The following is a 140,239-nucleotide window of genomic DNA, read 5'->3' on the forward strand; positions in this document are numbered from 1 at the left end:
GAAAGCGGACGTTAAACGATGATGATGATGATGATGATTAGGAATTTTTTGGAGTGAAAAAATGATGCAGTGACCTAACTTATTGTATTTAGAATATTAATTGCGATTGTTTAATCGAAGAAATTTGGAATTGTGTAAATGTATGAATTTTAAACATACACACAGAGAAAATCTGCCTTTTATAGTATAGATTCATGTGGTACTAGCACCCCCTACAATTCTTGCTGTTAAAACTAGTAAAAAAAAAAAGAACTTTTTAATTATTCTTATTTCATCATCCATTTTGTCTGTCATACGCTCTTATAACATTATGCATTTCAAGCCAACATGCGCCAGTCTCATCTCAATCTCAGCCTCTGCTTTGATGGTTCCACCGCCCTGTAGAAAAGTAGTGAGAATTTCTGTATAGACTTACCTTTTGTCCGACAAATGCACTATGGTTGACAGCTGATTGCAATTTCCACTCACCCTCTGATTTACCACGAGTTCTGTAATCCCCGGGTCTACAACGTAAACAACTATTGTTCTGTGACCTGGATGTATGACTTATCTCACCACATAGGGAAACGAGAGAGAGGGAGAGCTGTGATTATTCTTGAATGTGATTGATGAAATGTATTTCATATAAGGGGAGATAAGTGCATTTATTCAGAATCATCTTGAACTGGGAAAGGTAAGTTTCATGCCATCACCAATGCTACAAAGGAACACAAATCAATCAAGTCAACTTGAATTTCATTACTGTACCTTAAAGTACTGGTAATTGCATTGGTTTGTTTGTACATAAAGAAAACTAATGATCAAAGGAAGCTTTCAAGCTATATCCTATTGTTTGGACCATAATTAGCTTTACGGGACTCATCTACTTCGCTCTTCAAGTTCAATGACAGTCAAGTCATCAAGCCAAGACAAGCATGCACAGCCGCCTTCAAACTCTCTTTTGTCTGCCGTCACTTCAGGGTTGATGAATCTGTTGCCTGACGATGGCACTCCAATAAGGCCACAATCGAGTCGATGCCCAAAAAGAAGGCGATGAAGGGCAAGACGGAAAAGTGGCCAGAATTGGGATGTTCTCTTATCTTTTGCATTTAAAACCTGGACTTGATCTTCTTCCATTAATAATTATGAATATCAATGATTGCAGTCGGAAATGTTTGTTAAGTATGAAATCATCATGAAATTGAAGTTTGTAAGCATCCCACATTTCTTCTTTTTTATTAGCCACAGTTATTTATCAGTTTCCCCCACCTTTCCCCCCCCCCCCCGTAGTGGACCAAAAATCGGGGGTGTGGCTTATACACCAGCAAATACGATATTTTTATTCATTCCCACTCACTTTTTGGTAACACTGACTTTTGTTTGAATCTTACGAAGGAGATGACAGAGGACTGAGATATGTGGTGCATTGCTGTACTTAAGAAAACCCACCCACCACAACAGAATTGAGATCCTAAAACCAGGGTGCCACAGAAAAAACATTGGTGTGGGTGGTGATGTCACATAAAAAGCACCCTGTACACTTTGTGGAGTGGTTGGCATTAGGAAGGGCTTCCAGTTGTAGAAACCAAGCCAAGACAGACTATGGAACCTGGTGTATCCCCTGGCCATGCCAGTTCCTGTCAAGCTGTGCAACTCAAGGAAAACAGGTGTTAAATGTCAATGATGATGATAGCATGGGTTATGAGAAGTCATTACCCACTTGTTATTTAGTATATTAACTATTGTAAAGGCGCATGGCTTAGTGGTTAGGGGTATTCAGCTCACAGTCATAAGGTTGTAAGTTCAATTACTGGTGGCACGTTGTGTCTTTGAGCAAGATGCTTTATTTCATGTTGCTCCAGTCCACTCAGCTTGCAAAAATGAGTAGTACCTGTATTTCAAAGGACCAGCTTTGTCACATTCCATGTCATACTGAATGTCCCTCAGAACTATGCTAAAGGTACGTGTGTCTGTGGAGCTCAAAGAATCTCGAAAAATTCTCCCATCATAGCAGCACATTAACTAACTTGGAATTTTTACAGATTTTAATTGAAATCACTTTAAAACGAGTATCTATAAATAGAACACGGTTGATCTCGGTTGAGTTGGTATCACAATGGTTTATCTATTGTTAACACTGGTGTGTAGATGTACTCTATAGATATATTAAACTTTCTTTTCCTAAGATATCTTATGAAGGACAAGGCCATACTTAATGGTTGTGTATAAGTGAATTATATGCAACCCTAGTACTTTTCCAGTAATTAAGTTCATTTTGCACCCACACAGTTTTGGGTTCAGTCTCACTCTGCAACACCTTGAGCTAGGATTTCTATTATAGCCCCACCTTGTGAGTGAATTTGGAGGATGGAAATTTGTTTAGAAGTGTGGAGTGTGTGTGTGTGTGTATATTATATATATACATATTGAGTCCTCCCATAAATATCATGGTGTTTTCAATTGCATGAAAAGTCAGAGTGGGGTGGGATAAACTACCTGCATCAACTTGTGATAAAAGTAGGTATAATTTTACCTTGTCCTTATTCTTAGTGCAAATTTTGAAGAGTGCATTTCGATTTTAACAGTTATTTTTTCAAAGCTTTAATGGAGCATATTGGGCATATTTTGCTTTATGAATTCAGTAAAGGCAACAACACAATGGAAAGTGTGAGGAATCTTAATGCAGTATATGACGATCAGACAATAAGCATAAGCCAGTGTTAACAGTGGTTCCAGAAATTCTGAGCCAGAAACAACAGCCTAGAAGATGAACCTCATCCTGGAGGATCTGTAGAGCTTGACGGGACATCCTGCAGACCCTGGTGGAACAAAATCCCATTGTAACTGTTAAGGAACGAGCAGAGAAGCTGGAATTTGATTATTCAACCATTCATTGACATCAGTGCTAGAAGAAAAACGACCATCTATGGTTTCAAGATGAAAGGTGTTCTTCTATCAAGATAATGCTTGGCTACATACTGTGAAGATGACATTCCAAAGGCTGGAGCAGTTTGAATGGGAAATGATGCCCCACCCTCCATATTTACCAGACATTGTCCCATCTGATTATCATTTATTCCACAGTCTTCAAAATCATTTGGACAAAAAAGATATGAATTCTGTAGACGAGGTCAGAACAGTAGTGGAGCAGTATTTTTCATCATGGACAAGTGAATTTTGGAAGTGGGGCCTTGCAAGTCTACCAGATAGATGGAAGAGCATTGTAGAAAATGAAGGAGAGTATATTTTAGATTGAAAAAGAAATGGTTTTCTTAATTTAAAAAAATAAAATAACTATAAAAAAACAGTATTGTTTATGGGATGACTTAATATGTATGTGTGTGAATGTTGACATTCTTTGGCTTCACTTTGTTACTGTCTGAGGGCAACAGTGATATAATGTTTACATTCTTTGTTGACATTCTGACAGTTATCTTGTACTTTCAAAGACCTGTGAAATAAAAAAAAAATTAAATGGGTATGGGTTGGCAATGGGAAGAACATTCAACTGTAAAATCATTTGAAGTCCCTATCCAACCGTTTCTTGCATGATAAAATGGACATTAAATAAACACACAAATGTATTGACATAAAATATGATGTGGTCTATATTTTTTATTTTGTTTTTTGTACACATTCCACTAGTTTTCCTGGTTGTAACTGAGATGTTGCATTAGTTGGCCATTGATCTATTTGACGTAAGAGACTGTCACCTTAAATTGTGTCCCATGTGAGCCGTTTCCATTAAAAGGAGGCTGGTTTATTGGAAGTAGAATTTAAACTCATAACACAAAATACTGCAGCAGATATCACAAAGTATCTTGTCCATTTCTCTAACAGTTCTGCCAATCTACTGCCTTGGATTGGTACTTTTTTTAATGACCCCCAAAAGACTGGAAGGTAAAGTTGACTGTGGCAAGATTTGCAGTCAAAGTGCAAAACATTAATAACATCAATACTGAAAAGCATTCTAACAACCTTGTCCATTCATAGCCAAAACTGAACACTGTGTGCTCAGCTGTCTGATAACATAACATCATAGTCATTATATTGAATTGTTTCTGGAGGGAAAGCTAAACTTTATCTTTACTAATCACAGTTTGCATCTAATCAGTAGTGCGATATCACTTTCAGAGATTGAAGTGGTATACTGCTGTAATAACTGAATACTTGTTTTGGGGATTTCTAGCAATAATGACCATTAATATGCAAGCTTGCCTTCATTTTATTCTTTTATTGGCTTCAGTCAGTTGATTGTGGCTATGCTGGAGCACTAACTTTAAATGGTTTCAATTGACTCTATCAACCTCAGTTCTATGATATTTATTTTATTATTTTTGTAAGACAGAACATGCAAAATAAACACTGGAATATGAGGAGATAATTAGCATGGACATAAATAACTGCATGATATTTCTGTTTCCATGTTCCAGTTTTCACCTCATGCTAATAGAAACGTATGTATGTTGTTCCTTTCTTCCTTGGGCCCTCATCTCCTGACAGAATCATAGAGTGCAGTTGTGACATAGTATCATCATGTTCATTGTTTAATGTCCATCTTTCATGTTGGCATGGGTTGGATGGTTTGACATAGAACTGGCCAGCTGGGGGGGTTGTCCAGATTCTAATTGTCTGTTGTGGCATGGTTTCTGTAGTTGGATGTCCTTCCTAGCACCAAACCACTTTACAGAGTGTGCTGGGTACTTTTTATGTGCCACCGGCATGGGTGTATTTGCGTTGCACTGGCATAGGTGCATTTTGTGTGGCACCTGCAAAGGACAAGCCTGTATATATGGAAGACTGATTTTACTTAGGTTGACGTGTCTTTTTAAGTACAGCAAATCACCATAACTCCTAGTCCCTTGTCATTTCGTCTGAGGCTCAGCATCTGTAGATCCTTTCTCACCACTTCGTCCCATGTCTTCCTGGGTCTACCCCCCTCCACAGTTCCCCTCCACAATTAGAGCTCAGCACTTCTTTACACAGCTGTTCCCATCCATACACATCACATGACCAACCAATGCAGTCTTCTCTCTTGCACACATCTGATGCCTCTAAAACCCAGTTTTCCTCTTAAATCATTTACACTATGTTGTGTGCACACTGACATTATCCATCCAGCATTTCTTTCAAGCCTTCACAAGTCCTCTGTAGTCAAAACCCATGTTTCACTGCCATGTAACATAGCTGTACATACACAGACATCATACAACCTGCCTTTCACTCTGAGCATATTTTGAATATTTTAAACCTGGCAGAACCCCTCCATCTGAATGTCTGAACACAGCTAATTTTCTCCAGAGATAAACAGTCAACTCTGATACTGGACTGGTACCTTATTAACTCTGAAAGGATAAAAGGCAAAGTTGACTTCAGTTGGAGATTTGAACTCAGTATGTAGAGAACCAAAATGAATACTGCAAAGCATCTTAATATGATGCTCAAATGAGTCTACTAACCCACTGCCTACCTAGTGTTAGTACCACAACAAAATGTGCTTAATGTAAAGAAGTTGGTGATAGCAAGGGTAGCCAGTTGTAGAATTTTAGCCAAACTTCATCATGTTTGGGCAAGGATCATCTTGAATTTATTATCTCATTGGTTGTGGTTTCTATAATTTATGGACTTCTCAGAATTCACCAATGTGCTCCAAATATTATTTGTTGCACAACTCCAAATAAGAGCTAACCACCCATGATGACATGTGTTTGCCAAGTAAACTAATTCTTCTCAACACACCAGAACCATTGTTTGTAATGATTATAAACTAATGTCTTTTCTTTTCTCTCTGTGAATAGAAAATAAAAATGGGGAGGAAAACCATTTTAAAAAACTTATTTGATATTCCTGAAAGACAGAATATCATTTGATTTACCCACATATATATGTATGGATAGATAGATAGATAAATGTATTTATATATATGCTAGACTGCCCGTGACCTGTTGGATCACTTGGAAAGTCTGTTTCGCAGCAATGGAGTTTTGTTCTGTGCGTTTTTTTCTCTTTTCCTGGTTATTTCACATGCTTTCAATGAATGTGACATCAAAATCACGCGTAAACGGCACCTTTCCCCAGAAAAGAAAGATTTGGCTGCTATTTCTTGTACGTCCTGGTACCACGTAACGGGTATTTCGGGTCCTTTATCGCAAATAGCTGTTACGTGGTAGCAGGGCATGCTAGAAATAGCAGCCAAATCTTTGGAGCTGAGACACGTCGAATGCACTCGAAAAAATTTTTGTAATAGTATTCATTTGGGGCAGTCTTTTGCTTTGACCCTCAGAACTGTCATCCGGATCAACTGGTTTTGTTCAATAATTTCTGTAAAAGATTTTCATTTAAAGTGAAAGATATATGAAATGAATGTGTGTGTGTGTGAGAGAGAGAGAGAGAGAGAAAGTGCCACTTAGACATACATGAGAACACACATGTTCTCTCTCTCTCTCTCTCTCTCACTCACTCACTCACTCTCACACACACACACACGCAGAGATACATGCATACGTACATACAAAAAAGATGTACGCATATATATTGATGTATGTACATATACATGACAACACATTCCTTCACTTACTTTGTCTCTCTCCCTTCCTCTCTCTTGCTTTCTTTCTCTCTTTCACATACACGTATATACATCTTTCACTTCTTCGCTTTCACTTTCTCTTCTCTTTCACTTTAAAATAAAAGTAAATAAATATTGAAAATAATTTTTAAAATATATTAAAATATTGTTTGTTTAAAGAAAGCTTACATATAAATACTTACTGTACAAATAACTTAAATTTTTTAAATCACATTCAGTTAAAAATATTTCTAAATGCTTAAAATATTGTCTACGTCAAAAGTCAACATTTTTGTTTTTTCTTAGAGTGCGAAGACTGTGTGTATGTCACAGATAGCGGATGTGTGTTTGCGTTTATTGACACGCCGTGACATTCATTGTGTGTGTTTGTGTGTGTTGACATCATGGAAGCCATGTTTTTTTTTCTTTTTTACATCAAGAAATAGCGAACAAAAATTGTGTTTGTTTTCATTAATAAATAGAGGTCCAAATATCACAAAAATTTGAACCGCACTGCTGAAGGTAAGTATGCAAATAAATATGCAAAAGAAATTAAGATAAGATATACTATTTTTGAGATATTTCAGCTACACACAAACATCCCTAGAGTTTTAGTATTAAGATTAAAGTTGTGAACTGGCAAAATCATTAGTGTGTCTGGCAAAATGCTTAGCAGCATTTCATGTCTTTACATTCTGAGTTCAAATGCTGCCGAGGTCAACTTTACCTTTCATCCTTTTGAGGTCATTAAAATAAGTACCTAATATTCAATGTAAAAAAATAAAAATCACACACCATTTAATTTGCCTACTATATATTTGTTTCAACTCAGGGCTATGAGATAGAAAACATTTGCTCAAAGCACGCGGTTGTGAAATGAAATTCTTAGCACAGCCATAACTGCACTTAGTAATTACTCATAAGTTCATCATTGTTTTAATTTACACTTTCCCATGCTTACATGGATCAGACAAAATCTGTTGAGGCAGATTTTGTATGTTGAGATGCTCTTCTTGCCACCTCTCACCTGTTTTTAAGTAGGGTAATATTTCCGCTAGTCCTTCAAGCATGAACAACACATTTCATTGTTATTAGTGATTACAAGCTACTACTTATATCTGTATCAGTCTGTCACTGTTATACAAGATATCCCCAGATGCTGCATATTCTTTTACTCTTTTACTTGTTTCAGTCATTTGACTGCAGCCATGCTGGAGCACTGCCTTTAGTCGAGCAAATCGACCCCAAGAGTTATTCTTTGTAAGCCTGGTACTTATTCTATTGGTTCATTTTGCCAAACTGCTAAGTTAAGGGTACATAAACACACCAGCATTGGTTGTCAAGTGATGGGGGGGGGGACAAACAGACACACAAACATACATATATATACACACACAACAGACTTCTTTCAGTTTCCATCTACCATATTCACTCACAAGGCTTTGGTTGGTCCAAGGCTATAGTAGAAGACACTTGCCCTAGGTGCCACGCAGTGGAACTGAATCCAGAACCATGTGGTTGGTAAGCAAGCTACTGTCTATCTTTGTTACTAGTAATAGCAGCTACACATTACAACTTATGCCTGTGTCTATCTCTGTTATGTCTTATGAATTTTAGATTATTCATTGATGACATACTACAGTCAATTTTATGATCTTGTTAACCTTATTTCAGTTGCTTACGTTAGAAACCAGCTTTAGTCTGGATTTTTGGGGTTTAGTGGCTTAGTGGTTAGACTGCTAACTACTAGCTAAATGCTTAGTCTACAAACTGGATGTTGTATAATGGTTCTGTGGTTAGGCCACTAACTAATCTGTGTTCAAAACCTAAACTTTGATAGATGACTTTTTTCTCAATTTCTTTTTTAATAATACTTACGTGAGGAATATTAAATTATATGTCTGAGGAATTGGCATTTGGAAATAAGTGTCCTTGTACCAACAATCTGTTTCCAAAATTCTTGCAGACATGAGATTTGTTATTTTCTCTAAGTTCTGTGAATGCTAGAAAATTGATTGATTATGCTTTGATAAATATCAAAATAACTTTCAGGATATGAGAAATAAATTATATTGCTAGGTTCGTTATAGAAAAGCTAATTTGATGTATTGGAAGTATTGTGCTGCTTTTATTCTTCACCTTATTCTGAAAGAAAGAAAGTTATTGGGTAAAATGGGGAAAAAAAACCAGTTGTTGTTTAGCTCTAGGTCATCTCTAATTCAGCGTATCTGATCTAGAGGCAATGGAGCTGGGGTTTTTTCCTTCAGATATAGTGCATTTAAGATCCTGTTAACTATTTGGTTACCATATTTCCATTGAAATACACTGCTTAGATTCAGTTGATTTTGAAAATAATGAATTTAGTAAAATAACTTTGTCATTATAAAGCTGGTGTTTGGAACATAAATTAACATGGAATTTTGATGGGAGACTTTAACCCTTTTGATGCCACCCTACCTGAGGCTACCTCTAGTTTTATGGTACAAGCTTCCTGTTTTAAAGCAATCTAAATTAAAATTTCCTGATAATTTATGTTCGAAACAACTTTAATAATGACAGGGTTATTTTAATAAATACTTCATTATTTTCAAAATTGATTGAAGCAAAGGTGGTAGTGTTTTTTTCTTTTCTATGCTTCAGTCATTAGACTACAGCCATGCTGCGGCATTACCTTGAAGTTTTTAGTCAAATGAATTGACCTCAGCCTGGTACTTACTCTATCAGTCTCTTTTTCCAAACCTCTAAGTTATGGGGATATAAACACATCACCAGTTGTCAAATGTTGGTGGGGGACAGATACTCTCACACACACAAAGACTAATATATACATATATATATATATATACACACACATGCAATGGGCTTCTTTCAGTTTCCGTCTACCAAATCTATTCACAAGGTTTTGGTTGGCTTGAGGCTATAGTAGATGGTTAACTGAGGTGCCACGCAATGGGACTGAACCAAGAACCATGTGGTTGGGGAGCAAGCTTCTTCCCTGTAATAAAAAAGAAAAAATTAGGGTAAACTTAGATCATTTTAATACAGGAAGGTTGTACTATAGATTCAGTGGCTGTCTGGGGCAGGTTGGTATTAAAAGGGTTAATGCATCCTCTGGTTGACATGTTACTAAGTCACCATTTCATTTCGTTTAGAAAATGGTGTTTCCACAAAAGGTCATAGATTCTTTATTTCCCACAGAAGTGACTCCCCTCCCATCTTTCATTATCAATAACACGTAATTAATAATAAATTAGCCATTACATCGTTACTGAAATATTCATTATTTCTAATCTAGAACTTTTTATCATTTTCACAATTATTTCCCATCTTGTAATTTTGCCTGTTTGCATTCATTACACCATGTTTATTTTGTTTGTTGGTTTTTTTTTTACCCAAAATGTCATACAAAATTGATTTGGTTTAATATATCTACAACCATAATGATGATGATGATAATATCAAATATAAAGGCAATCAATGCAACATTCCTCAATCATTAGTTTCTACTCTACAAGTCAAGGAGGTGCTGTGTCATTTAATGGATTTGTTCCATTTTGTCATTTAAACTCCTGAATGCAAAACGCTCCTATCACAGCTGGATTTTTTTTTTTTTATGGCATAGGTGCAGGCGTGGCTGGTTCCAGGTTCGGTCCCACTGTGTGGAACCTCGGGCAAGTGTCATCTACTATAGTCTCAGGCCAACCAAAGCCTTGTGAGTGGATTTAGTAGACAAAAACTGGAAGAAGCCCATCGTGTGTATGTTTACATCCCTGTAACTTAGTGGTTCAGCAAAAAAGCCTAATAGAATAAGTACCAAGACTAACAAAAAACAAGTACTGGGGTTGATTCATTTGACTAAAAAATTCTTTTTTCATGCTTTCTAGGAGTAAGCAGACAGGAAATAACAGTTGCTACCCAAGGACAAAAATCATGTTACACAGTGTTATTTGTAAACTCTAAAACATTCCTCTTATTTTGGTCTTTCCTTTTTGTTAAGTTAATTTTATTTCTTTATCTTTCATTTCAGATCCAACATTAGATGCTGTAAGTGTGAAAATTGAAGCATCAGCCGCTGCTGAGGCAGAAGCAGCAGCTGAAGAGGCCGGTGATGAAGACTCAAATGTTCCTTATTTTGATATTTAAATAGGAAACAACTTAGGAAACAAATTATCTTTTTCTTTTGATATAGTTTTGTTGAAATGAGTGAAACATCCAAATAAAAGGAACAGTTTTGTATTTCTTTTGGGAGAGAATCCTTAAAGGAGTTGTAGAAAGTCTATGTTCAATCACAGGTGTTGGTGTTTCATGTTAATTACAAAATAAATGAATTTTACATTAATTTGGCTGTGTTTTTATTTTTTTAAAAATATATCTTTAACATTTTATGTGCAGGTATGTGGTTAAGAAGTTTGCTTCTAAACCACATAGTTTCAGGTGCAGTCCCACTGTGCAGCAGCTTGGGCAAGTGTTTTCTACTTTTAGCCCTCATGCTGACCAAAGCCTTGTGAGTGGATTTGGTTGATGGAAACTGAAAGAAACCCATCATTTTTGTGCGTATGTGTGTTACACTCTATTTTGACATTGTGTAATGGTTGTAAATAAGTGTCACTGTCATAAAAACAGCATCCTTTGTTTTCAATCCTGTGTAAAAATGTCTAGCAGTGGGCTAATATTACTTTACTTGGAAACAGGAAAGGGTTGGCTACAAGAAGGGCATCTGGCCATAGAAAATCTGCTTCACTTATTTTTGTCTGATCTATGCAAGCATGGATAAGTGGACAGTAAAACAATTATAATGATGATATTTTAACATTTTTAACACTTATCGGACAATCAAATTGATCAATCAGTCTGCTGGTTTTGTGCCAGAAAGATGAAATATGATACATTGTTCTAAGAATGGTCAGATTTGTCTGGTTAATTAATAGTAATTATATCGACCATTAGATATTTAATTTTCAATACAGTCTGGCTTTTTTATAATGAAGTTCTTTAACAGTTATTAAAAGCTGTGTGGTTGAGTTTGTTTCTCAGCCACATGGTTGAGTTCAATCCCATTTTGTGACACCTTAGAGAAGTATCTTCTACTAAAACCTTGAGCTGCCCAAAGCTTTGTGAGTAAATATGGTACACGGAAACTAAAGGAAGCCTGTTTGTGTGTGTATATATATATATATATTTTTTTTTTTATATTTTATTTTTTGTACTTGTTTCAATCAGACTGGCCACGCTGGGGCACCACCTTAAAGACATCTTTTGTGGAATGAACCGTTTTTTTTTTTTTTTTTTTTAGCCATGTACTTATTTTATTGATCTCTTTTTTCCCAAACTGCTAATTTATAGGGATGTAAACACACCAACACCTGTTGTCAAGCAGTGATGGGAAACAAAGACACATATATTATGTGACTGGCTTCTTTCAGTTTCCATCTACCAAATCCTTTCACACGATTTTGGTAGGCCCAAGGCTTATTGTAGAAGACCCTTGCCCAAGGTGCCATGCAGTGGGATAACCCAGAACCATGTAGTTAGGAAGCCAGCTTCTTACCACACAGTCACATCATAATCACATTTAACCTCCATTTCCCATGCTGGTATGAGCTGGATGGTTTGACATGATGTTACAAGCTGTAGTGTCAGCTTTGGCATGGTTTCTATAAATGGACACCTTTGTACTGACTACTTTTTATGTGGAACCAACTATAGTGAGGCTGTTAAATAACTTGCCAGACAAGAAAAGACCCCTTTGACTGAGAGGGGGAGAATACTTCATGCCAGGTGTTGAGAGGTTAAAGTATGAGAGAGGGATAGGCACTGGTTTTTTGCTGTAGAATAGATACATGGTTACCCAGCATTATATAAGGATGGATGGGAGTTTCTGAGAAAGAGATTAAAGATGGTAGTGATGGGAATCCAGAGTAAGCTCTCAAGGAACAAGAAGGTGAGCATAGGAAAGAAAACGGACAGTGGAGAGAGGATGAATAGATTCATAAGAGTGTCAGGGAAGAGTAACGTTAGAGATGGGGCGGTGTAGATGGGAAAGTAATGAGTGATGAACTAGTGTGGTGCAACTGATGGGAAATACCAATGTGGATTGGTGGGCAAGATAAGAGAGAGGGAAATGACTCAGAAAAGAGGAGATATCAGAAAGTAGCTAGATGTACAAGGTGTAGGAGTGGTAGGAAGAGAGACATAGAGGTACATTAGGGTGGCTTTAGTGAGTGGGGCATGATGGTAGATATGAGAGGACATTGAGAGTGATAGCAGATATGAACTGTATTTGCAGGTGTGGTAGGAAATTGCTTTCTAAGCATGTTTCTGGGTTCAGTCCCACTGCTTGGCATCTTGGGTTACTGTCATCTAGTATAGCTTTGGGCCGACCAAAGTCTCGTGAGTGGATTTGGTAGATGGAAATCTGGAAGAAACCAATAGAATAAGTAGCAGTCTTTACAAAAAAAATGGGTTTTGGGTTCAATTCACTTGACTAAAAATTCTTCAAGGTGGTGCCCCAGCATGGCTGTAATCTAATGACTGAAACAAGTAAAAGATAGCAGAAGAGAGAAAGATATAAAAGAAGGCACAGGAAGGAGCTGATCAGTGTAAATGGATGGATGTGATTCCAGGGTAAGGAGGTAGGTGATAGTGCAAAGAATAGCTGGATTTAATATGTCTGCTCACAAGTGATTACAGCAACTGGGTAGTGCCATAGATGGAGGAGGGATAGGTGCAGCAGTAGGGAGCAACATGTATAAACATAAACAAAATCTTTTCGGACCTCACTTTTGCTGTGATGGACAGATCTCAAGTACAGTATATCATCAATCATCTCAATCCTTTGTCATCTCTCACACCCGTATGTGTGTGTGTGTATTTATGTTGCCTGGTCTTGACATCACGTGATGTAAATGATTGACACTGTCATACAGCAGTGTCAATCTTTTTCTAATATTCAGTGAAAGCATATTTGACCATGGGGATATATTATGTTGTTTGAAAACAAGTGAGAGTTGGTGACAGGAAGGGTATCCAACCATTGAAAATCTGCTTCAATAAACTCCTGATCCATGCAAGAATAAAAAAAGTGAATGTTAAAAAGATGATAAGAATGTTGACAAGTTCTTTAACAGTTGTAGGAGTTGTTATCATTCTAGCAACTTCATAACAATGTTCTGTATTCTAGAAGGCAGCGAGTTGGCAGAGTCATTAGCACACTGGACGAAATGCTTAGCGGTATTTCGCCTGCCACTACATTCTGAGTTCAAATTCTGCCATGGTCAACTTTGCCTTTCATCCTTTCAGGGTCAATAAATTAAGTACCAGTGAAATTCTGGGGTTGTTGTATTTGACTCATCTCCTCCCCCAAAACGTCAGGCCGTGTGCCTATAATAGAAAGGAATGTTCTGTATTCTAGAGCTGTGTGAAAATAGTTGTTCAGATGTTCAGAGATTACTAGAACTAATTTTATATTGTTATTTCAACTCCATCCTGTTCAGCAAATAATCTGCTGAATTATACTTCCTTCCCTCGTCATTTGATTCCAGTCAGCCAGTTACTAAATAGCAAGGAAAATGTAAATATGACTACTTAGTTAGTGGGAAAAGGCAGGCAGTGTTGTTTACAGGACCTCTAAGATCTGATGGGAGGAAGATAGTGTTAAACCTGAATATTTGTAACAGAATAAACTCCACTAAAGGAACTCAAGAAACTGGGTGACACACTAATCTTTTTGTTACCATATTTCTGGTGAAATACATTGCCTTTTGTTTCAATTAGTAATGAAAATAACTTTAGTAAAATAAATATCATTAACCATTTGATATCAAGCCACACAAGACCACTTCTGTTCATCATCATCCTCATCATCATTTAACATTTGTTTTCTTTGTTGGCATGAGTTGGACGGTTTGGCACCATTGTCTGTTTTGGCATGGTTTCTACAGCCGGATACCCTTCTTAATGCCAACCACTTTACAGAATGTACTGGATGCTTTTTATGTGGCACCATCATCAGTGCTTTTTACATGGCACCAGCACCAGTTTTCTTTTGTGGCATCAGCACTGACTATGAAACCAAGTACCTTGCAAGACAAAAACCCCTCAGCTAGGAGTGGCGGGGTAGTATTGAGGGGGTGTCGCTTTGTGCTAGTTGAGAGATTAATGCTATAGAGGGACATGCATAGGCGTCTTGCTGTAGATACATGGACACCTCATTTGGAAGAGAGAGGAGAGTGAGTTTTAGAGTAAGATAAAGACAGTGGTAGTGAGAGAGATGATGGTGAAGATGTTGGGATAGTGAGAATAGGTAAGGTGATACAGAGATTTGGACTGGGTGAATGGGCAGAACTGAGATGACTAGCAAATGATGGGAAGAAATATGAGAGGCTCAGGAGCAGGGTTTGTGGTAGATATGTGAAGGCATTGCAAGTGATAGATAAGCGTAGTGTTAATTATAAAGAACAGCACAGAAAGGAGGTGCTTGGTGGAGACAGTAAGTGGGGAAAGATAATGAGAAATGGAAGTGGATCAAGGAAGAGAGGTAACTGAGAGTGTAGTATGTGCTTGTTCTGCTCTCAGGTGATAGAGAAGTGATGGATGTTAGGGGATAATATGTGTATGGGAGGAAGGTTGATAGGGCAGAGCCCCTCACAGACAGGCATTACCAGGTGGTTTTAAGATATTAATTCTGCTGTGTGAAGTACAGCAAGGTGCCAGATATCATGGTCCTTTGTCATCTTTTTCATAAAGCTCAGTGTCTTGAGATCAGCCTCCAATACTTCATCCCGTGTTTTCCTGAGTTTCCCTCTTTCACAAGTTGTGTCCACTTTCAGTGATCAGCACTTTTTATGCAATTATCCTTGTCCATACGCATCACGTGACCAAACCAGTGCAGACTTCTCTCTGGTACATTGTATTAAATTCCTCTTATGCCTAACTTTTTCATATACTAGCACTCTGTTGCACATCTAGCAGAGCATACTAACTTCATTCCTCTCTAGTCTTCGCATGTTCTCTGCATTCAGGGCCACTGTCTCAGTACCATGTAGTATTGTTCATATACATGCATCATTCAGTCTTCTTTTCACTGAGAGAGAGAGAGCCCTTTGATTGCCAACAGGGGTAAAAGCTCTCTGATCTTTCTCCATCCTATTCTTTTTCTAGCAAATCAATGATATAAATGTGTTTCAAACCTTTTGATACTAACCTGCTAGAAGCCATCCTCGATTCTATGATACAAACTCCTTATTGTAAAGTGATCTAAATTAAACCCTTCCATCACAATTTCATGCTAATTAATGTTCCAAACAAATTTATTAATGACAAAATTATTTTACTAAATTCTTCACTATTTTCAAAATTAGTTGAACTAAAGGGAGTATAATCATCATCAAATTCTATAATTCTAAGATGAAGAATTTATATTATGTATACTGTTTATATTAGTTGGACTGGTGCCCTCATCTTGATTGTTACTTTCACTAAGTTTCAGCTGTTGTACACTCCAGCCTTTTTTGGGGTGTATACAACAACCAAGTTCAGGTCTGGAATTCAGTAGTGTGGTTGAATTCTTAGATCTAAAAAGTATATGCAATCTTTCAGCTACACATAATTTGCATTTCTTAGATCGATTAACATATAGTATGGATTTCTCTATGATTCTCCAATTGATTGTATGTTGGTTGCAGTTGATTTTCAAACCCCATACATGGCGGTGAACTTAGTAACTTTACCTTTGTGAATGTGCCGGAAGGAAGACAAATGGTTTGAGTAACGTCTTTTGAAATTGCTTTCACCCTAACCTGATGTAATTTTTCATGAGGACTGATCGAAAAGTATTGGGACTGTTGCTATGGTAATAGAGTTAAAGTACACAGAATGAAGCTGTTTAACACAGATTAACCTTGATCTCTGTTGCATATGCACACTAATCTATAATGTTCTTGCTTACTTTTGATGCTTTTAGGAGTGCTTGGGAGTATAGTGTGTAGAGTGTGATCATCTCAAAAACAAGATCAGGTTTCAGCTGTGCAGGATCCCCTTGATTGTATTGAAGAAGACAAAAACTTTTTGAAAACAGTTATAACAGGTGACCAACTGTGAGTCTATGGCTTTCACCTTGAAACTAAGGCAAAAATCAAATCCCACATGAAGGGAACAACATTTCAAAATGTCAAGGAAACCCAGGAGAATCTAACAAGGCCACAGGTTGCTATCCCAAAAAAGGAGTTCCAGGAATGCTTCCATCAATAGAAATGATACTTGATAAAATGTGTGGCTTCAAAAGGGGATTAATTTGAAAGAGATTAAATACTGACTTGATATGTGTTGCTTTCTTTTTATAGCACCAGTCTCAATAATTTTTGATCAGACCTCATACTTTAAGTTTTTGTCTATAAAAATCCACTCACAAAACTTTGGTTCACCTGGAGCAATAGTTGAAAAACCTCACTCAATATGCCATGTTGTAGGATTGAACCCAAAATGATATGGTTGGGAAGTAAACCCCTTAAGCACATGGCCCATGCCTGCTCCTGGGTATAACAAAATTATGTATGATTTTTCCAAGACACTCCCTCATTAATGACGGTTTTCTTCAACTTATTCTGACAGAAAATACCATTTTGCAAGCTGTACCCATCTGAGCTTTACAATTTTGGAGTGCCAATGTGGTTTATAGTAGAAGGACTCAAATCCTGAGAATTAAATATTTTGGTCATGAGCATAGTGTAGTGATAGTAACTGAATGCCATACTTTGGGATCTCAACTTTTCCATGGAATAGTAAGGGCATTGTCTTGATATACAGAATGTCTTGTGCATTTTTTAGATTTGGCAGGACCTATACTCATCCAAGTCTGACCATAGCTGATTTCTTCCAGAAGAGAGAAAAACTGAGCACTACAAGTAGAAGACTAGTACTTTATTTATTGACCTTCAAAAAGAGGAGAACAAAGTTGATCTCATCAGGATTTGAACTTGAAGCATAGGGAAGCAGGATAATAATTGCAAAGCAATCTATCTGATGCATCTATGATTCTATTAATCAGCCATCTAGTGGCAGAATACCAACTGGTATGTTAAAACTGACACGCCCAATCTGTTTGTAAATGTAGATCGAGGTTAAAAATTAAAATTATTTTCCAATAAATGTTTGTAGCTTAATATATATATACAAGCATTTCAGAAAATATTTTCTTTGAGTAGCTTCTGTGATGGTTGAAATGATGTAAAAAAAAAGTTTGAATTTTCTAATTTGACACTGAGCCAGAGTTAAACTGCATTTAAGTTATATTTCATTTTGTTCATATTTTAAGCATTTATTAGAAAAGTTAAAATGAAAAGATTAACTCTATCCTACATAATATATATATATACATACGTATAATTTACATACATACATACACACACACATTAACAAGAATGGAGTGAGCACTCTGTTGATGTGGTCATCCACTCCAGTCATAGCGCTGGTGTTGGGGTTGTTGGTGTTAGTGCTGGTGCTTCTGTCGCTGCTGCCAGTACCGTCATATATATATATATATATATATATATATATATATATATATATATATATAAAGATAACTAAAGGTAACTTAGATATGTTTTGACTAAAGATTGATCCAGGCCATGTCTAACTTAATAGCACCACCTGATAGGATTTGCTAAATCCTTTTTAAGTCAAGTTTTGTGGTATCATGGCCCTTTCAAGTAGGGAGTTCTTGTTGAGTGAGTTGTATCCAGGTATATGTGGTTTATCTGGTATCCTTTTGAAGAAAAATTTCCAGATTCCATTTAAAGGTGATGGGATCGTTTTCCTCTATTTTGGGATAATGTTAAATAGGGCAGGGCCCGCTGAGGAAAAGAGATTGTGTTGCAGTGTATTTATGTATTGTGATCCTGAATTGAGTAGGGGCTGTATGGCCTGTGCTCCTAACCTTGGATGAATTCTGAAACTAATGCTGAGATCATTTGGGCAATGCTGGTGGCATATTCTCCACATCATGCAAATGATGTACTGTTCACAGTAATGCTGGAGAGATCAGAGCTTCAATGTTTTAAGGCGGTCCCAATAATTGAGATCAATCATGCCCTTAATTCTTTTAGTGAATGCTCTCTGGAGTGATTCAATTTTCGAAATGTTTTGTGTGAGGAGACCATAGGGAGCAGCAGTATACAAGGTGTGGCTGTACAAACGAGGGAAAAAGAGGAATGATGACACCTTGTTCTTTGAACCAGAAGGTTCTTAGGAACCTGGAGCTCATCCTACAAACTATATCGATCTTATTGTTGATGTGGGCACTCCAGCTGAGATTGTTATCAATAATTACTCCTAGGTCTCTGATATTATTAGATACTGTGAGTGGTTCCCCCGAAGGAAGAGAATATGGTTGTTTTCGCATAGTCTTTTTTCCAAAATGCATCAGTTCGAATTTTCCCTCGTTTAGTCACATTATGTTTTTGTCTGCCCATGTGTGTGTGTGTGTGTGTATTGTTGACGTCAAAAAAAGTATTTTACAAACTTTCAAGAAAACGTCAATTAATTCTTTGTTTTTGGAATGTCTCGAAGCACACATATAAAGCTATAAATAATAACATGTAAATGTTAGGTTGAAAGTCTGGATACATACATTCTTTTGTTAAGTTCATATTGGATCTGCAGAAGAAAAAAAAACGAATATTAGTATAACTTTATGGCCACCTGGTCAGTGGCCCGGGAACAAAATTTGCTTAGGGGGTGCAAACTCAGTTCCAAAATTTGGCACTACTGGAGAAGTGTGGATCCAAGTTCTGGGAGTGTGCATGTCACAAATTTGCGCATGCGCACGCGTTATTCTTAAGTAGTCGAATTTAGCACTCAGGTAAAAAACGAGACGCTCGCTACTTGCTGTAAATGGAGGGTTGGTTATCCATCTAATACAAGAAGAAAATTGCAGATAAATTGAATAAAAACATGAAAAATAACAAAATGATATTTCATTGAAAAGTAAACCATTCTGAAAGATAGTTCAGAATGTTTTCAAAACATTTATCTCCAGTTTTTCCCATATTTTATTAAGGGTTAGGGATTATGATTAAGGTTTAGGGTTAGGGGTTAGGTTTAGAGTTAGGGTTTAAAGTTAGGGGAGATGAATGTTTTTTCACTATTCAATGATTATTTTTCACTTTTATATTCAACTTATCTGCAATTTTCTTTTTGTATTACATGGATAACCCCGCTCCTTTCACAGCAAGTAGCGCGAATCTGCGCATCTCGTCATTTGCCTTGTGAGCTAAAATCGACTACTTACAACTAAAGCGCGTGCAAGCACAAATTTGTGACATGCGCACTCTCAGAACTCGGATTCACACTTCTGTAGTACCCAAAAGTTTTACAAACAAGGTGAAGTTTTCTAATTTGGGTATCAAAACAAACAAATGTTCAATAATAATAACTTCTATTATTATGAGGATCGACTGGAAAGTTAACAGGCTGACCAATATATTCTCATAGAATGTGACCAAATGAAGTTCATTTTTTAATATTAGGATCTTTTCTGCTTGATTTCACCTTCTGAAATTTTAAAATTAAGCGAAAATTTTCAAATTTGATATATTGGTGTAATTTTTCCCGTTGAATCTGATGCTATTCACTTATTCCAGAAAAACTTTAGAAAACTGTAACAGGGGTTTAAAGTTTGATCATTTTCCCTCCATCAGAGAACAGGATGTGGAAGCTGGCATTTTATACAAGGTGACAACATTACAATGTTAAAACATTCAACGATGGAACTTTTAATAAAGTTTTGTGAAATGTTGGATAAACATACTGTTGGTTTAGTTCATGTGAACAATACACAATTTTGAAATTGGAATAAAATTGAGGCAATTGAAAAGTGAAAATCAAACAGAAAAGATATCTACATACTTCTTTCAGCGATTCATTGCTTCGATTGCCTTGGAAAAGAAGCTATCCTGTTAGTTAAACAAGTTTTCAACAGCTGATAAGACATCATCACTATGATATTGGTTCCAAGCCGAGTATTTTTTTTATATATATGTAGGGGATATAGATAATAAGATGAGGTCAAATCACTAAAGTGGCTTAGCAGTTCAAAGCCAATCACACACAGCAGCCATCGAAACCAATTACTTGTGCACTGGAGTATTTGTTTCGATGAAAGAAAAACATACTCGACAGTTTTCCTTGCGTTTGGCCTTGATAGCCTTTCGCAACTGCCTTAGAAAGGTGGCACAGTACAACACTCTCCATTGATAGTGAGAGCCTTTGAAAGTAGTCAATAAACACGATGCTTTTTGCAATCCAAAATACTGAGGCCATCACCTTCCCTGCAGCTTAAACGATCTTGATGACCTTCTTTAGAGTAAGTGTTGAGGAGTGTCTCCACTGTTAGATTATCTCTTATTCTCTAACTCAAAATGATAAACCCAACACATTTAAGGAAACTGGATTTGCCTCAAGCAATGTCAGATATTATCGAAATGTGATCAGCCTGGTGCCCTTTTAATCAGGTGTCAGAAGAAGCAACACCCACCAAGCAGAAACTTTCATCATGCCAAATTTATTGTGTAGAATATTCTCAGCCCTCACACGTGATATGCTAATAACATTAGCAATTTATATTTTTTCTCCAGTGGAAGCAGTTGCAGACTGTTCAGATCATTAGTCTTCTCAAAATTATCTCTGCTCAAATCAGTTAATCAGCTTTGCACTGTTGATAAAACTGGAGCATCATCCTCCGATATATCAACATGTCCTTGGGGACTAAATCCTTTTTCTACAGGTACTTGATAACAGCATGATGCCAAATTTTGTTCATCTTGAAGAGAAGCCACTAATAGTTACTTTTGAAGTTTTCTCTGAACATTCAAATGTCAGTTTACCAAGAAATAATGAAGCTATAAGAAGTGTTAAAATGGAAGTAAGCCGAGTTTTTGCATCACTCCATAATACACACGTATATGAAAAAAACTGTATCAACATATTCCAAAAGTTTTCCTATGCTCACACGTTTTGTTAATGAAAGGTTTCATGAGGATGTGCAAAGTGTTTTCATCGTATGTGTAAGACGGTGTTGTGTCATTGTGGTACGGAGCCAGGTCTTCAAATGGTGAAGTGCACTGAATGTTCTTTTGCTTGATGCAACAGATACAGGTGAAGACAAGACAAGCTGCATTAACGCCAACACTTGTGGCATACTAGAACGAAAAATAGCATCAGACACTCTCCATTTATCAACTATGTCATTAAATAATTTAGGCAAATTTTCCCTTTCCGTCCATAGGCCAGCAAGAAGTTTGCTTTGAGATGACAGTAAGAGCAAATCAAAAGAAGCAGGTAGATGTGCATTTTCAAAGTTAAATACTCCACAATTGACTGCTGACAACAGCAACTCCACTCGCTCAGAGCATACACGTATTCCCTGTTGCTGAAAGCGGTGAGTCAATTCATTTTCGATGACAGCCACTATAGAGAAAAATTGCCGACACCAGTCATCGGTGACAGAAAGAGCAACTTCTTCAGTAGTTGTTGTGTGCCTAAAGCGCAGTGGTGTATTTTTAGATCGCGAAATGTTGGGTATTTTCACCAAGTCAGAAGAGGATACTTCATCAAAATATTTTTCAAAAACCTTCTCACTTCTCATTTTTGAAAGAGAGGTTTTCAACTTTTCAATCAATTTCAAGCAATCACCGGCTGTCGTGCCTGGACGCTGTAAGCTACGTGCGACTGGCTCACATACCCCAAATATATCCCCAGCGATTTTAATGCTGAACAAAGTGGAAGCTTTGCCAGATTGTTTTAGCAGCCCTTTAACAGTAGCCTTTGTTGTTGCTCTTAACGATGAGTCATTAAGAAGGTCAAGCAAAAAATTTTGAATATTCTTATAATTGTTTTCTGCTCATTTCAGTGCTGTTGCTCTAATGCACCACCGAGTTGGACACACTGCTTGCAACATGATGACATTCTCACCACAAAGATTTGTCCATTGTGCTTTTCTTTTTGGTGACTTTTACAAAAATGGCATGTTGATGAACAAAGTTCAGTGCATCAGCTACAAAAGTAAACTTAGAACTAACTTCTTGGAGGACAAGGTCTGGAGAGTGGTTTCCACAGTGTACAAAATATGTACCTGGGAACAAATTTTTCAATCGCATTTGTACATCTGAAATGTTTTCCACTCATGGTACTTGCACCATCAAATGAAAAACAGCATAGCTTTGAGTCAAGTGAAATGTTTAGGCGACAAAAAATATCTAGAAAAATCTTAGTCAGTGTATTCGAAGAGCAGTCAGGGGGATTATAAAAACCTAGAAAATCCTCATTGACATTCAGGTCTTCAGAAACGTACCGGACAGTGATTGATACTTGTTCCATGCCAGAGCAATTAGTGGTACCATCACATATAATGCCAATAAATCTGGAATTTTCTACTTTTATTTTGATCTCATGTAAAATGTTATGAGCATATGCCTCTAAAATTTCATTTTGAGTTGTATCAGAGAGGAAATTGTCCTGACGCTTAAACCACTGACTTACTTCTGCACTGTATTCTTCAGCAAGTTCCCTTACAAGATTTACGAAGTTTCCCATAAGATTTTGAATTTCTGTTGAATACAACATGGCAGATGATTAAAAAGGGCAGACACAAGAAAGAAAAAATAAGTATAGAACCACGTATAAGGCCACTGAATTGTAACAAAAGAACTCTGGTCGAACAAAAACCTGAAAAACAAATAGTGAACATCAAATAAATAGTGCTTGTGTTTTTATTGGCAAAACTAGCAACATGACGTCCCATCCAATATGCTTCAAAAAACGATAGGCTATACTAGAGCACCGTCTTTTATTTGAACAAATCAACGCCAGGAATTATTCTTTGGAAGCCTCGTATTAATTCTATCACCTCTTTTTTCGAACCGCCAAGTTACGGGGGCATAATCGCATCAACATTAGTTATCAGGCGATGGTGGGGTGACATTCAGACACAAATACATACATTCGTATATATATATGCGTGCGTGTATGTGTGCTTGCATATGTACCTACCTACCTCTCTCTCTCTCACTATATATATATACATACACACACACACATACGCACACACACACACACACATATATATATATGTATATGATAATATACGGTAAAACCATATAACCGGAGGAGAGCTTACTTTACAGGTAGAGAAGTGGGTAAATATAAAGGCACTATCATGCTATTAGCTGTCAGAAGTGAAAGTGCTCACTGCCTGCTAGTGAAGTATCTGTCTGTCTGCCTGTTGCTGGCCTGTCGATTCTTTGGCTACTGACAGCTAATACCATGACTGGCCGGAGCGAGCTATATGTCTGTCTGTCTCTCTCTCTATCTATCTATCACTCGAAAGTTCGGACAGCTAATAGCATGATAGTGCCGACACTTTTTTTCTGAAACTGGTAAGATTATGTAGGGGGTGCAAATTTTGATCTTGCACCCCCTGAAAATTCTAGGGGGTGCAGGTGCACCCCCTGTTCCTGGGCCCTTGCACCTGGTATAATATATATCTATATATATACGTGTATATGTGTGTGTGTGAAGGAGTGTAGCCAAGTGGCTGGTGTTGCACTCACAATTGCGAGATCGTGGTTTCAATTCCCTGACCAATGTGCATTGTTTTTGAGCAATACATATCATTTCACGTTGCTCAAGTCCACTGAGCTGTAAATGAATAATTCTGTAACGGACTGGAGGAATGTTACAGAGTTGGCAGAAGTTACAGGGAGACTCAAGAGCCGAGAGTTTCGTTAGTTGGCACTTATGAAACTGGTGATAAGTGTAATAAGTACAAACGCACGAAACTCTTGGTCCTTAAGTCACTCTATGAATTCTACTGATTATTAATAAAAAACGTATATAAAACTGATGTTTTGATTTCTTTTTCTTTTCAATTGCAAGCATCTAATAAATATATATTTTATTAGAATATAACACATATGCATGATACATATTTAATACAAAACCACATTAATAATATTAATCCAAAACCGGGACAAAAAAATGGGATGAGTGAAACAAGAAAAGAAAAACAAAGGGAAGAAAAAAGGTAAAAAACACTAATTGCCTCAGTTGGTCGCACACTACCAAGGTTCAACACGTTGGCGGTATTACCACGGCGATGTTTCCCGTCTGTATCATCAAACCTAGATTTGTTGTTGTTGGCACTCCGTCGCTTACGACGTCGAGGGTTCCAGTTGATGCGATCAACGGAACAGCCTGCTAGTGAAATTAACGTGCAAGTGGCTGAGCACTCCACAGACACGTGTACCCTCAACGTAGTTCTCAGGGGTATTCAGCGTGACACGGCTGACCTACAACAGAAAGAGTACAGCAGGGTTCGCCACCATCCGCTGTCGGAGCCTCGTGGAGCTTTAGGTGTTTTCGCTCACAACGCCCGGGCTGGGAATCAAAACCGCGATCCTATGACCGCGAGTCCGCTGCCCTAACCACTGGGCCATTGCGCCTCCACTCAAACCTAGATACATATACGCAACTTGAAGAAAAGGACGGTCGCTGTGGGTGTGCGTAAAGAACTCTCCAATGAAATAAGAAAATATTAGTCAGCCGTAAAGCGAGAGAGAGAGGGGGAGGAGAGAGAGAGTGTTTGTTGGTGCGCTGTCGGTGGGTGGTATAACAGATAATTATTAAGTAATGCACATATGAGAGTATAGACGCTCCAAATTGTATAGATTTGATCTGATTACCAGAGGATATGTTACCATTCAACTAATTCCATGTCGGAAGAAGGAATTCTGTAGGTGTGTAAAAGAACATTGTTATATTTACATGCTTTTTCATTCATGCAGACGAGCTTTTAGCCTAACTTGTTTTTATTTCCCATTTTCTTAAACGTCTAACATTATCATGCTCTGCCCGTTTGCCACGGTGGTAAAGACCTATCAATCCAAAATATATAGAGAACTATTTAATGAACATTAAATGAAAATTTTCTTCTGTAAATTACTGCATTTATGAATCGTTAATTTGTTCATGTTTCTCTAGCTAATGTTTGTATTGCTACCTTCGCTTTGATGATTATAAAAAAATTATGATATACCACAATTTCTGGTTTTAGTGTATCTGTACTGTTTTTTATATTTAGTAGAGCATATCTATACCATATATTCATATTTATTTCACAATTATATAAGGAGTATGTTTAAGTGAATGTATGTATTTGTTTATATAAGAAAATCGTATATATTAAATACGAAATTATTGCAGTCGTATTTAATAAACCAAGTCAATCGTTTCTTTTCATTTGATCCAATCCGATCGTAAATAGTCGTTAATGACAGGGATGATGATTGAACAGAAATTGATCTGGCTATAGTAAAAACTTCATCGTAAACGATTTTTCAGCTAAAAACGTTTACAAGATTTTATTTTAAAGTAATACACACACCGGAAATATTGTTGCATTTCATATGTTGCTCTGCGGTGAAATGCTTTCAGTGTGATCTATTTCGTAGCGCGAAAATTATTTTTTGAACATAAAATATATGAATGTTGTAGAGATTACTTACTTCGCGGAATATCTATGGATCCAGCTAGTTATTATACTTTAGAGGAAGGCGGCGAGGTGGCAGAATGATTACCACACTGGACCAAGTACTTAGTAGTATTTCGTCTGCCACTATGTTCTGAGTTCAAATTCTGCCAAGGTCGTCTTTGCCTTTCATACTCTGGGGGAATCGATCAAATAAGTATCAGTCAAATAATGGAGTCGATGTAATCGATTTTCACCTCCCCTCAAAATTTAGTGGCTCTGTGCCAAACTTTGAAACTATTATTATACTCCAGAATTGTAAGACATCTATGAGGTAGTTCTGCCGCCAAGAAATAACAACCAGATCCTTTCAAAAGTCTTATAAAACGTATTTACTATATGACGGTGTTGTTACAGTTGGATCGTCTTTGATAATAGGTTACTGAATAATCTCATTGGAGTCACAACAATACCCAACCGCTCGTCACGATTTCTGTGTATTGACATGAATTCTTAATATTTCAGAATGTTTTTTACTCACGAATGATTTGTCTTCAATCATAAATTGGCGGAATTTTGGACCATGTATTCACCTATTTCACCTTTAACTTTGTTATAATATAGTTATATAGTTTTATGGAGAAGATTTGTAATAACTAATAGCCGTCCTTTGAAGTCTTATACTTCTTTGGAAAGTGTTAGGGGAAGCAAAATGAAAAAAAAAAAAAAATTACAATTTTGGGGGATTAAAAAATGTCAGAATCATATTTCCACTATGTAAAACACAGGAATGCTAAGACAAAAAATCCCTCTTGCATCTCACAATGTATGGGATTCCAAAAGACAATTATTCTAAAACTACACCAAAAGGGAAAAAAAAGTCTCTGTCCTATCTTTTTCAAAGATAGTCTTTGGATTTTATTATTTTGAGCATCAGACATTTAGGATCCACAAAAATATTTTATCATAAGTTACTTTGAAAGATATTTTTCTAACCAATTAATTTAAAGTATTGTGTAAAGATTTACTATAGACATTAAAAATTGTTAATTACAGTTTTCATTGGACTACTGTTTCACAGATATCTTTGTAAATATTCTTTATCATTTACTTTCTCTTCTACTTCCATTTACTAATTATCTTTAGATTCCTTTATTACAATGTTGGTTTGATTGATAAGCTTCGAAGCCACTGGACGTCTGATTTCTACATCACTGTTTTGATTTCAGGATATTTGTTCTTTCAGGAAGAAAAAGACGGAAGCAAAGTGAGAATTGCAGTTGGCTTACCTGTCAATCTGGAAGGGTCACTCACAACGTGCATGTGCTCTGTCTGCTGCCACACCGTCTGATGCGACTGCTCTCGTACACTGTCCACTACCAGATGACTGTTCATGCCTCAGCAACCCCGCATGCTTGTTGTGGCCCTTCCGGTAGGACCTATAGGCCCCACTTCTGACAGGACATGCGTACTCCCTCACTTCTGGTCCTTCCCTACAACACAGCCTGACTCCTAACACCACACACCTCCCCCTGATCTGAAGACCATTCAACCAACCTACTCATACCCTCTCCTCAACCCTGACCACATGCCTTAATTTGTCTCGTAATCAGCCAACCAGTGAGGAGGGCACCGCTCCCTCTGCGACTGGCATCGGTTCCTGGTATGTTGCTACCAGCTTCGTCCTCTCGTCCATTACTGTTGGCTCCATCCTCCGTCTTAGTGATGATCCTGCACACATCCAAAGCATGACGTGGCATGCCATCTACAGATTTACAGAGGTTATTGTCCCTTTTCCCCATTGTGGTGTGCACTGTACAGTTGGGGGTTTAACCCATACTTCTTTCCCGACCTGCACAAAGGCATGCTCTTTCTCTTCTGCGGGTTGTGGCGATGTGGTACATGAATGTCTCCACTCATACTTGAATATTGCCCTGTGTGACACTGACTCCTCATGCTGTCCCAACCTGGGCCACATATACCAAAAAACGGCCTTGACTGGTGAGATGTGGTCCCTCTCTGCTATAGTCTTGATGGTGCGATGATGCCTCTCCACAACCCCATTGCCACTTGGCCGGTATGCCACCCTGAAGAAACAGCTAACATGCCACTTGTCAAGCATTTCCCTCAGCACCTCCGAGCAAAATGCAGTGCTATTGTCCACAAGCAGCTCATCCACGGGACCTCATTCTAGGAATATTTCATTGAGTATTCTTGTGATTTCCTTTGCGGTCCCCATCTTCATCTCCCTCCATATGGCCAACTGCCCTGGTCTGCAGTCGACCATATCCCCTGCCGGTAGTGCATCACATCCACTGCCAGTCATTTCCAGTTGTATTCCACTGGAATGCTTCGTGCCTCATACATACATGGTGCGAGGTCAATGGACTGGTACCTGTTGCAGATCCCAACTACTCTCTGCACACTCTGCCTGGTCACATCAGAGTCAACTTTCCTGGCTAGGAACAGTGTCTTGTCCACCCCCATGTGATGCATGGTATGCAGTCTCCTCAGCTCTGAGTCACTCAGTCGACACACTGCAGTCACTCTTGCTCCAGATCCTCCAGCACCTGCAACCAGGCTTTCTTTACTCTGGTCAGGACATCCACTCTATTCCTATCAGACGCCACAAAAACCACACTCAGTCTCAGGTCAAACTTGGCAGCTAGCTTATCCAGAATTCCCAAATGCCGTCTTATCAGCATCTCTGCGCCCCCTTTGGTTTGCACCCTCCACTCGCCGGTGACCACTGATCCCACCCATCCAAGTACAGTGCCCGAATCAGTCTGGATCTCAATGATACGCAGCTCCCACCTCAGGGCCAGGTTCAGCCCCTTCAACACGGGATCCAGCTCCACCAGTTGATGTGGTTGCAGTCCTTCTTCCTGAGCCAGGCCACATCCTCTACCACGACACCTCCAATTTCCAGGATAACTCCCGTTGCTATGTTGCTGGCATCACACCACATGATCCCATCCTTCAATTTGGGCACATACCAGTTTCCTCTTACTGGGTCCTCCACAATCACTCTCTCCAAGACTTCTTGCATCATGGCAGTTGTCTTCTCGCTCACGTTGTCACTCCACCTCACTCCTTCAGCTCACCTTTCCCAGGATGGTTTTGAAGATCATTGCCATAATCTTCGGTGCTGAATTTAGCCCAAATCCCAACCTGGTCAGGCAGTATGATCGACCCTTATACCTTACTAGCTGATATTTCCACAGTCTCTCAGCCACATGCAGCTGCAGGTATGCCGACTTCAAATCGACGATTGTGGAGGCCCCTCTCATCTACCTCAATTCTCTCAAGGTTTCGCTGCAAATGTCCATGGCTCCACTGTCCATATGGCACACTACATGGTTGTTCAGCTCTCGGAAATTTAATACTGGCCTGACTTTATGCTTCAGTGGTAGCACTCCACTCTCCACTTCCTCCTTCCAAGGGATCAGAATGCCTTCCTTGATCCACCATTCCACCTCTCTCTTGAACCCGCTTCCCCTTTCAGTGTATGATGATAGCAGTCTACTGCATTTTTCAATGTTGGGGGATCTCCCTTCCAGTACCATTCCACTGTCCACTGCCGGCTGTTCAACACAGCCCGGTAATCCTTGTCTGTAATGGTGTGTGCAGCATATTTTTCTTCACATCTCTCACCACTCTCCTGTCACGGACTCAAGGTGCATAGCACCCCCATATCACCAAACGTTACACTGGCTTCATTGACCATTACACCTCCCAAACGGACAATGGCATCCTCCCCATCATCACATTGATTCCATGTACCACGCAGTCGATCACGATCGCGCGCATGGTTGGATGGTTTGACAGGAGCTGGCCAGCTGCTAGGGCTGCACCAGGCTCTGACTGTCTGTTTTGGCATGGTTTTTACAGATGGATGCATGTGACCACACTCTCTGATGTTAAATGATGATATATATACGTAATTAATATAATTGTTAGTTATGGCTTGTCAAGAAGTTACCATTGGTTTTGTACCTATAATGCTCTTAGCAATATAGGTAACCGTTAGACCTGCAGGCTGGATGCACATAGCCTCTTTACTACTGGAGATAAGAAAACAGTCTTGGTCAGTCAGGATTGCAGGAAAAAAAAACTGAAACGAAATTTTACTGAGTTATCTCCCTGCGACCAGTCCTAGTTGTGTCCAGAAACGCTCAGTATATGCACAATGTCCATTCACTAGTTAGACATTGAATATTTCCAATGCAAATTTCCTCTCATGAGGGTACCAGCTAAACACTTCACTCTTGGAACAACAATTCGCCTCTCAGAGATTTTAAAAGAGGACCCATGGTTGTTTAGATGTTGCTTAGAGGTGGCCTTGTATAGGTATGCATATATATATATATATATGTAGGCATACTTTCACAAATGTACCCACCACCAACCTATTTTTCAAAGTGTGTAGATTACGATTATATCATAATTTAATATGAGAAAAATTTGGTGGCCATGCACACATGCATATTGATACGCATCACATGTATTTTTTTTTTTTATCTTTTATACTTATTTCAGTCATTAGATTGCAATCATACTGGGGCACCGCCTTGAAGAACTTTTAGTCAAATAAATTGAACTTAGTATTTTTTTAAAGCCTGGTATTTATTCTATCAGTCTCTTTAATCAAACTGCTAAGTTATGACAATGTAAATGCATTAACACTGGTTATCAAGTGGTGGTGGGGGTCAAACACAGACACAAAGGTGTACAAACACACACGCACGCACACACACACACACACACACACACACACACTACACCACACACACACACATATATTTTTATACGACAGGCTTCTTTCAGTTTCCATCAACCAAATCCACTCACAAGGCTTACATCAGCCTGAGGCTAAAGTAGAAGACATTTGCCCAAGGTGTCATGTAGTGGGACTGAACCCTGAAACTAGAAATTTTAAAAACATTCGTGGCAGTATGTATGTGCTTGTGCTCATCATTTTTGTTTTTCATATCAAATTCTGATATAATTCTAATCTACTCTATCTAAAAGGTATTTGTAGAAAATTTGACCCATTTTTCTGAAAGTTATGAGCTAACAAAGCTGACTCATGTAAGTTTTCTTCTCACCACTGGAAAAAATTTTGCACTACAAATTCCAATATAATTGGAATCTACATTATCTGACCTGTATTTATAGCAAATCCCATTAAAAGATATCCATTTTTCTGATAGTTATGAGGAAACAAACTTGGCAGGGGACATTTGTGTATGTATGCCTACACATATTATATGTGTGTGTATGTATATATATATATGTATATATATGTATATATATATGTATATATATATATATATATATATATATATATATATATATATATATATATATATATATGGCGTTAGGAAGGGCATCCAGCTGTAGAAACTCTGCCAAATCAGATTGGTGTAGCCATCTGGTTTCATCAGTCCTCAGTCAAATCGTCCAACCCATGCTAGCATGGAAAGCGGACGTTAAACGATGACGATGATATATATATATATATATATATATATATATATATGATGGACTCTCCTGTTGAAGACAGGAAACATATGAACGCTAAGCTTTTGCCGAACAAGCTGCATAAATGATTTGTTTATAGTGATCAGAGGTTCATACTGCACATTAGTTCAATCTTTCCATCAAATCAACGTTATCTGAACAGGTGCATGATGTACCATGTGTCAGGTGTCAAAGTGATTGCAGAGCAGTATGAGCTGAAATGTTTTGCTCAAGAACACAATGCACCACCTGGTCTAGGAATTTAGTAATTGTGAATACAACACACTAACCACTAAGCTGTGCACCCTCACACACACACACATTGGGTCGTCCCATAAATAATGCAGTTATTTTATGCTTCTTTTATTTTTCAAAATTAAGATAAACAAGTTTCTTTTTTAATCTGAAATATACTCTCCTTCATTTTCTACAATGCTCTTCCATCTATCTGGTAGACTTGCAAGGCCCCTCTTCCAAAATTCACTTGTCCATAACAAAAAAAAAATAGTCCTCCACTACTGTTCTGACCCCATCTACAGAATTCATATTTTTTCTGTCTAAATGATTTTGAAGACTGCAGAATAAATGATCATCAGATGGGGCAATATCCAGGGAAAATGGTGGGTGGGGCATAGTTTTCCATTGAAACTGCTCCAGCTTTTGGAATGTCATCCTTGCTATATGTGACCAAGTGCTATTCTGATAGAAGAACACCTTTCATCTTGAAACCAAAGGTGGTCGTTTTTTCTTGTAGCACTGACTTAAGCCGCTCAAGCTGCTTGCAGTAGATCTTTGTTATCATTTGGTTTGGGTTTTAAAGTTCAAAGTGGACTAAACCTTTCATCTGTTGCCTTTATTGAACTCATAAAGCAAAATATGCCTAATATGCTACTTTGTCACTTCCATTATAGCTTTGAAAAAATAACTGTTAAAATCGAATTGCACTCTTCAAAACTTGCACTAAGAATAAGTACAAGGTAAACTTACTATCTGCTTTTATAGCTAGTTGATGCAGGTAGTTATCCCGTCCCCCTCCGACTTTTAGTTCATGTAATTGAAAAAAAAATCCTCATTATTTATGGGATGACCCAATATAACCTGTGGAGTAGCTGAAACAATGCAAAGTGTATTATGACTGGCAGCATATCACAACATCAGATAGAGTAGTTTATACTGTGATATATATATGTTTATGTAAATATATATCTATATATATATATATAACGTGAGAGAGTTAGGGGTTGGGGGTACAACCCACTAAGGGATAGTATCTATCCAGTATACTGCTGGGAGGGTACCAAATTATTGCTACACTAGTGCTATACTAGGTGCAATCAATGGGAGCGGGTAAAAGTGGAGGTTTTACCCAAAATTTGTGTAACAATTAGAAAATGGAGGATAATATGCTGAACCCAACTACTTGCAGACGGTGTATCCCGTTGAATTCATTAATTTAATTCATAGCAAAAGTGACAAAAGAGAGGAAGAAAAGAAAAAGAAAGAAAGAACCAAAGCACAGGTGTCCATGGCAGACTATGTTATTTTGCCAACATGGTTTACATATAGAAGTACAAAGTACATAAGGAATTAGAGGATGAACAGAAGTTTAATCTTACAGCTGTTACGGCCTAGTTTTGGCAGGCCCCATTCTATCCGAATATTCCTTACCGGAGTGATTATCGGATGACATTTTGAAATGGGGTTACATGCCCGAACCTCTAGGCCTCTTCAGAGATTCACAAAGGGTTACATACAGATGTAGAGCAAGAGGTAAAAACAGAGGTGTGGTAGAGACCAGAAGAAAAACAACAGCAAAAATAAGATTATTTTTTTTCCTGCTGTACCCTTATTTGCATTTTTATTTTTATTTTTATTTATATTTTGATTTCAATTGTATTTTTATTTTTATTTTTATTTCTATCTTATTTTTGCTGTTGTTTTTCTTCTGGTCTCTACCACACCTCTGTTTTACCTCTTGCTCTACATCTGTATGTAACCCTTTGTGAATCTCTGAAGAGGCCTAGAGGTTCGGGCATGTAACCCCATTTCAAAATGTCATCCGATAATCACTCCGGTAAGGAATATTCAGATAGAATGGGGCCTGCCAAAACTAGGCCGTAACAGCTGTAAGATTAAACTTCTGTTCATCCTCTAATTCCTTATGTACTTTGTACTTCTATATGTAAACCATGTTGGCAAAATAACATAGTCTGCCATGGACACCTGTGCTTTGGTTCTTTCTTTCTTTTTCTTTTCTTCCTCTTTTGTCACTATATATATATATATATATATATATATATATATATATATATATGTGTGTGTGTTTGGATGTATCTGTGTGCATATATATATATATATATATATATATATATATATATAAATTAAAAGGGTAAAGGTTTATCAATTTATTAATTTATTAATAAATCAACAATTAATAATTTTTACCAAGCCCTTCGGTATGTAAGCACCATTATCGGTGGAGAATTTATTTAAAAGTTCATATATATTTATAATCCCTTAATTATGTTTATAAATATATATATATAAATATATATATATATATATATATATACACACACACACACATCCAAACACACACACACACACACACATTTATGTATATCTCAGTTAACCTATATGTGTGTATACAAACATGGATTTACACATTTCAGAATCAGATTATTTTAATATTGGCGCCATATTTTGATGATCTGATTTTTTTAATAGAAAAATACTGCCTTTGTCATCATTTGATGATCATCCTTAACATCCAAAACATCAACAACAATTTCGAAAAACTTCAGAAATACTGTCACAATGAAGACGGAGATGATATTTGTCATTATTTGTCAATTATTTTGCATTTTCACTGAGTTTATTTTAGTGTTACATTGGTTTTCTAGCTTTCTACTATTACTATATATTTTTAAAAAAAAGTTAATAGGATATTTTTTATTTATTATATAATTTTTTACAGAATATAGTCATAGCTAATTCTATGATTTTTCTCCATAATGTCTGTGTTTATTTATTGTGTGCATTTTTGTCTTTGCATTTTATATAATTTTAAAATTAATGTCATGGACTTTGAAAATAGATGTAATATTATTTATGGTGATAATTACATTTCTAACTATAACAGAAAATTTTTGATATTAAATGAGTTAAAAGGTAGGCTTTTATAAATTAACACCCAATAAGCATTCATTTTTTAAATAATAAATATCGCTTGGATTCTTTAATTTTAACGCTTTTTATTATCGTGGTGGGATGTAACTGAATCCAGAGTCTGGGGATGATAAAGAAAATAAGGAGGGTAAAGAAAAAATAAAGAAGAAATGAAGAGAAACAAACATGCTGAAGTTCAAGAAGGATATAGAATTTTAAAAAATAGATAATACAAAAACAACTGATGCAAGAAGGCAAGAAAGATATAAAAAAAAAAAAATTAAAATAATGAAGATTACAAACAAAGAAATGTAAAATACAAAAGAAGTGTCTAAAGAAAAGAAAAAGAAAATAGCAAAACAAATATATGCAAAATGGCAAAAAAACATTTAGAAAAAAAAAATAAAAGCTAAAGGTTACTCTTTTTACTCTTTACTCTTTTACTTGTTTCAGTCATCTGACTGCGGCCATGCTGGAGCACCGCCTTTAGTCGAGCAAATCGCCCCCTGGACTTATTCTTTGGAAGCCTAGTACTTATTCTATCGGTCTATTTTGCCGAACCGCTAAGTTACGGGGATGTAAACACACCAACATCAGTTGTCAAGCGATGTTGGGGGGACAAACACAGACACACAAACACATACACACATACATACATACATATATATATATATATATATATATATATACGACGGGCTTCTTTCAGTTTCCGTCTACCAAATCCACTCACAAGGCTTTGGTCAGCCCGAGGCTATAGTAGAAGACACTTGCCCAAGGTGCCACGCAGTGGGACTGAACCCAGAACCATGTGTTTGGTATGCAAGACAAGTAATTGCAAAACAAAGGATTAAAAAATACAATAAGAAAAATCTGGTTTCAATATATAAGAAAAAAATTTTTTTATTGGAAAAATAAATTAAACAAATATAGTGATATTTTATTCAAAAAGCCACTATTTTACACAAACTTACTAAATCTTAATTATTTTATAAAAGGAAAATTACTACTAATAAAAGGAAATATAGAAGAAATTCTAAAAAAGGACTAAATAGATTAACTAAAATGTACATTTCTGCTTTGGGCATCAAAAATCTAATACTCAAAGAAAGAAAAAAATACTGCAGTAATTGTTTATAATTTTGTGAAAAATGTTGAAAAGGATGGCTTATTGGCTCTTTATTGGGGACAAAATTTGTATCATACTTTTACTTATGAATGCTATTTGTTCCCAAGAAATGCTGTTGAATATGTGCCATTAAACGTTTTAAGATCACATGATTAGATAATCTGAAGATAGTAATTGCAAAATTATTCTATCTGATAATGAAGAACACCTATGCCAGTTAATGAACAAAATCAAGGAAAAGGAGATCAAGAAAATGATGAATATGAAATCTAGAATGTCTTTGTGATTTGAAGATGGGTGTCCTGATAAAAAAACTCAACTTATTAAAACAAGGTACCTTCATTAAAACAAGGTACCTTCATTAAGCTATTCAAGGAATTTCATCAGACTTGACTATTTTGGAAATTAGAAAAAAAAAAATGAAAAAATTAGAAGAATACATTGGCATTCATAGTGACTGTTTGTATTGTCTTGGCCAATCTGATTGCACCAACAGACTTGAGCTTCTTAGAAGATTGGCACCACACATTTCAAGACTCAGAACTCTTTTGACTAATGTGCACAGACTGAGAGCTGTCTGCATTTGGTGGCATCTGTATGACATTGCTCTTCTGGAAGGTAATTGGCCTATGTTTAAAAAGCTGATGAACAAAACCACCCTTGCTGTCAATAGTTGTAACATAATTGAGGAACTATAAGAAAAAGAAGAACAAGAACATCATTCAGAAACAGATGTTGTCAATTAATTTTCACCTCAAGTAAAAAACTTTAACAAAGAAATGTAGAAAATGAAAGTTAATGCTTGTGAGATTTACAAATAATGCAGGATCTCGAAATTATAACCTACACTCTTGTCTTTGAGACAGAACATGTGTGTGTGTGTGTATAAGAAAATGAGATGACAAAGGAAAAATAATTATGTTATGAACTTCATCCTGCATTATCTTGTAGCTTTGAGATTTCGATGATGTGATTGTACATGTTTTAGACTAATATTGTAGAGTAGGCATGAGAGGCTGGATATGGCTAGGCTAAACATAGAACAGGAAGGATATTTTGGCTGGATATGGCTTGTTTAAATACTTAGGGGTTAAAAGCACATTATTTGAAGTATTTCATCACCGCAGTATAATGTTTTCGCTAAAATCAAAGCAAACAGGAAAGCGTAGTATATTTTAGTATAATATAAATTATTGCATTTATTTATTTATTTTGTACTGAATTTAACAATTTGTCTTTTTAGAATAGTGTTTATTTTAAAGCTTTATATATTTGCCAAATCCCTCAAAGCAAACTTATGTCACGACTCACTGTTGACTGTTAGCCACTGTTCTGTTTAGATATAGTTTACTGAAAAGATTAAATTGTAATCATATCTCCTCCCTGCAGTGAATTCTAGATAAACTGAATTTCAGATCTGAATTCCTGTCAGGTTGGCACTTGTTTATATTATCAATGTTATTTTTAGAGAATAGTTCTCTAAAAAGTCAGGTTTTAATGAAACATCTAGAATGATGGTAATTATATTAGGGAAGGTTTGTTTTAATTAGGAATTTTGTTTCTTAATCCCAATTTATTGTGGTTAGTCTTGACTACTGTAGTAAAAAAAAAATTGTCGACTTTTTCTCTTCTTAATATTATAATTAAATAGGTAGCAAGCTGGTAGAATCATTAACACAGCAGGCAAAATGCCTAGTGGCATTTCATCCATCTTTACATTCTGAGTTCAAATTCCTTTCATCCTTTTGGAGTCAATGTTGAGCACTGGGGCCGATTTAATCGACTTAGTCCCTTCTCCAAACCTGCTGGCCATGTAATTAAATAGGTGGCAAGCTGGCTGAATTATTAACACAGTGGAGAAAATGCCTAGCACATTTCATCCATTTTTACATTCTGAGGTCAAATTTTGCTGGGGTTGACTTTGTCTTTCATCCTTTCAGAAGGGTCAATAAAATAAGTACTGGCTGAGCACTGGGGTCAATTTAATTGATTTAGTCCCTTCCCTGAAATTGCTGGCCTTGTGCTAAAATTTGAAACCAATATTGTAATTAAATAATGTTGTTTGATGAAAAGTCATGTAATAAACCCTTTTGATACCAACATGCTTGAGACTGCCCCAGATTTTATGATACAAACTTCCTATTATAAAGTGGTCTAAATTTAAACCATCCATCAAAATTTTATGTTAATTTCTGTTCTAAAAACCTGTTGAATAATGACAAGGTTATTTTACTGAATTTCTCTTTATTTTCAAAATTAATTGAAACAAAGGCAGTATATTTCATCAGAAATATGGTAACAAAAGGGTTAAATCATACTGTTTTCCATAAAACTTATTTTTATTTTAACTATGCAACTTCTCTTCATTTCAGAGAATTTTAATTGAAACAGAAGTAGACATATTGGATTAAAGAATCAAAATGACTGATCAAACAATTCTTTGTTGCTGTGAATATATTAACAAAAGTGGGGAGAGAAGTCACATGTTGGCTTGCTGTTGTGATTGTGAAGATTTGGATAAAGCTTGTGATAAGTAAGTGTTTTTTGTCTTTTTTTTTTATTTTTGAGATAATCTATGGCATGCTTTTGGTTCTTCAGAAATGGCAGATTACCAGACTCAGCTTCTTGTAGGTGTTTGTTTCACCATTCTAAAGCTTGACTGTACTGATTTTTTTTTTGTGTGTGTATAAAACAGATACTAGTTACATTCTAGGACTGATTTAATTGATCATTTCCTCCTTCTCTAAAGATAATGACATAATTATATGAGCAGTAAATACAAAGGTGGAAGTGTAATAGAATGTTAATGAGCCATATGGTCAAGATGAGCTGATAGATAAACTAGGTATAAGAGGAGTTAAATATAATGTGTAAGGAAGAAGACTGTTGGTACTGACACATTTCATATGAAGGATAACTGATGGATAAAGAAGTTCCAGGAGATCTAAGTAGAAGAGGAAGATTAAAGAAGACATGTGCTGTAGTGGTAAAAGCTGATCTAGGGATGTTGAACATCACCAAAGAGATGACAGAAGGAATGCAACAAATGGTGCAGACATAGAAAAGAAGACATAAAAATGATAATGATGATGATGGTTACAATGTTCATCATAATTGTTGTCATCATCATCAGTTAGTTGTCCTTCTTTCTTTTTTTCCTTTTTAATTCTTTTTCAATAGCTTAGTCATTGGTGGAGGGGTAGCAATCATGACCCCTTTCCAGTACCTCCTTGGCAGTAGGGAAGGAGGGAAGGCAAGAGAGAGAGAGAGAGAGAGAAGGGGGCTAGAATTGGACATTTGGCCTGAATGCTTGCAACAGTGGACTTTGTGAAAGACACCCAAGTGGTTGGCTAGATTAGCTAGTGGTGTTAAACTGGGCTATAGATTAAGTCTGTTACATAAGAAAAGGAATACCTCTAAAATAGACTCTCAGAGTTTCCATTTATCAAATTCTACTCACATAGCTTTTGTTTGACTCAAACCTAGGGTGGAAGATGCTTATCCAAGGTACAGCATGATAAAATTGAACCTAAAACCATGTAGTTTTGTAGCAAACCGCCTAACCACACTTCTATTCCAGTACCCATTGTAAGACATATAATGGACTCAGTCCAATTGTCTAAACACCCCTCCTCTTTCTTTTCCCATTTCTTTATACCTATTATGAGACTCCGCATGTGCCTTCACAAAGGCCATTTTATGAGATAAAATGGCTTTGTGAAGGCACATGTGGAGTGGTTAAGATTTTGGGCTCCAGTGAGTTCAATTTCTGGATCAGGCAGTGTGTTGTGTACTTCAGCAAAGCACTTCATCTCATGTTGTTCCAGTCAACTCAGTTTAAAATGAGTACCAGCTGTCTCATTCTCAGTATTTTTGTGCATGTATTTGTATATGACTAAAAGAATTAGTGAAACATATTACATACTATCAGATTGTACTTGCTTGCAAGTAATGTGTAAGCTTTGTCTGTGTACATGCATATGTGTAAGCTTTTCAATGTTCCATATGTTAACTTTGTTAACACTAACCAATAAAAATTGATGTTTTAATTAGTTAATAGTTTCATTTATGTTAGACCTTCCGTTCATGAATGCCTTCACCAAAAATATCTGAAAATATAATTCAAAGACACGTCTGGTATTTGTGCGTGCGTGCGTGTGTGTGTGTATGCCTGTGTATGTATATATATGTGTCAGTAGGTATGTGTGTTGGTGTATGTATATATGTATGGATGCATGTTTGTGTTTGTGTGAAGATAGAAATGTATATGCATGTGTGTAAGTATGTTCGTGCTGGTGTGTTTATATCTTTAGGTAGTTATGTGTACCTAAACACATACACAATAAATTGTTAATCCTTATTCGGAGATGTTAAAGAAATTTTCTTTCTTTCTCTTTTTGCTCAGTTGCTTGTGCTGTAAAGAAATACCAAGTGATACAATGAGAAACATTACTACTACCATATCTGATCGCTGTCGTATTCCCTGGTGCTGCGGTCATGGGGCAATCCAGGTTCGTCTTGATGTCATCGTCCCTGTTGTTGTTGTACCATCCTGTATCCTTATAGGCACAGTGGGGCCAATCACCACCATAGTCACACTCATTTTCATGCCGATCATTATGTTAGTAAGTTACCATCTCTGGCGACGCCACCACAGTAACATGCGGACCAAATTATTTTCTACCTGGGCAAACATATCCATTCTGTTTAGTTATTTTGTCTTTCAAACGTTTGTTGTTGGTTTCCGTAAGATATTGTTATGGGAGTTCCTATTGCTCTTCACTGCCTTTTTAATCATGCTCTATTGCTTGTATCAGACAAAAAAACAACCAGGAATTCTTATGAAACCAAACTTAACAGCTTCCAAACTAAATGAAAATGAAAGTCATAACATACAAGTAGATACTAGTGTTATGATACCAGCTGGAGAAATCACATGGATAGATTCACGACCAATTGAAGGTTTGTGAGATTTTTTTTCCATTCTGTCTTTTTCTCTCTCCTTTTTTTTTTTTTTTTGATGATGTAAATAGTGTAAGCAAAAAAATGAACTAAAATGGATGATCCTAAGGTAGTGAAAAACTCCATGGCGAGCTGAACTGCAGAAGTTCTTCAGAGAAGAAGCCCCCTTTATTCCATTCAAGTATTTTAGTCTTAACTCCTTATACTTTAAAGGAGCCCAGGCCGCATCTATGTCATGAGCCTTGGATACTCTTTTGCTGTCACATTCTGTGCTACTGTCTGCATAGCAACCTGATCCTTTTCATGTGATCAAGGTGCCCCACAGCCATTATACCTTGGATGTCCTAACCATCTTAATCCAAGACACCAACTGATCATAGAGTAAATTATGTCTTCTGAAATTCACACTCATTCCTCCTTGACCAGACCCAGTTAGAACTCTTCTCAGCTGTTTCTGCCATTGCCTTAGAAGCTTTGTTCCTCTTTACTCCAGAAATTAAAGCCCTTTCATGTGACCATAGGCAGATTTACCCACCCCTCTGCTCTCATTTCTAAGGAACAGACTTTGACTTGGAAACCCGATTCTCTTAGTTTGGTGGCTAAATGCCATACTTCACAATCTCATAGATGTGGGCTTCCTTCATTCTGCTTTCATATGGCATAGGGAATTCAATCAGAATTACTTGCTTTGATGAAAGAGTGGAATACAGTATCTGGTCTCATACCACTCTTGTTGATGAGGTCTAGGTTATTCTCTCATTCTGGAAAGTCTGTTGTGCACTCCTACTCATTTACTTCTTCCAATAGACACTGCTTACATTATTCAGTTGGTACAGCTGTTCCAAGTCACAATCTTTTGCTCTCAACCATTTAGAATGTTGGAGGAGCTTCTGGTGGCATCATCTTCCGTCTTGTAATACAGATCACATGTAAGATCACACTTGATTCTTCCACATGTATCTCCCTTAAGCTAGCATCATTTTGCATGATCTTAGGATATGTTCTATTGTTTGTTTGCCTTCACTGGATTTGTATTGAAGGGCAGGAAGTCATATACAGGTCCAAAGATGAAACTGATCCTAAGAGCCATATCCAACATGCCATGTTCATTGATTTCCTAATTAATACTCTGGAATAAAGATTGAATGATAGTAAAGTGAGGTTATGTTTGTCAGAATATTTGACTGAACTGAAGACTTTATTTAGCTGTCTTAAGTCTTCTCTTACGCATATCTATGTTCATCATCATCATCATCATCGTTTAACGTCCGCTTTCCATGCTAGCATGGGTTGGACGATTTGACTGGGGACTGGTGAAACCGGATGGCAACACCAGGCTCCAGTCTGATTTGGCAGAGTTTCTACAGCTGGATGCCCTTCCTAACGCCAACCACTCAGAGAGTGTAGTGGGTGCTTTTACGTGTCACCCGCACGAAAACGGCCACGCTCGAAATGGTGTCTTTTATGTGCCACCCGCACAAGCCAGTCCAGGGGCACTGGCAACGATCTCGCTCGAAAATCCTACAGGAGCCAGTCAGGCGGTACTGGCAACGGCCACGCTCAAAATGGTGCATCTCATGTGCCACCCGCACAAGAACCAGTCCAGGGGCACTGGCAACGATCTTACTTGGCTTGCCGGGTCTTCTCACGCACAGCCCATTTCCAAAGGTCTCGGTCCGTAGTCATCACCTCGGTGAGGCCCAATGTACGAAGGTCTTGCCTCAATATATCCAATTGTTTATTTTGTTATATATAGATATCTTATTGACCATTATATATATATATATATATATATATATATATATATATATATACACACACACATATATCTCTGTGTGTGTGTGTGTGTGTGTATATATATATATATATATATATATATATATATATGTATATACACACACATATGTTTATAGTTGTTTTAATGCCTATGTTATGGCAACTAAGAGCCTCTTGCTCAGGATGAATGATAGACTGTATGATGCATCTGTGTGAACTGCCATGCTACACGGCAGTGAAACATAGTCCATGACTACTGAGGACATGCATAAGCTTGAAAGAAATGAAGCTAGTATGATCTGCTGGGTGTGTAATGTCAGTGTGCATATACGGCAGAGTGTAAGTGCCCTGAGAGAAATGTTGGGCATAAGCATAAAATGTGGTGTGCAAGAGAGACAACTGCACTGGGATGAGGAAGTGCCACTCCCTAACTTTGGAAGAAACCTGTGGAAAAGGTAGACCCAGGAAGACATGGGATGAGGTGGTGAAGCATGACCTTCAAACATTGGGCCTCACAAAAGCAATGACAGGGGACCGAGACCTTTGGAGATATGCTATGATTGAGAAGACCTGGAACTAAAGTGAGATTGCAGCCATGCATATCCGGCCCAGTTAAAAGTACCCCTGATGCGTCGGGCAACATGATATACTTTAGAAAACCTGTTGAGCCAAGTAAAACCAATATCATAGCTGTGGCCAGGTCTGCCTGACTGGCTCCTGTGCTGGTGGGCCATAAAAAGCACCATCTGAATGTGGCCGATGCCAATACCCACTGACTGGCCCCCATGCTGGTGGCATGTAAAAAGTACTATTCAAACATGATTAATGCCAGACCCGCCTGACTGGCTCCTGTGCCGGTGGCACGAAAAAAAGCACCCATTACACTCTTGAAGTGGTTGGTGTTAGGAGGGGCATCCAGCTATAGAAACATTGTCAGATCAGATTGGAGTCTGCTGCAGCCACTGGTTCTCCAGACCTCAGTCAAACCGTCCAACCCATGCTAGCATGGAAAACAGACGTTAAACAATGATGATGATGTATATATAAGTATGTGTTTGTGTCTCCTTGTCTTCACACTGTGCACTAATTGTAAACAAATGTCACTGTCATGTATATGGCGTCATTCATATGCAATCTTTCACGAAAACCTATCTGGTTATTGTGCTGTTTATGTTCAGAGAACTAGAGTAAATATTATCTTGCCTGGAAACAAGTGGGGGGGTTGATGACAGGAAAAGCATCCAGCTGTAGAAAATCTGCATCAATGAATGATTATGATGATCAGGAGGATAATGATGATGATTAAGACGACGATCATGATCCAATTTTTCACATTAGTTTTCTTTACTTACTTTCAGGTTTATATCTTGTCACATGGTGTGGATTTTGTAACAATCGGAAACCTCCAAGATCTGGCCATTGTTATGTATGTAGTTCTTGTGTATCAGTTCGAGATCATCACTGTGTCTGGTAATTTTGGATTTCATATTCTTTCTATTTAATCATTATTTCAACCATGTGTCATTAGTATTCTTTTAAAACTCATGTTTTAATGTCAACATGTCTAGGCATGGCTGTGTGGTAAGAAGCTTGCTTCCCAACCACATGCTTCTAGATTCAGTCCCACTGCATGGCACCTTGGGAAAGTGTCTTTTTTTATAGACTTGGGCTGACCAAAGTCTTGTGAGTAGATTTGGTAGATGAAAACTAAAAGAAGCCCATTTTTCCAAGGAATCTAATGCTCTTAGCTTGTTTTTTCCTTGGGGCTGGCCAGATTGGAGCAATATTGAGAATAACCAGCTGAAATTGCAAGGATAATCTGGATCTCGACTGAAGAAAGAAAACTCCGAATGACCTGTCCGTATTTTCTTTGTATCGTCTATCTGGATGTTTTGTCCCTTTCTTGTATCACCTAACTTTCTAGATGTTTTGTGTTCTTGTCCCATCTGTATTATTTATATATATATATATATATATATATATATATATATATATATATATATATATATATATATATATATATATATATATATATATATATTTCAACAAATAATCAATGTAAGACTTAATTTATTAAGCAAAGTTCAATAAATTTCATCAAATAAATGAAATGAAGCAGATTAGATGTTAAAAATGGATTATCCTTTTATTCCATAGTCCTAGACAATTGTTTCTGATAAAAAGGACCAAGATTTCCATGGAAATGTAGGTCCTTTTTGTCAGAAACAATCGTCTAGAATTATGGAATAAAAGGATAATCCATTTTAACATCTAATCTGCTTCATTTCATTCATTTGATGAAATTTATTGAACTTTGTTTAATAAATTAAGTATTATATTTATTATTTGTTTACAGGCGCAGGTGTGGCTGTGTGGTAAGTAGCTTGCTTTCCAATCACATGGTTCTGAGTTCATTCCTACTGCATGACACTTTGGGCAAGTGTCTTCTACTATAGCCTCGGGCCGACCAAAGCCTTGTGAGTGGATTTGGTAGATGGAATCTGAAAGAAGCCCATCGTATATATATATATATATATATATATATATATATATATATATATACACACATATATATATATGTGTGTATGTATGTGTGCGTGTTTGTGTGTCTGTGTTTGTCTCCCCAACATCGCTTGACAACTGATGGTGATGTGTTTACGTCCCCGTAACTTAGCGGTTCAGCAAAAGAGACCGAGAGAATAAGTACTAGGCTTCCAAAGAATAAGTCCTGGGGGCGATTTGCTCAACTAAAGGCGGTGCTCCAGCATGGCCGCAGTCAAATGACTGAAACAAGTAAAAGAGAATACATTCATATCTATGATTTTTAAAAATCATAATGTCTGATGAAAAGGCATTAAAAATCTCTGGAAAAATTTCCTATTAAAGGCCAAAGATATATTCATCCAGATATAATATATATATGTTTCTGTATATGTATATATTCTTTTATTCTTTTACGTGTTTCAGTCATTTGACTGTGGCCATGCTGGAGCACTTCCTTTAGTCAAACAAATCAACCCTAGGACTTATTCTTGGTAAGCCTAGTACTTATTCTATCGGTCTCTTCTGCCAAGTTGCTAAGTTACAGGGACATAAACACACCGACATCAGTTGTCAGGTGATGTTGGGGGGGGGGGTCAAACACACACACACACACACACACACACACATACATATATATATATATATATATACATATATATACGACGGGCTTCTTTCAGTTTCTGTCTACCAAATACACTCACAAAGCTTTGGTCGGCCCAAGGCTATAGTAGAAGACACTTGCCCAAGGTGCCATGCAGTGGGACTGAACCTGGAACCTTGTGGTTGGTAGGCAAGCTACTTATCACACAACCACTCCTTATATATGTATGTGTCTGTGTTTGTCCCCTGCACCATCTCTTGACAACTAATGTCAGTGTGCTTACATCCCCATAACTTAGCGGTTCACCATGAAAGACTGATAGAATAAGTACTAGGCTTACAAAGTCCTGGAGGTGATTTCTTTGACTAAACCCCTTTCAGGTAGTGTTCCAGTATGGCCACAATCAAACGACTCAAATGAGTAAAAGAATAAAAGAATATTCTGTACTTTAACTCTTTTGTTAGACCGTTTTTATATTTCAATTTATTTTTAAAATTTCAAAAAATTTTGCCATAAAATTTTTTTATTATTAAGCTGGTGTTTGTAACATTAATTAACATGAAATTTTAATGGGAAATTTAATTTAGATGACTTTCAAAAGTAAGTTTGTATCATAGAACCAGCAGTAACTCTCAGGTAGATTTGTATCAAAAGGGTTAAAGCATTGTTAAAGTAAATTTTATGCGATATATGTGAATGCATTTGCCTATGTTTCAGTGTTGCTGGTATTTCTGAGATGAAGCCTAATTGCCAAGGGTTGTAAACACTAGTGTAACTATTTCATGTCTTATTGCCCTTTATATCAGGTAATGCAGAATGGATTGTCTTTGATCTTAGACCTGCTAGACCAAAGCTCACCTGGGACTAAATAGCAATGACAGTAACCAGAACCATGTTGAATCTTACACATTCATTGTATGTATTGCATGATAGTGTCTATGTAATAGATGGCTCCTGACCTCTAGGCTAAATCACCACATATTTGTTTTGATGGTATTCTGAGCTACTTTCCCAATATGAATTAATTTATCTCTAGTTTTGTGATAATGTTGTTGTATCCGTTTTGTTTTTTGACTCAGAGTGTGGAGAGTACCCTTGACTCTTCTTGGGTCTCTGAAACTAGTGGTTGTGATGGTGGTGAAGGGTTAAAAAAGCAAAAAAAAAACGAGAAGTTATTTTCAACAGGAGTTCTGGCACAAATTCTTGTAAAAGGAGTGGTTTTGGTTTCAGTCCTGCTGTGTGGCACCTTGACCAAGTGCCTTCTAGTATAGCCTTGGCTTGACCTAAGCCTTGTGGGTGGATCTGGTAGATGGAAACTGAGAAAAAAACCCATTATGTGTGTGTATGTAGATAAATACATGCATACATATACATTACACACACACACACACACATACATATATATTCAAGCGTGGTCGATGCCAGTACTGCCTGACTGGCACATAAAAAGCAGCATTCGAGCATGGCCTGTGCCAGTGCTGCCTGACTAGCACCTGTGCTTGTGGTACATAAAAATCACCCACTACACTCTCAGATGGTTGGTGTTAGGAAAGGCATCCAGCTGTAGAAACCTTGCCAAATCAGATTGGAGCCTGATGCAACCTCCTGACTTGCCAGTTCTCAGTCAAACCGTCGAGCCCATGCCAGTATGTTAAACGACAATGATGATGATATATAAAACCCATCAGATTAACCCTTCAGCATTTAAACCACCCATATCCAGCCCAAATGTTCTATCTGTTTTATGTTCAAACCAGCAAAATCCAGTCTCTCACACCTACCCTACAATGTCATTTTTAAAATATGCAATCACATCATTGAAATCTCAAAGTTATGAGATAAATGCATGATTAATTGAAAACAATGTGAATAAAAAAGCATTAGATTTGACAGGGTAATCTGAACGCTGAAACGTTAGTGTATTTTTTATAACTGAACATGAAAACAAACATTAACATATATATGTATGGTAGAACTTAGCATTACTTAGGGTGATCAATCCCACTGTAATTCATATGATGGGTTAATCCTGGGTTCACTTTACTGGATTATGAATATTTTCAGGAGTGTAAATCCAAAACAATTACAATGAATTGAGAAATAGGTACATCTACTCTTTTACTCTTTTACTTGTTTCAGTCATTTGACTGTGACCATGCTGGAGCACCGCCTTTAGTCGAGAAAATCAACCCCAGGACTTATTCTTTGTAAGCCTAGTACTTATTCTATCAGTCTCCTTTTGCCGAACTGCTAAGTTACAGGGACGTAAACACACCAGCATCGGTTGTCAAGCGATGGTGGGGGGACAAACACAGACACACAAACACACATACATATATATATATATACATATATACGACGGGCATCTTTCAGTTTCCATCTACCAAATCCACTCACAAGGCTTTGTTCGGCCCGAGGCTATAGTAGAAGACACTTCCCCAAGGTGCCATGCAGTGGGAATGAACCCAAAACTATGTGGCTGGTAAGCAAGCTACTTACCATACAGCCACTCCTGTGCCTGCATATTTTTAATTTTTATTTTTATTTGAGCATGGTCGATGCCAGTGTCACCTGACTGGTTCCCGTGCCAGTGGCATGTAAAAAGCACCATTTGAGCATGTCCGATGCCAGTGCCCCCTGACTGGCATGTAGAAAGCACCATTTGAGTGTGGTCAATGCCAGCGTCACCTGAGTAGCACTTGTGCTGATGGCACGTAAAAAGCACCCACTACACTCTTGGAGTGGTTAGCGTTAAGAAGGGCATCTAGATGTAGAAACCTTGTCAAATCAGACTGGAGTCTGATGCAGCCTCCCAGCTTGCTAGTCCTCAGTCAAATTGTCCAACCCATGCCAGCATAGAAAACAGATGTTTAACAACGACAACGATGATGATGATGAATTAATTATACAGCATAAATGGTCTACATACTACCAACACCTGTTTCTGCTGCATAGAGAATTAGCTGTTGTATTAGCAACCAGCTATTTTCACCTATGCACCTTTATCCAACATCTGTCCTCAAATGTAGTTCGAGGTGAACTAAGTTTATTTATGCATAGCTAATGTATTTTGCTAAGTTACTATGGTTTTAGATAGAAAAAAGAAAGTGAGGAGGAGATTTATAAACTTGATATCATCATCATCATCATCATTGTTTAACGTCCGCTTTCCATGCTAGCATGGGTTGGACGATTTGACTGAGGACTGATGAACCAGATGGCTATGCCAGGCTCCAGTCTGATTTGGCAGAGTTTCTACAGCTAGATGCCCTTCCTAACGCCAACCACTCCGAGAGTGTAGTGGGTGCTTTTACGTGCCACCGGCACGAAGGCCAGTCAGGCGGTACTGGCAATGGCCATGCTCAAAATGGTGTATTTTACATGCCACCTGCACAGGAGCAATTCCAGCGGCACTGGCAACAATCTCACTCGAATGACTTTTCACGTGCCACCGGCACAAGTGCCAGGGCTATAAAAATTACTTTGTCCTAGATCCTAAAGTAGGTAAAAGTGTATTTATCCATGTTTTATACAACAGCTAGGTATTAAATGAGATTAAATAAAAATAAATTAAATTGTATCAGATTAAATTATATATGTGTGGTATAAGGAACTTATGGCAATTTGAAAATTTTCCTGTGTAATTGAGTTTTAGATTATCTGCAGTGTCTATGTCCTACATGCATTGCTATAATTTATTAAAAAGATATTTTAATTCAATGAGAATATCATATTATCCTGACATCTATCCCATAAATTCAAGCACCTCCCATTTGTGTGATGGATTCTAACTTACCCATCGCTTGTATGGAAGTATTTAAAGGTCCTCCTATGTAAATGCAAACATCTTAAGACTTGTTCCTGTCTACTGTTCAGCTACTGATGTTTAGATGTAAAAATCTGGAAAATTTCCCCTATGCATAAGTTGCATCTTTTTCCTGTTATATAAGGTGCAGCTAAGCTAATTTTTTCCCATTCTATACTAAAGCTAGTATTTTTATCTTTGAGGGACCATACAGATGTGCTTAAGATGTGTTAGTCATTTTCATCCTATTCTTAAATGAATTTAAGTGGTTTTCCAGTCTTGCCTTGAAGTTTGTTGAGCATGCACCAATATAGAAGTGGGAAGAGATGAAACTTATGCATAGAAGAAATTTTCCAGATTTTTACATCTATATATTTATATTGGTATATATCATCATCATCATCATCGTTTAACGTCTGTTTCATGCTAGCATGGCTTGGACGATTTGACTGAACACTGGCGATCCAGATGGCTACACCAGGCTCCAATCTGATTTGGCAGAGTTTCTACAGCTGGATGCCCTTCCTAACACCAACCACTCCAAGAGTGTAGTGGGTGCTTTTACATGCCACCGGCACAAAGGCCAGTCAGGTGGTACTGGCAATGGCCACGCTCAAAATGGTGTATTTTACGTGCCACCTGCACAATATATATATCAACAAGGATATCCAGAGGTAATGCAGTACAATCGTTTCATGCAACCCCATTTAATTGAACAATGTAATCATTACATCAATTTAAAATGCAGAGCAATCCTCAGCTAAACAAAGACATATTATTGTTATCATTATTATCATGATTATTGTTATTTGTCTCTGAATCAACAGGATGTCTTTGTGCAGCTGAGGATTGCTCTGCATTTTAAATTGATGTAATGATTACATTGTTCAATTAAATGGAGTTGCATGAAACGATCGTACTGCATTACCTCTGGATATCCTTGTTGCTTATTTTGATTTTAATCACCTTATTTTCAAATTGTATGGATAATACTGTACTAAATTCTGGTGCCTCAACCTAAGTACCATATTCACCTGAATCTATATATATATATATATATCAAACAATAAGCAACACGGATTTCAAAAGTGATTGCAGTTCGCCCGTTTCATGCTACTTCAATTTATTTAAGTAATGTGAGCATTACCTTAAATGCAATATGAAGAGCAATCTTCAGCTGCACGAAAAAATGCAGAAAAAAGACATATTACAAATGTGGCAACATATTAAAACCAAGTGGGAGAGAGCATACATAAAATCCAAATGTGAGGAAGAATATATAAGTCCATGGACTTATATATTCTTCCTCACATTTGGATTTTATGTATGCTCTCTCCCACTTGGTTTTAATATGTTGCCACATTTGTAATATGTCTTTTTTCTGCATTTTTTCGTGCAGCTGAAGATTGCTCTTCATATTGCATTTAAGGTAATGCTCACATTACTTAAATAAATTGAAGTAGCATGAAACGTGCGTACTGCAATCACTTTTGAAATCCGTGTTGCTTATTGTTTGATTTTAATCACCCATCCTTTTGGGATGTGATATTCGGGTGCCTTCGCATAAGTACCATATTCAAGCCTTGAATCTATATATATAATACAAATAATAAATGAGTATATGCATATATACATACATGTATGTACATACTTACATCTACCTGTATATATAGATGCATATCTGGGTACAGGACATTGCAAACAAAGCGTAGACAAAATGATAAACGAGTACAGAAAACACACAGGCCACATAGAGAACATCTCCTTCATCAGCTGCCCCCATTCTAACACAGGCGTGGGCTCCACCAGTCCTCAGTCAAATCGTCCAACCCATGCTAGCATGGAAAGCGGACGTTAAACGATGATGATGATGATATATCAATAAGAAAATGGAGGGGAATATGTAGTACTCATCAACTTGCAGACACTGTACTATGTTAATTAACCTATTTATTTTTCAACCAAAAGGACAATAAAGACAATATACAAACACATATGACACACTATGTCATATCAAATTTTTAATTTTTAATTTTTAATTTTTAATTGTTGATATCACATAGTGTGTCATATGTATTTGTATATTGTCTTTATTGTCCTTTTGGTTGAAAAATAAATAGGTTAATTAACATAGTACAGTGTCTGCAGGTTGATGAGTACCACATATTCCCCTCCATTTTCTTATTGCTATATAAATTTAGGGTAAAACCTCCTTTTACCCGCACCCACTTATTGCACTTGGTAAAAACACTAGTGTAATAATAATTGGGTACCCTCCAAGCAGTATATTGGATAGATATTTTCCCTTAGTGGGTTGGATTCATAACCCCTAACTCTCTTAGATTATTATATATATATATATATATATATACCGGAGTAAGCACATAAATGTGCAACAAGGTAGAGAAGTATATATATATATATATATATATATATATACGCACATATGGGGAGATGTCCTTTAATTGACACTACTTGGAGGCTCCCTTGTTTCAGGACTGCATCATCAATATATTTTGTATACCATGTATACTTTTCATCTCATTTCTCCACCACTCGCCCTTTCTTCCCATCGCCTGATTTTATAACCTCAAACAGACTCTAACTTGACAGAATCATTAGAGTGCCTGACAAAATGTTTGCTGGTATTTATTCTGGTTCTTTATATTTTGAGTTCAAATTTTTCTGAGCTTGACTGCTTTTCATCCTGCTTGGGTTGAGCCCTGGGGGAAATGAACAGTTCCCTTAAAATTGCTGCCTTGTGCCAAAATTTGAAACTGTTATTATTATTATGATTATTATTATTTGTGTCTGAATCAACAGGATGTTTGTTTGCAACTTGTAAGTTTCCTTTAAAATTTGTTGTTTTATTAGTTGGTATTCCAAATTTTTTAAGACTATTAACTAAATAACTCAGCTCTCTGCAAATGGGGTGAGCTGGCCTAGTGAGAATTCACATTTTAAGGGTGAATTCTGAGATTTTAAATTGCAAATTTAATGTTTTAAAACAAAAAATATCAATATGGCTTCCCAAATCAAGGGAAGTGAAGGCAGTTGGAACAGCTGTTTTGATATTGTTTTCCTGCCATTTAGATGATGTGGTCAGAAAAGAAAGTACAGAGAACAGCAGCAACAACAACAGCAAACACATAGACCTGGCTGGAACTGTCCTAAAGGAATACAAGGTGGTGACAGGAGTAAATATTGAGCAAGAAAATCAGTGATCTTGCAGCTTGGCACCTGGAGAGACAGGTCCATGCCATCCAATGACATTGTGGGACACTGGATGTGGGAACTGGTTAAATTGCTCAGGGTCTGGTTTGGTCTGGATCTCCAGGTGGAGAAGAACCGGGATGAAATGATGAGCAAGGTGGCCAGTTTCACCCAGAAATGGGCCAAGAGGTTGAGCAGAAGTAGCAAGTACTTACATCACGTCCATTATATATTATCACCTGACCATTGTGCCTTGCCCCACTTTATGTCTGACCAAAGTGGAACACGTGCTTTTCTGTTTTCTGTGGAAGGGACATGTTCCACTGGTCAGGTGCTCCATTTACTGTTAAAACCTGCTGAATGGAGGGCTGGGTATGTCATGACTGCTGATGTACAGACATGTGCTGAGGCTATGACACATCCAGCACTTCCTTGACGGTGATCAGGTATGGTTGCTGTTTATCAGACAAGATTTTCCACAGCTTGTCTCTTTGACCGAGATGCAGTCTTGGATCAAATGTAGACCAAGGTAGGGTGCCTGGCACCTAGAGTGCTGTCAGGCACTCACAATCTTCTGTTAGTCAGGCAATGTGGTCATAGAAGTTTCACTCTGGCATTCTATAGAGGGTAAGTGTTGGGCAAGGGTGACAACATTCTCAGGGAGACTCTGGGTGTTGATGAGAATCAACTGGCTGGTTTGTTCTGGGGAACTTTCGGGCTGGGGCCTATGGTTGATTTCCAGAAATCCTTAGCTGGGCAGTGCTACCAGGGGCCATTACTAGTTTGGGATAAATTCTACAGACATGGAAGTGCTGTAAGCCAGACTTGCCTGTGAAGTGCACAGAGTGTTCTGTACACTCTTGTCCAGTGCTTAAACATTGCTAACTTGTCAGTTTGTGTTGTCATGTGTAAGATGGACTGAGCTATCAGTTGAGTCCATTGTGAAGATTAACCCACTGCTTTCCTTTAGCTGGGAAGGGTAGGCAGTGTTTCTCTGTCTGGTAGCTTTAGCAAAAGAGGTTGTGTGGTCAAACAGATTGAACTCTTCAGCCAAGCCCTCAACTTTTTGAAGTTTCACTTGAAACGGAAAGTGAGGGTAGCAAAGGTAGTGTTACCTCACAGCAATTTTGTTAAAAGATGGGTGAATGTTGCAAGCATGGTCTGATTGAACAGGCCTACTCTTAACATGTGCTTGTAGGTTGAAGGAGGACAATGTTGAGAAGGTGCTTGCCCTAGTGGTCAGGGTGACCGAAGTTTGGTGGGGGTCTCCATTAGCAGCCCTAAGAAGTCTTCCTCTTTCGGGAATTATTCATTGTTATGATTTTTTTATTGTGACTGTTTTTTTTTTACTTTTTACATGCCTTTTATGTAACCCCACATTGTATTGTCCTGTAGCATCACCATGTGAACCCTTAATGGTTAATAAAGAAAATATTATTATTATAATTATAATTATTATTATTCTCATTCAGTGACCAAGCATTGTTGACTTGTGGGGTTATGTTGAACAGCTGCTGTCACATGTAGGATGGATTTGTCTGTCGGCCAAATCTATAATGATGATTGCAATACTGCCCTCCTTCAATTGGGCAGGCAAGGCAGTTTTCCTTTGGTGGACAAGGCTAAAAGGCATGAAGACAGATATATTCCTCTTTGGTAGATCTCTCATTGATTTCTTCAAGTTTCACCTGAAAAGGAAATTGAGGGTGGAGAAGGAAGTGCTGTCCTCGAGTGAGTTTGTTGAAAGGTGGGTGAAAGTTGCAAAAATGGTAAGAGTGGACGGTACCTCTCTAAGTGTAGACCTGTGAGTCGGAGACAAGGAATTGGAGAGGGCACTTGCTCCTGGGGTTTCCAGGAAATCTCAGACAGTGGGGTTCCTCAATTATCTCTAGAGGTCTTCCTGTACCAGGAAAGTTACACCTCTATCATCCTCCCTGCCATTTTTTTTAAACCTTTGTATGCTATTCATATGTCCCTTCCTTTTCAGTGTATACTGTGTATACTTTTTTTTCTTTTTTTTTTTATGATTTCATTATATGTGAACCCCAACATTTTATGTCTGTCTTTGTATTGTCCCCCTCATCCTTTGCCCTTGTGGCGAATAAATGAAATCATTATTATTGTTGTTGTTTCCAGATTAAATTTTTAAAATGAATTTTACAAACTACATCTTTCCTTTATTCTGTTGTCTTCAAACTATAGGATCGACAACTGTATTGGTGCCAATAACCACCGAATATTCATAGTCTGCATGATATTTTTTCTATTCTGCGGTCTGTATGGTTCTCATTTAACATTTACCACAGTGTGTACACCAGAGATGTATTTTAACTGGATTCTCTTCCCAAATGATTGTAGATTTATCTACAGTGACTTCCAGTAAGTAAAAGAACATAAAAAATATTTCTTCTTTTGTTGTGATTATTAGCTATGTGTACTGTTTTAGAGATTACCCTATGCTATGTCTATCTCTCCACTCACATGTCATTTCCCTTTCTCTCATCCTTCTCCTGTCTATTATATTATTACTATTCTGTTGGTCTCCACCCCTTCTGAACTGCCAGTCAACACCTACACTTCACACTCTCTCTTCAACTCTTATGTATCATTGATTACTCCTTCACCATTCACTATATTCACCCCTCAACCCTATCCATTCTCTAGTCATCATCTACTGTCCCCTATCTTCTAGCTAACATATTTATCATCGACCCCACCCCACTTCAACCCATGTTCTTAATTAGTTTATTTGAACAACTACTCCATCTCTAACCATCTCCTATTTTTCTTATACACTCTTGCAAACCCTATCTACCCACCCTTCGCATTTCTGCCCAACCTCCAGGGCCCACTCTGATACTTCATCACCATTATTTTACCCCACTTTCCAGCCCCACACTTATTATTCCCACCCACCCTTGTATAAATTGAGAAGCTATGTATTTCCTCTACAGCTAAAGACTTGTTCCCGCCCCTCTTTCGTACCTTTCATCATCTAACATAAAGCTACCCCCACCACCCTTTACTATAGCCATATCACTTGTAAGTGCAAGTGATCTTAGCATTTAGATTATTGTCAGATTTAATGCTTATTTATTCACATTGTTTTGAATTAGTCATGTATTACCTTGTAGCTTTGAGATTTTGATGATCTGATTTTTGATATTTAGATTGACATTGTAGCATAAGTGTGAGAGGTTGAATCTGGCCTGTTTGAACATAAAGCAAATAAGATATTTTGGCCAGATATGGCTAGTTTAAATACTTAAGAGTTAATTATGTTAATACAAAAATTACCTAATCATTAAAGACAACAGAAATTAGCAAAAATCATTTATGACCTGAACAATAATCTGTTACACTGTGTAACATGATTTTTGTTCTTAGATAGCAACTATTATTTCCTATTTGCTTACCCATAGAAAGTATGAAAAATGGCTATTTCCTTCAAACTTTGCTTTTGTTACATTTATTCAAACCCCAAAGAATTCCTCCCCAACTACTCCTGCTCATGATCAGAGATGCACATATTGTCAGTCACTAAGGGATATGTTTAAGTGGTTACAGTCAAGCAACTGACAAGCAAATATGTGGTATTGAGCAGAATATTTGTTACAATGATATTTCTGCTTCAGCAACTCAGTGCTGAATCTGTCTGAAATGTAATGGAAAACAGGTCAGTTTCAAAACATTGATGTCCTAAGCACAAAGCAAAGTTTGAAGGGAATAGTAGTCATTTCCCTTGATTTCTAAATAGAACCAAATAAGAACACTTCCTGACCAAAGACAAAAAAATTTTTTTACACAATATTGTCTTGTCTCCAAAATTCTGTGCTTCCTGAAATTAGTCAACATTACTCTTGATGTGCCAAAGCACCCTTTCCTTTTTATGGCTATTTTATTGTTCCCTTTCTTGCTTTTTTATGTTTTATCCATTGTACTATGTATATATATATATATATCTAGTTTTCATTGCTGTCTTTTCTTAGTTGATTTATATGTCTGTTTTCTGTCCCCTCATGTAACTTTTTCTGATGAGCTGCAGTGCAACTGAGCAGTGTATTGAAAAGGCTCATTATTATTATGACAGTATTGTTTTAAAACTTTTACTTGGCATCACACAAATAACCAAATAACTAACTATGAATTTAACAATATTCTATTCTCTTGTTTTCCAGAACATCCATTAGCTTTGTGACAGCTTGCTATGTTTCAATAAGCACTGCAGTTATGCTCTTGGCATTTTTACAGCAGATTTTGCTGATCAGTCAGAACATCACATCACAAGAGTTGCATCAGGCATTGGTGCGCAAGAAAACTTTCTGTGGTATTTATGCTTATAATAATGTACACAACAAGGGCTTTTTACACAACTGGATGGAGTTTATTTTTAGACCATCTCGGAGTATTTCACAGAAGATTCCCATGTAAAAATTTTTAAAAATATGTGTATGTGTGTGGCGGGGGTGAGGTGGGGCTGGGGAGGGTATGCATGTATATTTATATATATGTAGGTATGTATATCTGTGTGTATATGTGTGTGTGTATACATATGTGTGTGTGTGTATGATGATTATGTGTGTGTGTGTGTATATATATATATATATGGTGACACGTAAAAGCACCCACTACACTCTCTGAGTGGTTGGCGTTAGGAAGGGCATCCAGCTGTAGAAACTCTGCCAAATTAGATTGGAGCCTAGTGTTGCCATCCGGTTTCACCAGTCCTCAGTCAAATCGTCCAACCCATGCTAGCATGGAAAGCGGACGTTAAACGATGATGATGATGATGATGATATACACACATACATCATCACTATCATCATGTAACATTTATTTTCCATGCTGGCATGGTTTGGGCAGTTTGACAGGAACTTGCAAGGTGAGAAGACTGCACCAAGCTCTGTTGTCTGCTTTGGCATGGTTTCTATGGTTGGATGCCCTTCCCAATGCCAACTACTTTACAGGGTGTACTGGGTGCTTTTTACATATCACCAGGACTTGTAATTTGCAAAACTACTACTCCTCCTCCTTTGATTGGGAGGGGAGTAGTATTGAGGGAAATGGCTTTGTGCCAGTTGATGAGAGGTTAAAATATAACAGAGGGATAGAGGTAGGTGTCTTGCCGTAGAGGAGATACCTGGATACCCCTGTTGGAAAAGAAAGGAGAGAAAGAGAGAAAAAGATAGATAGATGGATAGGAAGAGAGAGAGAGAGAGAGAGAGAGAGAGAGATGATGGTGGTGGTGGATATGTGTTGAGACATGCCCTTAAGGTACAGTGGGTGGGGGGTTAATTTAAGTGAAGTGGTACTGGACAGGGTGAGTGGGCAGGAGAGTAGACAGGGAAGTTTCACAAAAGTGTGAGGAGAGATAGGGTTGAGATGACTATAGCAAGGGATGCAAATGATGGTGGGGGATATAGGAGTGGCTCAGGGAAGTTATGGTAGATATTTGAAGCCATTGAGAGTGATAGCAGATAAGAGAAGTATTAACGATGGAGTATAGCAGAGAGGAGAGAGAGCAATGGCAGAAGGCACAGAAAGGAGGTGATTGGTGGAAATAGTGGGCAGGAAGATAATCAGAAATGAAATTCTGCTCTCAGGTGATTAAAGCAGTTGAGTAGAACCATAGATAGATAAATAATGAATGTTAGAGGATGAGATTTGCGGGAAATGCTTGATGAGTTAGAGAGAGAGTGGAGGTAGGGCAAGACCCCTCACATGTACAAACATTACCAAGCTGGTTTTAGGATATCTTTTCTGCTCTGATGGACAGGTCTTCTTGAGCACAGAAAAACCCCAAGCATCTTGGTCCTTTGTCATCTCCATAAGGCTCAGCATCTTGAGATTGGCCTTCCATACCTTCATGCCTTCGTGGGTCTTTCTCTTCCACAAATTCCATCCACTTTAAGCAATTAGCATTTCTTTATGCAACTATTCCTCAGCCATATGCATCACATGACCAAACTAGCATAGTCTTCTCTCTTGATCACTACATCTGATTCTTTTATGCCTAGCTTTTCCCTCAGTACACAAGTACTTTGTCATGAACACCGACATTGTGCATTTAATTGAGCATACTAGCTTCATTCCTCTTTAGACTTTACACAGCTTCTGCATTTAGGGCCCATGTCTCACTACCATTTAGCATTACTGTTCATACACAAGCATCATATAATCTTCCATTCACTCAGAGAGAGACCTTTTGTCGTCAATAGAGATAAAAGCTCTCTGACTATAATGCTACTACACCAGTCATTGGGGCTGATGCCTTCCTGAATAACTTGATTAACTATACAGGCGACCAGACTGTAATCCTACACCACCAGATATTTTAAGCATCTCAGCAGTAATTCCTGATGGACTAGTGGCTTTCCCTGTCTTCATATCCTCAATTGCCTAATCTATCTTACTGATGTCAACTAGAAATACTAATCTCTCTGTTGGATTCACATTGGAGAGACTCCCTTTCTCCCATTCATTCTCTGCATTTAATAACCTTTCATAATAACACTTTCATGCTTCCTTCCTTTCAGAGTCACTAAGTGCAAGCATACCATTATCCATCTGTGCACACTTCTCTCCCATAACATCTTGATTCTCTCTGATACAGTCTAGCAATCTGGAACATCACAAGTCTCTGATTTTCATGCTATATGACATTGACAAACTTCTTCCTTTCTGCTTCTGCCATTGCTAGATGAATCTGTAGCCTATCTTCCCTCCTAGTTACTTGATACAAGTCTTTGTTGCTCCCCTTTTCTAGTTTTTTCCAAGTTCATCTCTTTGTCTTTATAACCCTGTCTACCTTACTCTTCCACCACCATATCATCCACAGTTTGGTTGAAACTTTGCTCCAACTACAGATTTGATGTGCAGCCTTCAGAAGGTTGTCCCATAAGAACTTCCAGTTGTAAAATGTTATATGACAATATCACCTCCTCTTTTCCAACAGATTCTTTAATCAGAAGGTCTCTAAATCACTATAGCATAAATACACTCACACACACATTTTTGTGTGTAAACATATGTAATTATATATGCATATAAAATGCCAAGGCTGGTTCCTTCAGATGGTATGTTTTATGATGTTAGTTTTTTTCCTGGTTACTTAGCATGTAAAGTACAATATTGATAATTAAGAGAATGAATAATTTGAACATTCAAATTTTATGTTTATTTACAGTTGGTTTATTCATAATAATTGTCTGACATGTGTTTCGATCACATTAATTGCATATTTATATGCAACGATTTATGCATAATTAGTACAATCTCTTCAGGGTGTATAAATATGACATTGTTCGAAGAGGAATTTTCCTCCATTATTAGTTTGAACTAGTCTTGGTAGCAGTAGTAGTAAACCATGATGTTCATGAGCTGTTTTTCACAATTTACAGTTTTTCACAACTCACAACTACCATAATGCATAAATCACTGCATATAAATATGCAACAGTATTCATGTCAGACAATTATTTTGAATAAACCAACTGTAAATAAACATGAAGTTTGAATGTGCAAATTCATCATTCTCCTTATTATCAATATGTATATATTTATAAATACACACACACACACATTTTTGTGTATATGTTTTGCTGTATGTAAACATATGTAATTATATATGTTTGTGTGTGTGTGTGTATATGTGTGTGTGTGTGCATAATATGTATACATATATATTTATGCACATACATATATAATGTGTCTATTTTCCTATGAATGTATTTATTCTTTGTATAATGGGCATAAAAATATTATTTGTGTGATAAATGCAATTCTTTTAATTACTATATTATATTTTAATTAACTTTATTATATTTGATAAACATCATTGAAGATTTGCAACAGATTATTATGAAAGACAGTTATAATACTTCCATTGTAAAACCATTGATCTGATATTTGAAATATGTATATAGCTATATTTTGTATAAAAACAGAACTCCATAACAATAATATACTAAATAAACATTCAGTGATATCAAAATTATGGCTTTTACTTTTCTTTGTATGCAGAAATAAATCTTTTTGTTTTCTAAGAATTGTTTAGGCCCAAATGTCTCTTTTGTGCTGGTCACTCTCATCAATAATAAAAGCATTGCTATCCATTTTGCTGATTCCATAACAGTAGTTTAGTATGGGTCTTGCCTGATTGCTTGCTACCATCCTTGCCCCTTTACCATTTAAACAGGCCATATTGGGCCCAGATATTCTACCTGTTTTATGTTCAAACTGACCAGATCTGACCTTTCACTCCTACCCTACAGTATCATTATAAAGATAAGCAATCATATCATCAAAATCTCAAAGCTACAAGATAATGCATGCTTAATTCAAAATATTGTGTATAAATAAGCATTACATTTGACAGAGTAATATGAATGCTAAAGGTTAAATGGAATATTCTTTCAACTATATTAAATGCATGTATATAAATGCCACCCTGTGCAGCCCACATACTTCAAGCTGTGCCAATGTTCCATAATCTGTCTGCTTGTCTCTGCCTATTTCTTTCTTCCCAATCTCAACACCCTTCACAATAACTGAATCCTTTTATTATGTATAAGCCTAGCTTTTGAAGAAGAATTGGTGTAATTAATTGAATCAGCCAGATCCCACTGTGGTACCAGTATCTTTTTTAGGGATCCAATAAGAATGAAAGAGAAACTTAACTGATGCATGCAAAATTTGAATTCAGAACCTATTCAAGCAAAACTTGTCCTTTCTAATTATGATCACTTAGATTGGAAGAATTAAATCAAATGTAATACTTGATTGGTACTTGTTTTATTGACCTCAGGAGGAATTAAATGCAATGTCAAACCTGGTAGGAATTGAATTCAGATCATAAAAGTGATATAACAAAATATTGCAAGGTATTTTGTCTGGTTCCTTACCAGTACTGCCAAATTATTTCCTCAATCTCTTTGTAATAATTGAAAGATTCGCTACATCATTTCTTGCCTTGCCTTGAGTCATCATCATCATCATCATCATCATCATCATCATCATCATCGTTTAATGTCTGCCTTCTGTGCTGGCAAGGGTGGGAATGTAGGTGCCATTGTGACATACAGTGTGTTTTGGGTACCTAAACCTAGCAGAGCCCATCTTTCTTCCTAAGTTTGATCACAGCTGATTTTGAAGAAGAGCAACAACAAGAACTAGTGCTTGATTGATACTTCTTTTAGATTAACTCCCAAAAGAATGAAACGCAAGGTTGACCACCACAGGATTTGAACTCTGAATGCTGGCCCAAATGCTACAAGTCAATCTGTTTAAAGTTCTATTGATTCTGCTAATTTCCCATTTACATCATTCTATCAACTTCATTGATAGTATAGAACTTGCTTGTATGAATTAACCCTTTAGCATTCAAACTGGCCATATCTGGCCCAAATATTCTTATTGTTTTATGTTCCAATCAGCCAGATCTGGCCTCTCACACCTATCCCACAATGCCATTCTAAAAATAAAACAATCACATCATTGAAATCTCAAAGCTATGAGATAATGCATGATTAAATCAAAACAAAGTGAATAAATAAGCATTATATTTGATTGAGTAACCTGAATGCTAAAGGGTCAAAACAGATTTTGACATCATTCTGGTTGTGCTTCTATACTTATGTTTCCTATGACTGGATGTGTTTAAACAGAAAATTTGAAACGAAGGAGACCTCTTGTATGGCACTGAGTCATTTACAACTATCACAACACACACATGCACACACATTTTTTCGTAATTAATAAATGCAATGCACAGAGGAAGTCAGTACTCTCTCACTAATTCCAGCAACTGCATTAGAGTAAATATATAATCTATAGTACTGTACTTCTTTCTGAACCCCCATGCTCATCCAGTTGTTGAGATAGCCATTCGGTGATTATCTTCATGAACAACTTGTAAATATAAGACAGGAGGAAGATGGGATGGTAGTTCTTAAGATCTTCCTTATTACCCTTCTTGTACTTAACTCCTTCCATTGGGAAGGTATTGACCCTTCCTCTAGGTTACAGTTGAAGCATAGAGTGAGGATTTTCCATTGCTGCTCTCTGCTGGCCTGCAGCGTTTCAGATGTTATGCCATCCTTGTCCAGTACTTTTCCCCTGTTCATCAGCTTGAGGGCTCTGATCAGAATAGATGATACTTTCTCTCCTTCATTTTTCAACGATGGAAGTGCAACCACTGCTCTCGATTTAAAGGATTTGCAGACTTCCTCCACACCTCTTCTGTTGGTCACTGCATTTCTGTCCTGGTTCTTCAGTGTTGTTACTTCCATTCTATAAAGCTTCATCTCCCTTTCACTTTTCTTGAGGCTCTTCTGTCTTTGTGTGGTCTTCAGGAGCTTCTCTTTTCTGTACCTCTCAAAGTCATTCTCAAGGCATCACCTGTGCATTGTTTATTGATTACGTAAAAACCTTTGACAGTATCGAAATTGACACAGTACTGCAAGCTCTCAGGAAATAAGGTGTGATGACACAATATGTCACCCTTCTTAGGGAGGCAAATACTGGGTGCACAACAAATGTGGTCCCATTATCCTTACCTGTGAATGTTCCGGTGAAGTGTGTCAAGACACACTTTTCACAATGTGTCTCAAGATGGTCATGTGAGACATGATCTGGAATGGGGGCATAAGGATAAATAGAGAGCTGCTCACCCATCTAAGATTTGCTGATGACATAGCACTGGTAGCGGAGAGTACCAATCAGCTGCAGACCATGCTGGATGAACTGGCTTTCAGGGGTTTGGCAGTTGGCCTGAAGATCAACCGTACAAAAACCAAGTACATGCATTGTGAGAGCATACCGATCGGTCACTTAAAAGTTAGAGGTAATGAAATAGAAGAAGTGAGCAGCTAATGTGTATCTCAGTCAAGAAGTGACTATAAAGTGAGAGATGGAGAATGAGATCTCGCAAAGGGTAAGAGCAAGATGGAGAGCATTCAGCCCAGTGAAGGATGTGCTGAAGGCAAACCAGGACAAGGCAACTCATGCCAATCTCTTCAACAGCTCAGTCTTGCTGGCAATGCTATACGCATGTGAGACTTGGGCCTTGATTAAGAGAAAACAACAACACCTGCTTACAGTGCAGAGAGCCATGGAAAGGTTGATGTTGGGAATCTCGCTAAAAGATCACATCCGGAAAGAGGAAATCAGGGATAGAACTGGAGTGAAGGATGTCTTCACAGAATACCACCACACAAAGCTATGATGAACCAGTCGTGTCGCAAGGTCCACAGACAGTCGGTGGACCTGTGCAGTTGTTGAGTGGTACCTGCGTGAACAAAAGAAACCACTCGGAAGACCTCCGACCAGGTGGGAAGATGATTTAAGAAAGATATTTGGAACAATGTGGAGAATGGTGAAAGCACAAGGGGAATAGAACAAATGCTGTGGTTAGCAGAGCTGGTGCAGCACCAGATAGCCTGGCCAATACTAGCAATACCTGTGGAAATTCCATGGTAAATAAAAAATTTTCTAAATTGTTGGAAGTTTATATAACTGGCACTCCGTTGGTTATGACAAGGGTTCTAGTTGATCCGATCAACGGAACAGCCTGCTCATAAAATTAATGTGCATGTGGCTGAGCATTCCACTGATATGTGTACCCTTAATGTAGTCCTCAGGGAGATTCAGCCAGACAGAGTGTGACAAGGCTGGCTCTTTGAAATACAAGTACAACTCATTTTTGCCAGCTGAGTGAACTGAAGCAAGGTGAGATAAAGTGTCTTGCTCAAAAACACAATGCATCATTGGGAATTGAACTCACAACCTTACGACTGTGAGCTGAATACCCTAACCACTAAATCATGTGCCTTCATAGAAGTTTATATAGAATCACAAAAATTAATGTTTCATTTGAAATTGTATATTTTGCATTATTTTCGTTTAATAAAACATTTCAATTCTTCTGAATGAGGCTGTAACTGAGGGAGCATAACTTTCTCATTTTCTCAGTAGATCAGAGGGTTATTTATAAATCTAGGAGCTTTCAAATGATTACAGAGAATATTCATGTCACCAATGTTACAGCTTTCAACCATATGTTAAGTTTTTTTTTTTTGATGTTCTCATCTGCTTTCATTTTATATTCTATCTTGATCAGGTTCTCTTATCTGTTGTAAATACTCACTGTATTCTCATATTTTCCCTTCTATGCTGCTGCTCCTGAGCTTCTAGTGATTTGACCCTCGGTTTCTCTTTATATTGTTGCTTATATCATCTCATTCTGTCTCTTGTTAGCCATAGTTTATAAACAAATATCAATTTTTAAGTGAGCAGACAATAATTGCACTTACGTGCATGCTTCAAGTGATAGGTGATATAAAAAAATTTGATTCAAAATAGGGAAGAAAAACACTTTTCACTAACCACCACCATCATCATTGTTATAGTAGTTTTCAGTAACAAAGCCCAGTCTAAGCTGTTTGCTGATCAAGATTATTTTTCCTTTCATTTCATTTCCATTGGTTGTTTCATATCCTGCTGTCAGTGTATTTATTTGCTCTGATAAATGATGTTTAAAATTTCTCTCAGCTAAATACTTTATATTTCCCCTCTCTCTACCTCTTACTTAAACAAACTTTTTAATATGTCATTATCATTTCTCTTCACCTCTCACTTCCACTAACCATGTGACATTGTAATGTACTGGTTGGCTATGTCACTGTCTCTGCTTCTTACTCTCAATATGTCTCTTTCTCTGCTTCTCACTCCCAATATAACTCCCTCTATCTCTCTGCCTTTCTTTAACTTCACTATCAGAATATTACCCCCTCTGCTAAACATTGTATTTCTATATCTCTCTCTTCAACTAACTTTTTAACCATGCAATATCTATTACTTTCCCCCTACTACATATCATTAACACTTCTCTCTCCCTCTTCACTTTTCCCTTCAACTAACCATGACAGCTCCTTTCCCTAACTCTTCTTCCTCCTCTCTCCCTTTGGTTTCTGTCCACTAAATTCACTTACAAAGTTTTTGGTGTCAGCTCAGTGTTATAGTAAAAAACACTGAAAATAAACCTGAAGCCACATGGTTGGGAAGCAAACTTCTTAACCACACAGACATGCTTCTTTTTGTGTTTGCATGAGTTGGATAGGTTTTCCCCATCACAGTGTCTCAACACTTGTTACTGTTTCCAGTCATTTCCTTGGTAAGTTTCATTCCCCTGAGACCAGTCTTCAACACTTCTTCCCATGTCTTCTTCAATAGGTTTTCCTATACAGATCTTTGGGCACTCCTTTTCCTATCATCTTCCATGCACATCACATGTCCATACTAATTGAGTCTTTTTTCTTACACAATATAGTTCATTCCTATTATACCCAGTTTTTCTCTCAGATCATTTTATACAGCACTAATTGATTATAGATTAATTTTCTAGTTACTGGATAAACCATTCCTCATATGATCTATCAATGGATAAAATCTTTGTCTTGTGGCCTAATATAATCTGATTTAACTTAGGTCATGATAGAAATTACTGCCAGCTTGTTTTTTATTGAATTACAGAGGCAAGTAGCACATTTTGTACATACATAAATTTAATGCACAATATATGGATTTAACTAACCAGTGGTATTCATAAAAAAAAGCTCCTTTAATGGATCAGGCTACAAGCCATATAAAGTAAAACAAAACAAAGGGATGTAATGTATAGTGCAGTTGAAAATCCAATTGGTAAGGAATGTGTTAAATATAAAGGAGATATACTTCCTCTCTTTATATTTTATTACATTCACACACACACACATATATATATATATATATATATATATAAATACATACTCATATATTTACAATCTGTTTGGATCATCGTTAACTTAACCATCAAAGTACAGTATCTAGTTATAACCTAAGTTTTCTTTAGGTGATGTGTACACAATACGACCCATTCAATCATTTTATTTAATGGATTATCTTTAGTGAATAAAACCTGAGATCACAGAATTTATTGTTGCTCATATACAGCTTTGCCTTAGTAATGATACACCATTTCAAGATGTAATGTATGTTCCAATCCTTCAGTTACTATATGTGTCTTAATAGTGATGTGGTTCTAATAATTCTTAACTAATTTAACTTTGATTATTTTTTGCACAAGGCTAGCAATTTTAAGGGGCAAGAGCAAGTCGATCATATCAACCTCTATACTTGACTGGTACTATATTTCATGTAAAGAGACAGAATACCGAAAGGTATTTTGTCTGACACTCCAATGATTCTCTCAATCCACTACCTTTGTTGTAGTGGTAGTAAAAATAATTATAATAATGGTTTCAAATTTTGGCATGAGACCAGCAATTTCGGGGGGGGGGGGATAAGTTGATTACATCAACCCCAGTGTTCAACTGGCACTTATTTTAGTGACCCTGAAAGGATGAAAGGTAAAATCAACCCCACCGGAATTTGTACTCGAACATAAAAATGGACGAAATGCTGCTAAGCATTTAGCCTGGCATGCTAACAATTCTGCCAGCTTAATAATAATAATAAGAGTACACAGAGAGAGCAAACCTCCAACAAAGTAACACCAACATCCTCTCAACAATTAGCCAGAGATGATTTTTAAAACAAGAATATCTTAAATAAATTCAACTGGTCTCACAAACGAGAATACTAAAAATGAACCTGACTACTCTTAAAAATCAAGTAAAAAAAAAAACCGGAAAAATAATCCAGAATCCTTGTTCACTACCTGATTGATCCCAATGGAAGTTATGGAATGTGAAGGTGGGTGTGCGGGCTGTGTTTGTAATGCTGTGTGTGTATCGTCTGCAGTGGGAACAGAGAGTTTTCTCTATGAAGGCCTTTTTTAGTCTATCCACTGTTATACTGTCTTTACGACCATTAAGTCTATAGTGAAAAATTTATCCATGCATGAAAGAAAACGGAAAGGACCTGCATACGGTGCTGTTAACAGAGGTTTAACAACATCGTTGCACACAAAAATGTGAGTCCAAGAAGTAAAGCTTCCGTCCAGACAGAGCTAGAAATGCAATTGTCAAGTAGGTAAGAGGTTTCAAACAGGAGCAATATATTCAAAACTGGTAAAACTAAAAATTGCTGAGGATAAATTAAATTTATTATTGCTACTGAATATGTTAGTATTATTTAATTTCTGAACGGTTTTGCTGTCGTTTGTTTATGTAGTTTGATTTCTTTATCCACCAGTTTCTACTTAGAGACATGAGTAAAATTAATAATAGAGAAATGAAAATAAAACTTTAGAAACACCAATACCGCCATAACTGATGTGGAAAGACTTGAAAGTCAATGTAAGATTGTAATATTTCATGTAAAGTAAATATAATAATCCAGAATCCTTGTCCAGTGCTGGATCAATCCCCAAATCTAATCGATTTGTGCCAGTCATGAGGCCAAACATCCCTGAAAGTTTCATCTGAATCCATCCAGCAGTTCTTGAGATATCTTGCTCATGGACAAACAAACACGACTGAAAACAATACCCTCCGCCTTCACAAAGGTGGAGGTAATAATAATGATGGCCACTCCTATCAATTTTGACATATGAGTGCTTGAAGGAAAAAGAAAGGATTAAAAATAAGAGATGCTGTGTCTATTTGCAATGGATTTTGCTATGATGGTTTTGATTTTACTTGGGATTGGACAAATGTGTTTGTTAATTGCAGGATATAATTCTTTTCTTGCTGTTTCTTAAACTCAAATTGTTTAGATGGATCATGATACATTCTACATCACTCTGATCTAGGCAATAAATTAAGCTGTAGAGATTTTAGTGATTGCTTCAACTTATCCTTATATGTAAGGATGGGTCTTCCTTTACCATGGAACCCTTCTATTCGTTGGCCTTACAAAAGAATTCGTATTTGAACAACATGTCCTGCCTGTCTGACCTGAATTCTCAATAGCATGCTTTCAATACTGGAGCTATCACATTTTCCTAAAATTTTGACATTTAATATCTTATTCTGCAATTTTATGTTGCAGATATTGCACAGACAGCACATGTGAAAAGTTTCAAATTTCTTTATATGTCTGTAGTAGAGAATCCTTGCTTCTGTCCCATAAAAATGTGTGCTAAAAATACTAGATTTGTATCCACTTATTTTAGTTTTCAAACTGATACTGTGTTCATCCCATAAACGATAGGAAAGTTTTCCAAAAGTACTTGTAGCCTTAAATATTCTAATAATGACTTTGTCATCAAGAGTACTCTTAAAGTATGTTGTACATAGCTAGAAAAATTCTTGCGAAGGTGATTCTTAACTGCATCAATAAGCATGTAGCCAACAGTATATACAGTACTGTGCAAAAGTCTTCAGCCACTTCAGACTATTGTAAATTTCTACTAATTGCCAACTTATAAGTGGATTGTGTTTTTTACAGGTGAAACATCTGTCTTGTTGGATTCATTTCCATACCAAATCATTATATTTTGTAGTTGGGATTCTAAATGAGAGGGGAAGATGCAAGACGACCACCAAAAATGGCCGTGCAAAAGTTTTCAGCTACCTCACATAAACCAATCAAGATACAGGGCTTTAAAATAGAAAAATGTCACTATTCAAGTTACCGTCAATTGTAACCAACCGTCTTGAACCATCACTTTATGTATCCTCAAAGCATCAGACGCTTACCTCCAAACTTCACTGTTTCCATCATGTAACATGGGTTGTTTCGCTTTCCTAGAGGCCTTCTGATAAATTCTCACTTATCAGAAATCAAAACGTTCCACGTTACACAACGAAAACAGTGAAGTTTGGGGATACATAAAAAATGATGGCTCAAGAAAGTTGGTTAAAATTGATGGTAACTTGAATAGTACAAAATACATCCAGTTGCTGAAGGGCAACTTGATACCAGACTTGGATGAAGGTGAGATTTTTCAGCATGACAGAGCTCCATGCCACACATTGCATGCAACACAATAGAGTCTGACTGATAAAGGTGTTACCATATTGAAAGATTGACCAACTCAGAGCCTTGACTTAAATATCATTGAGCAAATGTGGACAGAAATAAAGAGAAGGGTTTGTCAGAAGAATCTACACAATCTTGAAGAGTTGTGGGAGCTCAGCTACAGAGAATGGCATCTCATACTTGTGAAGATGGTAAAGGATTTGTTTGTATCTCTTCCCAGGCACATTGAAGCAATTATTCAAGCTAAGGGAGGCCACACAAAATATTAACAATGTACAGTAACTTCTTGAAATTAACATTATGTAATAAATTTTCATTATAGACATTTTTCTGTTTTAAAACACTGTATCTTGATAGGTTTATGTGAGGTGCCAAAAACTTTTGCACAGCCGTTTTTGGTGGTTGTCTTGCATTTTCCCCTCTTGTTCAGAACCTCTACTACAAAATATGAATAGGTATGGAAATGACTTCAACAGAGCCAATGTTTCATCTGTAAAAAAACACAATGCAAAACATCCACTTATAAGTTGGCAATTAGTAGGAACTTACAATAGTTTAAAGTGGCCGAAGACTTTTACACAGTACTATATCTTGAATCCCAATGTGGATTTCAGGCTAGGAGAGGCACAGTTCACATGATTTTTTGCCATTAGGCAAGTTCAAGACAAAGCACATGAGCAAAATACTGACTTCTACATGGACTTTGTCAACTTGACCAAGGCCTTTGATAGTGAATTGTAAGGTGCTTTGGAAAATTTTGTCAAAAGTTTGCCTTCCTGATAAAATGATAATTCGAATTTTGACAAGGCCAGCAATTTCAGGGAAGGAGGTAAGTTGATTATATTGACCCCAGTATTCAACTGGTACTTGCTTTATTCAACCCTGAAAGGATGAAAGGCAAAGTCAACCTGGGTGGCGTTTGAACTCAGAATGTAGAAATGGATGAAATACTGCTAAGCATTTTACTCGGTGTACTAATGATTTGCCAGCTTATAATAATAATAACAATAACAATAATAATTCTAATTTTGGCATGAGGCTAGCAACTTTGAGAGGAGGGGTTAGTCAACTACATCAACCCCATTACCTGACTGGTATTTTATTTTATCAAACCTGGAAGGATGAAAGGAAAAGATGATCTCCATAATTTGAACTCAGAACGTAAAGCACCAGAAGAAATGCTACTAAGAATTTTGTACGACGCACCTAATGATTCTGCCAGCTCATGGCCTTTTTCTTTCTAATTTTTACACAAGGGCCAGCAATTTTGAGGGGAGGGAGTTAGGTGATACTATTGACCCCAGTACTTTACTAGTATTTTATTTTGTTAAACTCTGAAAGGATGAGACGTAAAATTGACCACAGCATGATTTGAACTCATAATGTAAAGTACCAGAAGAAGCTGCTGCTACACATATCGACTAATGCTCTAATGATTCTCCCAATCCACAACCCTTTAATATTAATAACAATAATTATGTTAAAGTTCCATGTTAATATGGGTGGGATCAGTCATCATTTTGTGAATCAGTCCTGATTCAGAGTTGCTGTCCTCCTGAATAGGTCCTGGAACCACATCTACCTTGAACATTTTAATTTTGGCATGGAATTGGATGCTCTTCCTAATGTCAACCCCTTTACAGAGTGCACTGGGTACATTTTATCATAGCACCAACACTAAAATAGAAGGTAAGAAAAAATAAAAGGTTATATCAAAACTTTAATGTTAACCATAAGTGTCCGTACTAAAGTGTGTATTTTCTCTGTCAGCAGAATGTAAGACATCTACTATGGCATGTTTTGGTACTTCAGAACCTCGTACTTTCATCATATAACAGGCTGTCTCGACTTTCTCTAGTGACTGTTTCATGGTTAACATCTTTAAAGAAGTCTCGCGGCAGGTGTTCCCAAAACCCAAGAAGTTGGTGTGGATCTCACGCAGGAAGTTACAAATGCGGAATGGAGTTTCGACATCTCCACCACTGATTGACTTGATGGCCATCCTCATTAGTTCACCAGTCAAATCAGCAACACCTGGATGGAGAAAAACAAGGGAAACAAATGAGAGAGGGAGAGACATAAATGAGGATAGCAGTTGTTAGCATTTTACTCCAGATATGTTCTAATCTAGTAGACCTATGATCAAAGATATACCATCCAGCATTGTTTAATGTGTACATCCATCTTTTTAAGACAAAAAGATTTAGCTGTTATTTCTAGTAAGCTGAGTGACTATTACACTAGCATGGTTTACAGTTGGTTAAGTCAGTAAAATGTTGGTTAAAAAGCTCAATGGTCAATGGCTCATATCCCTATCACCAATAATGATACGTGGCAATCAATAACTAAGGTAATATAGGTAGAATAGATAGTCATTGTAATAAACATCATCATCATCATCATGTAATGTATGTTTTCTATGCTGGCATGGGTTGGACAGCTTGACAGGAGCTGCACCAGTCTCCATAGTCTGTTTTGGCTTGGTTTCTATGACTGGATGCCCTTCCAAATGCCAACCACTTTAAAGAGTGTACTGGGTACTTTTGACATGGCACCTTCACCAGTGCTTTTTACATGGAATCAGCACCCACAATGCTTTTAATGTGGCACCTTAGTTTTAGGATTTCAATTCTGTTGTGATGAACAGATTTTCTTGGGTATAGTAGAATAAAATAGAAAGGACAAGTGCCTTGTTACCTTAACCCTTTTGTTACCGTATTTCTATTGAAATACTCTGTCTTTGTTCCAATTAATTTTGAAAAATAATGAAGAATTTAATAAAATAACTATGTCATTATAAAGCTGGTGTTTGGAACATAAATTAGTATGAAACTTTGATGGAAGGTTTTGATTTACATCACTTTAAAACAATGAATTTCTATCATAGAATTAGGAGTGGTCTCAGACAGGTTAGTATTTAAAGGGTAACCTCTTTAAATCAGTGGTTCTCGTAAGCTTGCAAGGAATGAAGCCAGTATTCTCCACTGGATGTGTAATGTCAGTGTGCATACTCGACAGAGTGGAAGTACCTTGAGAAAAAAGTTGGACTTAAGAAGCATCAGATGTGGTGTGCAAGAAAGACGACTGCGCTGGTATGGTCATGTGGCGAGAATGGATGAGGATAGCTGTGTGAAAAGTGCCACACCCTAGCGGATGAGGGAACCTGTGGAAGAGGTAGATCCAGGAAGACCTGGGATGAGGTGGTGAAGCAGGACCTTCAAACATTAGGCCTCACCAAGGCAATGACTAGTGACTGAGACCTTTGGAAATATGCTGTGCTTGAGAAGACCCGGCAAACCAAATGAGACCATAACCCGTAGCCTATGCCAGCCCACATATGCGTACCTTTCCTTCATTGGACACTAAACTCTGCTTACGAAGACCTCTAAAGGCAAGTGAAATCAAAATCAAATTCGATGACTGGCATCCGTACCAGTGGAGCGCTAAGAGCACCATCCGAGCATGATCGTTGCCAGAGCAGCTGACTGGCTTCCATGCCGGTGACACGTAAAAAGTACCATTCAAGCGTGAGCATTACCAGCGTTGCCTTACTGGCACTTGAAAAAATATTCGAGTGAGGTAGTTGTCAGTGCTGATGGACTGGCTCCTGTGCAGGTCGCATATAAAAAACACCATTTGAGCATGGTCGTTGCCAGTAACGCTTGACTGGCACTCATGCCTGTGGCATGTAAAAGCACCCTCTACACTCTCGGAGTGGTTGGCATTAGGAAAGGCATCCAGCTGTAGAAACTCTGCCAGATCAGATTGGAGCCTGGTGCAGCCATCTGGTTCGCCAGTCCTCAGTCAAATTGTCCAACCCATGCCAGCATGGAAAGCGGACGTTAAACAATGATGATAATTATACATATATATATATAAATATATAGAAGGAGTGGGTGTGTGATAAGTAGCTTGCTTACGAAACACATGGTTCTGGGTTCAGTCCCACTGCGTGGCACCTTGGGCAAGTGTCTTCTACTATAGCCTCGGGCCGACCAAAGCCTTGTGAGTGGATTTGGTAGATGGAAACTGAAAGAAGCCAGTCGTATATATGTATATATATATATATATATATATATATATATATATATATATATATATGTATGTATGTATGTGTGTATATGTTTGCGTGTCTGGGTTTGTCCCCCCAACATCGCTTGACAACCGATGGTGGTGTGTGTACATCACTGTAAATTAGAGGTTCGGCAAAAGCGACCAACAGAATAAGTACTAGGCTTACAAAGAATAAGTCCTGGGGTCGATTTGCTCAACTAAAAAGGTGGTGCTCCAGCATGGCCACAGTCAAATGACTGAAACAAGTAAAAGAGTAAAAGAGTATATATATATATATATATATATATATATATATATATATAATTATTAGAAGGGGGGGAACCTGTGGAAAGTGAGAGAGTGTTGCTTTTTATGTGTGGTTTGTGGGCGAGTATATTCATACTTCACTCTCTCCCTCTTAAACCTTCAACAACCACCATGTACTATCTTCCTCCATCCATCACGGTCTTGTGCCTCCCTCTCCCAATTACCAGCTGCAATTCCTGTCTGTATTAGAGCATTTTTAAGGCAATACTTAAACCTTAGTTTAGGCTTATGCGCTGGTCTCCTGCCATCTTCCAGCTCACCATACAATAGCTGCTCGGGTAGCCGCTCATTACTCATCCTTACCAAATGTACCTGCCACCTCAAACGTCTTTGCAAAATCATTGACTCTATACTTCTCCCGCCACTCCTCTCAAGCACCTCCACATTACTAATTGCCATTTTCTAGTTTATCCCCCAAATTTTTCTCAGACAGTATTGATGAAATCGTTCCAATTGCCTTACCTGCCTACGGTAAACAACCCATGCCTCACTCCCATATAGCAAAGATAGGAGGACGCATGTGTTATATATCTTAACTTTAATTTGTGAAGATATATTATGTTGTTTCCACAGACGCCTATCAAAATTTCAAATGTCACTACATAAATATACGCATATATAAATAAAAACCCTACTGTATTTTTATAATTAAATATTATTAGGAATTCATCATCATTAAACACCTGTTTTCCATGCTGGCATGAGTTGGATGGTTATTACAGATCACTAGCTGAGGAACTGTCCAGATTTCAATTGTTTGTTGTGGCATGGTTTCTATGGTTGGATCCCCTTCCTTACACCAACCACTTTACATGCCACTGGCATGGGTGTGTTTATGCAGCAATGGCACAAGTGCATTTTATGTGACACTGGTACCTGTATGTATGGATGGGCGACAGTGATTTTACTTAGCTCGACATGTCTTCTCAAGTACAGTAAATCACAACTCCCAGTCCCTTGTCATTTCCCCAGTGAGGCTCAGTGTCCAGAGATCCCTTCTCACCATTTTGTCCCATGTCTTCCTGGGTCTACCTCTTCCACAGGTTCCCTTCACAAATTTAAAATATAGAAGTATAACTAATTTATTGTAGATAAATATTAACAAAATCTTGTATGGACCCTGGTTGAGAACAGCTGCTTTAGATACACCTGAATGTGGGACATGCACAGCTGCTGAAAATGTTTGCCAATTTCCCAGTTTCATCTAATTAGTTTCTTGCAACTGAAACTGACTATATACATTTAAGGACAAAAACCATATTTTCAATGAAGGCAAAAAAGAATACATTTGGTACAGTAGGTCCCAATACCCGAGCTAAATACTTGGCCATAGTATGTGAGAGTGTGTGTATGAGCACTCTATCCAGCCCACAACTTACCAGCATGGATAGATATATAGGTCTACTACCAACGTAGATAAACTGAGACTTCATCCAGCAGACGACTGGAAAAAAAAGAAAAAAGATACCCACCCAACCATTAAATAAACACCAATACAAAATATTTTTCTTTTACTTGTTGAGTCTGGAGGAAGGGGCAACACCTGTGATCCTGCAGACCTACCTTTTCACTCTCAAATTAAAACAACTGACCTTCAAATTAAAACAAATCTCAAAACAACTGAACTATGATTTAAGTTACATGAACTTCATGTCAAATTGGATGAACTTTTATTGAAGCAAATAAATATCAATTTAAAATAACTAATGTGATGTTAAAAAAAATTGTTTGATTTAGAATATATTTTGTTCAAAGTCGTGATATTTTCAGACTCAATCAAGATTTTCAAGGTCATTTCTTGTATGTTTGTATACATAATTGTATTCATAAAACAACACAGGATAAAGTCATGTACAAGCTATTGTGTATACACAATATGCAGATGTTACTAATAGCTGAATCTTTTGCATACTTTTTAACAAAAATTTTTTTTTAATGGTTTCTTTTAATACCCACTCCCATCTCCCCCTTTCTGAACTTATTTTGGTTGATTTTGTGGGCACTACACATGATGATTTTTTGGGGGCACTATGCACTTAAAAACTATAGGAGAAACCTTTTTGGTAGAAAAATAAAAAAATATATTTTCAGACGAAAATGTATGTGATTTAAGGAAGATTTGGCTGTTGTTTGTAGCATATTCTTTGGCTGGTTAGGTTTAGGGTTGATAAAAATCATAAATTCTTTTAAAAAATTGTTTTAACAGCATAAATGAGCTTATGCTATTAATGGGGAGAAAATAATTGAAAAACATCAATTAGTGAGAAGAAATGAGGAAGGTGGTCGTGGGATATGCTAGAAACAATAGCCAAATCACCCTTTAAACACACCTTTTCATCTGAAAATATTTACTTTTTTTTTTTATCAAAAAAGACTTATAGTTTTTAAGTGTGTAGTGCCCACAAAATTGACCAAAATCGATCTGGAAAGGGGGTCTTGTTAAAGAAAAAAACATTTTTCAAAAAAATATGCCATAAAGCTAAATCCTTTATGGATAGGAAACCTAAGGTGATCGCAAAAACCAGCGTTCCCCGTTTTTAATATACGTCTCGAACGCTGCAGAGGCTGTGGATCTTGCTCTGACTGCAGCATCCAGGATGTGAAAAGAAGCAAAGGAGTCGCTAATTGTGACCTCCTAACAAGGCATCTGCCTTGCGACCAGGGACACAGAGTGAGGCCATCAGGTCTCTTCCCATCACATCTGGACAGTTCCAAGATGAAGGGGATGTTTGCCTGGGCCAAGCTCCTCTTGAGTATCAGGTTCAACTCCATATGATGTGCAAAGCAACCAGCATTCAGGCGGCAAGTAAGGCCATGGAGGCCTGAGGAGTCAAGGAGCCTGCCACAAACACAGATCAAACCCGTGCATACATCAGCTCCCACTCTGAGGGCAATGTAGACATGAAGTTCGTCCAAGCTGAGTAGGCCACCAACATTAGCCACAGGGATGGCATCAATCCAGTCATCTGAGTATTTGGAGCTAGCAGACAGTAAGCAGCACCTTGAAAACTGGTCTGACTGGATGAAGAGGGAGTCAAAGGTGGCCTTCGAAATTATGTTGTCTCAAGCTCTCTGACTCCGACAGTCCTCCACCTTCTCAGGAGCAGACAAGCCCAATTCCCTCCAGTGTTGGAGAGCTTCATCCAACTCCGTTGGAACTGGTCCTTGTTGGAGAGGAGAGGATGTTGCTCACCAGGGTGGAGGAAAGGAAGCAGAGGAGAGAGAGGGATGAACACTCATGAAGACTAAAACCTCCAGCAATGCAGCCTGATTGGGGACGTTGGAGAGAGTCTGACATTGACTAAGCATTAGAGTCTCTCAAAGAATAGGTTGTCGAAGCGTTTGAAGCACGATGGGAATCGGTAAGATGAAATGACTGACAAAAGATAGAAGCTTAGGTATCGAGAGGTAATTCCTAAGTATGGAAAAACCTTGATGGGGTTTGATAGCTCAATATTTTTCAGCAATTGCTCAAGGGCAGCCACCTTCGACTGGAAGATGGACTCAAAGGCAAGGTCAGTGATTTGGACACCTACAGAGCACCAAGCTGATGTGGGAGGGACTGCAATGGAAGGGAAGGACTCTGCAAAAAGGTCAATAGTTGGTTGATGTTTTGAGGTTAGGTGGTTGAGGATCCAGAGCTAACATTTCGAGTTATTTGCTTGGAGACGTCAACCATCATGTTTGCAATGGTGAGAACCCTGTCTGGAGGTCCCCCCAAACAAGCATCATCGAGATACCAGACGTTGAGATCTAGCTGGATGCCCATCTTGGTGATGTCATCAATTCCCAGTATGAACAGAGCAGGATCGAGTGGGATGCCCTGTTGGACACCCGAGGCAGAGGTGATGATTTAGTCACCGAAAGAGAGATAAGAGGACTCTCGATAAGCCTGCTATGCAAGACGGTATAGTTATGGAACCTTCTCTCTTACTGAGCTGAGGACAGCATTGAGGCTGATAGAGTTGAAGATATTCTTAAGGTCAAGTTTGAGGATGACCTTGGGTGACAAGGAGGGCAAATTGGCAGAGGCTCTGGTAGCATGGGTGACAGCTTGGCATCCCAATTTGGTGCCCACCTCTAGCTGGGTGGGGAAAAATATTTCCTCGAATAAGTTAGAGACTGATTATAAGCACACCTTTGCAGTGAGATGGCGAATGGTGAAACCGACCACAACGGGACGTAGGTCTCCATTGGGTTAGGTGAGCCCAAATAATTTTGCACTGAAGAATAGTGGGTGGATATAATGGAGGATGTTTGCTGAAGAGAACTGGTTCACAAACTGAGTCAAATTCCCCAAGAGCTCAAGTCCAGTATCATCTTGAAATTTTGAGGCCGAAGGCCATTAATTCCCACACCTCAACCAGCAGGGAAGGATGAAATTGCCTCTCTGATGTTATCAGAGGTGAAAACCATCTCAAGTATTCTGGGAGATCGGGCCAGTTTAGTTGACTATTGGAGTGCTGGTGGGTGCTTTTCTTTCAGATGTCTAAGAGACTCAGAGTCATATGGAACGAGGGAAGATAGAGAAGAGAGGAGACGGACAGCCCCTTTTATGTCAGATTCACTGAAGTTGTCATTGACTGTGCGCTTAAGGGTATCAGTTGCCTGTCAGTAGGCGCCGTGCTTGATGTCAAATTGAAGTGAGAAGTAGACGGGGTAGACTCAAATAAGGGAGCCCGATTTCACATTGTGCACATGGAGAGAGATGTGGGGGAAACAGAAACAGTTTTTGCCAGTCAGATGCATTGTTGGATAAACATACGTTTTTCAATAAGCTGTAGAGCGCATGAGCAAAGTTATTCTGAGCTCCCTTAGGGATCTAGTTAATGAGCTTCAATCTAGATAAACTCTGGAGGGCTGCAGCAAAGTCCTCAGTAGACAGCTGGTTGTTGGAGTGTGAGGTGTCTCCATGGAGTGTGTCGGAGCTGAAGTGGCACTGACTGTAGATCCAATATGGAAGACTTTCAGCTTGAGCCTTCGTGATGCGGACACAACTCCTGTGGTAATTTTGGTGGCACAGGTGGTTAATTGGATATTTTATCAGGGCAGAATTTCCAGAAAGGAGTTACATTCCAACGTGTTAGTTCGCCAAAAGAGACTGATAGAATAAGTACTAGGCTTACAAAGAATAAATCCTGGGGGCGATTTGTTCGACTAAAGGTGGTGCTCCAGCAAGGCCACAGTCAAATGACTGAAACAAGTAGAAGAATAAAAGAATAAAAAAGAATATTACATCCTCAAAATTTTTAATGTCATAACTTTTGTTTTAAATAAAATTTGTTCTTTTAAATTGGCTTTCATATGTTTTAAATTGTTTGTTTTTAAATAAAAGTTAATCTGGTTTAAAATTCATATAATTTAAATCATAGCATGTATATATTGGCATACCGTACATACCTTATATACATAGATATATGCACTGTGAAAATATTTTCATAAAGTGAAACAATATCAAATGTTTTTTTCCTCACTGAACTCATACAATGAAACTTTTGCTATTTTATTCGAGGTATGTCTACAATAGAGAAGAAATATCAATGGGGACGAAGGTTTATTTTCCTTTCAGAAATATAATTACTGGGCAAGTGTCTTCTACTATAGCCTCGAGCCGACTAAAGCCTTGTGAATGGATTTGGTAGAAGAAAACCGAAAGAAGCCCGTCGTGTATATATATATATATATATATATATATATATATATATATATATATATATGTGTGTGTGTGTGTGTGTGTGTGTCCCACCATCGGTTGACAATCGATGTTGGTGTGTTTACGTCCCGGTAACTTAGCGGTTCGGCAAAAAGTTTCGATAAAATAAGTACTAGGCTTACAAAGAATAAGTCCCGGGGTCGATTTGTTCGACTAAAGGCGGTGCTCCAGCATGGCCGCAGTCAAATGACTAAAACAAGTGAAAAAATAGCATTCAGAATTTAACGAGTATGCCACTATGTCATCACCCGACCTGCTAGAAATAGTAGCCAAATCCAAACCCCGTACTATATTAAATAAAGGACAACACATTTGATAAGGTTATCCCAGGCACCCCTAAAATAACAAGACGTTTAATGGCTGGAATAGCTTTGATCATGGGTCTGTCTACTGGAGCAGGCTTGACCCAGGGCTAAAAGAAACTACGGCAATATGTTCGGGTTACCTGTTCGTTGTCTTACTAGTTCTAGCAGGTGTGATGTGGCCATGCTGGGGCAGTCATCAATTAGGATGTCTTCAAAACACAAAGACATTAAATACAAACAAAAAACTCAGATAATTCGTATAACTACACGTTACGAAATATTTCTTTATGATCTAATAACGCGTCTCCAGTCATCAAGTTGACAGCATTGTCTTGGTATGTTTGACTCAATGCCTTGTCTAAGTACCAGCATTCTTGCTTATATTCCCTCAAAATGCAGGAACCAAAAACCAAAAATTAATAATAATATAACTCTGTTTCTCTTGAATTCTAAAATAAAACGAAAGATAAATGTTAAGTAAATATAAGAAATACCTAATAAAAAATCAACCGGTCTGACGAATACCAAGTATTCATTTTCATAATTGTCTGTCTCGTCTTCTTCTGAGGAATTATTCTGAATCTTTTTGAAGTTAAGCATCGACTGAATTTCGTTGAGAGTAACAAGCCGATTCTCTTTGATGTAAAAATAAAAAGAAACAGCTTCGATAAACTCTTGCACTCCAAAAGTGTAGGCTTTGATATATTGGTAAGGGTCTTCTGCTTCTAGTTCTTTGGCGAGAGGAAGAAATTTTGTGCGCAATAATTCCTTAAACTTCGTGTCGGTTTGTCCGAGTATATTTTCGTTATCCCCTGAAGAATTTCGATGAAGTAGAAATATAATTCTTTTGCTTTCAATGGTGATGTCTCTACCCAGCTTAACAATTCGTTCGTATTTGTCGTGCCTAGCATCAATTTTTACTTGGTAAGTTCGAAAATTCTCGAGTAAATCTGAATCGATATCAGTTGTTGAGGCAGATTCTGGTGTGGATTTGCTATTTTTCTCATTCTGTTCCTTTAAAGTTAAAACGTGTGGATTTGCTGCCATTGTGTTTTCAACACAAAATGGACTGACAGAATTATTGGCCCTGATCCTCTTTATAATTCTATTCAGTTTGCATAACTTGGATGCTTCACAATATTTCCTCCTGTGAAATTAAATGAAAAAAATATTGAAAGTTTCACTAGCTCCTATAAAATTTAACAGGAATCTATTTAATAAAAGAAAAATATGCTTTTTTTTATAGAAATAAATTAACTCTCTACAATAGTTTCATTTAATGTCAAGGTTATAGAGCTTCATCCTTAAAGGGACATAACTACAAATGTATACCCAGAAAATGGATACTTTTTAAAGAAATTTTCAACAAATAATCGCTTAGATCCTTTAAAGATTTGTTATTAAGTGTATGTAAAGATTTGTTAGAAGAAATTTTTCTAAGGGGTTGGGGAGAGGATTTTCGGAAAATTTACACGACTGGACATTTTCCCCCTCATAACTTTAAAGAAAATGAGTATTTTCTTAATGAAATTTTATATAAATAACTTTCAAACGGTATAGATTACGATTACTAAGAAATTTGTAGGCGAACTTCTGGTTTCCGTCCCACTGCGTGGCACCTTGGGCAGGTGTCTTCTACAATAGCCTCGGGCCGACCAAAGCCTTGTAAGTGAATTTGGTAGACGGAAACTGAAAGAAGCCCGTCGTATATATGTATATATATGCGTGTGTTTGTGTGTCTGTGTTTGTCCCCCCCCAACATCGCTTGACATGCGATGCTGGTGTGTTTATGTCCCCGTAACTTAGCGGTTCGGCATAAGTAAACGATAGAATAAGCACTCGGCTTACAAAGAATAAATCCTGGGTCGATTTGCTCGACTAAAAAAAGGGGCACTGTCATGCTATTAGCTGTCAGAAGTGAAAGTGTTCACTGCTAGTGAAGTATCTGTCTGTCTGCCTGTCTGTCGATTCTTTGGCTACTGACAGCTAATACCATGACTGGCCGGAGGGCGCTATATGTCTGTCTGTCTCTCTCTCTATCTATCTATTACTCGAAAGTTCGCGCGTCCGCACTAGCTAGTCGTGAGTGGTCGATCCTATTATTTTTAAACTTCAAACTTCATTTGTTTTCTATTTTGATAAATTTTCTCTGTTGAAAATTATATTTTTATATTTTAAATAATTTGCAATTTCAGGAAATATGTTTTTATATTAAATTTGTGTTTTCTACTCACGACTAGCTAGCGCGGACGCGCGAACTTTCGAGTAATAGATAGATAGATAGAGAGAGAGACAGACAGACATATAGCTCGCTCGGGCCAGTCATGGTATTAGCTGTCAGTAGCCAAAGAATCGACAGGCCAGCAACAGACAGACAGATACTTCACTAGCAGTGAGCACTTTCACTTCTGACAGCTAATAGCATGACAGTGCCAAAAAAGGTGGTGCTCCAGCATGGCCGCAGTCAAATGACTAAAAGAATAAACTGTTTTGGAAGGAGACGGGGGGAAGAGGAGTTTCGGATCAGACGGCCCACTTAAGTCGGAATTTATCCGTTTTGACGGGGATTTTTTTCTAATTTGTTTTTTTCAGCACAGTCATCGGAATGATAGAAAGCATCTTTTCACGAAAAAAAAAAAAAAAAAATTTTACGTTATTTTCACTCCTGCCACACCCTCACTACCCCAGTCCGGACTGTTTTGGTCAATTTTCTTTTTCACTACGCACTTAAAACACGAGAGAAACATTTTCGTTTAAAAAAAAAACAAAAAACAAACAAATATTAATAATTTCAGAAGAAAATGTGTGATTTAAGATCTGGCTGTTGTTTCTAGCACATCTCAAGACCTCCCACCTCGTTGCGTTCTCACTCTCACATCTATTGATATTTTTATATTTTTCAATATTTTATTTCCCATAAACGCATTTTATGGAATGATAATGTCAAAGTAACATATACGTAGTCTATTGTTGGGATATAAGCAAAGAAAAAATAATGGTAATTTAAATTTTTATTCGCACCCCAACCGAGAGAGGCCGTGTATTTGTGTGTAAGAAAAAAGAAAACATTTTCTCACAGAAAATTATGCTATTAAAATAATTATTGAAGCAAGTTAACATGCTTGTGACATCATCGTGGGCAGAGGTGAGGTTAAGGTGTCGGAACAGCCAAGCACCCTCATGCATCACTAATGATGACAAGAACTTCACTTGTCAGTAGCCCAGCACCTTCAAAGATCTCGAATGCCACAGGCTGGAAGAAATGGTTCAGCAACAAGTCCCGTTACTTTAGGACAGTATTTCTCAACCGTTTTTTGCCTATGTACCCCTTTGTTTCCTCTTTCACTCAGGTGGACCTTTATGGCCACTCAATGTTTAAAAAAATCCTATTATATTTTTATAATTACATATTAGGAATTGTATAAAAAAGAACTGTGTAAATATTTTATGTAGTGTAGAAGTATAACCAATTTATTGTGGATAAATTTTAACAACAAAATTTTATTTGGACCCCCAAGGGCCATGTGGATCCTGGTTGATAACCACTGATTTAAGATTTTGTTACATTTAACCACCCTCCCATTTATTGCAGTATCCTGGAGCTAAGAGTTGAAGCTGAATTTTCACTTTGTTACATCTTGTGTAAAAAGAAAATGTAATTTTGTGGCTATCAAATAATGCCTGTATATGTATTACAAAATGGTTGTAAAGTTTAATTTAAAAAAAAATAATTTTGCAATTGTTCATGAATATGAACAAAAGTGTTACTAGCACTAAGAAGCATTGTTCCAAATAAGCTGTCTGTCAATGGATCTATGAAAGCAAAATATATATTGTGTTTTTAATATGTGGGAACAAGCTCAACATTGTGAAATATCTAATTACACTGTATAACACGATTTTTGTCCTTAAATAGCAACTGTTATTTCCTGTTTGCTTTCTAGAAAACATGAAAAACGGCTAATATTTCCTTCAAACTTTGCTTTTGTTACATTTCTTCTTAACCCCAAAGAATCCTTCCTAGCACATGGCTATGATGCTCCCCAACTGCTCTTGCTCATAATCACAGATGCACATATTGTCAGCTACAAAAGGATATGCTCAACTGGTTAAGATAATACAAGTGACAAGTTGTTGTTGGCGCTCCGTCGCTTACGATGTCGAGGGTTCCAGTTGATCCGATCAACGGAACAGTCTGCTCGTGAAATTAACGTGCAAGTGGCTGAGCACTCCACAGACACGTGTACCCTTAACTTAGTTCTCGGGGATATTCAGCGTGATACAGTGTGACAAGGCTGACCCTTTGAATTACAGGCACAACAGAAACAGGAAGTAAGAGTGAGAGGGTTGGCCGGTACTACTAAAGCAGCACGGTCCCGAACGCGCTAGCTAGTCGTGAGTGGTCGATCCTAACCCTAACCCTATCCCTAACCCGCGTGTGCAAATGAATACGGGTTAGGGTTAGTATCGACGGATCTAGTTCAAAACGGGGGCACCAGTTTTCATTTATGTTTTATGTAGTGTTTTTGGTACCGAAAGACTTTCAAAGTTCGTATTCATGTCAAAAATTGTCTTATTTCGATAATTTCAACCAATCACTGACAAGTATTCAGCTGTTTATAGTTACTCCTTTGGCAGTTTAAGCGATGTAAAGCGTATTTAATCTCCATTACTTCTGACATTTTGCAGAGAGCCAACACACGTCTTTTTCTTGTGCTAAGGAGATATATTAATTTTTCCCATCGAGATTTTGTTTGCTGTTGCGGTGTGAGTTCGTGTCTGTCTAACTCTTTGTATTGAATAACTGTTTAACTAACTGTTGGTATACAGTTATTTTCGCCCTACGGGGCGAAAAAATTCTATGTAAAAAACTTTATTTGTGTTTTTGTCTTTTGACAAATATGGCTACTCTAATTGTAGCGGAAAGTGTCCTTCCCATGGAGGAAGAAAGTGTACGTAAAAGTGTTCCTAAAGGAAAACCAAGTTTTGCACAGGCCGTTGGAGGTGACTCCATTGAAATAAAAATGTCAAAAGAAAGTCTGTATACATACCGGAAATATGTACAAAAGGTGGATGGTGAAACGAAGCTAATTCCACCACCCGAGGCAGTCAACGCAATTAAGGAAAAAATTGTGGTATACAAGGTATTCAACATCAAGGAAAAAAAAATTGCAGAGGCGCGAAATGAACTGGTGGAGCTGTGTTTGGCGCCAATTTGGTCCAAAGTCATTCACGTAAACCGCGGTACAAGAAGTGCAACTATCGAAGTTCACTTCGAGTCGGCGGAAGTGGCAAAGGAGGTTTCGACAGAAACCTTGAAAACAGACCTAATTATGCTGCTGCCCACTTACATGGGAAAACGAACAGCACGTGTAACTGTAGAAGACATACCATTTAGGTATGACGTAATGTGGTCGGCAGCGGCCGTAATCTTCGACGTGGAAGAAAATATAGAAATTTTATGCACAAGGAGAAGGAAAGCAACCGGTTGGAAAGGTCAGGCGCTTGAGATGATTGTCCAAGCGGAGAACAACACTTTGGAAAATTTGCCCGACAGGGTGTCTGTGGGGGAGGGACATACCATTCGCGTGTCGGTTGAGGGACGGAGACCCAGATGTTTCAAGTGTGGACAGAAGGGTCACGTTCGCTCAGCTTGCACAAAAAATAAACAAAACACCATTAAAGCGAGTGGCGACGCTCCTGCGAAAGTGGACGAGGGAAGAAGAGAGTCAACAGTCACAGTTGCAGTGGAAAGCAGGAAGACGGAAGAAAGTGGAAAGCAGCAGGAGCGAGTAAGCGTGAGTACGTCTGAGAAAATGGTGACGGAGGAGGAAAACGAACCAACACAAACGGCATTTAAAACTGTTACAAACAAAAGGAAGACGCAATCCACTCCAGACTCCCCTCCCCAAACACACAAAAAAAAAAGCTGCAAACTTGCAGACAGAGGAAAAAAAAAAAACCTCCCACACCTATCCCGCTGGTACAACACTCATAGGGCAGAATTTTAAGACCCCCCCTAACCCTGTTTTGAAAGGTTGTAAAAAAAACGACAGAATAGTAGCCATAAACATGAAGAACGAGAAGGTGGTGAAATACACAAAGGCCCACCCTCGCATAAAGTTCTTCAAAAGTGGTACGGAGGACGATAAATACCGCTACGCGAGGGTGGCCGAAGTGGATTATAAAGAAAGACTATTTCAAGAACATGTTTTAAACAAATTTATAATAGACGTCTCCAATGACGTCAAGGAAGGCAGATTGATTGTCAGCCCGGCAGCCACCCCAACCCAGAGCCCGGTGGCAACCCCGAAAAAGGGCCCAGTAGAAGCGGAAGGAGTAGGGGAGGATGGCAAACAAAAAGTGCCATGCTCCCTCTCACAACCGCAAGTGTTTACTTTTACCCTTATTTTTTCCGATGATTAAGTTGGGTAGTTTAAATGTGCGTGGAATGAGGTCGAAATGGAAACAAGCTTGTTTTCTGGACGATCTCATTTCACATAGAATAGATGTGGCTGTGATCACCGAGTCCAAGTTGGAAGGACCTGGGGCGTTCTCGCCCCTCCTCAATGGCTACGAGAAATTTATTTCGCCGAGCCGGAGGGGAGGTGCAGGCGTGGTGGTTCTTTTTAAGGAGGACTTGGAGTTACAGATTCGTACTGTCTTTCTGGACCCAGAAGGTAGGCTGGTCGTCCTAGATGTGACACATGAAAGTAAGCAGTCCTTCAGGTTGGTGGCTGCCTATGCTCCTAACGGACAAGGGCAGTCGGGTTTTTTTCGGAACCTGGAGTACTTTTTATTGACGTCTAAAACCATAGTTTTGCTAGGGGACTTCAACACTATTCTCGATGCGCGCGTCGATAGTGTGGGCTCCACCGATAGGAAAGGGAATCCTTGCCTCAAGGGTCTACTAAAGAGTTTTAATCTAGTAGACCGCTTCCGACTGGATGAGCCGAGCGTTCCACAGTGGACGTGGAGTAATAACGACGGCTCACTCAGATCGTACATAGACAGAATTTTTGTTAGGGAAAGAGATAAGAATAGTTTTAGTTGTCCACATTTTTGTATTGTGCCTTACTCGGATCATAAACTTGTGACGTGTGAGGTACATATAGATAAGTGTCATAAACAGGGACCCGGGTATTGGAAAATGAACAAGTCTATTTTGACTTGTTTAACTTTTCGTACCCGGATTAAGGAGTTAGTGCAGAGGGCATTATGTGGCACCATCATTAATAATAGATGGTGGCACGCCCTCAAGAGAGCCATCCGTCTTGAGTCCATTAGATTTAGCAATCAGCTAAGTTTAGACAGGAATAGAATAGAGGGTGACTTAGTCAAGAGTCTAGATGAGGCAATGGAAGCTGGCTCCGCATCCAAAGTGACAGCAGCGAGAACGGTCTTGTACCGACACCTCAATGCCAAACACGAAGGGTGCCGAGTCAGAGCTAAAGTACGCGCTGGGAAACGAGAAGGTATCAACGTAGCCAGATGGGCTCGTCGTGTGGAGAGTCAGAAGGGCAAGAAGTCCTGCATTAAGTCTTTAACTGACGAGCAGGGGCGCAGGGTCTATGGACAGGAGGAGATGCAAAAGGCACTTCACCACCAGCATTTCGCTCGGGTGTTCGGGGAGAGCGGTCCGCTTGAGCGCGGGGAGCCCTTAAGGGATTTCCTAGCTGGCGGGCCTCGACTCTCGGCGCGTGAGACGGAATGCTGTGAGGGCCCGATCACTCCCGCGGAGGTAAGAGAGGTGCTGGCCGGATGCGTCACGGAAAAGGCTCCGAGACTGGATGGTCTGCCCTATGAGTTCTATCGTTTAATGCCGGACTTGTTTGGGGAGGTCCTGGCAGGCGTCTATACAAACTGGCAGCAGAATGGGAGGATTCCCAGTTCTGTAAGCCGGGGAGTTGTGACGCTGATCCAGAAGGACCCAAGCAAGGGGGATAGCATTAGTAATTACAGGCCCATAACTCTACTAAACGTAGAGTTAAAGATTTTGGCCAAGGTGTTAGCTAAAAGGTTGACGGCTGTCGCGGAGAAGCTTGTCGGGAAGGCACAAACCTGTGCAATCCCAGGCAGGTCGATCCAGGACAACCTTCACCTTCTTCGCTACACCTTAGACAGGGTTGGGAAATTAACCGGTAAAGGAGGGGCATTGGTCCACTTAGACCAAAGTAAAGCTTTCGATAGGGTAGACCATCGGTACCTGGGGGCCGTCCTCGAAGCAGCTGGGCTGGGCCCAGGCTTTCGCGGGTGGATCTCCGCTATGTACAGCGGCATCAAGTCCACCGTCCAGATAAACGGTTACCTAACGGAGCCGTTTTCGATCATGCGGTCTGTTCGTCAGGGGTGTCCCCTATCCCCGGTCCTGTACGTCTTGGCCCTGGAGCCATTGTTGCGGAGGCTGGAGAAGTTGGGTGACATCCCTAATGAGATTGGATGCGGTAAGTTTACTTCTGCTTATGCGGACGACGTCACTCTCATCGTGTCTAAAGAAGCACAACTACCTCGTGTAGAAGAGGCTCTCCGAAGATACGAAGCGGTGGCAGGAGCAAAAGTTAACAAGGACAAGTCCATCGGTTTGCGCCTCGGCACCTGGAGGAACAAGCCGTTATCGTCCAGTGTCGTTGGACACTGGACAGATGGTCCTGTTAAGTTGCTTGGAGTCTGGTTTGGTTCAGACTCCCAGACGGAGAAGAATTGGAGCGAGGTAGTGAACAAGGTGGAGGCCATAGTTCGGAAGTGGTCCGAAAGGTTTCTGTCCTTGAAGGGTAGAGTGGAGGTGGTGCAGGTGTTTATAGCATCTGTAATCACCTACCGCCTGTCCGTTGTGCCTTGCCCCGATTGTTGGCTAAACAAGCTGGTAAGACTCCTCTTCCGCTTTTTGTGGAGGGGGGGGGGGAAAGCCACTTGTGAGGCGCTCCGTGTGCTGCCAGGAACCGCTAAAGGGTGGTTTGGGGATGCCCTGGCTAATGATGCGCAGACATGCGTTGAGGCTGAGACATCTCTGGTGCCACCTGGAGAGTGATAAGGTGTGGAGTTCGTTGGCGGAGGAGTTCTTGCCGCGACCGGCCTCGCTGGAAAGATTTAAACCCGGTCTCATTAAAAGACGTAATTTGACTTTATGGCAGAAGGAGTGCCGTCAGGCACTCTGGTTTATCCACAAGACGGGCAAGGCTGGCTGCGGGAATACCACCTCGGTGTTCTACAGAGGGCTAGTGGAGGGCAAAAACGATGACGTCCTAGGAGAGGCTCTGGGGTTCGACGAGAACCAACTTACTGCACTGTTTAGTAAAACCTTCAAGTCGGAGTACATGGATAATTTCCAAATATCTCTGACTTGGCTGTGTTACAGGAATGCTCTACCTGTTCGCGAGAAGTTATCCAGGCACGGTTTAGCAGTGCCACCGACATGTCCAAGATGCGAGCGGGACAGTGAAACTGTTCTACACGCTTTTGTACATTGTCGGCAGCTCTCCAGCTTGATAATTTATGTAGAACACGTGTTGTCGCATCTGGGACGAGTACAGCTGTCGGCTGGGTCTATGATAAAGATGATACCGCCAACTGGACTCTCAAAGGAAGGTGAGGCTTGCTTTTTCTGTACGGTAGCAGTATTGAAAGAGTGCATATGGAGGACAAGAATGGAAGGTTTGGGGACAAGGTCCTACATGTCCGGCCCTGGATTGCTGAATTACTTCAAATACCATCTGAAGAGCAAAATAGGGCTGGAAAAGAGAACCCTGTCAGCCAGAGTATATGAGCAGAGATGGAAGGAAGTGGTGAAAAAGGTGGGTGTAAGTCACCCAAACTAATCATCGAAAATAATAAAAGGCAAGCTGCTGGGCCTTATAGGCTGCCGGGTTGAAAAACCCAATCCTTCTGTTATTTTATATACGTGTTTAAGTATATGCGTGTGTATGTGTAGGGATGGATATGTGTGTGTATGTATGTATATGTATGTGTGGGTGTATATATATGTGTGTATGTATGTATATACATATATATATATATATGTGTGTGTGTATGGATGTGTGTGTGTGTATACGCATATGTATGCTTGTATAATTGAAAGAGGAAAAAAAAAAGTCAATGAATATATATTAAAACTATCGTAATTTTTAAAAAAGACAATCGTAATTTTTTAAAAATCATAGAACTCGCACATTTTGTTCATTTGTTTGTCCTGTATTGTACCCATCTGTGTTTCGATCCTTCGTGATCATAATAAAAATATTCAGAGAGGCAACACACGTGTGTTCGTTTTCCCTAACCCTAATTGACTTGCTCCTTCCCTCAAAAACCAGGCCTTGTGCCTATAATAGAAAGGTTTATTACCTACTGCCAATATGCTTCAGCCATTTTTTGACAAGGAAATAATTTTATCACCGCCAGAATCGTTTGTTTACGTAGTCAGCACTTAATATATTCGGCTGAATGGACGTCAGTTATTGGTTGAAATTACAAAAATACGACAACTTTAACATGAAATAAATTGCAATATAATAATTTTTCTTAAGAAGACTAAGAGAAAAAGATGTTTTATATGACACATTCTACCAGTGTCCCAAGTTTCAAAGTGTTTCGTTAAGAAAATACTGGTGCCCCCGTTTTGAACTAGATCCGGATCGACCACTCCACGACTAGCTAGCGCGGACGCGCGACTGCGCGTTCGGGACCGTGCTGCTTTAGTTGTACCGGGTTCACCACCATCCCCTGCCGGAGCCTCGTGGAGCTTTAGGTGTTTTCGCTCAATAAACACTCACAACGCCCGGTCTGGGAATCGAAACCGCGAGTCCGCTGCCCTAACCACTGGGCCATTGCGCCTCCACTCAAGTGACAAGTAAATCTGTGGTATTGAGCAGAATATTTGCTATAATGATATTTCTGCTTCAGCATTTCAATGCTGAATATGTCTGAAATATAATGAAAAATAGGTCAGTTTCAAAACATTGCTGCCTAGATGATAAAAGCAAAGTTTGAAGGGAATAGCAGGCATTCCATTTGATTTCAAAACAGAAGCAAATAAAAAATAACACTTACTGACCAAATACAGACAAAAATTAAAAATTTGTTACATATTGTTATTACTACAGTGCATACAACCATCCGGACAAAGATCATGGTCTTCCGTGCCATTGTTCTGTCAGCTCTATTCTATGCTTGTAAGACTTGGAGGTTGTACCGCCGTCACTTCAAGTACCTTGAACGCTTCCAGCAATCGAAGCCACGACAAATCCTCAACATACAATGGGAAGATCACGTTACCAACAACGAGGTTCTTTGCCGCGCCTCACTACCAAGTGTCGAAGCCACCCTTCTTCGCCATCGTCTCCGCTGGGCAGCCCTCTCGTCTCCCAAGGATCATGCTCCATGGAGATCTTGCAATCAGAACAAGACCCAGAGAAGTCTGAAATTCCGTTTTAAAGACCAGCTCAAATGGACCTTGGCTCAAGCTAACATCCAGCCATCCTCATGGGAACAAATTGCCATGGATAGGACAGCCTTGAGGACTGTTACCCACAATGGAACCAGATCATTCGAGCAGAACAGACAACAAAATGAGAAGGCAAAACGCAGAAGAAAAGAACATCTTCGACCTGCACTGACCATCCTTTGTTAGTTCTGCCCACGATTCTTTTACCGTCGACTTGGACTCCAAAGTCACTTTTGACACAAACGTCAGCCAAGGAGACTGGATGGAAACTGATGAACCCAATGCTCGAATACAAGCTGGAGCTGACTACAGTGCATACAACTCCTCTTTATAGGAAATGCTTGGTATGTTTTTGTTTTATCCGTATTCTCACAGTTAATCCTTTTGATACCAACCCGTCAAAGTCTACTCGTAGTTCCATTATACAAAATTCATGTTTTGAAATAAACTAAATAAAAAATTGCCATCAAAATTTTATGTTAATTTATGTTTCAAATACGACTTAATCTTGATAATATTAAAACTCTAGGGATGTTTGTGTGTAACTGAAATATCTCAGAAATAGTATATTTTATCTTAATTTTTTTTTACATATTTATTATCATACTTACCTTCGGCAGTGCAGTACAAATTTTTGTGACATTTGAATTTCTATTTAAACAATTAAACAAGTTTTGTTATTTCTTGATGAAAAAAATACATGGCTTCCATGATGTCAACACAAATACAGAATACACACATATATAATGAAACACAAACACACACATTGTCTTCGCGCTCTCTAAGAAAAAAGACCGTTGACATTTTGACGCACACAATATTTTAATCATTTGTATTTCGTCTGTCTTTATGGTCTGGGTTCAAATTCCACTGTTGTCGACTTTGCTTTTCATCCTTTCGGAGTCGATAAATTAAGTACCAGTTGCGTCCTGGAGTCAATCTAATCGACTGGCCCCCTCACCCCAAAATTTAGGGTCTTGTGCCTAGAATAGAAAAGAATATTTTAATCATTTAGAAATATTTTTAACTGAATATGATTTCATCATCCGGAGTTCGTTAATTTCCGTAAAAATTTTTTTATTTATTTACTTTTGTTTTAAACTGGAAGATGTATGTACGTGTATATGGGATCTTTATGAAATGTATGTATATGAAATGAACATGTGAGTATGTGAAAGAGAGAGAGAGAAAGAGAGACAGAGTGAATGAAGGGGTGTGTTGTCATGTATAGGTACATACTTCAGTACATATGCATACATCTTTTTTTGTATGTACGTGGGCATGTGTGTGTGTGTGTGAGAGAGAATGTGTGTGTGTGTGAGTGAGTGAACATGTGTGTTCTCATGTATGTGTAAGTGGCACACACACTATCTCTCTCTCTCACACACACACACATCCATTTCATTTACACGGTCATACATCATTCACTTTCTCCTCTCTTTCAATTTAAAACAAAAGTAACAGGTGATTTTCAGGATAAAAATTGTTTAAAAAAAAGCCTTCTACTCATGTAAATTGATTACTATTGTTCGAATAGTTACAGTTAAATAAGTTCAGAAGTTAGGTTAAATATATATACATGCACAAGTACCGTGAATTCCCATTCTATACACTGGCAAATAATTCCGTGAATACTTTATCAGGCAAGGCTGGATAGTAAGTCTAGTAATGACTAAATTTTTCAGTATTTTCCAAATTAATTAAAACAACATTTCAACAGAAATCTGACAATAAAGAGGATTATAATTACAAAGTTATTTTACTAACTTCTTCATTATTTTCAAAATCAATTAAATGAAAAGCAGTGTATTTCAACAAAAATATTGAACAACTGATTTTCAAGGGATGCTATTCTACAAAATAAAAGAAGTGCCATGTTTTATTGTGGAGGGAGCCTGTGGAAGGGTTAGATCCAGGAAGACATAGGATGAAGTGGTGAAATATGATCTTTAGTTCTTGAGTCTCACAGAGGTGTTGACAAGTGACTGAGACTTCTGGCGATTTACTTTGCTTGAGAAGACTTGTCAAGCCAAGTGAAATCGTAGTCATGGCCAGTGCTGGTGATACATAAAAGGTACCCAGTACACTTTGTTGAGTGGTTGACATTTGGAAGGGCATCCAGCACTAGCAACCAAGCCAGAACAGATATTGGAGCCTGGTGCAGCTCTCTGGCTTATCACCTCCAGTCAAACTGTCTAACCACTGCCAACATGGAAATCAAACATTAATTGATGATAATGAACTCAATATAGGCACTGTGCAAAATTTTGTCGTAAAGGTGATGTCTAGAGGTGAGCCAAAAAACTATTCTTTTAAGCTTGTTCTTTAAAACGCTTTCTAAAACCACCATGTCACCCAGAATTTGTGGTGTGGAAAACAAAAGACATAATTTCTTCAATGTAATGTGGTGCAGGCATGGCTGTGTGGTTGAGCAGCTTTCTTGGTTTCAGGTTCAGTTTCACTACACAGCACCTTGGGCAAGTGTCTTCTGCTACAGCCCCAGGTCAACCAATGTCATATGAGTGAATTTGGTAGACAGAAATTATGTGGAAACCTGTGCATGTGTGTGTGTGTGTATGGTTACTGGTGCTGGTTTGTTTAGGCTCCTGCAACTTTGTGGTTTTGCAAAGGAGATTGATAGAATAAGGCCCAGACTTAGATAAAAAAGAAATAAGTACTAGAGTTGATTTGCTTGACTGAACCCTTCAAAGTGGTGCTCCTGCATGGCCACAATTTAATGACTGGAATAGATAAATGGTAAAAGATTAAGTTTCTTGGATTGCTTCATGTACTGTCCTTGTCTGTGTAGCAGCTGTTGTATCTTCAACTGCAAGTACAGCTAAGAATTTACCATTTCTTGCATTGATTAAACCTGAGATGATTATAACCAATTTTTCTGCTGGCTTACCTCTTCAATAATATAAAAGATTTTACTGCCAGTATGTCACTTTCTACAGCCCAGTGTTGACACACACCCTGTGAGTGGAATTGGTTTGATGAAAACTACATAGATACCCATCAGGTGGGTTGTACCTGTAATTCAAGAGGTACAGCCTTGTCACACACTATGTCACACAGATTCTGTTTGAGAATTAGATTAGGGGTACATATACTTATGAAATACTCAGCCACTTGTATGTTAAATGAGGAGCAGGTAATTCAGTTGATCAAATAGCTGAATCTTTATCATCGAATGACAGAGCTCTATCACCTGTATATTTAACACAGGCTCCAGTCTCTTTTGGCTTGGTTTCTATATCTGGATGCCTTTCCTAACACCAACTACTCCACAGAGTGTACTGGGTGTCATTTACGTGTCACTGGCATGGGTGCCTTTTACATGTCACCATGTCATCAGTACGAGTGCCTTTCATGTGTTGCCAGCACTGGCTAAGAGTTGTCAAGCAGTGGTGGCAGACAAATGTAAGCATGAAGACACACATACATACCAATGTACATATATATGACAGGCTTCTTTCAGTTTCCATTTACCAAATTCACTCATAAGGCTTTGGTTTATGCAGAGCTATAGCAGAGGACACTTGTCTAAGGTGTCATGCAGTGGGATTGAACCCAGAAGCATGTTGTTGAAAAACACACTTGTTACTACAAAGCATGCCTGCATCTAAGTATTTTGTTTTTTAATTTAGGGTATTTTAAAAGTTTTCATTATTAAAAATATGAGTCCCATTAAAAATCATAGATTATAAGGTGTGAACTGGCAGAATCATTAGCATGCTGGGCAAGATGTTTAGCTACATTTCGTCTGTCTTCACATTCTGAGTTCAAATTCTGTCAAGGTCGACTTTGCCTTCCATCCTTTTGGGGGTCGATAAAAGGAGTACCAGTTGAACATTGGAAGTGATGTAATTGACTTACTCCTCCCCAGAGGAGTGATTTAAAAAGATTTTGTGCTACTATTTCTAATGGGCTGAGAGAGCACATAGAAGTTCCCTTGTTGGTTTGATAAGATCCCTGCAGTAGGCTATGTTGTTATGATGGATATTAGATTAGAAAATAGGTTGAACAGTTAATTGATTAGTTTGATTATAGGTGAATGTGTAAGTTGGTCAAACAAATTGGAGTGGAGAGATAGAGTGTGTGTGTGTGTGTGTGTGTGCATGTTGATTGTGGATATGAATACAGCTGAAGGTATGGTATTAATACTTGGTACACAAGGCAACAGGAGAGAGAGAGGGGGGGGGGTGAGAAAAAAGATAGAGAGAGGGAGGAGATACAGGGATTTAGATGTAATGAGAAAGAGAGTGACAAATAGAAAAATGATAGAAAAAAGAGAGGGAGAGAAACATTAGATGTGGATGAGAGAGAGTGACGTAGATAAAAAGATAGAGATAGAAACAGGAAGATAAAGGTTAGAGATAAAGATAGGACAGGGAGAGGAAGAGAGAGAAAGAAAGAGGGGAAGAGAGAGAAAGAAAGAGGGAAAGGGAGAGAAAGAAAGAGGAAAGGGAGAGAAAAAGAAAATAAAGAAACGGTTGGAGAGATGAGTGATTTATGTTAATTTATGTACTTTTAATTAGGGAGTTAAGGAAAGGAACAGGAATTGTAGGAGAATATAAACAATAATTGTCTGGATATAAATAAATAGGGGCAAAGTGATGGTTCATCACTTATTGATATGTTATTACTGTTGTTGTTATTTAGCCCTGGTGAAGGCACATGGCTAAGTGGTTAGGGTATTCAGCTTATGGTCATAATGTCATGAGTTCAATTCCCAGTGATGTGTTGCATCCTTGAGCAAGACACTTTATTTCCCGTTGCTCCAGTACACTCAGCTGGCAAAAATGAGTAGTACTTGTGTTTCAAAGGACCAGCCTTAAAAAAAATAATAATTATAATAATGAAATTATTGTGTATAGTGCTCAGGTGCACTACAACTCATCTAAGGTGCATGTACAGTACATAGAATTATGTACAAAAGTCAGGAAAGTGAACAGTGTATGAGTGTCATGATATACATGTGTGCATGTGTTTGGAGAGTGCAGGATATCAGGTGTAGTAGTTGTATGCTGTCAACTTAATGTGACAGTCCCCTGAAGGGAATAATACTACTGTTGGTTAGACCTAGGAAGCTGCACTGCTTCTTGTTGGCCTTGACACATTTCCTCTGTGTGTGTGTGTGTGTGTGTGTGTGTGTGTGTGTGCCGGTGGTACGTGAAAAACAACATTCAAGCGAGGACGTTGCCAGTGCCGCTGGACTGGCTCCTGTGCAGGTGACACATAAAAACACCATTTGAGCGTGGCCATTGCCAATACCACCTGACTGGCCCTCATGCCGGTGGCACATAAAAGCACCCACTATACTCTCGGAATGGTTGGTGTTAGGGCATCCAGCTGTAGAAACTCTGTTAGATCAGATTGGAGCCTGGTGCAGCCATCTGGCTCACCAGTACCCAGTCAAACTGTCCAACTCATGCCAGCATGGAAAGCAGATGTTAAACGATGATGATGATGATATATATATATATATATATATATATATATATATATATATATATATATATATACATGCATAATGTACTGTTCCGTGATGGTAAGATCAACAAAGAAAGTATTACATCTTGTGAGAGATAAATCTATACTATATTGGAGAAAGCAATTATTAAAGGGTTGATTGCCTGGAAATATTTTTATAAATTCATGTTCTAAACAATTTCCTATAATTTTGATTTCTCAAGTTTATTGAATATTTTAGCTCCAATTTGTCATAAATTTAAATATTGAACTGTGTCCAGTTCATCACAAATTCAAATATTCATTGCGTTCACTGCAGAGTATTCCATTTTCATTTGCAAAGTCTCTCACTTTCTCTTTTAAGTTTTAATTTGCTATTAATGTATATGTAATGTAAAAACATTATTTATTGAATGAAGATTTTTTTAAATACCCATTTAATTCTTGAACATGGGATGATTGTGAGAAGTGCCTAAAAAGTTGGGTAATTACTATTAGAAGACGAGGAGAAAAAAAAAAAGAAGTTACCAACAAGTACTCAAAACTTGTACCTTATTCACAGTTTCCAAACACAACTTCAACAGTGATACACACATACACCAATACACACTCGCACACACACATAGGTACACACACACAAATGAAAAGCAATGAATTGTGTGTGTGTGTGTGTGTGAGTGCGTGCATGTGTGTACGGTTCACTGACAAAACTTCATGCTGCATCATTTTTGTGAAGTTTTGTCAGTGAACAGGTCACAGTTTCAAAGTGACAAAAATATTTTGACACAAATGAAATTTTAATGTTGAAGTGAAACTAACAGTATTTATGTGTTCTTGAATGGTTTACAAACATCTTCCATGCTGCAATTGTTTTTGTTTCAGCACACGATCTCAGATCAAGTCACTTGCTATGCAAGTACATCTCTGTAATTTTTAAAAATCACTGTGGATAAATGCCAGCAATGACCTTCTCAGGCTCTCCAATATTTTATTTTCTAAACAGAAACAATCGGGAGCAGGGAGTGGAGTTGCAATAAATTCATAATTTCTCAAATTTTCTTTTTTATAGCATATAAATGCATTTGTGGGGAAAAAATATTGAAAAACATTAATACATTCGAGAGTGAGAAAGAAACGAGGAGGGTTGTGCTAGAAACATGCTCTTCCCATGGTTTTGAAGTGCAAAAAAAATTGGCCAAAATAGGTTGGAGTGGGATGATGAGGAGGGGGTGTAAAAAAGAAGAGTTTTCGAAACATTTTTCATACAAAGATGCCCCCTTCCCCTACCCAACCCCATCATTTTGAAGGTTGTGGTTTTAATAAAATAGGGAATATCACTGAAAAAATTTTCCCCACAAATTTCTTTATAATCGTAATCTATGCCATTTGAAAGGGATTTGTATAAATTTTCCCTAAAAGATATCTATATTCCTGAAAGTTATTAGGGTAAAAAGTCAGTTCATGTGAATTTTCTGAAACTCCTCTTTCCACCCAGTCACAAAAATTCTTTCCCATAAATCCCTTTACACTCTGAAGCCAAAACATCTAAGTGGTATTTGCAGAAAATTTTGTTAAAATCTATTCATTTTTCTTGATGTTATGAGGCAACAAAGTTGGGGCTGTATACATCTGTAGTAATGCCCTTTTATTTATACGATTTTTTCATTTCATGCTTGTTTCATTCATTGTTTGCAATACTCACTCACTCACTCACTCACTCACTCACTCACTCACTCACTCACTTGCTGCTGCTGCTGAACTGATATCTCTATGTTGCTTTGAGGGGAAGGTAAAACTTGACAAACTGCTTCTCCCTCAAGGGGTTAAACTACAAATAAATAAATAGATATATAAATAAATAAATAAATAAATTGCTGATTTATGCCCTTGCAGCAGTGGTTTAAAATCGAATTGCTTGGTAACTGGTCATGCATTACGACCAAACCATAGTTGTTTCACATGATCAGTCTATTAAGCAACCAATCAGCATCCAACCATCACATGATTCAATCTTCTAGAATTATCTTAATATGACCCATTAAAGGCTGCTTCTGGTGGAAAATAGCTGCAGAATGTTGAGGCAGCTGCATGATGTCTCCATTCCTGCCATAGCCAGACAACCTAGGAATATAGTTAAGATAGAAGATAGACGACAAGAATTTCCATCAACACAAATATAGTCCAATTGTTTTCAGTTATGCTGGGTCAGCCACATGTTGGTGTATCAGTAAGCTTGCAGTAAACTCCAAGCAGAATATCTCTCCCAGTATATAATTGCTATTTGTTATTTGTAAAAGACCAACACAGTTAATAAAACTCTATGTGTAATAATATAATCTTCTGCTAAATGTTTGTGGGTGTCATTCAGTTACTTTTTCACACAGCCCAAGAAACATTTTCATTGATCAACTCAACCAGGGATCACCTAAGACCAGCCAACAAACACGCTCGGAACATTTAATTAATCCATTTTCGCTGACAATATATCAGAATTTTATAATTCAGCTCCTGTACAAACGAAATAAACTGAGATGGCTTAGTTCTCACCTGTTCAGTATCAACAGTTCTTATCTCAGCTATAATCTGACAATTATTCTGTCTATTTATCACCTGCACAAAATAAGCATTTCTACTCTATATTTCATATACACACATGCGCACGTGTGCACACACACACACACGCATGCGTGCACTCACACACATACACACACACACACCCAGAGTCCTTATCTCTATTTACATTTACATTGATCTATTTCTCCCTCCTCTCACGCTTTCTTATCTCCTTGTTTTCCCCATTCTACCTTTATTTACACCTCTTCATTTATATCTACATTGACCTCTCTTTATCAACATTGATCCCTCTCTCTCTTCATTTCTACCTACATCAATGTTTCTCTGCTTCTCTCATCTCCATGTTTTTCCCTTACTGTCTCTGTATATACATTTGCATCAATCTCTCTCTCTCTCACTTTCTTTGCTTTTCTTGACTGCCTCTACATCTCACTCTCCCTTATCTACGTTTTTCTCTCTTTCTCTCCATCCCCATTTACGTTTCTTTGTCTCTTCTCTTTCTGCTTTTCTTGACCGTTTTTACATCCCCATCTCTCTCACCTCTGTCTGTCTGTCTCTCTGTGTGCATATCTTTCTTAACTTCTTGTCTCCTCTTCCTCCCTATTTCAGCAACATAAACCTTAGCAAGGCAAACTACACCAAAGACAGAATTACCTTTAAAGTCCAAGGTTACAGGCAGTCTGAGGAAATAAAAGCAATGCTCCTTGCATGGAACTTAGCAGAAGGATCATCATCAAACAATCTAATTTCAGAAACCCTGAACAGAGTTGTTTCTCACAGAACCATGGCTCAGAAAGGAACTCGAGGCAGTTCAACAATGCTACACCAGGAAGATTGCATCAATGGAACAGCTGAGCTACTAGAAAAGTCTGAAAGAATTGTGACTCTACTTCCTGGAGTGAAGATGGGAGAGTTATATTGTGATATACATATGGAAGATCCTAGAGGGGTTAGTATCAAACTTTGACATTGAGAGTCACACCAGCCCTCGAATTGGATGTCACTGCATTGTTCCAAAGGTCATTCCCATCCTGTCTAGAGTGAGGTCCAGATGAACCTACATCACTGCAAGAAACTCAAAAGAGGGTATCAATAACAAATTCCCTCCTTCACAAGAAACCAATCACAATAAAATGGCCATTGGTAAGGTGACACTACAGGCAAAGCTTTTAGGCTGAAATACCTAAACGAATAATAGAATAGGATGCTGTGTGGTAAGAAGTTTGCTTCCCAACACATGATTTCTGTTTCAGTTCCACTGCATGACACCCTAGGTGAGTCAAGTGTCTTCTACTATAGTCCTGGGGCAACCAAAACCTTGTGAGTAGATCTGGTAGATGGAAACTGAAAGAAGTTTGTTGTGTATGTATGTATGTATGTATGGATGGATAGATGGATGTATGCATGTATGTATGTATGTACGTATGTATGTATGTATGTGTGTTTACACACACACACAGGGTATTCAGGCTAAATTTGACGATTTTTTGTGTCTCCTTTTTCAGGAGCAATTTGATGTATTGTTGAACTGTCAACAGCATTGGAGAACATAAAGATTATAGACGTAGTTGAGGAAAAGTTAACTGATATGGAGGACTGGAAGTCATCTGAATATTGGAAATGAATTATCTATATCAATATGATACACACCTGGTATTGAAATGCTGACATTATGACTTCTGCCCAATGCCCTGTCAACATTGTAAAGGCTGTAAAATTTGATATGGATAACTGCAACACACTATGAAGCCATAGCCAACAGGAAAGGACACAGCAGGTGTTCTGACTGTGTCCATGATCACAAATGCAGCCTCACATCTCTGAACAGGGTTTTAAACTCAATTCAGAGATAGCTATGAGAAGCTACTGGAGACTGTGTTCTATCCCTTACAGGAGAGGGTAGCTGCTGGAAGGCCATAAATGTATTGGCAGGATTTGGCTTGTTGTCATACCTCCAGAAAGAATCAGAAGTGTTTGTCAGAGAATTTCTATATTACTAGCCACAATTTCTGGCTTCCTAATTCCCCCAATTGTAATCCAATGGATTAATATATGTAGGACATGTTTGAGAAAGACACCAACCACTCTGTCTGTAACATAAAGGCTGAGCTGGTGGCCAAAATCAAGAAGCTGTTTGAAGATCTTTCCAAGGATGCAGTGAGGAACACATGCATTGTGGAGCCATCTTGTGGCTGTGGTGGGAGCTGAGGGTGGCTACTTTGAATCAACTATTATTTCCCAGCCATAATCTAGTTGATATTTTTTTTGATTTTTTAAAATATTTTTACTTTTGGATGAGGTATTGTGTCTTCTTTTCCTTTTATGCAAACTGTTAAATTTACTGAACACTCTGTATATGTGTATTTACAGTAATGTAGGATGCAACAAATTTTATTGAACAAAACATAATCCTTTAGGAAATTTTTAAAGTTTATATACTTTTAAAATTTTGTGGCAGAGAATCACTGATGTCAATGTCTGCTCATAAAAAAAGTCATTTCAGCCTACAATGACAACATTTATGTTGACAATGACAAAATTGAAATAGATGATAATGTAATTGATTCAGATGATAATGTATTTGAAGTTGATGTTGACAAAATTGAGGGTGGGCTGAAAAGTTCATAGGCTGGCTATGTAAGAGTGATGCTAGAGTTATGAAGTTTTGCATGCATTAATTTCAACTCTTCTTATTAATAATTGCATTGTTTCATTCCAGATAAACGGATATTTGACTGTTTAAAGAAGACTTCTGTAGTAAGTAGTAGTGGCTTCTCTTGAAAATAGGTCAAATTTGGCAGCATTAGTGTTATCAAGTACCTGCTGAAAAAGGATTTATCCCCAGACAACATTCATACTGACATAGTTGCTACATTAAGGGATGACACTCCAGCTTTATCAACAGTGCAATAATGGTCAGCTGAATTCGGAGGGGAAGGGAGAGTCTTGAAGATGATCCATTGTCTGGATGTCCAGCAACTGCCACCACCAAGAAAAACATTGATTGTGTTCACCACATGGTGATGGATGACAGGCTATTGACTATAAATTGAACAGCCAATGCTATTGACATATCCTGTGAGAGAGTTGAGAATATTCTGCACAATGAACTTGGTGGGATGACGGTTTCTGCTTGGTGGGTGCCACATCTTCTGAGACCTGATAAAAAATGCATCAGGCTGATCACATCACAGGAAAATCTGACATTGTTGGAGGCAGATCCAGCTGGTTTCCTTGAATGTTTCCTGAGCCAGGATGTGTGCTGGATTCATCACTTGGAGCTAGACCTGAAAAGGAGATCCATGTAGTGGAAATGCCCCTCCTCACCTACTCCAAATAAGGTCAAGGTTGTTCCTTCTGCAGAGAAGATGATGGCCTTAGTTTTTTGGAATGTAAGAGGCATTGTGTTTATTGGATATTTTAAGAGAGCTATGCCATCAATGGAGAGTATGATGCCAATTTGCTGAGGCAGTTACCAAAGGCTATCAAGACTAAATGTGCAAGAAATCTGATGAAGGGGCCTTGCTACATCAGGACAATGCTCCAGTATACAATGTCCTTCATTTCAATGGCTGCTGTGCATGACTCACACTTTGAACAGGTTGATCACCCTCCCTATTCTCCTAATTTGGCTCCATCTGACTATCAGCTGTTCACCAAGATGAAAAACCATTTGCTGCAAACCAGCACCACAGTGATGATGACATCATATCTGCTGTTGATGACTTTTCTGACCAACTGGATGAAAGCTTCATCACCAATGGGATCCAAGCCCTGCAACACTGATGGAAGAAGTGTGGGACTATGTTGAAAAATAAACCTCATTTGGTCACATTCTTTTCAGCTGGCCCACATATATTTATTTATATAGATACATACATATATACACATACATACATATATATATATATATATAAATTCATTTAAATTCATATAAACAGTAGATTGCAATGTTTCACCAAAAGAAGAATAGTAATTGTCACTAAATGTGACTAGGGTGTTAAAAACCACCTAGAAATAAGAGCTTAAATGCTTTAATGCTGTAGTTAATGCACATGAATGGAAACACATACACTAATAGGAACCATAATTGTCTGAAAAATGTTGACTGAGAATTCTTAAGACTGTCGTCAGTTTTGACAATTTTGGTTGCCTTATCAGTTAAGCCTGCTTGGTTTTCGGCTTTGCCCAGACCTGTTTCTCTATTAATATTTATGTTTTTGTCATCCAAATTAATGGATGATTTAGTGATTCACTAATGTGTATACACAAAATTAATATAAACAGCAGGTTGCAATGTTTCACCAAAAAGGAGAATTATAATTGTCACTAAATGTGACTAGGGTGTTAAAAAAACATCTATATTGTTAGAAATAAGAGCTAAGATGCTCTAATGTTGTAGTTAATGCACATGAATGAAAACATATACACTAACAGGGACCATAGTTGTCTGAAAAATGCTGACCGAGAATTCTTTAGACTGATGTCAGTTTCAGCAATTTTCGTTGCCTCATCAGCTAACTACAGCAATAGAGCATTTTAGGTCTAATATAAGAATATTAGGTTGTGAGTTCAATTCCTAGTAACACATTGTGTCCTTGACTAAGGCATTTTATTTCACATTGCTCCTGTCCACTCAGCTGGCAAAAATGAGTAGTATCTGTATTTCAAAGGACCAGCCTTGTCACCTTTTCTGTGTCACGCTGAACCTTCTTGAAAACTATATTAAGGGCACACGTATCTATACATATATATTGTATATATATATATATATATATATATATATATCACTGTTAATTGTTTTAGTTTGTATATCTTCATTTGTCTTGCTCATTTTTACATTCTGGCATTTGCTGAAATTTTTCTTGAGAATACACTCTTCATGGTAAGGTGATTTTACATCTGTTTTTAGCATATTAGGAATCCACTTTCCAAATGCAATGCTTCCCTTCTCTATTTGATAGTATGTCTCTGCATTAAGACTACCATCTCTTGACAGTGTGCTTCCAAGGTAAACAAAGGTGTCAATGACTTCTAACCTTGTTCTATTCACAAAAATATTTGGTTCAGAATATGTTTGTCATGACACAGGTGTAAACATTACTTTGGTTTTCCCGAGCCTAATTGTGAGTCCAAAATGTACACATGCAGTGGAAAATCTGTCCATTAAATGTTGCATGTCCCCTTCTGAGTGTGCCAACAAATCAGTATCATCAGCATAAAGTAATTCTCTAACAAATATTTTGAAAATCTTTACTTTGCAGTTAATGTTTGGCTTTAGAAGCTTTTCATGAGTGGACCTCTTTGTTGCTAAAAGCTCATTTATCACTGTATTATTGGAATAAAAACAGTGTTGGTGCTGTCTTCTATTAAAACCTAACATCTCTGATCCTGAAAAGATTGCCATGAACCTTCAAAATGAACATTGCTGCATCTCTCCTGAAATAACTGCAAAACTTGTAGTTGTTTTAACTGCTCTACATCAATTCTCATATATATATATCATACATACATAATGTTCAGGGGCAATAAACACTGAAAATGTGCAGAAAACAGCTTCTGTCACATGCCAGGGGGAAAAACTAGAAGTAGTTGATAGCTTCCACTACCTAGGTGACCAAGTCAGTAGCGGGGTGGATGCTCTGAGAGTGTAGCTACTAGAATAAGAATAGCCTGGGCAAAGTTTAGAGAGCTCCTACCTCTGCTAGTGACAAAGGGCCTCTCGCTCAGAGTAAAAGGTAGACTGAATGATGCATGTGTGCAAACAGCCATGCTAAATGACAGTGAAACATGGGCTGTGACTGCTGAGGATATGCGTAAGCTTACAAGAAATGAAGCTAGTATGCTCCGCTGGATGTGTAATGTCAGTGTGCATACACGACAGAGTGTAAGCACCCTGAGAGAAAAGTTGGATTTAAGAAGCATCAGATGTGATGTGCAAGAGAGACGACTGTGCTGGTATAGTCATGTGTTGCAAATGGATGAGGACAACTGTGTCACACCTTAGCAGTAGAGGGAACTTGTGGAAGAGGTAGACCCAGGAAAATCTGGGATGAGGTGGTGAAGCACAACCTTTGAATGTTGGGCCTCACGGAAGTGATGACGAGTGACGGAGACCTTTGGAGATATGCTGTGCTTAAGAAGACCCGGTAAGCCAAATGTGACCATAACCATGGCCTATGCCAGTGCAGCATAACCAGCTCATTTAAGAGTACCCTTCAATCATTGGGCAATAAACTGTGCTTGCGAAAACCTGTTGAGTCAAGTGAAATCATTGCCGTGGTCGATGCCAGTACTGCCTGACTGGCACCCGTGCTGGTGGCATGTAAAAAGCACAATTTGAGCATGGTCGATACCAGAGCTGCCTGAATTGTCCCATGCCGGTGGCATGTAAAAAGAACCATTTGAGCATGGTTGAAGCCAGTGCCGCTGGACTGGCTCCTGTGTTGTTGGCACATAAAAAGTACCATTCGAGTGTGGTCGAATGTGACTGCCTGACTGGCTCCTATGCTGGTGGCACATAAAAAGCACCATTCAAGTGTTGTCAATGCTCAGTACTACCTAACTGGCTCTCGTGCCGGTGGTGCATAAAATGCACCCACCATACTCTCAGAGTGTTTGGTGTTAGGAAGGGCATCCAGCTGTAGAAAACTTGCCAGATCAGATTGGAGCCCAGTACAGCCTTCTGGCTTGGCAGTTCTCAGTCAAACTGTCCAACCCATGCCAGCATGGAAAGCAGATGTTAAATGACGATGATGATGATGATACATACATACATACATTCATATATGTATATTAAATAAATACTACACAGAAAGCAACTGTACATATAAATAGATAGAGCAGAGAAGTTGGTTTTTATTGATTAAACTTGGAGAGGCTACCAGGATTAAAGATTGATTAAATGGTTCCTACTGGTTGTGTGACATAATTGGATTTTGTGTGGGAGGTAGTCATATTATAGATAGGTTCTTTTTAAGGGTTAAAACAAATATTGAAGGGAAGACTATATGAAGCTTACATGAAATGTCTGATAGTGTATAGCAGAGAAATATGGGTTATGAATGTAGAAGATGTACAGCAGAAAGAAAGGAATGAAAAGGCAGAAAAGGCGGCGAGCTGGCAGAAACATTACCCCGAAATGCTTAGCAGTATTTCGTCTGCCGGTACATTCTGAGTTCAAATTCTGCCGAGGTCGACTTTGCCTATCATCCTTCCGGGGTCAATAAATTAAGTACCAGTTACGCATCGGGTGTCGATGTAATCGACTTAATCCCTTTGTCTGTTCTTGTTTGTCCCCTCTATGTTAAGCCCCTTGTTGGCAATAAAGAAATAAGAAAGAAAGGAATGACTCCTGTACTGTGCATTGTTAATTTACATGAAAGATTAAATACTACTGATTTGAAGTGATTAATAAGATGTAATTAATGGATGTTGATGACTACAAGAATGAGAAAATACATCTAGGGATGTCTGGTTTAACACTGCTATGAGGTATCCTGTGTGCCTTTAACAAGCCAGTCTGTTGTATTTGGGTTAGGCTTCCAGTTTGCACATTCCTTCTGCTCTCCCTTCCAAGAGTATTGGAGATTCCAGAAATGGTCATGGGCACTACCTACTCCCTGGACTAAAAGATAAAAAATATATATTGGATGTTGATAGAGGAAAATTTGGGTTGTAGGGAAATGTCTATGGGTAGCAGTTAATATTGTGTTATAAAAAGGTGGTTAGCTGGCAGAATCATTAGCACACTGGGCAAAATGCTTAGCAACATTTCATCTGTCTTCATGTTCTGAGTTCAAATTCTGCTGAGGTCAACTTTGCTTTTCATCCTTTCGGAGTCAATAAAGTAAGTACCAGTTGAACACTGGGGTCAATGTAATCAATTTAACCCTTCCCCCGAAATTGCTAGCCTTCTGCCAAAATTTGAAAATGATATTGGGTTATAAGGTTGACATTTGTGCTATAGTGTAAATATTTGAGATACAGGGTGAGCATTTGGGTTAAAAAGGGTACTTTGAGTTTGAGGGAGAACATCTGGGTTATCTGGAGAACATTTGGGCTATGGGATCAATAGTTAAGCAAAAATGGCTAATATCTAAGTTATAGGGTTCATACATTAATTATAAGACAGCATTTAGGGTATAAGATTGAGAAATATAACGAAGATACCACATTACAGATCTATATTACTGCATGGAAAAAAAAAAAAAACTAAACTGGCATTGTTAATGAAGATGAAGTTGTTTTGCTGTTGTTGTTGATGATGAGGATGAGCAGGGTGAGGAGTGGAGGTTGATGTAGTTAGGTGTCAAAATCTCACTCACCCTTGGAAAATGTTCTCCACACTAAGTTGTCTCTCCACATGAAGACGTCATTGTCAACACAATATGCTGTTGCGTAATTATTAACAGACAAGGCTATCTTTAGAAATCACCTCTCACAAGGCGATGTTGGGGAAGAGTCACCTATGTGGTTCCTTGATTTGCCAGGATTAGCAGCTAAATCTCTCTAAACACAATGTTTTATCATCTTAAAAAAGGGACATGCTGGCTTATGTGGTCCTGGATCTCTGTGCATAAGAAAACAACAAGATGGTCATGGCTGGATTGCTTTTGATCATAGGCCAACTGGATTACAGTTGACCTGTGGAGGGTGTATGTGTCAAATGATGATATCACCATCAACAACATCCTACACAACTATTACTACTACAGCACCACCATCACTGCCGCCACCACCACCACTAACACCGCCACCACAACAACAGCTGCTGCTGCTGCTAATACTACTACTACTACTACTACTACTACCACCACTACCACCACCACTACCACCACTACCACCACTACCACCACCACTACTACTACTACTACTACTACTACTACTACTACTACTACTACTACATCTTCACTGGTTAGTTTACATTTTTGATTAGAAGTACAGTACTCAGGTGGGTTAGAACTCAAATAAAGTTGTCATCAATGTTATGTCACACAACCACAGAACCACCATAAAACTGTTCTGCATTGATTAGATATTGTGGAGGCGCAATGGCCCAGTGGTTAGGGCAGCGGACTCGCAGTCATAGGATCGCGGTTTCGATTCCCAGACCGGGTGTTTATTGAGCTAAAACACGTAAAGCTCCACGAGGCTCCGGCAGGGGATGGTGGCGAACCCTGCTGCATTCTTTCACCACAACTTTCTCTCACTCTTACTTCCTGTTTCTGTTGTACCTGTATTTCAAAGGGTCAGCTTTGTCACACTGTGTCACGCTGAATATCCCCGAGAACTATGTTAAGGGTACACGTGTCTGTGGAGTGCTCAGCCACTTGCACGTTAATTTCACGAGCAGGCTGTTCCGTTGATCAGATCAACTGGAACCCTCGACGTCTTAAGCGACGGAGTGCCAACTGATTAGATATCAATATTTATTGACAATTGTAACAACAATAATGGCAATAACGGTCATAGAATCAGTATATGTTCCACCCCCATCACCTCTGTCACATGTATCAGCCACAAGAACTGCATCAGCAGCAGCACTGTATGCTCCGCCTGGTACATATATTGACAACAACAAGAGCAGCAGCAGCAACAAGAGCAGCAGCAGCAACAACAGCAGTAGTAGGTACAACAGAAGCAGCAACAGTAGTTATTTGTCATTCTCATTATAAACACCCAATCTTCATACTTCACTGCCAGAGAAACACCACCACCATCACAACTATCACCACCACTGCCAAGTCCAGATATGATGAAACTTTGTGCTGTAGTGATGTTCATCACTTTCCTGCTCCACCGGGAAGGTAAGTCATAAACTAGCTGTCATCTTGATTACATCCACCCACAATCACATGCACACACAAACACAAATATACACACATAGTTATATTTAGAAGGTATCCAACAATTGTAGAAATATTTCAAAACCATAATATAGGCACATATGGATATATCATCATCATCATCATTGTCATTGTTTTCACGTTTGTCTTTCGATGGTCAGACAGAATTTTGTCAATCAGACAAAGAAACAATAACACACACACACACACACATCTATCTATCTATCTATCTATCTATAGATAGATAGATATACAGATAACAAGCTTCTTTCAGTTTCTCTCTACCAAATCGACTTACAAGGTTTGGTGAGCCTAAGGCTATAGCAGAAGACATCTGCCCAAAGGGTCACATAGTGGAATTGTACCCAGAACCATGTGGTTGGAAGGCAAACTTCTAACCACACAGCCACACCTGTGTTTATACACTCAGACACACACACACACACAAACACACACACACGTATGTATGTGTGTGTGTATCATCATCATGATCATCATCATTTAACGTCCGCTTTCCATGCTGGCATGGGTTGGACGGTTTGATTGAAAACTAGTAAGCCAGGGAGCTGCACCAGGTTCCAATCTGATTTGACAAGGTCTCTATGGCTGGATGCCCTTCCTAACATCAACAACTCCAAGAGTGTAGTGGGTGTTCCTCATGCCATTCAGTAACAGCTGTGTGAATTGGTGCATTATCACTCTGAAAGGTTGCGTTTCTCTCCAGAAACAGTTTCGCAACCATAGAATGAATTTGATCAGATAAAATGCTTAAATAGTTTTGACTATCAATTCTGCCAAGATTTAGACCCTCCCCCCCCGCCAGATCATCACAGATCCTCCTCTATGTTTAACAGTTGGAAGAAGGCAGTCTGGGTCAAATGCTTCTTTTAGCTGTCTCCACATGTACACCCAACCGGTGGTCAGAAATAAGGTAAAGGGCGACTCGTCTGAGAAAATAACATTCTTCCACTGCTCTAGAAACCAATTTTGTAGGTTTTTACTTTACTCTAAATGCTTTGCAACGTTTGTTTTTGAAAGTAGTGGTTTTCTGATTGCAGCCCTCCCATGAAATCCGGTTTTATGCAGCTCCTGGTGAACAGTTTTTGTGGAAACTGGGTTCTCGAGGTGGTCATTAAGCTCTGCAGTAATTTTGGGAACTGTACATTTGTGATCCTTTCTAACAATTCGCGTAAGAGTCCAATGGTCCTTATCTGAAAGTTTTGGTTTTCTTCTTGAGTTTTGTTTTGATGAGGAGGTTTTTTCCTCTTTATCAAAGACTGTCATTACTTTCGAGACAGTACTTCTTAATACACCAAACATTTCGGCTGTTTTCGTTACACTAGCATCTGCCATATGAGCACCAACAATTTGACCTCTTTGAAAGTCCGATAAATCTGTCATTTTAATGAATTTTAATTACCTTTTTGTAATGATATCTGAAAAGAAACAGCAATTTTAGCAAAACATATTAAGCAACACCAATAATAGATTAAAAAAACATTAAAATAAACATGCTTTTCACAGTTTTATAGATATTTTAAAATTATGATGCTATGATGATAGGTGTTTCCATTATTTTGTCCAACCCCTGTATACACAAGAGTGTATGCAAAACTGTTCTACTTTTGTTTTTCATTCCCATTTCTACAACAATAAAGATACAGCTAACCATTTTATCTGCGGAGTGTATATTTGTAAATATGATTTTATGTATGTTCCAAACACACACATGTATATGTGTGTGTGTGTATATGTATGTATTTGGATGCCTGGGTGCAAGCACACACACACACACATGCAGAGCAATATACTATATTTTTTTATTCTTTCACTCGTTTCAGTCATTTGATTTTCACCATGCTGGAGCACCATCTTAAAGGATTTTTAGTCATAGAAATTGACCTCATGACTTATTCTTTGTAAACCTGGTATTTATTCTATTGGTTTTTTTTTTTTGCTGAACCACTAAGTTACGGGGACGTAAATACACTGACATAGGTTGTCAAACGATGGTGGCAGGGACAAACACAGACAGAAACACACAAATATATACATACAGTGGCAGACTGGCCAGGTTGCCAGCTTGGCTGATAGCAAGTTGGCCCCTACACCATTAGAATCCATACATGGGGGCCCATGTTAGTATCTAAGGGGCCCATCTCCTCAAGTTTGAGAATTTTTTATATATATATATATATTTATGCCGTATTTACATTTAGTGGCTCTCTCATTTATGTGCGTGTGTGCAAGTATGCACTAATTTTCCTTATATCTTTATTTATGTATTTATTTATTGAATTGCATTTTGGGAAAAGATTTGAAAAATATGAATTATCCATGTGACATGTGAGTGTGTATACATATATGTGTATGTATATGTATATATGTGTGTGTGTATATATATGTATATGTATGTGTATATATGTGTGTATATATATATATATAATGTTTGTGTATGTGTATGTATATATGTGTGTGTATATGTATGTGTATGTGTATGTGTGTGCATGTATGTATATATATCATCATCATCATCATCATTTAACGTCTGCTTTTCATGCTAGCATGGGTTGGACGATTTGACTGATGACTGGCGAACCAGATGGCTACGCCAGGCTCCAGTCTCATTTGGCAGAGTTTCTACAGCTGGATGCCCTTCCTAACACCAACCACTCCGAGAGTGTAGTGGGTGCTTACATATATATATATATATATATGTATATTTGTGTTTATGTATATAATATCGAGTGGAAATAGGGAGTGCTGCAGTTCCACAGTGCCTATACATGAGCTGCCACTGGATGGAAGTGTCCTCAAACTGAAGACCTGGTCCAAATGTTTATAACAGAGTGGACTCTGCTAAAGACACTCACTGTCTCACATGGTAGTGTTTAACTGGACAATGCATTAAGCCTGCAATCCAAAGATTAAGTCATTATTCAAGTCAATTATGTGAGGATTAAGTAAATCATCCTAGGGTTAAATCACCTGTCTTTCCCACCACCATCTTAATAAATTTAGATACAGTCATTGTTTTTCAAGTTTATTTGATAAAACAGCAACAAAAAGGACAATTTTAATGACCTCTTTATTTGTTGAACAAATGTCCTTTCCTCTCCGGTTATACAAACAATATGGTGGAAATAAAATCCATTGTCAAATGTGATAATGCTTTGTTGGTCAACCAAAGAAGAAAATCAAAGACAATGTTAAAAACCAAACCAAACAATACATTGTTTCTCACTCATCTAATCCAAACCTCTGTATCATCTCACTTATTCTCACCCCGCCCCAAATGTCCCTCTAGGATATGTCCCAATACAGTCACCAACTCTCTCACTATCATTTTCTTTGTCTTACTCTCTGACTCATCTGCTCTCTTTATCTTACTAATTCACTTCCCTTTCCTTTCCAACTGGGGTATCATGTATCTACTCTAAAGCAAGATACTTATCTCTGTCCCTCTATACCTGAAATCTCTCAACTGGCACAAAGCCAACCACCCTCAATACTAATCCTCACTCCTAGTCAAAGGGTCCAACCTAAGCCAACATGGAAGAACGGATGTTAAATGATGATGATGATGATGAAACATATGCTTGATAGGTAATCTGTCAATCTATAAGTACTTCCTATCCTATTCATATCCTTCTTCAGTACTTTCTATATAAATGACTATAATAATTTAATTGTCTATCTTCTATACTTAGAAGACACTCAATGTCATAAGAGTGAGCTTCCTTATCACCATATTGGGTTCCTTTATTGTATACTTAGAAGCTGCAGACGTGATTGTATTGCTAAGAAGTTAGCTTCCCAACTACATGGTTTTGGTCTCATGGTGTGGCACTTTGGGCAAGTGGATTTTACTATAGATTTGGACCAACGAAAGCCTTGTGATATAGATATATATATATATATATATATATATATGTGTGTGTGTGTGTGTGTTTGTATATATATGTATATACATATGCATATGTATATATGTAATATACATACACGCACACACACACCCACATACAGGGTGTATCAGTTTTTTGAGATCATTTGTATGAATTTAGAAAATATGTAGCTCTTCAAAGAAAAGTTATATTTGAAAGGAAATTGGCACAGATAATCTTGATAATCTTTTAATGGCTGGTTCAATACAAGGTTGGAAGTGTTGACATACCTGAATCAGGTGACCTTTATCAATTTTGGATATAGTGCTGGTAATAGTGGGTTTTAGAGATGTTATGGGGGGGGGGAAGTGTGGACTGATCTCTCTCTTGATTACACCCCATATGTACTAATTCAGTGGATTGAGGTCTGGTGAGCTAGGAGGTCATGTGTCTGGGAGAACATGATCATGGAGACTGGCATGCATCCATGCTTGATTTGTTGTAGCCTTATGGGCAGAAACTAGTTGGAAGACATATGGTCTTCCATTGCATACTCTGTCTATCCAAGGCTTCACAACTTTCTCCATACCTCTGTGTAGACAGCAGAATTAACTCTTAAACCTTGTGCAAAAAGTGTGGTGATTTGAAATTTCCATTGTTGCTGATGACTCCCAGACCATCACAGTTGTTGGGAACTTAGTATACATGACTGTTGAAACCTCATTTCGGTCTCTGCATAACCATCTGTCATTCCTTCAGTTTACTTTTTGGTCCTGACTGAAATATTTTTCCATCAGAAAAAAACCAAAATATTCCAACCTCTTGGAATTTTAATGTGTTTAGTAAGTGCTTTGCACAGATTGAATGATTCTCTCTTGTCTCATCCAGTATATACTGACACCCTCCATATCACATATATCTTGTACAGGATGTCCTCATGCACAACTCTTCTGATGGAGCATTTTGAAACCTTGAGCTCTGATTGACTCTCTGGAGTTTTTTTATCAATCATTTCTTGGACTTTTTGCACAAAGTTATGTGTTCTGATCATATTAGGATCTTGTGCATATGTTTTGCATTTAGCTGTTGATGTTGGATCCCTATCAGCAGCTTCTAGTTCTTTTCAGTTTTTGATAACAAAGGATCGGGCAACTTTGAGGACTCTTTGTATCACTATGTTGCACTTTTAAGGTGACGATTACAGCATGCCTTTCCATATGCTGAGTTAACCTGATGTCTGACATTATTTATCTGAAAAGTAATTTAAAAAAATTAAGTTAGAAGAAAGAGCTCTTGAAAGAGCTGTCCTCAAAAAATGGATGTACACTGTGCATAAAAAACCCAGCACATGGTGCAAAAATATTTATAAACAAAACATTCAAACAGTAAGGTTTGAAATGAGATGTCACTACTGTTAATATCATCTGTGGATAAAATTTAAAATTGATGGTACCAGCAGTAGCGTCTGATATCTTGGTGCTTTACGGTGGTTTAATTAAGACTTTAGCTCTTATTTCTAGCAGGTTGATGCTTTTCTGCATTCTTACACTTCGTGCTAATTTGTATATTATAGCTAAATAATACTATTTGCTTGTGAACCACTTATGTTACTACTGTGATTTGTATATATATACATACAGGGTTACCCGAAAGTAGGTTTACAGTTACCACATAGCCAATTTAAATTTCTTTTAAAACGTTTTATCATATTTAAATTTCTATCTTTCAAACTGAAAAGGGAGCTAGACAAAATTAACTAAATTAGCGTAGAATAATGGTTTCATATTATTTTATAATTAAGATCTAAACTGTTAATATATGAATGCGAAAGAGATAGTTGAATAACTGTAAACCTATTTTTGGGCCACCCTGTATATATAAACTAGCAGTATAACCCGACGTTGTCCGGGTGTGACTTATTACGCCATCTACGATAAGTCTTGCTAGGTGAAAATCAACTAAAAAAGAAAGCCTTACAATGAAAAAACCCTTATGATGTAAATATGTTCATAATTCAAAAGACGAAATTAATAGGGAAAGTCTGAAGGCTGAAATTAATTTTTCTAATTCTTCCTTTTCTTGATGTACTTCAAACAACACTAAAAGAAACAAAATCTTCAAAACAATTTGGTTCTTGCTGCTGCTAGGATTCCTTTAAAATTAGAGATTTATGGTTTCCACATTGGTCACCCTACATCAAGGTTCTTTCTTTCATTTTTTAAAATTGAAATAAGTTTATCAGTGGATCAAGGTATGAATACATTTGATCTCTGAGAGTCATTTTTGAGAGGCAAGAGAAATGTATTTGAAGGGCATCCATTGATAGAAACTATGCTTGAACCAAGACATTGGAGCAGGAAGTGTTCCTCTGGTCCATTGGATCCTATCTCACCATCCAACTCATGTCAGCATGGAAACAGATTTAATATGATGATAGTGATGATGTTTAATTCAAACAAATCATCATCATCAGCATTGTCATCATTATCGATCTCCTTATCATTGTTTTCACCATCATCATCATGTCACCATCATCATCAGTATTGTTGTGGTTACCTTTTTCCTCCTCTTTATCATTGTCATCTTCATTGTCATTGTCATCATCTACTTTAATATATTGAAAGACTGATTCCTTCTTTCTCTTCATCTCTTTATCTTAATTTTCTTTCTTTTTTTTTCTGCTGTATTTTCAGGAATGGCAGAAATAAAACCCATTTCAATCTCTAGAAATGATTCTCTGGGGGTGATCTACTGGCACTTTCAAATCTTGGAAACCTTAAATTCTGCAACACAGGTATGAAGATATCTTAGTATCTATATCATAACAACATAAATATGAAGAACTCCAACATATAGTTCTATCTACATTGTTTTAATCTTTGAAATGGCCTTCAAGACAAATATGTCGAAGATGTCATGTATATTTGGAATTGCGTCACATACGAAGAATATTGGTTAGCAGCAGTTAAGACATATTAAAATATATAAACAGACAAGCAGTAATTAGTAGCTCCATGACATCAGTTTAAATAGTGTGTGACAGAAAAAGCTCCCATAGTTTACAGTAAAGTTATATAGGTAATAATAGTGTCTTCATGTAGCTCATGTTTTATAGTTATTTTTTTTCAGTTACCATAATGGTTAACCCTTTAGCATTCAGTTTATTCCCGTGTCAAATCTAATGCTTATTGATTTACAATCTTTTGAATTAAAGCAGTATTGTGTAGCTTTGCTTTTGAGCAAGTATGATGAGCAAGTGGTTCTATGGTGAATACAATGATCCGACTTCAAGTCTTGGTAGAACCTATTTTATTTTGTGAAGGCACATGGTTTGTGGCTTGAGTGTCAGGCTCACAGTCATGAGGTAGTAAGTTCAATTCTGGGACTGGACAGTGTGTTGTGTTCTTGAGTAAGACGCCTTATATCACATTGCTCCAGTTCACTCAGCTGTAGAAATGAGTTGTGATGTCACAGGTACCAAGCTGTATCAGCCTTTGCTTTTCCTTGGATAACATCAGTGGCGTCCAATCCCAGTGGCATCCAATCATTCATGACTGATGGGGGGTCTTTTGCCCTTGATTATGTAGCTTCGTGATTTTGCTGAAGTGATTGTATATTTTTAGAATGACATTGTAGGGTAGGTATGAGAGGCTGAATCTGGCCAGTTTGAACATAGAACAGAGCAGAACATTTGGGCCTGAGGAGGGTGGTTTAAATGATAGTGCACACTATGTATTTGCACTTGATCACTCCAGTTTTCTTTCAGGTATAAACATGCTCACTCTGCTAGCAATGTGCACCAAAGGAGAACAGAGATCAATGATCTGATTTCTCTGGTCAGAAGGTGTGTTAGGGGCTGATATTCATTGCAGACTTTCAGTACAATATGGGGTCAGCACTCTGCCACTTAGAGGTGTGTATGAGTGGATTGAGAAGTTTAAAAGACAAACATGAAGCACAAAGCGAGAGCAAGACATCCATCAAACTCCACCACTGATGTAAGAATCAACAAACCTGAGAGGTGGTTCTGGTGAACAAACGAGTAACCATCAATGAAGTGGTATGTTATTTGCATATTAGTCACAGTTCTGCATACAAAATCATCCATGACAAGCTTTGCTTCTGTAAAGTCTGTGTGAGGTGGGTGCCATGAGAGATTACTGAATCGCACAGTCATGTGGAGATCTGTCAATGCTTACTCAGCTGCTGCAATGATGAAGGTAAAGCTTTTTTGGAGAGAATAGTCGCAGATGAGCCTGGGGTCCATCACTTTGAACCAGAATCCTAAAGGCAATGTATGGAGTGGAAACACCTGAAATTGCCAGCGAAGAAATTCCACAGAAAAATTGATGCCAACTGTTTTTTGAGATGCAAAAGGGCCTATACTGGAGCTTTACCTGGAAAGGGGGTCTAGAGTCACTTGTGTAGGCTACAGTGAAATGTTGGTCAGCAAACTGAAATTAGCAATTCACACTAAACACAGAGGTCTATTGTCAAAGCAAGTGTCATTGTTGCATGACAGTGCATGCCCACAAGGTCGTCAATTTGCTATGGATGAAGAAGTGCAGCAAGTACTGCATAAATGGCCACGCAATCAGCCCCAAACCTTCTTCTCTGATGGAATAAGCAAGCTTGTGGAGGACTGGAAAAAGTGCATTGAAAAACAAGGAGACTATGTTGAAAAATAATGTAATTGTTCAACCGCCTGCTTTTCTTTTAATAAATCACAGAAAGAAGAGTGCATATAATTTTTGACTTACTTTGACTTACATATATGCATGTATGTATGTGTGTTTTATGTTTGTTGATGAATTCTTTAGTATGAATTCATGTAATCTTTTAAGGGAAATTTATAATCCAGCAAGATCTCATATTCTGCTGTTTTTACAGATTTGTCAGGAATATGGAATGACACTGTTTAGTATAAAGCGCCACAAAGCCAGTTTCATGGAACTTTTACTGGGTATGTAGCAAATATTTTATTCACAATTCTTCTTCAGTCATTGTTGTCATCATTGCCACCATCACTGTGGCTGTTGTCATTCTTTGGGCACAGGTCAGTCCTGATCAAGCAAACCTATGATCAAAGATTTTTCCTGTGTATCACAGAATATCCAGGATTACATTCATCAGTTTTACCTTCCTTAATTTTTAAGACAGTATAGTATGTTTTGAGGGAGATTTGGCTGCTATTTTCAGAAGAATGACTTACCATTTAGAGACTTGGCATTATGAAGGGCATCCAGTTGTAGAAACCATGCTAGAACAGACATTATACTTTGATATAGCTCCACAACTCATTGGATCCTATCAAACCATTTACCTCATGATAGCATGGAAAACACACACATATATATATATATATGCAACAGAGGCAGTATTAATACAGAGAAGTAATATTTATCCCCACTTAAACATGGATGTTCTATTAGAACAAACTATACTGCAGCAGTTATCCTGAGAGAAAATCTCATATTGGCTATTTGGTGCCAACTGCATTCTTCTTTATATTGCTAGCAGGGAATATGCAAAATTAGTTTATTATTAAGAAACAGGAAAAAAGAGAGTTAAAAAAGGAAAAAAAAGTGTGTGTGTGTTTGGGGGAAGCAACAGAAAATGGAGGGGGTGGGGTGATGGGCCACATGCCCAAGAACACATGGCGGGCTCATCCATGCCCTGCAGCAATGACTGTGATGGCATTGCAATAGAGAGAGGCCAGTGACACTCATTGCAGCAGCCATTTTACCCTGCGGGGCTCATTTCTGCAATGGGCTGTTGTTATCCCTATTTTGTAGAGGAAATCAGTAGTACAGAGTCCTAGAGCACCTGATGTCTTGACAGTGACTGGCACAAACTGATGCCATGTCTGAAGAAGCATCACTGTTTTACTAAAGTCTAGAAATCTGGTAGAATCATCATTTAATGTCCACCTTTCATGCTGGCATGGGTTGGACAAGAGTTGATCAGGCAGGAACCAGCACCAGACTTCTGTGTCTGTTTTGGCAGGGTTTTTATGGCTGGATTCCCTTCCTAGCACCAACCATCCTGCAGAATGGACTGAGTGCTTTTTACATGATACAAGCACAGGCGAGGTCAATTTTGGCATGGTTTTTACAGTTGGATGCCCTTCTAAATGCCAACCATTTTACAGTGTGGACTGAAAAAAAGGGAAGCAGTTAAACTTTAACCATTGTTAAAATCTTTACTGTTTGACAGATATAACTTGATATATAAAGATATAAATATTTGTTTTCTCAATGATTTCTTGCAGACAAAGTTCGGAAATTTATAGAAGGCAGCAAAGGACAAATAATGTTGGAGGCTTTTGTTTGTCAACGACATTTGGAACATGAAAATGGTAAGTAACATATAACAATGGTTAATCTTTGTTTGTCAGATGCTGAGAATATGGAAATAGTGAAACTTAATATTAGTTAATCTTTGTCAAAGACAAACAAATATGAGAATATTTGGAATATGGAAGTGGCACCAAACAACAAAAGTGACATACTACAATAGAATACTACCTGATGCCATAATGATATTAAAGGGATATTTTACAGTATCAGAAGAAAAATAATATCACCACCACCACCACCACCAATAACAACAATATCAACACCAGCATCACCAGCAGCAGCACTACTAGCTACAGCAGCAGCAGTACTACTAGCTACAGCAGCAGTAGCAGCACCACCACTACTACCGCCAGCATCAACACCTGCACCAGCAGCAGCAGCACCACCACTACTGCCACCAGCACCTGCACCACCACCGTTCCCACAACTGCTGCCATCACCACCACCACAACCACCATTGCTACTATCTCACCACTAGCATCCCTCACCACTGCCGCTGCCAACGTCACTACCAGCAACACTATCTTATTTGTAAATATCCCAGTGAAGTCAATACTTTTGTCCCTATCTTTACAGATTACTTTCATCGGACTGAAGAGATTGAAGTCTGCGCTGAAGCATTACAAAGTGTTAGAGGAAACCATTTCCAGTGTGCATTCTATTGCAGCATCACTAAAAATTGTGTACTTTACTGTTTATCTTCTCACGTGTGTTTTCTGTATTCTAAATGTACTGGAACCTGCCCCAAGATGGCATGTCTGAAGAAGCATCATTGTTTCGCTAAAGTCTAGAAAAATCCAAAATGAGATAAAACTGTTTCCTTCAAGATTCATTTGCATCTCAACAAGAAATAAAACCAATTGTCAAGTTTCATCTGTAGGAACCGATTTATCCAGATTAGCTGGTTATATCAACAGTAATATAAAAATTTGAGGACCCAATAAACCCAATACATATAATAAATTTTGCTCTGATGCTTTTATCAGTGTTTGTTGTCATTATAACTTTATATAAAGGTGGGGAGCTGGCAAAATCTGTAGAGCATCAGAAGAAAATGCTTCATGCTGTTTATTCTGGTTCCTAACATTCAGAGTTTGAATCCTGCTGAGGTCAACTTTGTCTTTCATCTCTCTTGGGTTGATAAAATAAATGTACCAACCAAGTACTGGGGTCAATAGTATCAACTAATCCCCCGCCCTCAAAATTGCTGGCATTGTGTCCAAATTAGAAACTGTAGGGATTGAAACCCAAGCATGAAATTACTAGTTCATTATGATGAATGAACCAAACCATGTTCACATGAACAACCTAAAACTCATCCAATCGGCTTGAAGCCATGCTGAAGACATCATCTTGAATGTTTTTGAGATTTGTGCCTTTTTCATTAGTTAAGCAGTTTGGTGCCAACATCATCCCAGGGCGCTGCTGACATTTCAAGCAGGACAGATCTCAGCTTGCACCAAGCAAATCAAGAAAAGTATCTTAACAAGTTTTGGTAGATTCATATCATTTTGTCTTTTCACTTTCTAGATAACAAATAGCTGTGCAAATACAGTTAAGTCAATCCCTACGTCCTAGTCTCATTACCAGTGAGGATTTGATGATAGACTATGGTTTATGTGTGCGAACTGCCATGTACATGGCAGTAAAACATAGGCCATGACTGCTGAGGACGTGTAGGCTTGAAAGAAATGAAGCTAGTATGCTCCACTGGATGTGTAACGTCAGTGTGCATACATGACAGAGTGTAAGCGTCCTGAGAGAAAAGTTGGTTGTAAGAAGCATCAAATGTGGTGTGCAAGAGAGACGACTGTGTTGGTATGGTCATGTGTTACATATGGATGAGGACAGCTGTATGAAGAAGTGTCACACCCTAACAGTGGAAGGAACCTGTAGAAGAGGTAGGCCCAGGAAGACTTGGGATGAGGTAGTGAAGCATGACCTTTGAACACTGGGCCTCACAGAGGCACTGACAAGAGACCGAGACCTTTGGAGATATGCTGTAATTGAGAAGACCCGGCGAGTAAAGTGAGATCACAGCCATAGTTGATTACACTGTTGTATAACTGGCCCATTTAAGAGTACCCTTGAAGCATTGGGTAATATGATTTGCTTCAGAATCCTGTTGAATCAAGTGAAATTGAAATCATAGTCATGGCCAGTGCTGCCTGACTGGCACCCGTGCTGGTGGCATGTAATAAGCACCATTTGAGCATGGGTAAATGCTAATGCCACCTGACTGGCTTCCATGCCGGTGACATATAAAAAGCACCATCTGAACATGGTCGATGCCTGTGTCCCCTGACAGGCTCCCATGCTGGTGGCATGTAAAAAGTACCATCTGAACATGGTCAATGCCAGTGCCCCCTGACTGGCTCCTGTGCTGGTGGCATGTAAAAAGCACCTTGTGAACATGGTCAATGCTAGTGCCCCCTGACTGGCTCCCATGCTAGCATGTAGAAAGCACCCACTACACTCTCAGAGTGGTTGGCGTTAGGAAGGATATCCAGCTGTAGAAACTTTGCCAGATCAGATTGGAGCCTAGTGCAGCCTACTGGCTTGCCAGTCCCCAATCAAACCTTCCAACCCATGCTAGCATGGAAAGCGGACATTAAACGATGATGATGATGATATATACATATGTATGCATGCTTAGCCTTCCCTTAATAAAATCAGCTGTTAAACGTTCACACATTTGCTTCTGTTTTAATATACACAGCCGACTTTATCTCACACCATGATTATTACAGCAACAATATCAACTGTGATAATAATAGAACACACACATTGATATCAAAACCATGATATTGGTAACCCCATGGCCAAAACCATCAAAACCTTTATAACTAACTCTTCATAAAGGTGACCTGGCAGAGTTGGTTGAGCATCAGAAAAAGTTCTTTGTGCTATTTGTTCCAGCTCTTTAGTTTTGAGTTGAAATCCTGCTTGAGTCAAATTTGCCTCTCATCCTTTCAGGGACAATAAAATGGACTATCAATCAATTACTGAGTTTAGGGTTATCAACAAATCTTTAACCTTCCAATAATTGCTGGCTTTATGCCTAAGTTAGAAACTGAGGTAGCAGAATCATTAGTGCATTGGAAAAAGTGCCTTGTGGTATTTCTTTCATTTCTTTTTGCTCAAACTTCAAATTTCACTGAGGTCAACTTTGCTTCATAAAATAAACTACCAGAGAAGTACTGGGGTCAATGGTATTGACACCCCTGCCCCTACCTCAAAATTACTGGTCCCCATTGTTTGGTCATGAATGACATGGGATTGCACCTAGAAAGTTCCCCTCCTAGGCACAAGTCTGGGCAAGGTTGTTTATGGAAGTCCAGCAGTCACCCATGCATACCAGCCTACCCTCTCCATGCCACTGATGTTATCCAAGGGAAAGGCAAAGGCCTATATAGCTTGGCACCAGTGATGCTGCAACTCATTTCCACAGCTGAGCTAACTGGAGCAACATGAAATAGTCTTGCTCAAGAACACAACCTCACTTGGTCACGTTCCATGAGAGTATCTTGGGTGGCCTATGAATTTTTCAGCTGATCCTTGTATATACCACTATCTTTGTCTTTTTTCCTGCTAGTCCCACTCACCCTTATATAACGTGGGATGACCATACAGCCTGGGAATTGAACTCACTATCTCATGATTGTGAGCCCAACGCTCTAACAACTGAGCCATGCGCCTTCACTTTGTATACCCAGTAGCTTCCTCCTGTTGTTATCATTAATTCTGTTTTGTCTGTAGACTTCAACTCCAACATAAATTGGTAGAAAGTACCAATTTGATCCTGAGTTGTCAATACAACTGATTTTCTTTGGTTCTTTTTGTCAACAACCACACAAACCATTCCATTTGACCACGTCTGGTAATTCCCCAAACTCATCGGACTCATTACAGCACATCACTGAATTATTAGTTAATCTTAACAATGCAATAAACTAAACGACACATTCAATAACAATTGCCATGGTGTAAATATTCTATAGAAAGTGAATTACTTTTAATATTCTATAGAAAGTGAATTACTTTTATCATATCAGATCTGATCATTAGCATTATGTCATCTACAATTCTCAGACATTTCTTAGTGTCTGACAGATTCTGCTATTTCTTCAATAGATGAATAATTTCCAATTAAACTTCCAGGTTAAAAGGAAAAAAATTTCTTTCAGTTTTGTTTTACTGTCGAGTGTAAGTCACCAGATAATGATGATATTATTCAAGATGGTTCTTTCAATTTTTAGATACTTACCCTTGTTTGCAGCCTCAAGACTAAGCACACCCTTAATTGTATGGGTGATCTGAAACTAAAATAATCTGGGAAAATGCAAAAATACACTTGGTATCCCAAGTGGACAAAATGAATATACAAATGTATTCAATATCATTATTACAAATTTCTCTTTTTATTGCTGAATAGCCTATTTTCTAAAGTTGTAACACTAGCGTTGTAAACTCACCTCTTTATGTACAGGTGTGTATATTTCAACTTGTGATTGCAAATATACACAGCATAACAATTTTCCTGTTATGTGGTGGCTGGCCCCATATCTGGGATGCCACATGCTGCGACACCTCCTCCAGCAACAACCTGGTGTGCTCAACTCCCAGCCCAGACTTTGCAGCTTGGGCAAAATGACAAAGCATCACTTGTTCTCTGAACCTGTTACAGTTGAGACCTTCGGCATTCATGACACTTCAATTACATCCCTTCTCACTACTATTGTTACAGAGATGGGTATCCACAAGTGTAAGCCCTTTGAGTCAGGGTGACTGTTCCAGTGTATTTCCTTTGCAACCCTCTGAGGCAATGCCTTTTCCACTTTGTCTACTGGGACCATAAGGTGGACTGATGAGTCTTTTTTATTTAAAGCTGTTATATCTCTTAAGAAAAATAGATCATCAATAAAATTTCAGGTCCTTTCTGTTGATTTTATAGTTTTTGAAATTTTAAAATTTAGAGGAAATTTTTCAAATTTGGTATATTGATGTAATTTTTCCAGCTGAATCTGATTTTGTTATTCACGTGTTCTAGAAAATTTTTTTAGAAAAGTGTTGCAGGGGTATAAAGTTTGATCATTTTACCAAATCACAAAGCAGGATTTGGAAGCTGGCATTTTCTGCATGAGAGCAAATGAAAGCAAAACATTAAGAAAAGGAATTTTTATTAGCAAAATAAAAGTTGTAAGAAGTTTTAAAGTTTTAATAAATTCTAATGAATAAAATCATGTGGAACTGTTGAACAGCCACACAAATGATTTAAAAAGGAAAAATCTTCAATGAATGTTTTGCAAAATTTAAAAAAACAAACTGTATGTTAGGGTTTAAGGTTAGGGTTGGGGTTTAGGGTTAGAATTAGTGTTTAGGGTTAGAATTTGGGTTTAAGGTTGAGGTTTAGGTTCAGTTCGACCAGTTGATGACCTAAGCTTAATCAATTAGTAACATATTTTTAGTGAACATTTTTCCAAAATTTTTCTAGAAGTGAATAAAATCAGATTCAGTGTGAAAAATTACATCAATACATACACATGTGTCTGTCTGTGTGTGTATGTTGTGTTTATGTTTGCCTCCTCCACCACTTGAAAACTGGTGTTGGTTTGTTTACATCCTCGTTTGGCAAAAATATGAACATAAAAAAATAAGTGTCGGAGGTGTTTTGTTCAAACCCAACATGACCGTAGCTCAATGATTCAAATAAATGAAAGATAAAAGACAACCAAACAGCACATCGGTATTCTTTTGTTTTATTATCCTAAATGAAGGTAGAAATATTGACATTATTCAGAAAGAAAAAAAAATGCCAATTGCTAATGATAATTTTCTTCCATTTTGCAATCCTTGTGTTAAAAAATACCCAAAAATGCCTGAATCATAAGTACGAGAATGAAATTTGCTTTGATGGTGCAAACCCAGGCCCAAAATTTTTTACAAACAAGGTCAATTTTTTGCAATCTTAATATCAAAATAAACACAACTATTATAATAATAATGATTTCAAATTTTGGCACAAGGCCAGCACTTTTGAAAGCAGGGATAAGTTGATTATGTCGACCCCAGTGTTCAACTGGTACTTATTTTATTCAATTACATGAAGCAATGTGTTTGGGGCTAATGCAGTTTCGTACTTCTCCTTGAAAAATACATTTTTTTGAAAAAAAATTCCCAAATTATTGAATTATTAAATTGATTACTAATTTAATAGTGCTATAAAAGTGCATATAAGAATGATTTTATCTAGTTTTCTAATGAATTGTTTGTTTGTTTTCGGGGTACCCTTGGCTTCTCATCTCCCTCTTGATTCCCCATCTTAGTTTGAATACTTCTCAAAGCCCTTATTAATTATAGGTTTATTGAAAATAAATCCCATACTCGTTTGTGAAGAAACAGTTTTCCTGACAGCTTGGGTTCAGTTTAAATGATTGATCAATGATTTAACTTGGTGGATCGACCTTCCCGTCCTCACCTTTGATGCTATGGACCTAGATGGAATATTTATGATAATTAAAGTAACTTATAAAAACTTAGGTAAAATGAAGTAAAAATAAATAGATACCTGCACACTAACAATGCAGAAAACTATAATTAAACAAGAAAGTACGGAATCAATGGTAGAAATACAATGAGATAAGCAGAGAGGAAGAAAGAAGTGGTATAATTTGACAAAGCAAAAAAGCAAAACGAATCTTAAAGAGACTTGTGTGGATGTTAACCAGTTAGAATGGACATTATTGATTGGATGGATTTTCTATGTCATCAATAATGTTGAAGTGAAGTTTTGATTAATAACTGTGATTTTGCCTTCTGCACTGTCCATTATATATATATATATATATATATATGTTTTGCAGCTTTAAAATTTTGGAGCAATTTGGTACAATGCAATGATATGTAGCTGTTCATCTTATGAACCAGACAAACAACACTCAAAATCTAATATTCTAACATGTGTTCTTTAGGTACATATCTGAGTGTAATAGAAAATTAGTACATAAGGATGATTCATCATTATAATAAGTGCATATACACGTGTTTCTTATATGTATATGTGTAATGTGCATCTTACAAATAAAAATACATACCTACATGTTAATATTTTATGATTCCCAAATTTTCTGCGCCCCTCTCCATAGCCCCCTGTGGTTCCCAATTTTTCAGACCTAGCTGTGGCCTCCAAGAAATGTTTCATGGCCCCCTAGGGAGCCATATGGCTGACCTTTGAGAAACCCTATTCTACAGGACTGCCACATTTAGTTGACAAATATATTTTATGAATAAACAGACAGGGATAAATAGATAGATTTGATGGCACTCCGTCGTTTACGACATCGAGGGTTCCAGTTGATCTGATCAACGGAACAGCCAGCTCGTGAAATTAACGTGCAAGTGGCTGAGCACTCCACAGACACGTGTACCCTTAACGTAGTTCTCGGGGATATTCAGTGACAAGGCTGACCCTTTGAATTACAGGCACAACAGAAACAGGAAATAAGAGTGATAGAAAGTTGTGGTGAAAGAGTACAGCAGGGTTCGCCACCATCCCCTGCTGGAGCCTCGTGGAGCTTTAGGTGTTTTCGCTCAATAAACACTCACAACGCCCGGTCTAGGAATCGAAACCGCGATCCTATGACAATGGCCCTAACCACTGGGCCATTGCACCTCCAAATAGATAGATAGATAAATAAATAAATGGATGAAAAAGTTCAAAATTTAAAATTGGGGGAGGGGGTGAAATTTGAGCCCCTTATTAAACCTTATAACATTAATTATTAAACATTAATATTTGTTTCTCATAAAATGGTGTATAAAATGGTGTATGTACATTAAATTATTATTTACGATTATTTAAGGCAAACACAAGTAAAACGCAAATTCTTTTCACTTTAATGTTTTTGTCTGTATTTAATTTTGATTTGCATATGTTTGTCAATTTGCTACGGTCTCTTTAAAGTAAACAAAATCAAAAATTTAAATGGGTGGGGGTGAAATTTTAAAAAAATTTCTTTTGCATATTTGTAATCACCGAGATACGAGATATAAAACGTAGGAATCCAAAAATTTTTTTCAAAACAAATGAATTTTTCAAGGAGACGTATGAAATTGCATTAGTCCCCAGTGTTCAGCTGGTACTTATTCTATCGACTTCTAAAGGATGAAGGGCAAAGTCACCCTGGCGGAATTTGAATTATGATCGTAATGGTGGACAAAATGCTGCTAAGCATTTTACCCATCATGCTAACGATTCTGCCAGCTTGCCGCTTGAGGTATAATAATAACAACAACAACAATAATTATTATTATTTTATACTTGTGTATCAATCAAATCAGATAAATCCAATATTGGAAGAGTAATGTTTCAAATCAGTCCCAAAATGTTTCTACGCTCGTTTGTTTTGGCAATGAAGTTTTTCAGGATGTTCAAAGCGTTTTCATTGCAACATATCTACATTTTTTGGTATTATTTGATTCTTTCACCCGCATGATTTTCACTAAGAAAAAAGAAAAACTCAAATTTTTTGCTTTGAATCAAGTACCCTGACCTCCTAATATGCTACAAACTCCTTATTTTTGTGTTCAGAAAAAAGGGGGCTGGGTGAGAAACCGCCCCCACCCCACCCCATATCCCAGAATCATTAGCATTTTTTTTTCTGTTGAATGAATTCCAGTGACCTCATAATATGCTACAAATCAATTTTTGAGTCTGGTAAATGGGGTGGAAACCTCGGAAATTTCACCTCCACTCCCATTGATCTTTTCACCTGCACCATTTTCACTACGAAAAAAAAACTCCAATTTTTTGCATGGAATCAAGTGCCCTGACCTCATAATAAGCTGCAAACCCCTTATTTTTGTTAGGAAAAAAAGGGGTGGGTGGGAAACTGGAAATTTTTTTTCCTGTTGACTAAATTCCGGTTACCTCCTAATACGCTACAAAACCCTTTTTTGGGGTCTGGAAACGGGGTGGGTGGAACCCTCGGAAATTTCACTCTCACCCCCATTTTCAAATATTTTTTGCTATTTCTTTCTTTACCCATAATTTTAGATAACATTTTGCAGAAATACGTTTTTGAGAGAGTGTGGATTACATTAAACTGAAAATTCAAAGACCCCAAAAAGGGTTTTGTAGCATATTAGGAGGTCACCGAAATTCAGTCAATGGAAAAAAAAAATTTCCAATGATTTCGGAATGTGGGGGGGGGGGGATCCGGTTTCCCACCCACCCCTTTTTTTCCGAACAAAAATAAAGGGTTTGCAGCATATTAATGAAGTGAAGGTACTTGATTCCATGCAAAAAATCCGAGTTTTTTTCTTAGTGAAAATCGTGCGAGTGAAAAGATCACCCCACCCCATTTTCCGGACCCAAAAATGGGTTTTGTAGCATATTAGGAGGTCACCAGAATTCAGTCAACGGAAAAAAAAAAAATTCCAATTATTCCGGGATATGGGTGGGGTGGGGTGGGGGAGTCAGGCTCCCCCCTTTTTTTTCCAAACAAAAATAAGGAGTTCGCAGCATATTAGGAGGTCAGGGTACTTAATTCCACGCAAAAAATCCGATTTTTTTTTCTTTTTTGTTAAGTGAAAATCGTGCGAGTGAAAGGATCAAAATTTACCCATTTTTTCTTTTTTTTTTTTGTGGAGGTGCTTGCACCCTATGGTCTAAATAACATTCAACCTATACCTTTTGCTTGTTTCAGTCTATGGATTGCGGCCAAGCTGGGGATACCGCTTTGAAGGGTTTAGTCGAACAAACTGACTCCAGTAATTATTTTTTTAAAGTTTGGCACTTATTCCATGGATATCTTTTATTGAACCCTTAACTTATTGCGATGTAAACAAACTAATACCGATTGTCAAATGGTGATTGGGGGCAAACATAAATACACATTCATAGATATATACATACATGGTTAACGTGTCGTTTAGTCATAATAAAGTGAAAGTAAATTGTCCGGAAAAAAAAAAAAAAGAAATTGCGATACACTGCAAAAGTAACGACGACATATCTGATAGAGGGGCTTCAAATGTAGGGGTTTCATCTACTTCTATACTCATGAAATTGTTAACCATTCACTCAAACTACGACAACATCCATACACAGACTGTAGATGGGCGATGGTTGTTCACCATGAAAAAACTAAGGCGGAATGTGAGACTAGTGATTTATTTACTATCATCATCATGTGTGACGATACGAATTTAGAAATCGGGAAAAACCATTTACGAATCTCATTTCATGTATCAATAACTATTGTTTTTCCATAAATGTAAATATTTTCATCTTATAGAAAATATATCTACGGTTTTCATGTTATATGAAATATATATATGCAAGTCCTAGATATTCGTTATGTCTGTGGTGACTTGTACACAGGGCAAAACTAAAACTGATGGGGACAACATTTTGTCCCAGGATTTAATACTAAATTAGGGGTGCGACTTATATACGAGTAAATACCAATATATATATATATATATATACTAGACTAGACTACCTGTGACCCATTGGGTCACTGGGTAAGTGAGTTTCCCAGCAACAGAGTTCTGTTTCGCGCTTTTTTTTTTTGCACGCGCAACAATTTTTACAGCTTATCCGAATGAACAGAGAAAGTACACAGAAATATATTTTACGTACCTGTCGTATACGTCGGTTTTGTTTTTTCGTTTTAAAGGTAAACGATTCTGATAGAAGCAATTAGATTTGGTGGTGGGGGAAGGGGAGGAATTAAAGATGTTGAAAACGTGGTCTTTTGCATATTCGGAATCTCCGTCATCGAAAATAGGCATACCTTAGGAATCCGGTGAAAAAAAAAAAAAAATCCTCATTTAAAAATATTTTCCGGAAATTTTTTTTTTTAGAAATGCGTAAAAAAATACGGAGATTATGATTCTGAAAAAAAATTGTTTGAAAAATTTCACCCCCCCCCCCCAAGCAGGCTATTTACATGCTAGAAATAACAGCAAATCTCACAAAACTAGTGTTAGGGTTAGGGTCAGGGTTACGGTTAGGGTTAGGGTTAGGTTTACCCTGTGGATCTATATAAAAACCGGGGGGGGGGGGGATCGAAATTTTTAAATTGAGATTTTTGAAAAAAAAATTTCAGAATCGGAATCGCCATAGCCTAAAACGTGGGATTCCATTAAAAAAAAAAAAAAAAAAAGGGGGGGGGTTCAGATTACATATAGTCCGTCTCTGCCCAAAAATGAATGTAACAGAATTATATTGCAAATATATTTAATCTACCGTGTAGATGTTTTAGCACCAACGTATAATCCAATGATATTCAGAATACATTAAACTAGCACAAACAATAAAATTTAAATAAGTTGGATAGCAAATCTAATTAACAAATGTATTGTGGTTCAGTTTCCAATTAACCAAATATTTTGTTGAATGGGTCCAATAATAAAATATTAATATATGATATATATTATTAAGTGTTCCGACTCGTAAAATACTTCAACATTAAAAACATCAGTAACACGGACCATTGTGGTTACTGCTTCTTTTCTTCTTTATGCGCTTTGAAACGTAATTCTTTGGTCATAGTCGAACTTACAGAGGCAAGTTGTCCAGAATGGTTATTCTGATTATGTATGTTGCTAAGCTGGACATTGAGTTGAGTCATAAGTTGATGTAGTTCAATTTTTAGACCATATTCTTTCAACACCGAACATAGCGTTTGAATAAAACAAGATCTGTCCTTTGTACGAGACTCCGAACAAAACCCGGAAGAAACAATCAACAGATTTGCCCATAACGGAATCCTCGTATAATTAATCGATTTCTCTTTAGACGGGAATAATCCATCATGTTGGACGTTAACTTTTACAACAGGACTAGTATCAACGATGAAGAATTTTGGTTTTGCAGCGAGAGTCGAATTTTCTTTTTTAATTAGTTCATTCAACAGAGAATCAAAACTGACGAAATCATCCGTGCCGTATATGTGGTCATCGTTTTCGCTATAAGTTAATATTGCGCATACAAAACAGCTATAATCATTACTACGCGTCGACAGACTACTTATTAGATCTTTCATCTCTGCTACACTTTGATCCTTACGGAAAATAACTGTAAAGTTTAAATACGTCAGAGCTTCTTTCAGGTCTTCCGCATCTCTTTGAGAATTCCTTCGTGGAGCTATAGTTTGAGAATATAAACAGTTGTAGACAATAAGAGCCAGGCCAGGTTTGGTGGAGTTAGTGCCACACTCTACTGTAAAATGGTACTTTGAGTAATTTTTACTGAACTGCTCCGCGGAATTACTGGTAGAACCTTCTTGTGGAAAGTTAGAACATTTCTTATGGATCCCATCGGTTGGATTCGAATCACTGTAATCCATAATTAGAATAACGTGCTTTATATTCAGACAAAATGTAGACGATGAAAAAAATGTAATATTATATAAAGTTAGAAATCAAATATTGCTAAAAAAAATAAGTTTGAGCATTAATAGCAGAATAAAACATACGGCACCTATTTACTACTAAATAGGTTTAATAAGGTGAGCGAGACACATGCTGAATAAGTGACGTTTGATTTCAAACTGAACTTGTTTCACAATTATAGTTCTCAACGTCACATCCGTTTGACTATGTATGTATGCATTTATTTATATGTATAACGTAGAACAATCGGTTATTCTTGGTTGTTGATTAAACTCAGTCTGGTTGTGTTGTTTAGTAATTTATTACTTAGCTAGTTGTACGGTATTCTTCCATCTCACTCGCTATCCTTCGGAGCAACGCCTTTTCAATTTTGTCTGCTGGTGCCATAAGAAATGTTTCGGTATTATTTGATTCTTTGTTGTTGGCACTACGACGTCGAGGTTTCCAGTTGATCCAATCAACGGAACAGCCTGCTCGTGAAATTAATGTGCAAGTGGCTGAGCACTCCACAGACACGTGTACCCTTAACGTAGTTCTCGTGGATATTCAGCGTGACAAGGCTGGCCTTTAGAAATGCAGTACAACAGAAACAGGAAGTAAGAGAAAGTTGTGGTGGAAGAGTACAGCAGAATTCGCCACTATCCCCTGCCGGAGCCTCGTCTGGGAATCGAAACCGCGATCCTATGACGGCGAGTCCGCTGCCCTAACCACTGGGCCATTGCGCCTCCACATTTGATTCTTTCACCTGCACGATATTCACTAAGAGGTCAGGGTAGTTGATTCCACGCAAAAAATCCGAGTTTTATTATTTTTTTTCTTAGTGAAAATCATGCGGGTGACAGGATCAAAATTTACCAATGTTTCTATATTGTGAGAGGCAAGATTCTTCGTTGGGAGTTCCTTTAGAAACGCACGTCTCCAAGAAAATGAAATGCAATTAAAAAAAAAAAGTTATGAAAATAAAAGAAATATATGCAAAATAAATGATGTATGCAAGAAATTAGAAAGATTCACCTATTTTAAAATATTTTATACTAAAAAATAAAACAAACGGAAAACGGGCACTCGCGAATATAAACAAACATGTCGAGTATAAACTAACACGTCGGACGATACAAGGGGCGGTAATTTACTTTTACTAGTTGGATATTATTAATGATACTCTCTTTTCTCTTTTACTTGTTTCAGTCATTTGACTGCGGCCATGCTGGAGCACCGCCTTTAGTCGAGCAAATCAACTCAAGGACTTATTCTATCGGTCTCTTTTTGCCGAAGCGCTAAGTTACGGGGACGTAAACACAGCAGTATCGGTTGTCAAGCGATGTTGGGGGGGACAAACACAGACACATAAACACTCATACATACATATATATATATATATATATATATATATATATACACGGATCTTTATGATTTGACGGGCAACATTTTTTTATGTAGTGTTTTTGGTACCGAAACACTTTCAAACTTCGAATACTTGTATATTTTGTGTTATAGAACAGATAAAAAATTTTGTATTCGAAGTTATTTCATGTAAAAAATTGTCGTATTTCGGTAATTTCAACCAATCACTGACGTCTATTGATGTGAAACCAATTACGACGTGGAATGTAAACAACAGTGTTACGGGGTTGGTAAGCGAGCCACTTACCACACAGCCACTCCTAATCGTTTGCAAATTCTTGATGGTTTTTAATCAGATTTTTTACTGTGCACACTCGTTAGGGTTAATTTTAGGGTCAGGGTTAGTTTTAAGGTTAAGGTTAGGGTCAGGGTTAGTTAATGGCCTTTTCTGTTCCCAAATCTCTTCCGAGACGAAATAAAGTCATAGAATTAAAAATTCCACGTTCAGGCACAAAATTTGACATAATAGTATGTATTGGTTATAAACTGAATTTCAAGAAACAGATTGTGAAACGGTCTTCTTACAATTCGCAGACGAAATTTCGGACCCTCGTATCATTAATAATACCTGACTGGTAAAAGCAATGCGTACATCATTTATTTTGTATATATTTTTCATTTTCATCACTCTTTTTTAAAAATTGCATTTCATTTTCTTGGAGAGGTGCGTTTCTAAAGGATCGCCCTCCGTTAATTTGCTTTATTGTTCAGAAGTATATTTTGCATTTTCAGAATAGTATCATTCAATTTCCACAATTGTGTAATTTTCAAAATAGTATATTTTTTTCGATAAATTGTATTTATGGCTGACTGGAAACGTCTTTTTATTTAACGAATCACATGTTCGATGCTAACATGTGTCTTAAACCAGTCGATTCACCCCGCCCCACCGCTTTCGTTACTTATGAGTGTAGACATAGGATGAAAACTGTTTCAGCCGTGTCAGCGCCATCTTTTATTATATGTAAACGTTTTTTGGGATCTGTTCAATTTGGCTCACAGATTTTTTAATTAATTTTTTTAAATTAAACAGTTTGAAAGTTCGTACACTGGTGGAATGTCTCACGCAGAACATGGTTTACTTCATGCAGGCATGGCGTGGATTTGATCCTCGATCACCAAATTTCAATAAACAGTTCAACAGCACTTTTCTCACGGTAAAACAATAGTTTTTTTTTGTGAGTGACAACAGTTACATTTACCAGATGAGTTCGCTAAGCATTGTTTTTGCCATTTGACCCTTCTAACCTCTTCTATTTCAACAAAAGCTAGAATAGAGATAACAGGCCTCCAACGAAATCTATTGTTCTCAACAATATGTCTATTCCTCTGGCTGGTTTTGCATAATTATAAATACTAGAATTTGGTAAGCCAACTAAAGTCATGGCCACAAGCAGACAGCCACTAAAGACAAACGGCCAGAGGGAGAAAGAAGGTTACAATCCGCCAACTTCTTACAACTCTATAACTTACACTAGCTCAATTTCCTTTCTCTTACAACATCATTCTATCACTATCTATTTTTTATTACTATAATAAGAATGTGTGCACACATACAGGCCGAAATTAACTTAATCCTGCATGCTCTTTCGATTATATCACACCTGCCCGTCGAGACATGGCATTATACAAAGCAACGATAAATAAATATTTCTTTACAACTACGATCATCTTGCACATCTGCAACAATAACACCCGTTACAATTGGTAACTGCCGACTCCATGTATCATAATATCATACCGTCACAAGTGATGACTCCGACGTTCCACCTAACCATGCTGTTACATTGGTGACCTTCGACTGCAATGAATATTCACACCGTTACAAAGTTGTCGTATTTTGGTAATTTCAACCAATCAACGACGTGTATTCTATTGAAGAAAGCTACTGCTGTTTGCGATAGTAATCGAAGAGGAACCACTTCCTGGTCATATCTACTAAAAGTCACCATTCTGTTCTATTTTATTTTTTGTTTACTGCCTGTGTTACATATTACATGCTTTTTTTGTTTTTGGTTCTCGCGTCAGAGTAACCAGTGAACATCGAAGAATCAACACCAAGAAGATAGAAATATTATTTACATATATTTATTCGTTTGCCCGACACCTGTGTTTTATCCATATAAAGTGCACCGGTGTTTAAAAGACCTATAGAGCTACGAGTCCGCATCTAGCTTTTTTGTTGTTGACGTGTATGTAGTTTCAAAATGCTTTATTTTACAACTATTCAATGTATTGTTATTGCCATGATTTTATCTTACTATAATCAACAACAAACGTATTTCGTCAATATAAAAGTTTTTTAATGATTAAAAATAGCTTTAACCAAAACATGAAGGCAAAACAAAACAAATAGCGGCTTATACACCGGAAAATACGATAATTGGGATCTGTTCAGTTTGGCTCAGATTTTAGTGGCTGTGACAAGTTCGCTCGCTGGTTGCTAGTTGATAATGTAGAAGGGAGGGAAAGAGTACGGAATGCATGGTGCTGACTAGAAAGGATAAAAGTGACATTGTCTTCGCTTGGCATACGAATAGAACAGAGTGGTGAATTTAGTAGAGATGACCCGGAAGTTGTTACTCCTCGATTACTATCGCAAACAGCAGTAGCTTTCTTCAACTGAATACACGTCGTTGATTGGTTGAAATTACCGAAATATGACAACTTTAACACAAAATAACTTCTAAGATATCAAATTTTGTCCAAAATGTTCAAAGTAGACCGTGTTCTGCGCGAGACATTCCACCAGTATCCGAAGTTTCAAACTGTTTAGTTAAAAGAAATTAATCAAAAAATCTGTGTCCCAAACTAAACAGATGCAATTTTAAGTGAATGTGGTTGCTATTTCAGATCTAGTTAGTTCCATTCGCAAAATGAGACCCCTTTAATTTTGCTCATATTGATTTCAATTCTAGTGTATCGACGCAACTCTGAATTTTGGTTACGATCAACTAATTACTTTATCTCGTAAATCAAAGAATCTGATATTATTTGGAATTGAAGTTGTGAAATTGATAATTTTAGCCAATCAACAGACAACGTGGCATTAGCAGCTTGTTACCATGACAACCGCACGTTGTATTGTGTTTCACTTCACATGTGTCTGTGCCGCACGTTGTTCTGTGTTGATTCTTCACACCACGAGATTCTTTTCACTCGCGTGTTTTGTTTTAATTTTTCTGTGCTTCTGTGTGTTAGTATTTTTACATATTTTTCATTTCATATATTTTGGGGACAAATTCTTTGTTGACCAATGTTATTCTAATCGTAGTTTACAAATCCCAACATGAAAACGTTACTCAACTTTAGAATTTTGGAGACAGACGCCCCCTTTTCACACACACACACACACACACACACACACGCACGCACGCACTTATATATTAATGATGTACACGAATACATGACAAGTATACATAATACTGAAATGCGCATAAAGTAAATACATGCAGACAATTATATTAATATAACAAATTTAAAAAATAATAAAAACATACAATCAACGAAGAGACAAAAGAAACAGTAAGATGATACGTGTTGATTTTATTAGGTATTTCTGTTTATTTAGAAACCTACAATGAAATTAAATGTTTCTGTTTATTTAGAAACCTAAAATGAACAGGTCATTTCACAGACGCTAAACTGTAAATTTCACAGGGTATAACCTTAAAGTTGACACCGTTCCGCTAAACGCAAAAAAATTCCCTCTCGCTATTGGCTAAAAATACAGTTTTCCCAGTTTTTAAACCTCTGTAACTGTTTCCTTCAATTTTTTTCTCCACAACATCATACCTTCATAGCAATAAGACTGGAAAACTACATCATTATCGCCGAGTTTCAGATTTTTTACTTCCTTTTTAAAAATGCATATTTTGTGAATCAGTTTAACTAAATCCGCCATTTCTAACAGCTCGAGCGACCACGTAGGCGTTTCGTCGCTGGGTCTGTTTGTTCCAGATTTTAGTGTTGTGGGCTAACGCACGAGCGCATGCACGCACACACACATACGTACATGCATATATACGAAAAAGAACACCAAAGAGGTTATGATTTTTGTCAAACAAAACTTTTATTCTTTTCGTACACAAAAGATAAATACTCTCTTTCGAAGGGCAAAATGTCGAGAGAATTTAAGTGTTATTCTTCTTGTATAATTGTCATGGTTGTTAAAAAGTTAACTGTTGGTCATTGTATTGTCGCCCATTGTTCATTGTGGCTGTTGTCAGTTCGGATCAAGCAACTGTCTACATCTGTTCGTCTGTTGTCTTTCAATGCTCTCTCAAAGCTCTTTCTCAAGTGGTCAAAGTGTGTTGAATTTATACTGATGTTTAGGCTCAGAGACAGTGGATCTCAACCATTTTTTTTTTTATCTGTGGACCCCTTTGATTACTGTTCTAATTTGATGGATCCCCATAACCATTCAATGCTTAAAAACTAGTTTATAGATGCTTCTTCCAAAATTCTTATTTTGTTTTTCACACATTAACTTGTGTAGGTTGAACTATGCAAAATATTAGAGAAAGAAATGTAACTGCTTCTTGTAGTAAATACATCTGTAGTGAATCTAATTTTTTATGGACCCTAAATGAACTATTGTGAATCCTCAATTTATTATTTTGCTTGCATGGACCCCAAAAGTTTTACATGGACTCTCAGGGGCCATATGGACCCCGGTTGAGAACCACCGTTTAGAAAGAAAGGCCCGAAAAGATGGGACTATTGCTGGAGCCAGTTCTAGGTGAAGCTGTGATTAATTAGAATTTTTCTTCATATGGGTAATATTCTAGCAAATCGCGACATCAGGTATTATTGAATATTCCTGCTACATGACTCTCCTGTAAATGAAATGTCTGTTCACAGTGACTTGAACGAAACGACAAGAATAGTGCAGTAACTGCAAATGTGAAGTATTCATGAAGGGGTGCTGAAAAGTTCCTGGCTTTAAGGTTTCGCAAAAGGCCTGGCTGGAGCCCCAATCTTCTGAGTTCTCTTACGGGGTTTAGAAAAACTGAAGGACTGCTGCAATAAGTGAGAGGGGAATACATTGAATAAAATCATAATTAACTGATCCTCCTGTATTTTCTTTTACCCAAAGCCACGAACTTTTCAGCAACCCTCGTAAAGGAGCATGTATTAGAAAAGGGTGAATGCAAAATTTAAAATGTTGATTAAATGTTAGGCCAGAGTATAAGTGTAAAAATATTAGGTAAGATCTGATGAGGATATATGTATGTACGTGAGCCAGATGAGTGCAACTAAGTGCTTAATTGAGTGAATGAGTGAATGACTCGTACATAGTTATGTGCATGGACACCAGTGAGTCGGTGTCGTGTCTACCAATGGGTCGGTAGTGCATATTCATGTATATTTGTGTATTTGCATTGAATACCAGTGGGTCAGTATTGTGAACCTAGTCAGCTATTTCCAAGCTTAGGAACATAAACAGCTGAAGCAGGGTTGCATCTTCTGTCCATAGTAATTTTATGTATACAGATAGCAATGAATGTGTTGATCCTTGTGTTCATGTTAAATGTGAATGTATGCATGCCAACTGTGTGCAATGTAAAATTATGTTCAGATGTATGCGTGTATGAGCAGAAAGGAGAAATCAGTAAGAAAAATAAAACTTGAAGAAAACATTTTTGTTTTGTACTGCACTGGAGAAAACACATTAACTTGACTCGTTCCTGTCACCAGAGCAGATGGAGACACCAGTGGTAGAATATGCTGATATTGTTTGTTCAAATGGTGAGGTCGATACCGTTAGAGACTCAAGACGAACCGATTGCAGGCGTTCGATGGAAACGGGGTCTTTTTTTAGCAAACAAAAAATGACGAATAGGAATTTACTGGGTATGTTGGTTGATATCGTTGATGTTGCAGCAATAGGCACCTCGGCGGTGTTGCTGAAAACGTCTGATGTACTGAGAAGGAACATGTTTAAGATACAACCACCAGTGTATCGGTAACTAAGATGGCGGCGGCGTGGCAAAGCTACAACGGCAGGAAAAATCATTCGGAGAGAGAAATTCCTCAGAGACATATTGGCAGGATTTTTTCAGTTTGGCTGCCGATTTTCGAAAATTCAAAGTTTTTTGAAAATTTAAAAAATTTGGTACATTAATGTAATTTTCCAAGATGAATCTCAGGAGATATTTCACTTTTTACGGGAAATTTTTTAAAAGAAGTTATAGAGGTTTAACGTTTGGTAATTTTCACAGACAGAAAACAGGATTTGGAAACTGTCATTTTATGCATGACAGCACGTGTTGTCAACTGCAAACAAATGAAACATTGGTGGAATTCTGCTTTATGCACTCTATATAACCCCTCATAACTTTTTTTATTTTTTGAAATTTTCAGAAAAGTTTTGCAAATTTGTATTTTACACAAGGGAATCCATTCGATTATGCAAAAGCCAAAACAAAAAAATTGGGGGTGCATGATTTAAGACCTATTTAACTGTTATTTTTAGCACATCTCACCACCACCTCAATGAATAGAAAATAGAATACTCATGCTTGGCTTGTTATTATGGAAACAGGCATGAACGTGTCTGTGGCTTACAATTGGCTGAAATTACCCCAAATTTGCAAACTTTAAATGATATTAACTCTTTATTTATTGATTTATGGCGAAAATGAATTTCAAGGTATTGATTAGCATATAAAACTATATCATTACACCGAATATAAAATCAATTTGAACAGGCATTGAAGAGAATAAAAATTGGCAGCCAAACAGAAAAGATC

General features: G+C 37.8%; 5 protein-coding genes across 14 annotated transcripts in view; 3 read left to right on the top strand and 2 right to left on the bottom strand.

Moving 5' to 3' along the window:
• The window catches only part of LOC106870012 (ATP synthase-coupling factor 6, mitochondrial), a 30,114-nt gene extending 19,231 nt beyond the window's left edge, over nt 1-10,883 (top strand). Inside the window, exon 4 of the mRNA XM_014915974.3 lies at nt 10,572-10,883. Coding sequence (XP_014771460.1) covers nt 10,572-10,687 — 116 coding nt within the window. The 3' untranslated portion in view covers nt 10,688-10,883. The remainder of the gene's footprint in view (nt 1-10,571) is intronic.
• Nucleotides 10,884-25,132: 14,249 nt separating this feature from the next.
• Nucleotides 25,133-60,773, top strand: LOC106870013 (palmitoyltransferase ZDHHC23). 2 transcript variants are annotated; one of them, XM_014915977.3, is made up of 7 exons: nt 25,137-25,332; nt 38,253-38,413; nt 40,286-40,391; nt 40,698-40,842; nt 43,977-44,088; nt 54,984-55,160; nt 56,960-60,773. In XM_014915977.3, the coding sequence occupies exons 2-7, from the start codon at nt 38,301-38,303 to the stop codon at nt 57,210-57,212; spliced, it is 906 nt and encodes a 301-aa protein (XP_014771463.1). In that variant the 5' UTR covers nt 25,137-25,332; nt 38,253-38,300; the 3' UTR covers nt 57,213-60,773. The 2 variants fall into 2 exon arrangements, with proteins under 2 accessions (XP_014771461.1, XP_014771463.1); XM_014915975.3 differs by having other exon boundaries at nt 25,133-25,332; nt 40,286-40,842.
• Nucleotides 60,774-71,403: 10,630 nt separating this feature from the next.
• Nucleotides 71,404-92,305, bottom strand: LOC106870009 (translin-associated protein X). Of its 6 annotated transcripts, none has more exons than XM_014915967.3 (3): nt 92,150-92,305; nt 80,596-81,248; nt 71,404-71,737 (listed from the first exon to the last, which is right to left on the bottom strand). In XM_014915967.3, exons 1-3 carry the CDS (start codon nt 92,179-92,181, stop codon nt 71,430-71,432), a joined length of 993 nt encoding a protein of 330 aa, XP_014771453.2. In that variant the 5' UTR covers nt 92,182-92,305; the 3' UTR covers nt 71,404-71,429. The 6 variants fall into 6 exon arrangements, with proteins under 6 accessions (XP_014771453.2, XP_089208531.1, XP_014771454.1 ...); XM_089352405.1 differs by lacking the exon at nt 92,150-92,305 and adding an exon at nt 91,145-91,279; XM_014915968.3 differs by lacking the exon at nt 92,150-92,305 and adding an exon at nt 90,440-90,503.
• LOC106870011 (uncharacterized) lies at nt 91,746-120,658 on the top strand. Of its 4 annotated transcripts, XM_089352407.1 has the most exons (6): nt 91,747-91,882; nt 100,197-100,536; nt 116,013-116,113; nt 118,210-118,282; nt 119,591-119,677; nt 120,255-120,658. In XM_089352407.1, exons 3-6 carry the CDS (start codon nt 116,015-116,017, stop codon nt 120,467-120,469), a joined length of 474 nt encoding a protein of 157 aa, XP_089208533.1. In that variant the 5' UTR covers nt 91,747-91,882; nt 100,197-100,536; nt 116,013-116,014; the 3' UTR covers nt 120,470-120,658. The 4 variants fall into 4 exon arrangements, with proteins under 4 accessions (XP_014771458.2, XP_089208533.1, XP_014771457.2 ...); XM_014915972.3 differs by lacking the exon at nt 100,197-100,536 and having other exon boundaries at nt 91,746-91,882; XM_014915971.3 differs by lacking the exons at nt 91,747-91,882; nt 100,197-100,536 and adding an exon at nt 104,540-109,396.
• Nucleotides 120,659-125,421: 4,763 nt separating this feature from the next.
• LOC106870008 (caspase-3) lies at nt 125,422-133,169 on the bottom strand. The gene has a single exon (XM_089352406.1). It carries the CDS (start codon nt 132,032-132,034, stop codon nt 131,186-131,188), a length of 849 nt encoding a protein of 282 aa, XP_089208532.1. The 5' UTR covers nt 132,035-133,169; the 3' UTR covers nt 125,422-131,185.
• Between the last annotated feature and the right edge of the window lie 7,070 nt (nt 133,170-140,239).

Source organism: Octopus bimaculoides, chromosome 5, assembly GCF_046866305.1.
Source record: "Octopus bimaculoides isolate indiv1 chromosome 5, ASM4686630v1, whole genome shotgun sequence".
Taxonomy (NCBI): Eukaryota; Metazoa; Mollusca; class Cephalopoda; order Octopoda; family Octopodidae; genus Octopus; species Octopus bimaculoides.

Bases quoted from the DNA above. Each gene is read 5' to 3' on its own strand.
- LOC106870013 (XM_014915975.3), top strand. From the start codon at position 38,301: ATGACTGATCAAACAATTCTTTGTTGCTGTGAATATATTAACAAAAGT. The intron at 44,089-54,983 runs GTAATTTTGGAT...TTCAAACTATAG, and splicing joins CGAGATCATCACTGTGTCTG to GATCGACAACTGTATTGGTG. The intron at 55,161-56,959 runs GTAAGTAAAAGA...CTTGTTTTCCAG, and splicing joins TTTATCTACAGTGACTTCCA to AACATCCATTAGCTTTGTGA.
- LOC106870009 (XM_089352404.1), bottom strand. From the start codon at position 85,331: ATGACTTTGGACCAAATTGGCGCCAAACACAGCTCCACCAGTTCATTT. The intron at 81,249-85,152 runs GTATGTATACAG...TTAATTTCACAG, and splicing joins ACCTTTTGTACATATTTCCG to GAGGAAATATTGTGAAGCAT. The intron at 71,738-80,595 runs GTATTTCTTATA...TTCTCCATCCAG, and splicing joins ACCGGTTGATTTTTTATTAG to GTGTTGCTGATTTGACTGGT.
- LOC106870011 (XM_014915971.3), top strand. From the start codon at position 109,342: ATGATGAAACTTTGTGCTGTAGTGATGTTCATCACTTTCCTGCTCCAC. The intron at 109,397-116,012 runs GTAAGTCATAAA...CTGTATTTTCAG, and splicing joins TTTCCTGCTCCACCGGGAAG to GAATGGCAGAAATAAAACCC. The intron at 116,114-118,209 runs GTATGAAGATAT...CTGTTTTTACAG, and splicing joins CCTTAAATTCTGCAACACAG to ATTTGTCAGGAATATGGAAT.
- LOC106870008 (XM_089352406.1), bottom strand. From the start codon at position 132,034: ATGGATTACAGTGATTCGAATCCAACCGATGGGATCCATAAGAAATGT.